At 59.9% G+C, this 124,818-nt stretch overlaps 9 protein-coding genes across 11 annotated transcripts in view; 5 read left to right on the plus strand and 4 right to left on the minus strand.

The window, feature by feature from the left end:
* The window catches only part of FKBP6 (FKBP prolyl isomerase family member 6 (inactive)), a 10,469-nt gene extending 9,899 nt beyond the window's left edge, over positions 1-570 (minus strand). Inside the window, exon 1 of the mRNA XM_086475114.1 lies at positions 345-570. Coding sequence (XP_086331240.1) covers positions 345-570 — 226 coding nt within the window. The remainder of the gene's footprint in view (positions 1-344) is intronic.
* A 2,550-nt stretch (positions 571-3,120) lies between these two features.
* TRIM50 (tripartite motif containing 50) lies at positions 3,121-7,179 on the plus strand. The gene is made up of 6 exons (XM_086475115.1): positions 3,121-3,525; positions 4,347-4,442; positions 5,316-5,546; positions 5,887-5,909; positions 6,182-6,306; positions 6,572-7,179. Exons 1-6 carry the CDS (start codon positions 3,121-3,123, stop codon positions 7,177-7,179), a joined length of 1,488 nt encoding a protein of 495 aa, XP_086331241.1.
* Positions 7,180-11,016: 3,837 nt separating this feature from the next.
* On the plus strand, positions 11,017-14,790 carry NSUN5 (NOP2/Sun RNA methyltransferase 5). Its single transcript, XM_086475167.1, has 10 exons — positions 11,017-11,109; positions 11,354-11,476; positions 11,552-11,726; positions 11,807-11,915; positions 12,178-12,316; positions 12,652-12,767; positions 13,154-13,332; positions 13,416-13,620; positions 13,732-13,884; positions 14,257-14,790. The coding sequence occupies exons 1-10, from the start codon at positions 11,017-11,019 to the stop codon at positions 14,360-14,362; spliced, it is 1,398 nt and encodes a 465-aa protein (XP_086331293.1). The 3' UTR covers positions 14,363-14,790.
* Positions 14,791-18,634: 3,844 nt separating this feature from the next.
* Positions 18,635-29,882, minus strand: POM121 (POM121 transmembrane nucleoporin). 2 transcript variants are annotated; one of them, XM_086475141.1, is made up of 14 exons: positions 29,843-29,882; positions 29,469-29,751; positions 29,177-29,392; positions 28,686-28,856; positions 26,824-26,904; positions 26,341-26,512; positions 25,287-25,378; positions 24,361-24,431; positions 23,498-23,622; positions 22,994-23,096; positions 21,819-21,992; positions 19,793-21,523; positions 18,973-19,101; positions 18,635-18,730 (listed from the first exon to the last, which is right to left on the minus strand). In XM_086475141.1, exons 1-14 carry the CDS (start codon positions 29,880-29,882, stop codon positions 18,636-18,638), a joined length of 3,483 nt encoding a protein of 1,160 aa, XP_086331267.1. In that variant the 3' UTR covers position 18,635. The 2 variants fall into 2 exon arrangements, with proteins under 2 accessions (XP_086331267.1, XP_086331268.1); XM_086475142.1 differs by lacking the exon at positions 29,843-29,882 and adding an exon at positions 29,775-29,809 and having other exon boundaries at positions 29,177-29,401; positions 29,508-29,699.
* A 3,975-nt stretch (positions 29,883-33,857) lies between these two features.
* HIP1 (huntingtin interacting protein 1) lies at positions 33,858-84,161 on the minus strand. Its single transcript, XM_086475116.1, has 32 exons — positions 84,045-84,161; positions 52,134-52,197; positions 51,335-51,477; positions 50,784-50,840; positions 50,223-50,303; positions 48,812-48,888; positions 48,464-48,525; positions 46,925-47,065; positions 46,333-46,390; positions 42,965-43,040; positions 42,484-42,615; positions 41,688-41,785; positions 41,437-41,509; positions 40,412-40,595; positions 40,224-40,312; positions 40,006-40,122; positions 39,808-39,909; positions 38,828-39,022; positions 38,528-38,675; positions 38,282-38,368; positions 38,054-38,161; positions 37,301-37,437; positions 37,084-37,194; positions 36,909-36,967; positions 36,682-36,775; positions 36,199-36,299; positions 35,975-36,080; positions 35,607-35,730; positions 35,342-35,403; positions 34,641-34,752; positions 34,049-34,294; positions 33,858-33,940 (listed from the first exon to the last, which is right to left on the minus strand). The coding sequence occupies exons 1-32, from the start codon at positions 84,159-84,161 to the stop codon at positions 33,858-33,860; spliced, it is 3,444 nt and encodes a 1,147-aa protein (XP_086331242.1).
* A 10,066-nt stretch (positions 84,162-94,227) lies between these two features.
* LOC104343205 (C-C motif chemokine 4 homolog) lies at positions 94,228-95,373 on the plus strand. Its single transcript, XM_009947029.2, has 3 exons — positions 94,228-94,300; positions 94,580-94,694; positions 95,274-95,373. The coding sequence occupies exons 1-3, from the start codon at positions 94,228-94,230 to the stop codon at positions 95,371-95,373; spliced, it is 288 nt and encodes a 95-aa protein (XP_009945331.2).
* A 1,007-nt stretch (positions 95,374-96,380) lies between these two features.
* On the plus strand, positions 96,381-101,322 carry TRIM39 (tripartite motif containing 39). The gene is made up of 6 exons (XM_009955047.2): positions 96,381-96,818; positions 97,486-97,581; positions 99,208-99,438; positions 99,577-99,599; positions 100,092-100,204; positions 100,751-101,322. Exons 1-6 carry the CDS (start codon positions 96,381-96,383, stop codon positions 101,320-101,322), a joined length of 1,473 nt encoding a protein of 490 aa, XP_009953349.2.
* Positions 101,323-107,912: 6,590 nt separating this feature from the next.
* Positions 107,913-108,925, minus strand: LOC104349493 (C-C motif chemokine 4 homolog). Of its 2 annotated transcripts, none has more exons than XM_086475405.1 (3): positions 108,808-108,925; positions 108,324-108,436; positions 107,913-107,987 (listed from the first exon to the last, which is right to left on the minus strand). In XM_086475405.1, exons 1-3 carry the CDS (start codon positions 108,875-108,877, stop codon positions 107,913-107,915), a joined length of 258 nt encoding a protein of 85 aa, XP_086331531.1. In that variant the 5' UTR covers positions 108,878-108,925. The 2 variants fall into 2 exon arrangements, with proteins under 2 accessions (XP_086331531.1, XP_009953348.1); XM_009955046.2 differs by having other exon boundaries at positions 107,913-108,000; positions 108,322-108,436.
* A 9,228-nt stretch (positions 108,926-118,153) lies between these two features.
* On the plus strand, positions 118,154-119,404 carry LOC104341251 (C-C motif chemokine 4). Its single transcript, XM_009962202.2, has 3 exons — positions 118,154-118,289; positions 118,805-118,916; positions 119,317-119,404. The coding sequence occupies exons 1-3, from the start codon at positions 118,217-118,219 to the stop codon at positions 119,402-119,404; spliced, it is 273 nt and encodes a 90-aa protein (XP_009960504.1). The 5' UTR covers positions 118,154-118,216.
* Positions 119,405-124,818: the final 5,414 nt, after the last annotated feature.

The raw sequence follows: 124,818 nt of genomic DNA on the forward strand, positions 1-124,818 counted from the left end.
GTCCTGCTAACTACACATTAACAATTGCCATTTGTAAAGAAAGCTACTCAGGAGATGGCCAGTGGACCCTGCAGGCTGGTAGCCACGAAGCAAGGCCCAAGGTGACCGCAGAGCACACCAAAACCCCCGGGGAGCCGGGCTGGGAGCTCACCCAGCGCTCACTGTGGGATGCCCAGCCGGCGGCAGGGCCCTGGGGACACGCAGCCCTGGGGAAGCCGTGAGAACCGGGCCGGGCCCTGTGACAGCAGGGTGCCCAGCCGCTGCCCCACGGCCTCCCCCGGGAGGCTCACGGGCACCTCGGCCTGCCCAGCCCCACGGACAGGCCCTGCGGGCCCGGGCAGTACCTGCCACGCAGGCGGCCGGGGGCACGGCCTGCCCGCTGCCGGAGCGCAGCTCCTCCTTGCGCACGCCTCCATCACCGCTCAGGTCCTGCAGGCCCCGGACCCGCGCCAGGTACTGGAACGGGGTCATGGCCGGGGCCCGCCCGCCCCGGTGCGGCCCATCCCGGGCCCGGGCCCAGGCCCGGCCCCGGCCCCGGGCCTCGCCCACAGCCCCGCCGCGGCCCAGCATCCCCCGCAGCGCCTGGCCTCGTCCCGCCCCCCCGACCTCTTCGCCAATCACCGCCCACCACACCCTTGCGCCTTCAACCAATCACGCTCCGAGAAGCGACCTCAACCCAATACGCCGCTGAAAAAGCCACGCGCCGGCGCCTCTCTCGGGGAGGGGCACGCCTCTGCGCAGCTCTCGGCCAATGAACGGCAGCCGCGTCACGGGGTGCCGCAGTGCACTCTGGGGATTGTAGGCGTGCTGCACGCGGAGGCGCCGGCGGCCTGCGGCCTCCGCACGGCGGGCCCGGGTGCCGCGGCCTTGCCCCCGCTCCCCGCCGGGCCTGCGGGGCACAGCAGCCCCTTCTGGGTAGCGTTTCCCTCAGGGAGACGCGGACGGTACTGTCGGACGTGTCTACTCACAGGCCGGCGCTGCGTTCTCCGGCCGGGGCACCAGCAGCAGCCCCAGTGCTGCAGCCATGGGCCTCGGGCCCGCGCCCCTGAGCTGCGCCCGTGGGCTGGGGGAACCTCGGCTTGGGTGCTCCCGTGGCCGCAGGAAAGGCCCCTTCGAGGGAGCGACATCCCCACGGCCTGCCCTCACCCGCCAGCGCCCCTCGGGTAACGGGTGCTGCGCCCTCCTGGCGTACTGCGGCCCAAAGACCCAGCACCTGCAGCGTGAGGCTGAGGTGGGAGCCCCGGGCTAAAGCCTTCACCTCTGTCTCCACTTCCCCCAGCCAACAGCCTTGGGAGGGTTGCCCCAAAGCTGGACCCTCCTGGCTGTGAAGCCTTCCTCATCCCCAGCTTCCCCTGGGTGATGCTGAGAGGGAAGCCGCCGGGGTGGCCGTAAGCCGAACGCATCTGTGAACGAAGGATAATTATATCAGAAACTCCTTTTTTTTTTTGCACGCTCAGACAAAAACACACATGTGCCTTGCCCCACACCGGAGGAACGATGATGCTCTGGGTTTCCTTCTGGTCTCTTCCAAAAGAATGAAAGGTTTTCACCGAACAGCAAAAAAATGCTGACTGAAACAAGGAAGAGCTTTAGTTGACAAGAAAGTGTTTTGCTGAAAACGTTTCCTCTGCCCCAAGCAGTGCAGCTGAGTGAAACCCCAGCGGGACTCGGGGAGGCAAACACCGCTGGCTCTTATCAAGGCTCCTGCTCCCGCGGTCATATGATGTGTGTGCCCGTACCTCTGCGGTGGGCAGCCCTTCGCGGGGGTGTGACGCCGTCCTCGGAGCGAGAGAGGGGGGACAAGAGGCTGAGCAGGGAGATCAGCGAGGCTGAGGCTGCAGGACGGGAGCGGCTCAGCTCCCCGTCCTGCTGAGGGGCTGCTGGTCCCACCGCCTGCCTCGTCCGTCCCTCTGAGCGGGTCCAAACCTTCAGCTGGAGCAGGAGAAGCCGAGTGACGTGCGCTGGGACGCTGGGACGAGCGGAGCCCGAGCTGGGGCTGGGAGGAAGCTGAGCGGGGTGCGTGAGTGGCATGGCAAGCGGGAGGCTGTTACTTGGGTTTCTGGGAGGTGTTTTTTCTGTGAGTAGAGGGAGCAGCTGAAGCTGGTTCCCCCGTGCAGGGTCCTATGGTGTCTGGTGGGTCACAGGTTGACGTTTGAGTTTTCCTTGATTCACCAAGCTCCTATAGCAAGTCATGCTCAGGTCACAGCCTTCCCTTTCTCCAGGGAAATTATGGAGTCTTTCACTTCAGGTTTATTTTCTTGGACTTTAAGTCATGTCGTTGCCTTGCCCAGGATCTTGGCGCTTATATCCCACGGTGCTGGGAAGAGCAGGGGGATTGAGCTGTTAGACTGGCCATGTGCTGCCCCAGGGCTGGTGGGGGAGGCTGGAATGTGGGCTTGTGTCTCTTGGGGGTGCTAGCCTGGAGCGTGGAGCAATGCAGGGACCAGAGACCGCACCGTGCTTCAAGGGGGTGAGCTGCAGTCGCAGCCCTGCACGCCGTGCCTCAGCTCCCCGGCCCTCCTATCGCTCAAATCCAGCCTTACGGGAGTTTGCTGGGGGGTGGTCGTCCCTGTCTCCTGGAGAAATGTGCTTTTTATGATTTCCTCCTGCTTTTGCTTAGGTGCATCTCTTGAGCTAACGCCAATCCTTCTGAGCATGTCCACGACTAGGACGATGAGCCCAAAGAGACCTGTAGGCATTCACACAGGCCAGGGTCAACACTGGAATTTTTCAGTAGGAAATCCCTCTCGGCTCTGTCTCCAGCCCTGGCACACAGGCAGGTCTCCTCTGAGGTGGGCTGCAGTCTGACCCCCCTGCCCGGCAAAGGCCCCAGAGGGGAACAGCTTGGTGGTCACTTGTGACGCCTTAGGAGGATCCAGCAGGCGTAGCCAGCTGTGCTCTCGCATCTCCAGAGCCCAAACCCGTGGTGGGTTAAAATAACCATCTCAGACTTTGTGTGGAACCTAGTGACGAGTTGGCAACTGCCTGTGCTGCTGCCAGGGGCGTGGAGGTGTCTCTGTTTCACCTTCTCTCCTTCTGTGCTCATCTCTGCTTATCTGACCAATCTCCCACCCGTGTTTCCCAGGCCAGGACCGTGCTGCTGCGGGGGAAGGCGGCGGGATGGCTCGGAGGATGAGCATCGACCAGCTGGAGGACCAGCTCCTCTGTCCCATCTGCTTGGAGGTCTTCAAGGAGCCCCTGATGCTGCAGTGTGGCCATTCGTACTGCAAATCCTGCGTGGTGTCCCTCTCCGGAGAGCTGGACGGGCGGTTCCTGTGCCCCGTGTGCCGCCAAACCGTGGACTGCAGCGCCTCGCCCCCCAACGTCACGCTGGCCCGGGTCATCGAGGCGCTGCAGAGCCGGGGCGAGGCAGAGCCCACCCCGGAGTCCTGCCCGACGCACCACAACCCCCTCAGCCTCTTCTGCGAGGCCGACCGAGAGGTGATCTGCGGGCTGTGCGGCACCATCGGCGACCACCGGCAGCACCAGATCACCCCCCTCTCTACCGCCTACTGCCGGATGAAGGTGGGGTGGCAGAGCCGGACGGGGCTCCTGGGGTGGGGATCAGGGGATCAGCAAGCAGGGCTTGCTGGCCAAATGTCCCCCTCTCCTTCAAGGGACAGGCTGGAAATGATGGGAGCGTGGAGAGCGTGGTCCCGTGGCACAGGAGGGGCAGGGTCCCCGGGGCTGGGGAGCTGCTGGTGCGTGTCCCCGGCTGAGAGGACTCCCCAGTTTCGGTGGCTGCGCTGCGGTGGAGAGAGTTGGGGGTCGGGGAGTGTCGGTGGGGCCTTTCAAGCCTGTTTCCAAATAGGATCAAAAAAGAGCCCGGAGATAAGGCTGAGGCGAGGTGCCACAGGAGGGCAGGGAGGGAGGGAAACCCGAGCCCCAGCCTGGAAGAGCAAACAGCCGGCGTCCCCTGCCCAGCATCACATGAAAGCCCCAGGAATGGAAAAAAAGCACAGGGCCACCCGTCCCCTCCGCTCCTGGCACCGGGGAGATAAGAGCAGGAGGCACCAGAAACGCTCCTGGCCCAGCCAGGCTCCTGGTTGCTGCTGGCCTGGTGCTGGCTTGTGGCTGCTCGCCACCCGCTTGCCACGTCTGGCGTGGAGCCCACCACGGGCTGGGAGATACGGAGGGTCGGGAAGGGGAACGCAGACACGGTGCTCCTGGCAAGAGTACTTGGTCAGCAGCATCCAGATCAGGGCCGTGCTCTGAGCGCTCCTCCTGCCTCCGGCAACCCCAAATCCTCTGGATCAAGAGAGGATCAGCAGGAAGCTCAGAGGAAGCTGCCTGCGATCGAGGAGTCTGCCACAGAGGTCCCTCCTACGGGGGTGCTGTCTTTTCAGGAGGAGCTGTCTGTGCTGCTGACTGATGTCCACCAGTACAAGCGGAACCTGGATGAACAATTCAGCAAGCTCATCAACAACAAAAGCCGCATCGCGGTGAGTGCCGTGGGCCAAGAGAGCCTGTGTCCCTGAGTCCTTTGTGTCCCACAGAGCCCCTGGAGCAGCCTCTGCTCCTGGTTCTCCCCAGCTTGTCTCCTCTACTCCTCTCCTTCTCTTCTCCCTTCGCTGGGATAGCAGACCTTCCACCCTGTTCCCCGAGGTTCATGTTCTCCACGAAACTCAGGGATTAAACAACGACGTGTTTTCGGGAAGGGTGACGCAGCCCTCTCTGGTGGCACAGCCCTGTTTTCGGAAAGGGGTGATGTAGCCCTCACCAAGTGTCCTGGGGGGAGCAGCAGTCAGAGCTGGTTTGCCTGAATGCCCTTGGAGGCGGGGAGATGACAGGGGAAAAGGAGCCCACTCAGAGCAGGGTTCCCAGTCAGAGCCACACCGTTGGTGTCCCATCAAGCTTATGCCTGGTTTAGCTGCGTGTCTCTTTCCCACGCAGCAGATGTCTCCAAGGGACCTCCTGGCATCCCTTCTGAGGCCAAAGCTTCCCACTGGGGCTCCTCAGAAGGGCTCAACCCAAATGAAAGTGGAGCTGCACTTTCTTCCCCTCACCCCAGGACACAGGTCGTGGGGCATTCAAGAGCTCTTTCAAGGCTCTGATGAAGCTGGCTGGGACATGAGGAACTCAAAATCTGGAGGAGAACGGTGTAAGGCGGGGGTGCCGTGGTGGTGAGCTGCTGAGGGCAGCAGGACGAAACAGCATCTAGCCTGCTGTACAGAGCTGCTCTTTGTTTGGAAAGCTGGTGGAGGGTGGCTTGGTGGGACACGCTGACATTGCTGGTGGCATCTCTCGACCCAAAAAAGCGGCTGAAGGGGATGGAGCAAGGCAGCTCGGCACAGCCCCTTGCTGTCTCCTGGCAGAACGAGGCAGATGTCTTCAAGTGGGTGATCCGGAAGGAGTTCCAGGAGCTGCACAAGTACATCGATGAGGAGAAGGCCACCTTCCTGGAGAGCATCGAGGGGAAGGCAGCCCAGCTCATCACCTCCATTGAGTCCCAGGTCAAGCAGACATCAGACGCCCTGCAGAGGCTGAAGGAGATGCAGAGCTCTCTAGAGGCACTCAGCAATGAAAACCAGCTTGATTTCATCCGGGTGAGTGTCCTCGCTAGTGAAGGCAGTGACAGCCAGGCTCTCCAGCCCTCAGCCCGCTGCTCCCAGCCCTGAGCCCTGCCCTGGGCAGTGGGAACCCTCACCAAGCATAGATGGGACACCACGAGAAGTAAGATGTAGGTGCCTTCTGTCCAGCCAGGGCTTCCCCCCGCTGGGAAAGACCTGCCCTTCACGAGAGGCAATGCCCGTAGCTCTCCCAGAAGAGCAGAGCCCTTGGCTTTTCCAGCCCAGGGCGTGGATGTGTGGAGCTGCAGCCCCAGAGAGGAGCTGCCGTTCTGTCAGTCTCCCACCACCGACTCTCTCCTTCTTTTGTGTTTTCCAGAAATACGGCTCCTCCCAGTTCAGGTGAGTGGTGGGACCCAGCAGCAACCAGCATCAATGGGGATGGCAGTGCCTCTGCACCGGGGCTAGAGGGCCCAGGCCAGTGGGCATCTCTGCGTTGCTGGGACAGCCTCGTGTGGCCACTGCTGTTGCTAGCCACGGCCAGAGCCACACACTCAGCCCCAGAAGAGGGCAAGAGCCGCTGGCGAGACACCAGGGGCCCCATCCTCCGCAGCAGCCAGGTGAGGCCACACCGTCCCCGGTCCCCTGTGTCACGGCTGCCCGTGTCTTTCCAGGTCAGAGCTCCCCAGCCTGCACCCCAGCGACGGCATCTTTAGCCCCGTGTCCTTCAAGCCTTGCTTCCACCAAGACGACATCAAGATGACCGTGTGGAAGCGCCTGCACCGCCGCGTCCTACCAGGTACTCACCTGCCCCGCCGGCTGCCCTGGCTCGCTGGTGCCTGGGACAGGTTGCCCAGCCGGCGTCGTGCTGCCCTGGCCTCTCTCTTGCTCTCTGCTTGGGCTCTCCTCACCCCCAGGAGATGCTCCTGGAGCGGTGTCTTCTGCCGGTAGCGGCCTGCTCTGGCCATAAACTCAGCCAGCACCAGCTTGTGCTCAGGGCTAAGCCAAGGTCTGCGAGACCCCTGCCTGGTGGCGTGCCTGGAGCCTCCGTGCTTTCCTTCCAGCTCCAGAGACGCTGAAACTGGACCCAGTGACAGCGCATCCCCTCCTGGAGCTCTTCAAGGGCGACACGGTGGTGCAGTGCGGGCTCTACCAGCGCCGGGACAGCAACCCCAAACGTTTCGACTCCAGCAACTGCATCCTCACCTGCAAGGGCTTCTCCTGCGGCCAGCACTACTGGGAGGTGATCGTGGGCACCAGGAACCACTGGCGCGTGGGCCTCATCAAGGGCACCGTCAGCCGCAAAGGGAAGCTCAGCAAGTCGCCCGAAAACGGCGTGTGGCTCATCGGCCTGAAGGAGGGGAAGGTCTACGAGGCCTTCAGCACCCCACGGGCCACCCTGCCGCTGACCAGCCGGCCCCAGCGCATCGGCCTCTACCTGCACTACGAGAAGGGCGAGCTGACCTTCTACAACGCCGACAACCCCGACGAGCTCAGCGTCATCTACACCTTCCAGGCGGAGTTCCAGGGTCAGCTCTACCCCATCATGGACCTGTGCTGGCCGGAGCGAGGGCCTTACTCGCCCCCTATCATCCTGCCCGCGCCGGCTGCCAACCGGCACCCCCGGGCACCGTCCAACCATCCCGGCCCAGAGGAACCCACCAAGCTGTAGGCCGGTCCAGCGGGATGAGGCTGCGGCCGAGCCCTGGGGGTCCGCAGCAGGGGAAAGTCACGCTGTGTGCAGGGTTGTCCTCCCGTGGAAGCCGTGGCGCTGCAGAGGAAGCTTCAGCAGCACAGAAGGGTCCTTCCCCTCTCCTCTAAGAGCGTAAAATGTCAAGCCTTGACCTCTGAATCCCCATCCCCGGTCTGGCAGGCTGATCCAGAACCCTCCAACAGGCCTGGCCTGCGAAGATCTCCCGACGGAAAGGAGCGCCTGTAATAAAGAATGGCTAACTAGCCTCTAGAAAACTGGCTTTTAGAAAACTGGCTTTTAGAAACCTGGCTTTTAGAAAAGAACTGCTGACCAGGCTTTAGAGAGAGGGAGGGAGGGAGGCCGATGTGTACTAACACGTCTGCATTGCTGACTGACACACACGGTAAAGACAAGAATGAAGCAGGATCCGGCAAGCGAAGGACACCCGGTGGAATCCTCCGATCAGACCGTGGGGCTCAAGGAGCACAAAGGCCTGAGCAGGAGAGATCGGGAGGGCAGCGAGCAAGGGCTGGTTCTGGGAATTGGAAAAGCCCCAGGGTGGTGCAGGGCAGGCACCACAGGACAAGTTCAACAGCTCAACCCTGAGGAAGACTCAGACCTTCATCCCCAACGACCACCAAGGACCCCCGACAGGGGCGTAACTTGGGCGGGCTGAGGCAGGACTGTGGGAGGAACTTAGGTTAATGAAATAATTAGAATAACCCGACCCTTTCTTAGAAATGTAATGAATAAACAGGAAAGCTGTAAATCCAAGGCAAGAATCCCAACGCTTGAGCACGCACGGACCCCCGTGCTGCCGGCGCCGCCATAAAGAATTCCTGCTGGATAACCCCGAGGTGTTACCGAGTTTTCTCGGATTCACATCTGCCTGCAAAAGCGTGAGCCGTGAGCGTCCCCAGGGTCTTTGCTGGCATGTCTTCCTGCTGAATAAACAGAGTTTGTGCTGGGGGAGCTGGTTGTTGGGGGAGCTGGTTGCTGGGGGAGCTGGTTGCTGGCGAACACGGGCACCATCCTGAGGAACTGCCCGCAGGCGGAGCTGTACGGGCGGCCACGGGGGTCTGCGGGGGTGCGAGGGGCTGCCGGGAGGGGAGAAGGGGAGCAGAGAGCTGTTTGCCAGGCAGCAGAGGTCAGTCCCCGGCAGGAGGATGCCGGCCTGCCCCCGGGGGCAGCCCCTCTCCCAGGGGCTCAGGGATGGGAGCCGGTGTGGGGAACCCCCACGCACAGCCTGCCCCGGGGGGGACACTGGGCTGAGGCAGCGTGAGTGCTCAGCCACCCCCGCGCCCAGCCCGGCAGCGGTTCCCCACCGGCCCCTCGCTGATTGCAAAGGGTCACCAAAACTCACAAGAGGCCAGGACACAAAATACACCATTGCCGGGGTGAATATTTATTCCTGTGTGTCCCCACCAAATTGGGGCACCCAAATGTGGTTTTACAGGGGGCACAGGTACAGGATGACCGGACTAACCACTGACACCCACGCCACCCATTGCCAAGCACAGGAAAACTTGGCAAAGCCCTGGTATTTCTGCAGCGTTCTTGCCTCTTGTCTGTGGTTCCAGACGTTGCTCCTGCTGGAGCCAGTGCTCTGTGACACCAGAGGGTGCTGGGAGGGTTTCAAAGCCATGTCAGAGGGGTGAGGGTGCTGGCATCATCTTGGTTAACCCGGGGTATCCTTTAACCCTCAGCTCTGAGCTTCCCAGAAGCCCTTTCCAGGGCTGGGCTGTCACAGAACAGTTTGGGTTGGAAGGGACTTTAAAGATCACCCTGCTCCAACCCCCCTGCCACGGGCAGGGACACCTTCCACTAGCCCAGGCTGCTCCAAGCCTCATCCAACCTGGCCTTCAGGACTTCCAGGGAAGGGGTATTCCCCCAATTTTCCGTTCCTTTCTTTTATTCAGCACGAACACACCAAAGTCTCCAGCAAACCCCCCCCACTCCCCCGCAGGGCCCCACATCGACTCGCACGGCCTCACACGCCTCCACCGCCACCGGGGCTGCCCCACGCCACCACAGGGGCTTCCCCAGCCGCCTGCGGGAGCTGCCCTCCCGCCCCAGTCTGCTCCCGCCCCACGTGGCTGTAATAAAGATTGGCTAACTAGCCTCTAGAAAACTAGCCTCTAGAAAAAAACTGCTGACCAGCCTTTAGAGAGAGGGAGGGAGGGAGGCCGATGTGTACTAACACGTCTGCGTTGCTGACTGACACACACGGTAAAGACAAGAATGAAGCAGGATCCGCCAAGCGAAGGACACCCGGTGGAATCCTCCGATCAGACCGTGGGGCTCAAGGAGCACAAAGGCCTGAGCAGGAGAGATCGGGAGGGCAGCGAGCAAGGGCTGGTTCTGGGAATTGGAAAAGCCCCAAGATGGTGCAGGGCAGGCGCCGCAGGACAAGTTCAACAGCTCAACCCTGAGGAAGACTCGGACCTTCATCCCCAACGACCACCAGGGACCCCCGACGGGGGCGTAACTTGGGCGGGCTGAGGCAGGACTATGGGAGGAACTTAGGTTGCAAACCCGCAGTGGGTCAGAAAAACTCCTCTGACACCGTCAGGTCGGCAGGGCCGTCCTTCGTTAACGGTGCGCACCGGGGCCGTGGGATCCTTCCCGACGATGTCCCCCTGCACGTTGCCGTCCGCAAATATTTATACATTAATCCACACAGATTCAGTCTATACAATGCATGTTCATTGTCATTCCCTCGGTGGTTGGTTCTTCTTTCCTCGCTTCTGATGCAATTAGTCCCCAGCCTCTGTCGCAGTCTTCTCCTGTTCCCTCGTGAGCTGGGGGTGTAATTTGGGTGGGTGGTCCGTGAGTCGGAGGTCTCGACCACTCCTTGAATGGACCATGTTTGGCCAAGGAACATGTCCTTGGCTCTTGGCTCCTGGCTCGGATCTGCTTTGGTCACGATTCAAAGATGATCCACAGCGGGTACCGTCAATCCTGCCTTGCAGACCTCTGGGGCTACAACAGACTGTCCGTGTTTCTACCCACCAAGAGATCGTTGGTTAATGAACACCTCGGGTCTGGGATTTCACAGGAGCATGCCAGCAGCATTGGAAATACAGATTTTATTTCAGATTTGATCATTTATTCCATTTGAGACTGATTTTCCCAATATAATCATTAGTTCCTCCTATTAATATCCACCAATTAGAATTCTTGACATTCAACTCAAGTTGGGAAAAGTAAGGGGATTTCTAAGCAGGGTCCTAAAATCCTAAATCTGGTGCTTGCTGCAACACTTATGTTAACGATTTCCTGGAAAACGATTGGAATAACCCAACTTTTTCTTAGAAATGTAATGAATAAACAGGAAAGCTGTAAATCCAAGGCAAGAATCCCAACGCTTGAGCACGCACGGACCCCCGTGCTGCCGGCGCCGCCATAAAGAATTCCTGCTGGATAACCCCGAGGTGTTACCGAGTTTTCTCGGCTTCCCGGCGGCAGCCCCGCACGCCGCCCTCCTCCCCGCTGCCGAGCGGGCCCGCCCGAGCGCTCCCTCCATGGCTGGGGGGGGTCTCACCGGGCCCGGGCCCGCCCGAGCGCTCCCTCCATGGCTGGGGGGGGTCTTACCGGGCCCGGACCCGCTCCTTCTCCCCCGCCCGGGAGCTCAGCCCGCCCCAAGGCCGGTGCCGCCACCAGCGCAGGCCGCGGCCCTCGGCGGGGCCGCCCCGTTTCCCCCCGGGACCACCGAGGAGGCCCCCCGAGGCCCCGGCCCCGCCGCTCGCCCCCTGCCGGCCGGGAGGTCGCACCGCCGGAAGTGGCGGCGGAAGGGGCGGGCGGCCGGGCGGCAACATGGCGCTCTACAGCGCGGCCGCCGCCGTCCTGGAAGGGCTGGAGCGAGGCGATGGCGGGATCAAGAGCCTGGTGTACAACAGCCGCTTCCCGGTGCGGGACGGGCGAGGGGCCGGGGAGGGGAAGGGGGGATGCCCGAGGGGGAGGTTAGGTCCGAGGGGGGAGTAAGGCCCGAGGGGGGGTGTTTAGGCCCGAGGGGGGGGGGTGTTTAGGCCCGAGGAGGAGGGGTTAGGCCCGAGGGGGGGGGGTTTAGGCCCGGGGGGGGGGGTTAGGCCCGACGCGGGGAGGCCCGGCGGGCTCGGGCCTTGTCCTCAGGCCGCCCCTGCCCTCCCCGCAGCACGTCCGGCAGCTCTACGCCCTGGTGTCCGAGACCCTCCGCTACTCCCCGGTGCTGGAGAAGGTGCTGGCCGGTGCCGCGCTGCTGCAGGCCGAGAAGAAGCTGCCGCCGCAGCTGGCGAAGGTACCGGGGGGGTGGCGGGGGGCGGGCGGGGGTGGCCCCGTGGCGGTGGGGCTCGGCTCACCCGCGTCCCCGCAGGTGCTGGTGTACGACCTGCTCTTCGGCAAGGGCCTGAAGTGCGGAGGCCGCTGGAAGGCGCTGGCCCGGCGGCACCGGGCCCGGCTGGAGGCCGAGCTGGCCCGCCTGAAGGTGCAGCAGAAGGTGAGCCGTAACGAGGACCTCCTGGCCCCAGCGCAAGCAGCGAGCCCCGGAGGTGAGTGGGCCTCAGGGCCCGGTGGTCTCCATGTGCTGGTGGCAGTGGTGGGTTGTGGCTGACCCTACCGGCTTCTCCAGCCTCCCAGGTACCGCGCTACGTCCGGGTCAACACCCTGAAGACCTCTGTGGACGATGTGATTGACTTCTTCAAGCGCCAGGGCTACTCCTACCTGGGCAAAGCAGCCGGGTAAGCATTTCTTTCTGTCATCCCACCTTATCTGGGATGTCAGTGAGCCACAAGGGCTTGGGACGAGGTCCTGTGGGCTGCAGGTTGTTGGTCTTGGTGCTCATGGTGTCCGGGTTGGGGTCTCTGTCGCTCCCCACGCTTAAGTGCTGCTTGGTGCCAAAGCGGAGAGGAGGTGCAGGGCGAAGGGGGTTCTCTGGAGGGCTCTGGTGTGGGCATGGTGAAGCAGGACTGTGCATTCATCTTCCCTGTGCCTTGTGGGCAGCGTGGAGGAACTGAGGGCCCTCTCTGGGAAGAAATTCTTGTTGGATCTTCATCTCCCGGAGCTGCTGGTTTTCCCTCCGCAGACGGATTTCCACGACAACCTGCTGTACACCTCGGGACACATAATTCTGCAGGACAAGGTGGGGGAGCTGGGGAGCAGGAGGCTGCAGGGTGGGAGAACCAGGGACATGGGTGGAGGGTCAGCTGTGGGGTTCCCCCGTGGCTTTGCTTCCCTCGCCTGGAGGTGTGGGATGAATTGCTCTGAACTGGGCTGTCAGAAAGTCCCCGTAGGGAGCTGGGAACCAGCAACTGGGAGGAGCGCAGGGCTGCGGGCTGGGCAGTGCGGGGTGGGGGTGGTGGACTCAGCCCCGTGTCGCTGTGGCTGCCTGCGACCCCGCAGCATCAGCTGCTGCCCCGAGGAGGGGCCGGGGGTGCTCGCTGCCAGCACCTCGCGCGGGGCTTTGCCCTCCCGCAGGCCAGCTGCCTCCCTGCCTTCCTCCTCGCCCCTCCTGCCGGCTCCCACGTCATCGACGCCTGCGCTGCCCCTGGGAACAAAACCAGCCACCTGGCTGCCATCCTGAAGAACAAGGGGTGAGAGGGGGTTTGGGTGCTGCTGGGGAAGGGGTGCGGGTGGCCCCAGTCCCCCTTGAGCCCACAGAGAGCAGGAGAAGGGGGCAGGAAGAACTCAAGCCTGTCGCCCAGCCCCGCCTGATGCCTGCTTTTCCCTAGGTGGGCTGGTGGCTCCGAGAGCGTTGGGCCATCGGAAGGGCCTGAGGGGACGTGTCGGGGTTCACCTCCCAGCCCCTCACCCCGCTCTCTGCCCGCCCTGCTTAGCGCTCCTGCCTCGGGGAGCAGCTCCCGGGCTCTGCCCGCCCGGCAGACGCCCGGGGTTGGGGGGGCTGCGGGGGCAGCCTGGGTTCCCGGAGCTGAAGGGGGGACGTTCACGCCTCTCTCTGGCGTCGGGCTCTGCCTTTCAGCCGGATCTTTGCCTTTGACGTGGACGCCAAGCGCCTGGCCACCATGAGCACCATGCTGCTGCGGGCTGGCGTCACCGCCTTCCAGCTGGCCCAGCAGGACTTCCTGACGGTGGATCCCGGCGACCCCAAGTACGGCAAGGTGACCTACATCCTCCTCGACCCCTCCTGCAGCGGCTCAGGTAACGCAGGGGGGCTCCTGGAGGCGGGTTTTGGGGTGTGTGAACCCCCTCGCTCCCTGGGTGACCCCCTGCTCTTCCCACAGGGATGGTGAACCGGCTGCCGGGGGAGGAGGCTGCCCCGAGCGCCGAGCGGCTGCGGGCTCTGGCCGCTTTCCAGCGCCGGGTCCTGAGCCATGCCCTGAGCTTCCCGGCTCTCCGGCGCCTCGTCTACTCCACGTGCTCGCTGCACCGGGAGGAGAACGAGGCCGTGGTGCAGGCGGTGCTGCAGGAGCGGGGCTCGGCCTTCAGGTGTGCCAGCCTTGGGGGGGGGGTGTGGGGTGTGGGAGGGACACAGGGTGCTATGAAGTGGGGGGGCTCGGCGCTGACTCCTGTCCCACGCTCCCCGCTCCCCCCCCCCAGGCTGGTGAACGCCTTCCCTGCCTGGCCCTGCCGGGGACTCGCTGCCTTCCCCGGCGCCGAGAGCTGCCTGCGCGCCTCTCCCGCCGACACGCTCACCCACGGCTTCTTTGTGGCCGTCCTGGAGCGGCGTGGGGAAGGGGCTGCTGCCCTCAGGTGAGGGGGGGGCCTGGGGGGGCTCTGCCTGCCTCTGGTGGCTTCTAGCGGGGGGGGGGACACACACACCCCCCCCACGGCTGGGCTCAGGGCTGCTGGGGCAGCCAGGGGGAGGGTGGTGTGAGGAGGAGGGAAGGTGGAGGGGGCTGGAGGTAGGAGGAGAGGGTGGGAGTGGAGGGGGCTGGGGGAGGGAGCGGAGGGGTCGGGGTGCGGGAGGAGGGTGCGGGAGGAGAGGGCGGGAGGGGAGGGGTCGGGGGGCGGGAGGGGAGGGGTCGGGGGGCGGGAGGGGAGGGGTCGGGGGGCGGGAGGGGAGGGCACAGGAGCCCCGGTCCTGCGGTGAGCCGGGCTCAGGCTGTTCGCTCTTGTCCGCAGCTCCCTGCCTGCAGCAGCTGAGGAGAGCCCGGGCTGTGGAGAGGGAACAGAGCCAGGATCAGCTCCCAAGAAGAGGAAGAGGAAAAAGCAGCGGGTGAAGGAGTGAAATAACATTTTTTGAGGGCCCAGTTGGGGCCGGCGGGGAATGTCCCTCTGCTGCCTGAACAACAGCGGGGCACTGACCACAAGTAAAGCCTCTGCCCAGCTGCAGCCCGGGGGGGAATTCTGTAACATCCTGCTCCCCTGCGAGCCAGTGCCACCCTAGTGCCAGGGAGGGGGGAAACTGCTCCCCCAGGGCCAGCCCTCGCAGAAGGTTTGCCCCCCCCAAAGGCAGACCCCGGCTGGGGGCAGCTTTGGGAAGTCTGCAAACCGCACCACCCCCTTTTCTGCGCCCTGCAGGGCTGGAGTGGATGAAGGGTGTTCTTTTACCCCGTTTCCCCCTCCTACAAATCCTTACCCCAGCCTGATGGTGGGGTTTTAAAAAAGCCTTTGACTGTAGGGGGTGAAACAGAATAAAGTTTCTCTCTCTCTCCACTGTCTTTTCCAGCATGTTTGTGGGGTCTTGCCCTGAAATTGTCGCTGCTCAGAGTGGAGGCAAAAGGGGAGAGGGGAAAAAAAAGTGAAATAATTAGCAAAATAACCTGCCTGTGAATGAGGGGGAGTGAGGACACGCACCCTGTACCTGGAATCAAGAGAGGTGCGAGGCAGACGTGAACACAGTCTTTTTTATTTTAAACCAGGGATGAACGAAGCAAGGAAAAAAAAAAAAATAAAATAAAATTGCACATTCACACTAAAAATCCTCATCAGCCACACCAGGAATGATCCAAGTCTCAGTTTGAGTTAAAACCCAGCCTCCCCCGGCTGCGTCCGGCAGCCCAGGCACAGGGGGTCTCTCCCAGCGGGGGTCTGTGCGGCGGGGAAGGGACACAGCCCGGCTCCTCGCAGAGCTGAGCACTTGGGGGGGGGGGGGTGTTAGCCACGAAGTGGGGGGCAGCCAGTGCTCCCCAGGGTGCCCTCACCTTGTACCCTGGCTCGTCCCCATCTTCACGTGGGGGTCGTGCTGGAGCTGACCCAGGCAAACCCCAGCCCCCGGCTGCCTCCCCCCCCGAGCACTGCCCTGCCTTGCACCACCGCCACCCGCGAGGGCTGGGGAGCGGGTGCTCGCCTGGCTCAGCACCCTGCCCAGGGCCCGGGCAGGAGGCGCCAGGGCCAGCCCTCGGGTGCACTAACCCCAAGGACACGGTTGCCCACGCTGGCTCATCCCCAGCAGCGTGGGGGGGGGGGGGGAAGAAGAAGAAGGGGGGGGGGGAAGAAGAAGAAGAAGAAGAAGGGGGGGGGGAAGAAGAAGAAGGGGGGGGAAGAAGAAGAAGAAGAAGGGGGGGGGGAAGAAGAAGAAGAAGAAGGGGGGGGGGGAAGAAGAAGGGGGGGGAGAAGAAGGGGGGGGAAGAAGAAGGGGGGGGAAGAAGAAGGGGGGGAAGAAGAAGGGGGGGGAAGAAGAAGGGGGGGGAAGAAGAAGGGGGGGGAAGAAGAAGGGGGGGGAAGAAGAAGGGGGGGGAAGAAGAAGGGGGGGGAAGAAGAAGGGGGGGGAAGAAGAAGGGGGGGGAAGAAGAAGGGGGGGGAAGAAGAAGGGGGGGGAAGAAGAAGGGGGGGGAAGAAGAAGGGGGGGGAAGAAGAAGGGGGGGAAGAAGAAGGGGGGGGAAGAAGAAGGGGGGGGAAGAAGAAGGGGGGGGAAGAAGAAGGGGGGGGAAGAAGAAGGGGGGGGAAGAAGAAGGGGGGGGAAGAAGAAGGGGGGGGAAGAAGAAGGGGGGGGAAGAAGAAGGGGGGGGAAGAAGAAGGGGGGGGAAGAAGAAGGGGGGGGAAGAAGAAGGGGGGGGAAGAAGAAGGGGGGGGAAGAAGAAGGGGGGGGAAGAAGAAGGGGGGGGAAGAAGAAGGGGGGGAAGAAGAAGGGGGGGGAAGAAGAAGGGGGGGGAAGAAGAAGGGGGGGGAAGAAGAAGGGGGGGGAAGAAGAAGGGGGGGGAGAAGAAGGGGGGGGGAAGAAGAAGGGGGGGGGAAGAAGAAGGGGGGGGAAGAAGAAGAAGAAAGGGGGGGGAAGAAGAAGAAAGGGGGGGGAAAGAAGAAGAAGAAGGGGAAAGAAGAAGAAGGGGGCAACAGAAGAAGAAGAAGGGGGGAACAGAAGAAGAAGAAGGGGGGAACAGAAGAAGAAGAAGGGGGGGAAGGAAGAAGAAGAAGGGGGGGAAAGCAGTGGCAGCCTGTGCCTGCCTGCACATCCTCGTCCTCTGCCCCCCCTTGCTAAGGGGCCGTGTCCCCCCTGCACCGCACAGACCTCCCCCACCTGCCCTCCTGCCGGGAGAGACGCCTTGGTGCTGGCGGACAAGCAAACCGCTCGTCACCGTCACGCCCAAGAGCTCCTCATCCTCAGAGAAAGAATTGAAAAAAAAAATTTAGAAACAAAAAAAGAAAAAAGGTTTAGTCACATCCACATACGTCACATTTTAAAATCCAGCTGTCGTCCCAGGCCGGGAGGAGCGCGCAGCGGCAGAGCCCGCGGGATGTAGCTGCCTTTCCCCGCGCAGCTCGGTCCCGCGGGCAGAGCCGGGGCACGGGCCGGCTCCTCCCCGGGCTGCGAGGGCACAGCTAAACACTACCGACAGCGCTGCGGGGTCTGGCAACCTCACTGAACCAAGCTTGAAGGAATTCGAAGGCAATTTAGCTTAAATATAAAAATAAATTTTTATTTTGTTAAAAAAAGTTTAAATATTTGTGATTCTTTTTTTTTTTTCTTTTTTTTCTTTTTTTTTTTTTTTAATTTAGACTTCGGCAGACACACACACTCACACGGCTCGGGAGAGTAAAAAAACCTGGCAGCAAAGCACTCCTGGAAGTGGTGGGGAGCCCCACGGGCAGGGGTGCCCATCCCTCGCCCAGGGCAGGGTGGGGGGGGCAGCTCTCGGGTGACCTCCAGCTCTGGCAGTCTCTTCCAGTAGGAGCTCCCAGTCAGGGGAAGGGCCCCCGCTCCTGGCTGGAAGGGAACAGGGGAGGCAGCACCGTAGCTCCTAGGAGCTGGTAAAACCCAAAGGGATGGGGATGAGTTAAAAATGAAAACCAATTTGGATTTGGGGAGGGGGGGAGCGGAACCCGTCTGCTCTGGGCTCCTTCCATTAGCAGCTCCAGAGCAGCCCGGAGTGGGGAAGGGGCACCAGGAGAGAGGGAAAGGGAGGGGAGAGACTGCCAGGGCTGGAGCCACCGTGCCTGGGGGTCCAGGCCCTGTACCCCCCCCCCCCCCCCATCCCAGCTGCCTGCCTTTCAGTCACGACGACGAAGGGACAACTCCCCCAGCACGAGTAGCCACGCAGTGATGCTACTGTCAACACCCAATTAAAGCAGGGCGCGTCCCCCCCCGCAAAGGGACAAGCGCCCCCCGCCCCCCCCCCCCCAAAAAAAAAAAAAAAAAAAAAAAAAAAAGAGAAACTCCAAACAGCAAATCCGGCATAACCAACATGCCGCCACGCACACGGTTCAGTTCTTCCTCCAAACTCGATTCAATGAGCGCATCGGAACGGGAGCACGAATAAAGCAAAACAGAGGGGGCTGCAGCGAGGCGGGGGGGAGCACACAGCCTGGCAGGGGGGCTGCTCGGTGGCCGGGAGAGGAATGGAGGGACCCCCCCCGCCCTCATCCCCACCCTGTGCATCCTCGGCTGGAGGTCTGATGGGAGAGTAAGTCACAGCGAGGGCGCTGTCACCCAGCTGCAGAAGCCGGGGCAGTCACCCACGTCACCGAGATGCCCACGCCAGGCTGGCACTAACCCCCGGCTCGTGTCCTGCAGGGACAGCCACGAAGCGGAGCCCTCCGGAGGGAGCGTGTTCACCAGGCCCACGGGGTGAAACAACGGAGAAAGATTTCGGGACGTGGTGAAGACCGAATCCCTCAGCAGGCTGGGACCGCGGCCGGCAGGAACGTGGCACGTCCCCAGGCGCGCTGCGAGCGGGGCCGGGCGGCTCTGCCGGCCGCCGTGCCACGGGGCAGGGGGCTGAGGAGGAGGGCACAGGGACAGCAGGGAGAAGCAAATGGGGGAAAAATTTACACGTTATGAAACAGGGCAAAATAAAGGGAGGGAGGGAACGCTGCGGCTATGTACAGAGGTTCATCCAGCCTCGGCTGTGGAACTGTTCAAGTAACAAAAGAGTTTGGTTTACCCCGTCCTACCCACATCGCCGCCGCCGCCGCCCAGCCCGGTCTCCAGCCGGCATCGGAGACGGGGGCCTGGCCCCATCACCGCTGGTCGCACCACGGGGGCCACTCTAGAGCCCCCCCCAGGCGTGTGCAGGGGGGCTCCTCGCCCAGGCCGGCGGCGGGGGGCCCAGCAGCACCGGAGGTTACTTTTTGCGGGTGTGCTGTCTCCGTGCCTGCAGCCGCTGGCGAGCGCCCATCTTGGATCCCGCCCCGATGGAAAAGGTGGGAGTGGACGACCCTGGAAGCAGAAAGGTGGCTCAGGTCTCTGCAGCCTCCCTCAGAGCTGGCACGGGGTCGGGGTGGGGGGGGCAGCGTAATCCCTCTCCCAGGGGCAACGGGAGGTTTTGCATCCCTCAGAGCCCAGCAGGTACCACCCAAGCCCGGTGCCAGAGCACAGCCTGGCCCTTCTGCCGCCCCCAGCCCCAAGGGACAACAGGACCCATCAGCTCCCCAAGGCCGAAGCACCAACTCCTTCCTTACCGAAGGAAGCGCCGACTCCTCCGAAGCCCGAGGCGGGCGTGCTGGGTGTCCCGAAGGAAAGGCTGCTGCTCCCGCTCCCCACTGCTCCCGGGACGGGCGTGCTCTGCCCGAAGGTGGGGGCAGGAGTTCCTGGAAAGCAACACGCCACCGTGAGCCACGGTCAGGAAAGGAGGAAGGGCCTGGCCTTCAGGAGCCGGCGGCACCCGCAGGAGACACGGGGGGCGGAAGGACCACAGTCCCTTGGGACCAGCCTCTTCACCCGAGAAGCCCTTTTAATGCAAGAAGTTGCGCTCGCACGGTAATCCCTGGGCTCTCCTGCCACCAGGGCAGCCCAGGAGGATTTGCAGGCCAGGGAGGAACAAAGGCCTCTGTCTTTCTAGATCAAGGAGCTGCTCAGCATGTGGGTTTCAGCGCTGCGGGAGGTGAGAGAGCCCAGCGAGGACGCAAAGCAGTAGGAAAAAACCTCAGAGAGCGAGCAAGAAGCGATTGCCATCGCTGGCTGGCAGCGTTTCTCCTTGCCAAGCAGCTCCAGATCGCTTCTGAGCGCTGGCAAGACCTTGGCTACTGCGTGGGACCTGGCTGGGCTCAGCGCTCCTGCGGAGCCCGGGAGCTGGTGCATTCAGAGGGGCCAAGGGGCAGAATTTAAGGACTCCTCTCCACCCCTGAGGGCTGGCGACCTGGGCGGTGACCAACGGAAGCCCCTTCCCTCTGCACGGGACGAGCCCCAACCCCTCTAGGGCTGCTGAGCCCGGGGAAGCTCAGCAGGGTGCGGCAGGAAAGCCGCTGCCTAAATCTAGCGCTGCCCTTCACCCCGACTCACCTCCGAACACGGGCTGCTTGTTGGGGGTGCTGGGCACGGTGAAGGCGAAGGGCGCGCTCTGGTTCTGCGCCAGGGCAGAGCCGAACGGCGTCGCCGCTGGGGCTGCCCCGCTCTGCCCAGCCCCGAAGCTGAACGCCACGGCGGGAGAGCCGGCGCTCAGGGCGGGCGTGCCCATCCCGAAGGCGCTGGCAGAGGGGCCCGGCTGGGCTGTGGCTGCCCCAAAAGTGAAAGGACAAGGGGTGGCGCCGAAGACGGCGGCGCCGGTGCCGCTGCTGCTCGTGGTCTGGGTGGTGGAACCGAAGCTGGCGGTGGTGGAGGTGGCTGTCCCGAAAGAGAACACCGACGTGGTGGTGCCGAACGCCGCCTGGGTGCTGCTGGTGCCGAAGGAGCCCTGGGTGCTGGGGGTGCCGAAGGCCGGCTGAGCGCCGGTGCCGAAGGCCGGCTGAGCAGCGGACTGCGCCGTGGGGGCCCCAAAACTGAACGGGGGGCCAAAGCTGACGGGGCCAGCAGCGGGCTTGCTGGCGGGCGGCTGGCTCTCTGCAGCACCGGCGCTGAAGGTGGGCTGACTCGCTGCGCCGGGGTACGGCGGCGGCGGCTTCGAACTGGTGCTGAAGGAAGCGCCAAAAGCCGAAACGGAGGAGCCGAACGTCAGCGTCGCTTGACCTGTGGTGGCTGGGGTAGAAGAGGTCAGCGCGGTGCCCCCGAATATGCTAAAGCCCACGGTGGTGGTAGGAGCCGTCGTGTTCGAAGGCGCTTGGCCAAAGGCAGGGCCTCCTGGGACACTGGTGGTGGCAGCGACCGTGGCTGGAGGTGGCTTTCCAAATTGGAACACGGGCCCTGGGGTGGCAAAGGTGGTTTCTGTGGTGGTAGCTGAGCTGGCCGGGCCCCCGAACAGGAAAGGCTGCGACGTGCTGGTGGACGTGGCAGCGGTGAGGGTCAGGCTGGTGGTGGGGCCGGTGGAGGCAGGCGGGTTGAGTCCAAAGCTGAAGACTGGTTTGATGGTGGCATCTGTGGAAGAACTCTGCGTGGTGGCCGTCGTAGCTGCGGTGGTGAAGATGACGTTGGGGACACCTCCGAATCCTGCCAGGGTAGCCGTGGAGGCTGCTGGCACCTCCGCGGCGGAGGCCGGCTGCGACGTCGGTTTGAAGGCGAAAGGAGAGGCCTTGGCCGGAGATGAAGCTGTGGCGACGCTGCCGAAGATGGGCTTGAACATGGCGGTGGTGGAGGACGCCAAGGAAGAGCCCGAGCTCGCAGACACGGTGACCGTGGCAGAGACAACAGCCGTGCACGGCGCTGAGCTCTCGCTTTTCGGCAAAGCGCCAAAGATGGGTTTAAAGACAGGGGCGGTGGCGGGGCCGGCAGCCGTCGTGGCGGGGCCGGCAGCCGTCGTGGCGGGGCCGGCAGCCGTCGTGGCGGGGCCGGCAGCCGTCGTGGCCGGCTGGCTGGCAGGAGGGGTGCTCAGCATCCCGAAAAGGACGCTTGGCTTCGGGAAGGAGGGAGGCTTGCTGGGAGTCGGGCCCAGCTCTGTGAAGGCAGGTGTCGCCAGGCTGCTGGGGGCCTGCACCCCCAAGGCAGGGGGGGCCGCAGGGGCCGGCGTGCTCAGCACGGGGACAGGCTTGGTGTCAGCAGAGGTGGCGGGCAGAGGAGAACTCGACTCCAGCGATACAGCAGGAGCAGGCGGCTGGGCAGCGGATGAAGGCGGCTGGGACGCTATCCCAACTCCAGTGGAGTCTGGAAAGAGGGAGAGAGCTTATTTAGGGACAGGGGGTCACCTACAGAGAGCCCGCCCTGCTGCCAGGCACCCACCCCACTGCCCCAGCTCCTGGAGCAGCACCCACCCCCTACCAGACCCAGCCCTCCACGCTGAATACAGCTCCCAACAGGGCCACGGGGTCAGTGTCCCCAAACTTGCCCCAAGACCTGCCTGCAGAGCGTTTGAACGGGGGAGGTTTGCCACCTGCCTCCCACAGCGGCAACGCAGCGCGCTCTGCCAAAATCCCGCTCTGCTGACCCTCCTCCTCCTCACCTGCTGGCGTGGGCGCAGCCTGGCTGCTCTGCATCTTCTTCAGGCTGTCCAGCAGCGAGCTGGTGCCGGCTGGGGCAGGAGCTGTCGAGGCAGGCGCAGGCCCCGGGGAGGTCACGGCGAACGCCAGCGGCCTGGACACGGGTGTAGCCTCTGCAGTGGTGCTGGGAACCGCGTCTGCTGGGAAGGAGCACGACATCAAGGTGTGAAACTCGCTGTAGGGGACTACCCCTTAGGAGAGCTTCCCCAGTGGGGAGGAAAATTGCATGAACATCCCACAGCTCCCGCCGGGGGGATCCTCACCCCGGGGACCCTCACCCCCTCACCCTGGGGATCCTGGGATCCTCACCCTGGGCATCCTCACCCCCTCACCCTGGGGATCCTGGGATTCTCACCCCGGGGATCCTCAGCCCCTCACCCCGGGGATCCTCACCCCCTCACCCCGGGGATCCTCACCCCCTCACCCCGGGGATCCTCACCCCCTCACCCCGGGGATCCTCACCCCCTCACCCCGGGGATCCTGGGATTCTCACCCCGGGGATCCTGGGATTCTCACCCCGGGGATCCTCACCCCCTCACCCCGGGGATCCTGGGATCCTCACCCTAGGGATCCTCACCCCCTCACCCTGGGGATCCTGGGATCCTCACCCTGGGCATCCTCACCCCCTCTCCCTGGGGATCCTGGGATCCTCACCCTAGGGATCCTCACCCCCTCACCCTGGGGATCCTGGGATCCTCACCCTGGGCATCCTCACCCCCTCTCCCTGGGGATCCTGGGATCCTCACCCTGGGCATCCTCACCCCCTCACCCTGGGGGATCCTCACCCCCTCACCCTGGGGGATCCTCACCCCCTCACCCTGGGGGATCCTCACCCCCTCACCCTGGGGGATCCTCACCCCCTCACCCTGGGGGATCCTCACCCCCTCACTCTGGGGGATCCTCACCCCCTCACCCTGGGGGATCCTCACCCCCTCACCCTGGGGGATCCTCACCCCCTCACCCTGGGGACTCTGGGGCACGAGGTCTCCCGAGTCCGAAGGCACCAAGAGCATTCCCAGACCCGAGGACCAGGCAGGACTGGCCCAGGAGCTTCCCCAGCCTGCGCTACGCAGACACCCCGCTGCCCTGGGTTTCTACGCCTCGCCGTCCTCCCTCCGCCTTCCCAGCCCGCCCTTACCAGCCTTATCCTCCAAGGCTTTGTTGAACCACTGCAACGCCGCCTTCTTCTCCGCGTCCAGGTCCTCCGACGTGATGGAATAGCCCAGCTGAGGCGGCGGGGGCTGCCAAGAGAGAGCAGCAGCTTAGCTCCTCAGGGAAGCCGGCAGAGCCTCTCTGAACGGGTGGGTGAAGGCTGGCCGTCGCAAGACCCGTGAAGCAGGTGGTTCTGCCGCAGCACGCCACCGCGGAGCGCCGATCCCCCGTTCCTTTTGGGCCCCCGGCTTGGCGCTGAGGGCACGGCAGGCCTTCCCCAGGCCATTACCTGGTCCGGCAGCAGGCAGCACAATCACGCACAGCCCACCAGACACTGGGGCTGGGGAGAGCGTCACTTCCCACTCGGCCAAGGACGGGGCCTCCTTCCTGAGGGCAGGCAGGTCAGTCTCCCCCCAGCCCTGCAGAAATTGCAGTGAGCACATTCTATCGCCAGAGCGAGGGCCAAAGGGGCTGCGAGACAGCGACGTACCAGCGCCAGCTGGTCCCCCGGGCGAGACGACAGCAACTGGATCTTCCGCTTGCGCTTCCCGCTGCTCCCCGGCGCGGACGGCGGGCTCAGGGAATTCTGCTTCTTCCGCACCGGCGTCTCCGCTGCTACAGAAGGAGACAAGTCAGGGCCAGCTCTGGGCAGAGGAGGCGTTTGGCTTGTACCCATGGGGTCGTCCCTCCTGACTCCTCTTTGGATGAGCCACCTCGAGAGGGGCAGAGCCAAGGGCGCAGCTTTAAGCCGCCGACAAGGCTGCGATGCCCTGGAAGAGCAGCTGGCTGCAACACGTCCCCCAGGGCAGGCTCTTACAAGACCCTGCTGGGGCTTTGCAGGGCAGCAGCCCCTTCCCACCTCCGCAGGTGGTCCTTGCCCACTGCCCACCCGAACCACAAACCACCCAAACCACATCTAGCTCGGTGCCACGGGACCCTCTCTGCGATAAGCACCAAGGATTTCCTCTCCATTTCAGCTGAGGAAGCGCTGGAGTAAGTTCAGCCCGGGATTTGATCAGGGTGCTAGTTGTATCACAGCAGGTCTTGCCCCAGGGCTGACACCTGGACCCCTGCTGGCTTGGGGGCTGGTGTTCCCCCTTGCAATCCAGCTCCCAGGCATCTGCTGGCACACCAAGACCGTCAGCATCCCTCGCTTATCACCTAGAAATCCCTTCAGGGCAGTTGCTGAAGCCAGCAGAAGCGCCATTGCCTTGGGATCAGCACGTTCCTACTTTCCAGGTGACCTCTCAAGCCAATCCCACCTGCAGACCTCAGCTACCTCCTGTCCCGCTGCTTCCTGGCACCGGTGGCCCATCCAACCCGGGCACAGAGCTGGGGCCCACCTACGCTCACCTTTCTCTGTCTGCAGCTCCTTGTCCGATTTCACTGGGGTGGAAGCGTTGGAGCGATGCGACTCCTCTTCCCTGCGCAGGCGGGAGAAAGCCAAGTTAAGGTCAACCCCAGGCTTGGCCCCGTCCCCAGGGAGCAGGATGAGACCGAACACGTTAAGGACTCCCACCAGCATCCCTGGTGTGCTTCTTTCTCCGCCAAACAAAGACACCGCAGGAAAACGGCCTTGCCCTCACCGCTCTAGCCTGAGAGCAGCCCCAGGCAGAGGAGCTGCTCCCCTCCCTCCCCAGGACTCCAGCTCGGTCAGGTCGCCCAGCCCGTGCACCCTCCACAGGACAAGTCAGCTTCGGGGCAGCAGCTGGGGGTCCTGGACAGGAGCTGCTGCTCCTCCCAGTCGGTGGCTTGGACCCACCCTCTCACCAGGGCGGGCAGTTGTGTCACTTTTAGTTCTGAGATAAGCTCAGGCCCTTCTCTGAGCTGTGAGAGAGGAGAACGAGGGCCTGCGCTCCGAGGTCAGCACTAAAATACAACCCTACCGTGGTTGCCGTGAATCGATTTTGAGGAAACGGCAAAAATTGGGGCCTGTCTCTTCAGTGTTTTGGCAACCAGCAACCTGGGCCACGCCAATGCCACAAGGCAACATCGCCTCTGTGGTAATCTCAGCCCTCAAATCTGTAACCCAGCCTGGGAGCAGGGCAGGGATGGTGCAGCTCAGCGGCTGCCCCCGGGACCGCAGCGTAACAAGGCGGCGGGGATTCCACTCGACACAACCAGGGGGTTTCCACACTGATGGGTGACCAGAAAGGGGCCTGGGATGTCCTGGCTCCAGTGAAGATCGGCACTTGGGCACCAAGAGGGCTGGGAAGGTGACTGCTCTCTTCCCAGCTGGCATCGCCGAGCGGGCACTCGCTGAGCGAGCGGCTCGTTACCTGGCTTTCTTGAGAGGCCACTCTGGTGTCTGGGAGCGGGAGGATGCCGGGCTGGACAGCGGGGACACGCTCACACCACTTCTCTTCCGCAGCTGGAACGCAGAGAGAGACCAGCAGCAACTCAGTACAGGGGCTGGCAGGGAGCACAGCCTCCCACCCTCCTGCTTGCCTGCAGATTAAACCCCATCTCCCAGGGCTGGGGCTAACGAGCCCAGAGCCTCTCTTGCTTCAACACCGCTCAGCTTCCCCCCAGATGCCACGGGGCGCAACGTCTGGCCACCTCAAACTGAATTCTCTCTCGGAGCAAGCGCCCTCCAGGCTCGTGAGAGCCTGGCCAAGAGGACAGGGAGGGAGGACGCTGCTGGTCCGACCCCCTCGGTGCACGGGGCTGCGCTGGCAGGAGCAGGCGACCTCCCCGCCAGGAGCTCGGAGCGGACAGATTTTAGCCTCAAGGATTTGAGACTTGCCCCAGCCCAAGGAAACCTTTCCCTACCCATACATCCTGGAATGAACCTGTCCCCACACAGACCGCAGAGCTCCGTTAGCCACGGCTACATCCCACCATCCCACCTGCGAGCCTGACTCGGGATGCAAGCAGCGTGTTACTGTAGCTCAGCAGCTGCTGAGGGTCAAAGCGGGAGCACGTGGCTCCCGTACTTGCTGTCTCCAGCTGAAAAGGTGGCAGCGCAGCAAAGTGATTTTTTTTTTTTTTTCCTTTCAACTGGATTTATCCACCCTAGAAGCTTAATCGAGGCTGAGCAGGGAGGGGAAAACAGCCTCCTCCTCGCTTCGGTGTAAAACAAGCACTGCAGCACACCTCAGCCTGGGGACTCCCTCGACAACGGGCACCAAAGGACAAGGAGCCTCGCTGCCTGCTGCCGCCAGCAGCCTGCCTAACCCACGAGGAGATGAAACTGCCTGCGCTGGAGACTCCCCGCAGGGCTGCCAGGCACCCAGCAACACCGCTCGCTGCTTCTGAGCCCGGTGTTTTGAGTTTCACGGGGCGATCCCAGAGGAGGGTTGAGCCACTCCACGCTGAGTTCCCGTTTCCTACCTGCGAGAGGCCCCAGCTGGAGCTGTAGGAGCTGGCGATGGCGTTGCGGACCGAGCTGGGGATCCCGCCAGCGTAGGTGTTATTGAGGGAGCTCAGGGAAGAGGTGCGGGACCTCTTGGTGGAGCAGTCGTCCGGGCAGTGCGAGGCAAGGCCCCTCTTCAAAGAGCCAGGCCTAGAGGAGGTCAAAAAAGATTTGGATGAGCTTCCCCACCGCTCTGCCCCACTGGTCCTTGAAATGCAGGGTGGGTGGAGGAAAGCAACCCCCCTCTTTCTCACAGAGCAGGGCTTGGAAACGAGCCTCAGCACAGCCCTTACGGCCACCAGCCCGCGCTCAGGGTGACAGACCAAAGGCACAGTCACAGCCTCTCTAGCTCTCGCCCAAAGCTGGGCTCCAAAGCCAAATGCGTTTTCCAGAGCCCACAGGCTTTTGGACTGTCCCCCTCCCAGCTCACAATGGTTGCTTTCGGCCCAGTAGGCACTTACTTGGGTATGAGAGAGGCCGGGGCACCGTTGGTCACCAGCGGCTCGAACGCCGAGTGCCCGCTCCCACTGCTATCGTGGCGCCTGCAGGAGAGAGGGCAGAAGCCTGAGGTAGTGTGGAGGCAGCAGAGACAGGGGCTGCCCTCCCAGCCTCAGGAGAAGACCCCTTCCAGGTGGGCTTGAGGCTGAGAAAGCAGAAATCTTGCCTTTTTTTTTTTTTTTTGGTCACCCAATACCCAAAGACAAAGGTTCTCCCCATCCACAGCCCGCTGCAGATTTTCTTTCTGCCTGGTCCTGTCCTCACTGACTGTCACCCCAAGCTGCCTCCTCCCAAGCATCAGCAGCTGCACCAGCTGCCTGCTGGGCAGAGTAGTTTTGATGTAACCAAATCTTCGCCCAAATCCATTATTTTAAGCCAAAACATTTCATCGAGTCTCAGCAGCTCATTTCTGGAACGGACCTGAATTCCAAAACTCCCATCTCCTACCTCTTCCTAGCCAGTACCCTGGACTGTTTGAGTCAGGAGCCAAATCCCCTTCCCACAATGATTCAGTGAAGATCTGAAGCCTGAAAGCATTAAAGCACACCCTGCCGAGCAGAGCTGGAGGTGTACGATCAGCCCTGTCACTTAACCCAAGCGCCTCCCTTGAGCTCAAGCACACCAACCCCACCGCACGCTCTCCAGCTGACAGAGGCTCCTTTCTGCCCTCAAAGGTCACAGGATTTTCTGCCCACAAGCATTCCTCACGCTTGCCAGACATTAATGCCTTCAAAATTGGCTTTCGTGGCAGAGCTGCGTACTGATGTATCAGAAAAAAACAGAGTAAAGAAGAAAAAAAAAAAAAGCCAATTCTGTCTGTGCACCCATCCTGTTGTTGTCCTGCTCGGGTCTTGCAGGGCTCAGATTCACCACGGCGAGGCAAGAGGTAGAGGGAATTCAGCAACAGAGCAGAGGAGAGTGTGCCCTGTACAGCAGGAAGGCAGCTGGTGGCTCCCCGCTGCTCGTCCCACCGCGCTCTCAGGGCCACCAGCAGGCAAAGGGCTGAGGGGCACGAGGCACACGGCCTCCACGTACACAAGGGGAAGGATGAGAAAGAGGAGAGAGCGCGGAACAGCAAGGCAGCGCTGCGCCTGGGTAGCCAGGAAGGCTCCGGCAGACCTTGGCATCCAGGATTTACGCCTTGGCCTTCCCAGGGCGCTGGCAAAGACACTGCACCTGCGTTTCTGGGAGCTGGAAATGGATGACCTTGACTAACAAAAGCAGAAGATAATCGCTCTGTTTCGCCCTCGTGTTTTTCCCTCCTTTTGCTAGCTACAGCGCGCAAAGGAAGCACGCAGGTCTTTTAAAGCATGATGCTTCCACCTGGGGCCCTAAGATTGGGGGATCCCACCTCTCCTGGAAGCCCAGGGCTGAAGGACAGAGATGATAAGGGCTATAGCAGGTACCAGCATTTCACACCACGTTTCTCAGGTCTTCAAACCCCTGCGATGGCAGAGGCCACGTCCCTGCCAGGAAGCCCTGCCCAGCTTCCCTGATCCCCATCCCAGCCTCTTTCAACCCCAGCAACGCCAGGGAACACGCTTGACCCACGAGCTTGCCCAGACAAAATCCTAAAGCACATCCCTTTGATCTCAAGGACAAAAAGAACTCGCAGAGGACTTTCTGACACAGCCTCGAGGGCCGGGCGATGGGGTGTGCTTCCACTCTGCGGTTCAATTCCCACAGCGCTTTTCCAACCCAGACTCCTGGTCGCACTGGGCCCGGGTGTGCTCTGGGACACATCCCATTTGTCACCACTGAAGCGTTAGCCCCCCTTACGACCTTCCCAACGCACCAGCAGTGACCTGGACTGCTGCATTATTACCTTCTTTTGCTCTCCTGATCGTTTCCAAAAGTCTGGTCATCCTCCTCCTCCGGCTCCACAGCCCTCTTCCAAGGAGAGCACTCCTTGATGGCATTCAGCACAGTCTCTTTTGCACATGGGTCCAGGCTGCTGTTGGCCGGGAAGGCCAGGGGCGAGATCGGCCGCTCCAAGCTGCGAGGCAAAGCAAAGCGAAGCGTTAGGCAAGTTGGGATCCCCAGAGCGAGATTCCTCCACCCAGCTGCTCCCAGGGAAGGAGGGAGATGGCTCTCCCGTGCAGCCTCTCCGGGTTTGGATCGCACAATCCTCCCTGCAACGCTCCGGATGGGGACGGAGGGGTCACCCCCGAACCGGCAGCAGCACGCTCCGGGCAGCACAAGGGCCAGGGAACCGGTTTTCCCCAAGTCAGCCCGGTCAAAGGGAAGTTCTTTCGGCGCTGCCCGCACGTAGAGGCAAGACCGAAGCGGGGCCCGGTCCCCACTCCCCGTACTCACGCTGGGGAGCGGGCCAAACCGGCGACCGGCCGGGCGATCCTCACGGTGACGGGGCTGCGGAACGGGCCGGTCCTGCGAGCCCAAGGGGCGCTCCTGGGCGAGGAGCCCTCCCAACGAGCGGCGGGCAGCCCGACCGGCATAGCGCTCCGGGCCTGCGGCAGCGGGTAGCGGCGACGAGCGGCCTGCGGCGTGCAACGCGGGGCGGCCGGCGGAGCCCTGCGGGGACAGAGGGGTCAGAGCCGCCGGGCTCCCCGCCGCCCGCCCTCCCGCCCTCCTTCCCCTCCGCGCTTACCTGAGGCCGAGGCGGTGCGGCGGGGCCCTCAGAGACCGGGCCGAAGCGGCGGCCGGGCCCCCGTTAGCGGCGGCTTTGCCGGGCGGCCGCGGTGCGGGCGGTGCGGGCCGCATCGCGCACCAGGCCCCCGCCGCGCCCAGCGCCGCCGCGCCCACCAGCGCGCCCCGCAGCAGCAGGCAGGCCAGGGCCAGCGCCAGCGCCGCCGCCAGCGCCGCCGCCGCCGCCGCCGCGCTCCGCCGCCCCCACCGCCCCGCGCCCGGCCCCCCGCCTCCCGCCGCCGCCGCCGCCGCCGCCGAGCCCCGCCGCCCCCAGCGCCCCGCGCCCGGCCCGCCCCCCGCCATCGCCGCCGAGCCGCGCCGAGCCGCGCCGAGCCGAGCCGAGCCGCGCCGCCCGCCAGCCGCGGCCGCCCGGCATGCACCGCGCGGGGGAGGGGGCGGGGGCTGGCTGCGCCCGGGGCGGGGCTTTGCGCGGCGGTGGGCGGAGCCAGCCGCTTCCCGCCGCCGTCCTGGCCCCAGCGACGCCCCCTCCGCCCGGGACCAGCGCTTGTCCCCGGCGCGTCCCCACCCCGGTCCCCGTGTCCCCTGCCCCGGCCGCGGTGTCCCCAGCCCGGTCCCGGTGTCCCCTGCCCCGGCTGCAGTGTCCCCAGCGTGCCCCCAGCCCGGCCCCGGTGTCCCCAGCCCAGCCCTGGTGTCCCCAGCCCGGCCCCGGTGTCCCCAGCGAGTCCCCATTCCGGCCCCGGTGTCCCCAATCCAGCCCCGGTGTCCCCACCCCGGCCGCGGTGTCCCCAGCCCAGCCCCGGTGTCCCCTGCCCCGGCTGCAGTGTCCCCAGCGTGTCCCCAGCTCTGCCCCGGTGTCCCCACCCCGGTGTCACCTGCCCCGGCCGCGGTGTCCCCAGCCCAGCCCCGGTGTCCTCACCCCGGTCCCGGTGTCCCCTGCCTCGGCCGCGGTGTCCCCAGCCCAGCCCCGGTGTCCCCATCCCGGCTCCGGTGTTCCCACCCCGGTCCCGGTGTCCCCTGCCCCGGCTGCGGTGTCCCCAGCATGTCCCCATCCCAGCCCCGGTGTCCCCATCCCAGCCCCGGTGTCCCCTGCCCCGGCCACGGTGTCCCCAGCCCGGCCCCGGTGTTCCCACCCCGGTCCCGGTGTCCCCTGCCCCGGCTGCGGTGTCTCCAGTGTGTCCCCACCCCGGCCCCGGTGTCCCCAGCCCAGCCCCGGTGTCCTCACCCCGGTCCCGGTGTCCCCTGCCCCAGCCGCGGTGTCCCCAGCCCGGCCCCGGTGTCCCCTGCCCCGGCCCAGCCCCTGTGCTCCTCCCCCCCCCCTCCCCAGTCCTGACCCGTCTGTGACCCCATCCTGACCCCCGTGTCCTCCAGTCCCCATCGCGTCCCCTCCTTTATCCCGACCGGGTGTGTCCACCCACATGCTCCTGCCCCAGCCCATCCATCCGTGTCCCCACCCTGACCCTCGCGTCTCCCCCCACCCCGACCGCCGTGTCCTCCTGTCCCCAGACCCCCACCCCGACCACCATGTCTCCCCCACCCAGGTTCCCACTTCACCAGCCCCACTCCAAAACCAGTGTCCCCCTCCTTGCCATCCCAATCCCCATGTCCCCACCCTCCTGAGCCCTATGTCCTTGTCCCCTATAGCTCCCCGCTATTCCAGCCTCTGCGTCCCCCTGTCCCAGCTCCGTGTCCCCGCACCCACCCGTCCTGACCCCATCCCTGGCCACGTGTGACCCAACGCTGCGGGCCCCCATGGGCCCATGGCCACCGGTCCAGCCGGGACCCGCCTGTCCCCGGCCACCACCGGGGTGCAGGAGCAGCTCCCCGTGTGACCAGCCCCTGTCCCCCTGCCCCGGCTGAACCAGGCTGCTCTGTGGGGCAGGGCTGGGGACGAGCCACTCCATGGGGTGCTGGGGACCAGCACCTCAGTCCCCAGGGGCCATGGGTATCCACGGGCGTCCTGCCCACCCTCCTGCCTGCCAGCTGCCTGCAGCTTCCGTAAGCCCTGCTGTGGCCAGGGGACCACGGCAGGGACGATGGCAGGCACCGTGCAGGACATGGCTGTGGAGAGAAGCTGCCATGGGGCTTTCTGCAGTCCAGGGTGGGGGTGGCGGTTTGGGCAGGGCTGGGGGGGAGGGGGGGGGAAGCTGGGTGCTGCCCAGGGTCGGAAGGCACCCCAGGAGTGTGACATCCTGCTGCAGCATCACGCCTGGCAGGGGACATTCCCCAAAGCATCCCCCGTCACGGCCCCCGTGAGCCACCCAGCAACAGGACCCCTATGCCACAGCCTGGCAGGGTGACCCTGCAGTGTTGGTGGGGAGGGCAGGGTGGCCTGCATGCCCCCCCCCCCCCCAATGCAGTGTCACCTCCCCAGGAAGGGACCAGGCTGGTGGGGAGGCCAAGGCCACCCCTGCTCCTCGGGGCGGAGCAGGGACCAGGTCCTGGTCCCTTCCCAAGGAAGGACTTGAGGTGACGTGCAGGGTGGCCCTGGGGACAGAGCCGGGAGGGGGACATCGTCACCAGGACATCACCCAGGTCACCTCGACAGCATCTCCCCAAGTTATTTATTTGGGGACGCTGAGCCCCAGGACCCCTGGGGTCACACAGGTCCCCTGCCACCCACCCCGGAGCCGGCAGGGCTGGGCTGAAGGCTTTATTGAAAAATCGAAAACACACGACATTGTAATTATTATTATACAAGGAAACAACAACAAAAAAAAATCAACCCAACCTGCAGCGGAGGGGCACCCCCGCCGTCCCTGCCACCAGCCGCCAGCGCCGGGGACCTCATGGGGGGACATTGCCCCTGCCAGGGCCCGGCTGAGATACAAAAAAGGGGGAGAAGTGGTTTCGGCCGAGAGTGGTGCCGCCCTCCCCCAGCCCCCGTGACCCCCTCGCCGACCCCTGGCCCCGACCCGGCCTGGAGGCCTGAGGTAGTTGGGGGTACCCCGCGCAGGTGAGACCCTCCCCCCCCCCCCCAAAAAAAAAAAAGAGAGCGGGGAGGGTTTTGGGGCTCCCCAGTGTCCTGCAGGACCGGGATGGTTGGCATTGCATCCGGAGGGGAGCCGGCGCAGGGTCGGGGTACAGCGGCGGCGGGGTGTGCGGAGCACTGAGGTCCCCCAGGGGTCCCTGGCTGGCTGGGGGCACGGAGGGGGGGTGTTTGCAGCAGGGCTGGTCGGGGGACACTGGGGACCCCGCATCCCTGCACGGCGGAGGGTTGCGCTCTCCTGCGCCTAGGGGGGGGTGGCAGCCCCGAGGCCATGGTGATGGTCTGGCCTTGGCAGTGGGATGCAGGCGGGTCCCACTGCTCCGAGTGCCAGCCGAGGGCTGAAGGACATCGCTGGGAAAGCACGCGGTGATGGCCCAGGGACTCTGGGCGGATGCCACCACTTCCTACAGGGAGAAAGGCCAAATCCTGCACCCCTAGCAGCCCGAGGGGGGCTGGTCTGGTTGTATCCCCTGCAGGAAGCGGCAGCTGCCTGAAGGCAGAGTGCAGGCAGCGATGCTGCCAGGCTAGGAAAGACACCCTGGCCCTGCAAGGGGCACCGGCAGGACCATGGGAGTGTCTGTGGGGGGGACAGGGACATTGCTGCCAAGTCTGATGCCACCGTACCACACCGTACCCCCCCCCCCCCCCCTGCAGCGAGGCGAGCTGGGGGGGCCTGGAGCTGGCAGACACCCTCCTGCCCTCTCCGAGCCCCCTGCTCCAAGGCACAAAGGTTCCCCGGTTGGTGCCAGCCCCACAGCTGCTCCTACCCATGGCAACACCAGCACCGATTCCCCATGCACCAAAGAGGGTGGGCGAGGACACCGGGGTGGCACCAGCCCAGAGTGAGCGGGCATGGGGAGCTGCTCGCTCTGGTTTTGGGGCACCCCGGCTGCCCCCCCCAAACCCTCTGTGCTGCTGCCCTAGAGCCACCCGCCCCATCCCCAGGGGCTGGTGGCTTGTGTGGTAGCACCACGGTTGCCCAAACCCTTGCCCAGCACCTTGTGGAGGGTTTATTGCTGGCATAAACACAGTGATCTGTTGGGGCAGGGCAGCCCAGCTCCAGCGGGGGGGGGGGTGTGCATTTTGGGGACCTGGAATGGAGGGGGCAGGAGCTCATGGCAGCATCCATCCCGCTGCCTGCCCCACTCTCTCCTCACCACCGTCTGCTCCCGGCACTGCTGCCGGCACCCTGGTCTCACTGTGGGTTGTCCCATGGGAACGCTCCCCCGCACCCTGCAGTGGCCAAAGGCACTCGGTGCCCCCGCCGAAGTGTGGGGGGGAAGCACACCTAGCACCCCAAAAGATGGCTCCTGACCCGGCAGCAACCCCCCCCCCCCGGGGCCCTGGGCACCGCGGTAGGCTCCTTCGGAGAGGAGGGATTTTCGCGCCGAGCCAGGGACCAGGTTAAGGCTGGAGAAGCAGCGAGAGGCGAAAGAAACCTGACCGCTCTCGCTCAGCCAGAGCCGGCTCAAAGAGTTCCGAAAAATCTGTGCAAAACCAAAACTAAAGGGTTAAAGACCCCCCCGGGGACCCCCCCACCCCCCGCCCCCCCCCCCCCCCCCCCGCCCCCAACCCCAAGCAGCTCTAATAAATACACGTGCGGTTTGCGGCTGGCGTCAGGCTGGCGAAGCCTCGCTCTCGGCCCCGGCGTCTCGCCGGGTGGCTCTGGGTGCTCCGGCGCTGGAGGCGGCTCTTGGCGGGGGTGGGGGGGACACGCGGAGGACGTGTGCTTCGGGGTGGCTTTTGCACCGGTTTGTCGTGGATCTTCCCAAAAGGCTGCACCGAGCTGGGGTCCCAGCCCGCCGCGGGGGTGTTCCCTGCGGGCTGCTTCTGCCGCCGGCCTTAATCCGCAGCTGGAGGGAAGAGAGAGGGTAAGGGGGTGCGGAGCAACATGGGGCCCCCCCAGCATCCCACCGCCCCGTCCCCCCTGGGACCCCACGGCTTCGCAGGGCGGCAGAGCCCCAGCAGCACCCAAGCACCCTCCCTGCGGGTCCCACAGGCTCTCGCGCAGGTCAGGGGTCCCGTGGCTTTGCCCGCGTTTGCTGACTTATCCCCGGGCTTGGCCTGTGCCAGCCAGAGTGAAATCCATGCCCGCTCGCCACCTGGACTGCAGGCAGGGCTTCCCCACCCTGCCCCGCTCCTTCCCAGTGCAGCTTCCCGGCTGGAGCAGGACTGAGATCCACTCACCATCCTCCTCCCAGCCCTCCGCCACTCCTGCCAGCTCGTAGTGCTTCTTGCGCAGCTCCCCCAGCTTCTGCCGCTCCTTCTGCAGCTGGTTTTCCAGCTCCAGCACCCGCACCTGAAGGACATCGTGCATGTCACGGCCACCCTGCACCCTGGCACAGCACCTGAGTGCTCCCGCTGGCACGGAGCTGCAGCAGGCTGGGCACCTCCCTTTCACACCCGTTATCTCCCCAATATTAAGCCCAGAGACCGCCAAGGTACATCCCAGGAGCGCTCCAATGGCAAGCGGTCCTGGATGGGGATTGAGCTCCGGTGGGAGCTGCCTGTGCAGGCAGGGGAAGGCAGAGCAACCTCTGTGCGGGCACCCTGGGAAGGGGAATTCCTTGGCTGCCCCACGCCAGGCAGAAGTGGGTGCTGTGGGGCAGCCTGACGGGCACACGGGGGCAGGGGGAGGCCACAGGCTATTGTGCCATGATGGGGACAGTGTCGGGGAAGGCTCGAGGACCAACTGCACGTGGCTCCTGGGCAAACTCGCCTGTTCCCTTCACACCTTGGGCTTTCCCCACGAGTTGGTGCTACCTGAGATCAGGCAGCCGGGCAGGGTGCCCCCCACCCACCTCTCCCCCAGCCTGGGTAGCCTCTCGTTAGCTCAAGCGAGGCACCAGTGGGTGTGTTTCCTCCCAAAACATCAGAGAACGTCCTACCTGCGAGTCCATCTCCTGACGCTTGATCTGGGTGAGCGTCATGCTGGAGAAGTCCATGCTGTCTGTGGAGAAAGACACCCCCAGCCCCGCTCGAGATCTGCTCCCCAGCTTGGACACCCCGGCAGCTCCTGGGTCGCTGGTAGGGTCTGCCACCACGGGATACGCAGAGGGGGCAGCCGCAGGCAGAGACCACCGAGGCGCAGCCAACCGAAGATGGTAAGTGCAAAAAGCAGAGGTTTTGGGGCCGGTCTATGCTCCCGCTTACCTTTCTCCTCCACCTGTGACCTCCCAGCCTTGGTGGAGGCCACCACGCCAGCCGTGGCCTGGTTGACAGCCCGGGAGGCTTGTTGGAGCTTGCAAAGGTTGGCGCTGTCTTTGTCAGCCTTCACCTGCCGGGGCAGCGAGGAGGGGTTTGCTCACGCCCCGCCGCGGCGAGCAGAAGCCCACCCCTATCATTTGGGGTGACCACGCGGTGCCCCAGGGTCACCCCAAACCACGGCCACAGGAGCAGCCTCGCTGCTGCCTGCTCAGGGACGGAGCATCTCCCAGAGCCAAGGGCAGGCAGCGGTGGGGGGAGCTGCTGGGGCGATGGAGGCAGCAGCGGAGGAGGCTCCCGAGGCGCCGGGCTCCTACCTTGGAGGCGGCCACCAGCTGGGCAGTGCTGGCCGCGATCTCCCGGGAACAGACCATCAGCTCCTCGAACGTCCCCTTGCCTTGCACCACCAGGTCGGCAGCGTCGCTGCGGGAGGGCAGAGAGAGGGGCTGGAGCATCCTTCCCCCACCCCTCCCGTCCCCTCCCCGTGGGGACAGCAGGACCCTGCCATCCCTCCCTCTCCTCAGGTGACAGTGGCACTTACACCATGACGGTGGCACCCCAGCCCACGGCCTTGGAGGCGGAGATGAGACCCTCGGTCCAGCGGGAATTCTTGGCGTAAAACTCCTTGGGGGACGCCGCGCCCTGCCATTGGGAAAGGCACGGTCACACGCTGGGGACAGGGCGGGTGGCAGGGCCTGGGACCCCCAAACCCCAGCTCTCGGGGGAACGGAGCAAGTCAGGGTTTTGTTCAGGATGCGTGTGGGAGCTGGGAAGACACGGAACCTGGTGGGTTCCCCTCTGTGGGAAGAGGGATTGGGGACCTCGGTGACACCCCAGGGACCACAGCCAGGGGGAGACCACGGGGTTGGGGCAGGAGCTCCTGGCAGCTACCATTGATGCCCCCAACGGGCCAAGGCTTGGAGCAGCATGTCCCCAGCAAGGGCACGGTGACCCTCGGCTGGCCAAGCACCTGCTGCCCCGTGCCCTGCCCGCCCTCCTGCCTGCATCCCTGCCCCCTCCTCACCCGTCCGCTCTCCACGATCTCTCTCTGGAGGTCCTTGGAGGCCAGGACCAGGACGTGGATGGCCTGCATGAGGCCTGTGCAGGAGCCCAGGATCCTGCAAGACAAACCCCACTGAGCCCCGCTTGTGGGGCAGGGAGACCCCAGACTCATGGGGCAGCCGCCCTGCCTGTGGCACCGGGCCCCATCCCACCTGCCCGCCTCCCTCCGGCACCCCCACCACAGCTCACCTCTCGTTCACTTCCAGTTTGACCCCAGTGTCACCAGCCCGTGCCTTGCTCAGCATCTCCTGGTGGTAGAGTGGGGAGAGGCTGTGCTGAGGCCCACGCACCCTCCTGGCCTCGGGCCGGTGGTCCCGGCAGGCACGGTGACCATGGGTGCCTCAGGGAATACCGCGACCCTCACCTCGATGCGGGCAGCCGCCGTTTCGATGGCTGCTGCCGTTGCTGCCATCTCCTTGTCCACCAGGTCACCCAGCTCCTCCTGCTTGACGTCCAGTCCTTTGGGCCGCAGCTCCTGGGGTTGGGATGGGATGAAAGGGACCATCCAGGAGAGGCACAGCCCCTCCAGAGGTGCCCACCATGACGCGATCCCGCCCTACCAGCCCTCCTGGGGCACCCACCTCCCCGATGGCACTGATCCGGCCCAGGCAGGTTGTCACCAGGCTGCAGTCAGCACCTTCCACCGTCCCCGGGTCTTGCAGGGCGCTGAGGTAGCTCACAGCCTCGCTGCCGCACTGCTTGCACATCTCCAGCAGACCTGCGTGGGCAGCGCGAGAGGCTGAGGGTGCCACACGTGGGGACAGAGACGCCCAGCCCCTGCCCACCCAGCATCCCGCCTGCCCTGGCTCCTGCCCACCCTAGAATCCCGGCCACCTCACCATCCTACTTGCCCCAGCATCCTGCCACCCAGTCCACTGCCCACCCTGGCCCCTGCCCACCCCAAAGTCCTGGCCACCTCAGCATCCTCCTTGCCCCAGCATCCTGCCCACTTGGTCCCCCGCCTGCTGTGCCCCCTGCCCACCCCTGCATCCTGCCCACCCCAGAGTCCCGGCCACCTCAGCATCCTTCTTGCCCCAGCACCCTGCCACCCAGTCCGCTGCCTGCCATGGCCTCTGCCCACCCCAGAGTCCTGGCCACCCCAGCATCCTCCTTGCCCCAGCATCCTCCCCACCTGGTCCCCTGCCTACCTCTGCATCCTGCCCACCCTAAAATCCTGCCCATCCCAGAATCCTGCCCACCCCAGAATCCCGGCCTCCTCACCATCCTCCTTGCCCCAGCATCCTGCCCACCTGGTCCCCTGCCTGCTGTGGCCCCTGCCCACCCCTGCATCCTGCCCACCCCGGCCCCTGCCTGCCCCATCGGGCAGCACTCACGGTCGGCGGGCTCCATGGGGGCTACGTGGGAGGTAGCACTGCCCTGCAGGAGGGTGTCGCTGACGAGGTGGGCGAAGAGGGCCAGGCAGGGCAGCAGGGAGCCCACGGCTGCGGCAGGAGAGCAGGCACATGCCTCAGCACCAGCGGGCTCTGCCCACCCGGCCCACGAACGCCGGAGCTGCCCCTTGCCCCCAGCCCAGCGCCTGCCCGGGGCTGCCCGGCTCTCACCTGCCCGATTGGAAAGGTATTTGCTGTGTGCGTCCCGCAGCCGCTCCACGCACTCGGAGGCTGCCAGCGTCCTGGACAGGAGGCAATCTGCAGGCAGACAGCAGGCAGGACTCAAACACGGGGCATCGCCGGGAGCACCACGGCTGCTCTCCACCGCTGGCAGGGCCCAGAGGACAGCAGGGAGGAGAGATCCGTGCGGTGATGTGTTACCATAACGCCAGATTTGGCGAGCAGCGGGGAACCCACCTGCCGAGCCGGTGCAGCTGATGTGAGCGGGATCCTCCAGGCGACCGAGGGCATCCTGCACCATCCGCTCCGCCTCCCGCGCCGTGCCCTGCAGCAGGGCAAGCTGCTCCTCGGCCAAGCGATGCCGCAGCGCCTGCTCCCCGCTCTCCTGCCGAGCCGGCGTGGGCGTCACGCTCCCCGCTCCGCCGGCTGGGAGTCACCCCTGCACCCCACCGCTGCCTCCAGCCCTGCCGAACCCCCGCAGCTCGGCGGGGAGGGGGATGCCGGGATGCCCCACGCCGGCGGTGCCCCCAGTGGTACCTTATCTCTCAGCTGGGTCTGCAACGTCTCCAGCTCCATCTTGCTGCTCTCCTGCTCGCGGCTGAGCGTGTCCCGCAGCTGCTGCAGCTCAGCCCGCAGGGTGGCCATCTCCTCCCCGTGCTGCTCCGCTGCCCGGCTCAGGCTGTCCCTCTCCTGCTCCAGGCCTGTGATCCGGGTGCTCTGCTCCGCTCCCGCCTGAGCGGGCACAAAACAGCGGTCTGGGCTGTGCCAAGGGCAAACCCTCCAGTGTGGGGACTTGCTCAGGGTCCAGGGTTGGGCCACCCCGACCCCCACCGCGCGGTGCAATCGCAGCCCGCGCAGGTCACAGCCCTGCGTCGCTCGCCGCTCGGCAGCTCCCTGGGGAGCCCTTTCGCTTTACGAGTGGAAATTCACTTTTATTACGACTGTCAGCGCTCTGATGCAGGAGCAGGTGAAGGGCACCGGTTGCCAGCCCCCAGAGCGGGCTCTGCCCCATCCCCATCCTGCTGCAACGTGTCTGCCCACCCTGGGGACGGGCAGCTCCGTTTTCCTGCCTGCTTCTGCCTTCTTCAATGATCCTGGAAATTCCTGCTGTCCTCTACAGCTTTGCAGGCAGGAAATACCCTCTGGCACGGCAGCAAGCCTGTGCAAAGGCTTGCGATGTGATGGCACGCTCCCTGCCTGGGTTTTACAGCAGGCAGAGCTGCCCTGCCTGACCCTGCTCTTGCAGGGACTTTGTTCAACGATTCCCGCTGCTGGAGGCCACTGTTCCACACGCTCTTGCACCCAGGAGCATTAAACCCCCTGGTATGATCATTAAACCCATCTAGGCGTGGGGAGGAAGATGACAAGGAGCTGGTTATCAGGCCAACGGTGGATAACACCTCCTGGATGGGCAACACCTTCCCCGAGCACCGCGAAGCCAGCAGACCTCCCCTTCGCCCAGGCTGCCCGTCCCCAGGGGGTGGTGAGGTTGGCAGGGGCCACCCGTGGGCTCTCACCTGCACGCTGGACTCCAGAGTGCCCTGGAGGACTTGCAGCTCCTGTCTGCTGGCTGCCAGCTCCCGCTTCAGCGTGTCCAGCACCTCCGCCTGCTCCTGCGACTGCAGGCAAGAAGAGAGGTGGCCAGCACTGGTGCCGCAGAGGAGAACCCCCCCCCCCCGTCGAGCTTTGAAGTGTCCCCTCCTGTCCCTACTCACCTTCCTCTGAGCCTGCTCGCTCACCCGCTGGAAGGAGTCCTCCAGCTCCTTCTTCTCCCGCTCCACATCCCCCTGGGCCTGCCTGGCCACCGTCACCTGCTTGGTCACCTCCGCATTCTGGCGATGGCACAGAGGGAACTCAGTGACCGTGTCAGCGGGCATGGCTGGGAAAAGGGATGCCGGGGGGGGGTGGGGTGGGTGTGTTTTGGGAAGCCCACCTTCCGCAGCAGGTCGGCGTGGTTCTGCACCAGCTCGCTGTACTTCTCCTTCAGCTTGCTGTAGCGCTGCTCGTTGGCCTGCGCCCGCCCTGCCAGGGACACCGAGGTGAGCACCCGGGACCCCCACCCCTGGGGGTTCACCGCCCCCCCCTCCCCCCCCAGGCCAGGGGCCGGCTCTCCCCGCTCACTTTCGATCTCCGTCAGGCTCCTCTGCGCCTTCTCGGTGTCCTCCCGTTGCTTCTTCAGCTCCTCCAGCTCCGCACGCAGGAACTCGCTCTCGTCCTGCGCCTGCTGCTTCAGGTGCTGCTGCTCGGCCAGCTCGGCCTCCAGCTCGCTGGCGCGGCCGCGCAGCTGCACCGCGCCCCGGGCGCTCTGCGGGGATGGCAGGTGGGCAGCTCCCGGCACCGTTCGGGGGCTGCCGGTACCGCCTGATGCCCGCCGGCACCGCCTGATGCCCGCTGGCACCGCCTCATGCCCGCCAGTACTGTCTGATGCCCACCGGTACTGCCTGATGCCTGCCGGCACCATCTGATGCCCGCCGGCACCGCTTGATGCCCGCAGGCACCGCCTGATGCCCACCGGCACCGCCTGATGCCCACCGGCACCGTCTGATGCCTGCCAGTACTGTCTGATGCCCACCGGTACCGCCTGATGCCTGTTGGTACCATCTGATGCCCGCCGGCACCGCCTGATGCCCGCCGGTACCATCTGATGCTCACCGGCACTGCCTGATGCCCGCCGGCACCGCCTGATGGCTGTTGGTACCATCTGATGCCCACCAGCACCATCTGATGCCCGCCAGTACCGCCTGATGCCTGTTGGTACCACCTGATGCCCACCGGCACCGCCTCATGCCCGCCGGCACCGCCTCATGCCCGCCGGCACCGTCCGGCAGCCACCCCGCGGGCAGCATCCCGCAGAGCCCCAAAGGCAGCAGGGTGAAGCACTGAGGATGCTGGGCGGTGGGGGTGAGCCTGGCACCCCGCTGGCAGGGACACAGCCCCCCCCCCCCCCCCCCCAGCACCCCTGAGGACCCCTCGTCTGGGCAGGGATGGCAGTGCCAGGGATGCAGAAGCCACGGGGGACGGGGCAGGACAGACACAGCCACCACCCCACCAGCGCCATTCCCGGTGTGAGCCGCCGGGTCTCATCCTGCCCCTGGACTGCCACGTGGGTACTCACTGTGTGACACCACCGGATGGTTGTCACCCACCTCGGCCTTGAAGTTCTCCAGCTCCTCCTTCAGGGCTGCGATCTCCCCGTAAAGCTGCTCAATTAACCGGTCCCTGGGAAGGAGAGATACCGGGTACATCCTCAGTGCCGCCAGCCACGCCGGTGCCGTGGGAGGGGACGTGTCCCCTGTGCCACTGTGGCTGCTGTGCCGCGGCAGCCTGGCAGGAGGCTGTGGTGCCGTGCCAGGGAGGGAGCTCCCGGTGTGATCCCGGCACCACCAGGACGGCTCACTTGTCATCCTTGTTCATCCCGTTCTGGCTGCTGAAGTTGAAGGGGTCGCTGCTGAAAGAGCTGCCGAAGATGTCGTCGAACTTATTGTCAAACAGGTTCTGTGGAGACAGCAGCACGGACCTGGGGTGAACTCAGCACCACCTGGGAGCCCTCAACCCCTCCACGTCCCCGGTGGCACCGCCAAGTCAGCCCACCCGCCGGCAGGGCTGCTGCCTGCTCGTGCTGCCTGGACACCGGGGCTGGACCCTCCCCCCCTGCTGCTTCCAAGGCATTGAACATGTTGGACATGGAGCATCTCTGGTTTGTGGTTTGTCCCCAGGGCATTGAACATGTTGGACACGGAGCATCTCTGCTTTGTGGTTTGTCCCCATTTAACTCCCGGTGGGGGAGAAGATCCCCAAACCCCCATCATCACACTCCCCCTTCCAAAACACTCAGTGCCCGGGGACAGCCCTCAGCGGGGAGGGATGTGAAGACCTAGCACAAGCATGCAGAGCTGAGAGGCGATGCCGAGAAGCCGAACATCTCCAGCCAGCCATCACTGGAGGGCACCAAACCACTAAGAGAAGAACCACGAGATGAATCCAGCCTGCCTCAGACCTGGCAGCACCCACGTGCAACACTCAGCACCTACATGGCCCCCTGCAGTGATGCTCCCCAGCACCTGAGGCCATCCCCACTGTCTCAGCCCCCACCATGGCATGGTTTTGGAGAAATAAGCCCAGTCTTGGAGCTGAAGGGCACCCACCATCCGCTCCGCAGCCCAAGGGGCATGGGCAGGGCCATGGTGGCTCACCTGCGAGGCCGTGTCCATCTCCACCAGGTCCGTGATGGGCTCGTTGTCGGGTGAGGACGCCTCAGCGGGGATGACCACCACGGGGCTGATGTGCTCTGACAGCGCTGAGGCACGCAGGAAATTGGGAGGGTTCTGGGGAGGGAGGGGAGCGTGGCTGGGTGGGGGAGGACCAACACTGCCACAGGGCTTCGGGCAGAGTGGGTCAAAATCCTGCCCCAGTGCTGAGCTGGCCGTGCTCAGGCCCATGGGAACAGAGCCAGGACCCACAGGGATGGATCCCAGCAAGGGCTGAGGGTCGGTGCAAGAAGGAGATGGGCAACGCCATCCCACAGGATCCCACCCAGGGAGGGATGGCAAGGATGAGCCTCGGGCCCCAAGGAAGCCAGGCAAGGCAGCAGGCAACCCTTTTTGGGCGCTCTCCCAGTGCCACCAGCCCCATTGCTGTTCCTGGCCATGGGACCAGGGACCATGGGGGTCTCACCTCCGGCAGCTGCGGGATCTGAATCAGCCGCTTGAAGTACTGCAGGTTGCTGGAGCGGTAGAAGAGGTCCTTCAGCCTGCAAGGGGCAGGGAATGGTCTGGGACGGCTCTTGCCCAACCCACAGACACCCCACCCCAAATGTGGGAAGCTCCAACCCCTCGCCTGGCTCCAGGAGGGTGTCAGGAGGCCTCCACACTGCCAGAGGGTACAGGTGGTATGTGCTGCCACCAAACCCACGGCAGGTCATGAGAAGACCCCATCACCAGCCTCCCACCTCTGGCAAAACATTGACTGCTGGAGGCTTTCTCTCACAAACCCAGGACCTGATGAGCAGAGAGAAGGACCTGAAACTTGGGCAAGCTGATCTAGCGGAAGATGTTCCTGCCCATGGCAGAGGGGTTGGACTCGATGATCTTCAAAGGTCCCTTCCAACTCAAACCACTCTGTGAGTCGATGAAACCCAGCAGAATGGCTGCACTGGCCTGTACCAAGGTACAGCCACCTCTCCGTGCTGTCCTCACCACAGCCAAAGCTTGAAGGGACAGCTGAGAAACATCACCATTGTCCCACTACGGCCCCGGCCATCAGCAGACTGGGGGCTTCCTGCCTGAAGGCCACGTCTGCACCATCACCTTCAGCTCCCTGCAGGAGCTCCTCACCCAGAAGCAGGGCGACCTCCCTTCAGGATTTCCAGTTTTGGGGAGGAACGTCAGTGCCCAGCCAAGCCTACTGTGGCTCTCCTCCCTTCCAGCCACCCTGGCATCCCAGTCGGTATCTCAGCGTTGCGGATACCCACCCCAAGGTCTCTGCCCTGGGCGGTCAGAGCCCACAGACAGCCCTGCTATCTGCTGACGTCCGTGCTTGGTGTTTTTCCCACAGGCGCTGGTTTGCAGTTTTTAACCTTGAAGCAAACTGTCCCTCGATGCCGTGACATCCTCCCCTGCTCTTGGCAGCCAGTTTTTGTTTCGCCTCCAGTAAATAATCCCACACCAGAGGCCATGGCACTTCACTGCTCACTCTTTTTCGATCTCATTTAAAATACGGTGGGAGGACCGGTTCCAGCACTGACACTGAGGACCACCCTGAGACACTCGCTGCCACAACACTCGGCCATTTGTCTCCTCTCCTTTGTGCAGTTCCTGACCCAGGGGAGAGCTGCCCTCACATCTCTCAGGAACACGGACTCACAGGATGGTTTGGGTTGGAAGGGATCTTCAAAGATCATCCAGTTCCAACCCCCCTGCCATGGGCAGGGACACCTCCCACCAGACCAGGTTGCCCCAAGCCCCATCCAGCCTGGCCTTGAGCACTGCCAGGGAGGGGGCAGCCACAGCTGCTCTGGGCAACCTCTGCCAGTGTCTCACCACCCTCATGGTACAACATGGCTTCCTTATGGCCAGCCTGACCCCACCCTGGTTCGGTCTAAAACCGCTGCCCCTTCTCCTGTCGCTGCAGGCCCTGCTCAAAAGTCTCTCTCCCTCTTTCCCTCAAGCCCCCTTTTAAGCACTGAGCAGCCGCAGCAAGGTCTCCCTGGAGCCGTCTCTTCTCCACGCTCCACAACCCCAACTCTCTCAGCCTTTCTCCATGGCAGAGCTGTCCCAGCCCTCGGACCATTTTGGTGGCCTCCTCTGGACCGTGTCTGTCTTGTGCTGGGGACCCCAGAGCGGGATGCAGTGCTCCAGGGGGGTCTGAGGAGAGCAGAGCAGAGGGGGAGCATCTCCTCCCTCGACCTGCTGGCCACGCTGCTGGTGATGCAGCCCAGGAGATACTTGATTTTCTGGGCTGCAAGCCCACATTGCTGACTCATGTCCCATTTGTCACCCACCAGTATCCCTCAGTCCTCCTCTGCAGTGCTGCTCTCCATCCATCATCCATCCATCCATCCTCCAGCCTGTGCTGACACTGGGAATTGCCCTGACCCAGGTGCAAGACCTTGCACTTGGCCTGGTTGAACTTCATGAGGTTCACACGGACCCACTCCTCCAGCCTGTCCAGGTCCCTCTGGATGCCACCCCTTCCCTCCACTGTACCGACTGCACCACTCAGCTTGGTGTCACCTGAATTTCTCAGGGTAGTTGCATTTTTCCCAGAACTCCTGGAAATAAATATGTTCACTCCCACTGCACATCACCCTGCAGCAGCTCATGGCCTCTCAGGAACCCAATGCCCACCTCCTGCACGCAGCACCCATCCCATCCCATCCCATCCCATCCCATCCCATCCCATCCCATCCCATCCCATCCCACCCCATCCCACCCCATGCTCTCTTTTTCATGAAGACCCTCTTCCACTCCTCATTTCCCCACTGTGCCAAGCGCCAGGTCAGCCCCTCTGCTGCCTCCCTCCCCTCTCCCTCGAGCTCTATTTATCAACCAGCCCCATCCACACTTCTTAGCCCCTGGGCGCTGGGAATACTCCAGCAGCATCACAGCCACCCTCCTGCCCCAGGTCTCAATCAAGGCCAGGCTGCCACGAGCCTTATGCTTTCTTTTTCTATCTTTTCCCACCCAAAAGCCACCTCTGGTCCACTGCACCACCCACCAGCATTCCTGGCACTCAGACTCTCTCTATGGCTCTTCAAGGACCCCTCCTCAGCTTTGCAACACCCCAAGGTTTCACCCTTTGTCTGCCCCTTTTAACAAGCTCCCTCAGGTTTGTGCAACTGGCTTTTTTTTTTTTTTTTTTCCCGAAATTCAACAGAAATGGGGGGAAAATCTCTTTTCCCTGTCTCACGCCTCCAGTGCCATGACCACGAGTCCCCCCAAGGGCTTGTGCAGACTCTCCCTCAAACCACCTCCATGTGCTGGTGGCATTCTCCTACCCCGTTGCTCCTACCAACGCATCCCTCTCCTGACAGAGCTGATGGATCCATCGCAACCAGAAGACGCTGCTAAGGGTGCTGAGCACCCTACTCACCCGGTACCCAGCCCGAGCCATCCCTGGGGTATCCCCACCACCAACCCCCTATGCTTGGCTTTTCAGCCCGTGCCCAGACTTTCCTCTCAGCACATCAACTGCAAATTGCATTTAAAACTGCAATTAAAGGGTTTGAGGGTTTTAAATCGCCGCACGTGCCGCCAGCGGCTGAAGGCCTCGTTAGGATTAATAACGCCGTTATCTGGTAATTCAATAGCTGTGGATTAGCCAAGCGGAGCGGCTCTCCTGGAGGAAGCTCCAGGGAAAGCGGAGAGGTTGAGGCAGGCTGGATTTCAGAGCCCCAAGCAAGACCCAACTCCCGCACGTCCTCCGCCTCCATCGCTCAGCTGCTGAGCCCCAGCACAGGGGCTCTGGTGTCCCTCTGCCCCAGAAGCACCCCCGGAGCCTCACCGGCAGCGGGGAGGGCTGGTGCTCCAGGTCTGGGCACTTACTTTCTGAACTGCTCCAGGAAGCGATCCCGGTGGCCCTGCAGCGTATCCGCCGGCAGACCTGGAAGAAGCAGCGAGTAGAAATGTCACTGGGCGGCTCCACACTGGGAAGGAGTGCGGATCAGGGGACAACCCATCGGCACAGCCACAGGGGGATGGGTCTTTCCGAGAGATGGTCACCCTCCTCCCGGGTTCTGAATGCTCCTGGCTCAGTGTCCCGCTGCAGGAGGGGACCACGTCCCTCCCCCAGACACCCGCGGGGCAGGGAAAGGCAGTGAGCTGACGTTCAGGCAGCTGCCACCACAATTCAAGGTCCTGGGGGACGGGGGTTTCGCAGCCAGTGCTCAAAGCCGGGGGATCTCCTGGCGGGCGCCGTCCCTGTGGCCGAGGGGCGTTCGGCAGGGCAGGCTGCTGGGACAGCTCGGTTCCCCAGTGCTTGCCCCTCCTCTTCCCTTGCCCTGTGACTCCCTTCACCCCCCAAAAAGGAGATGGCGGGGGTGAACAGCCCAGCCTGAGCAGGGTGGTGACCCCTGGTGACTCCCTCCATGTCCGTGTCCCCCCCCAGCCCCAAGGTGGTGGCGCTGGGGACACTCACAGGAGTGAAGCTTGAAGAGCAGCTTGACGGTGTAGTCGTAGAGGTGGCTGCAGTCCAGAATCACCTGGATGAGCGGGGCCAGGCGGCACTGCCCTGCGGCTGTCACCGACACCGAGCGCGACATGTCCAGGGAATTGAACACTGCGAGGAAGGAGCACGGGATCAGGCTCTGGCCACACCACACCGCGTCGGCTGCGGCCACACATGTCACCTGGAGAGAGACCTTCACTCGGAGGAAGATACCTGCTGGCCCTTGGGGACCCAGCCCGATGCCCAGCAGCCATTTGCAAGCTCAACAGGAGGGGAAATTCCCACCCAGGATTCCCACAAAGGGAACACTTCAGCCTAGTGCCGTGGGCTGGAGGTGCCCAGTCCTGAGCCTCAGGCAGGTCCCTGGGCAAAGCTCCCGGCCCCCCCCCCCCCTTCCCCCGAGGACATGCAGCCCCTGTGCTCTGCCCATCACTGCTGTCCCACTGGCATCCACGCGTGCCCTGCGTGCCAGTGGGGAGATGCTCCAAAACCAGCCGGGAGCAGCTGTCAGCACCTCGCATCCACAACCCTCTGCCCACGTCACATCAAATTACACCTCGTGCCGGGGTTGCAGGATGTAGCCCATGACACCAGGGCACGAAGGCATTTCTGCCAGGGCTGGGGCACGGGATGTTGGGCTGCTGGAGACGTGTGCAGTGTCCCATCTTCAAGGTCCAGCCTTGTGGGTCTCCCACGAGCTGTGGGACGCCTGCCCTCCAAGCGTGCTGGTGCAGCAGGCAGCTAGCAGGGTGGCTGGAGAAGATGGCAGCTTCATCTCCCTCTATCCAGCAACTCCCCTCTGACGGGCAGAGCAGCGAGAGCTCCTGGGAGCGCTCGGGGGACGGGGCTGTGCCACACAGATGAGCCCCCCCAGCACTGGCACCGTCCTGCGAGGCCAACATGTGGTCACAAGGCAAGGGTGGTGCTTCAGTTCCACTGAAACACAGCCCTGTCCCACCGGCACTCACAGCCTGGTGCACGCAGCAGACGAAGGCTTGCCCCAGAATTGCTTTAATTTACCCCAAATCTGATCCTGCTCGAGGACGCAGAGGTGCATGACAGCCCTGAGGGCTGAGACTGGCTTTTTTTTTACCCCTCCGCTCGCTTGTGCGGGAGGAAGGCAGGGTGCCCCTACACCTCCCCCAGCTCCAGCACCGCCGCAAACACCCACAGCAGCTTGTGCTCACCGCTAATAGAACACCAAAACCTGTCACCAGCCCACGAGTAAGACGAGAAGAAACAGCCCAAGGGAGGCTGCCAGAGTGGGAGAGCCCGAAGTCTGGGCGGTGGAAGCGATGCACGCAGCGGGGAGCGGGGTGGGGTGATGTGGCCAGCTCCACGGCGCTGCTGGAGGGCTGCCATGAGGCAGCACAGCACGCAGGGACTTCAGCTAATAATAACTTGGGTGAAGCACCCAGAAAAAGAGATGAGCTGCGACACCCTCAGGCAGCATCCTCCCCCCATGGACTCCCCCACCCCAACCTCTGGCAGGGCAGCGTGGGGGTTTACCTGTCTGGAAGAGGTTCAGCTCACACTCCAGGTAGTCAAACATCTCCACTGTTAGCTGAAAACTAGGAAGAAGGGACGAGGATGGTTGGGGAGCATCCCCACCACCACCCACGGCCCTCAACCCTTGCCAGGTGCCACCCCAGAGGGATGAGCGGGTGCTCCGGCGCGGATGCACCAGCCTTGCCCAGGGGTTCCACCCGCTCCCAGCACCCGTGGCAGGGGTGGGGGGGAAGGTGCAAGGTCCCATCCCCGGCTTGGTCGTGCTGCTGGTGAGTTTGGGCAGCGCTGTGCCACCCTACCCGCAGCGACACACCCCCCCCCCACCTCCCGCCCCTGCCCCGCACTCACAAATTATTGACGTCGTTCTCCCCCGCCTCGTCAAGCTGCCGGTCGGACATTTGGAGATTGCCGGGGAAGCGGGGATTCTGCGTGGGGAAACGGGAGTCGGTAAAGGGTTTTGGAGGATCTCCTGCTCCAGCCACAGCTCTGGGAGCACCAGGGTGGCCGATCTGGCCGGCGGCCTTGGTGTAAGAGACTGGGACGGCTCTTCAGATGCGCCGAGGGAGCGATGCAGGGGGGGAAAGGGGGCTAACGTGTGGTCTGCTGAGCCCCAGGTGACTGCAGCATCCCCAATCCACGGTGCCTGTATTCTCCCCAGCAAGAAAAGCCAATTCTCCCTGGGCTTAGAAACCTGCTGAGCAGGAGGAGATGGGGCTGCCAGCTCATGCACGGCACGGCTGAGAGCTGGAGGGGAAGGAGCCAATATCTGCTCCGGGGGAAAAGCTTCTTCATGCTGCCCAGGTGTTTCAGGGAAGGTCACATCACAGCTCCAAACCAACCTGGGGTGATGGGTACAGCCTGGCTTCAAAACCCACATCTTTCCAGCAGAGCTCAGAAAGGAAGGAAACACCACGGGTACCAAACCTGCCGCAGCTGGTTACCGCAAGGATGAGGGCACTCGAAGCCACGCAGGGGTGCACCGGTGCACAAGCCCACCGTGACTTCCCACCCTGCTCCTGGCAGCACGCTGTTATTTGAACACCACGAGCATATTCTGGTTTATTCTGCAAGAAAGCACCTGCCTAAATCACAAGCTCCATCGATGTGAGTGTGGCTTCCTGGGGCGTGACAGGGCACGCCGCGGCCCTGACTCTAAACACGCTCCCCAGCAGCCCTGGCAGCCGGCACGGCACGCGTGGAGCAGCGCCGGAGCTGGTGCACCCTCTCCAAAGGCCAGCCCAAAGAAAGGACCTGCTCAGCAGCGCTGCTCCAGAGGCTGGAGACAAGCTCCTGAAAAAAACCCATCTGGGACGGTCCCGTGGGATTCCCCTGGGATGTTCCCATGTCCAGAAGAACCCACGGCCCAAGAGCCCAAAGCGGAGAGAGAAAAAATGGATTTTGGTGATTTTTTGATTATTTCAAGCCGGGGACAGCACTGGGTGGGACATGATGGGACATGATGCTGACTCTGGTGGGGCTGGACCCCGCCGTATCCCGTGCATAGCGATGCTCACCAAGCAGGGCAGGCGATGGAGGGCAGAAGCCCTGCGAGCACAGAGGCTGCCGAGGTTCTGTGCTACCTCGTTCTGATTTTCCTGATAAATCTAAGGTGAGATCTACAGCCTGTGATGAACTGGGAGCTCATAAAGAAACACAGCTCTGCCAGCCCCTGTCCTGCACCATAACGTTACCACTGCTTTTGCCCCAGCGCCCTATCACCCACCCCTCGCTGTGGCCATGGGGATGGGATGATGCTCACCTTGGTGTGAAACTCCATCTTGGTTCTCAGCAGTTTGAGGTAGATGCTGCAGAGCTGTCCGTAGCCCTCGCTCAGGTGGCCCTGGGGACACCACAAAGCCCTTGAGACCTAGGGCAGGCTGTGAAAAAGCCCTCTCCCCTTGCAGCATGAGCGATCCCTCCCTTATCTCCCCCCAAAAACCCAGCCCAAACCCTCCTTGCAGACTCGTGGGCTACAGGCTGGCTTGCAGCAAACGTGCTGAAAGGATTTGGTCAAGACTTCCTCATCACCTTCTCTGCAGATTTCAATGCTGCATTTCACAGCCAGAGCTGAGTTTTACTGTGTTTTGCCACAGAATAGCAAGAGGATCCTGACCACCACCATCAAACCCAGCCCAGGGAGGTCACGGCAGCTACGGGTCAGCCACGGCTGAGCATCTGCACAGCCCTTGGAGCCTGGGTCCTCCTGGATGAGACCACTGTCCAAGCCAACGCCACCCCCCAGCCCGGCTGGGGCATCAGGTGCTCCTGAGGGACCCCCAGGTTGTCCCCATCACGGTGGCTGGTGGGGTCAGCTGCTTACCCACATCCTGCTCATGTCGCTCAGCTCGTTCTTGTACCTCACGGAGTCTTTCAAGACCTGGAGGAACGATGATGACAATAAGCAGGCAGCACGGGCAGCAGGCAGAGCGCCGGGGCAAGGCGTGCCGTACTTGGAGCCGGCAACTGGGCTAAGGAATGGGAGGTCTCGACGCGTTCCCGACTCTGCAGCCTGCTGGTGGTGTCGCTACCGCCAAGCCCCCGGGTGCCTCAGTTTCCCCACCTGCACGTGGGGCAGGAGGATCCTTGCTGATGGCTCCTGCACCGACGCCGATGTCCCGCACCGAGCGGTTTCCTCTGGCGCTGGGTTTGTAGCGCAGGGCGGGGGGAGAGGTTGAGGGCAGAGCAGCGTTGGGAAGACTCCGGCGAAGTGAGCAGGGAGGGGTCCCCGTGGTGGTCCCCGTGCCGATCCCCATCCAGGACTGACCCCCAAGAGGCCACCGACCCACCACCATCTCCCACCACCCTGGGCAGTCCCGCGGGGGAAAGGATTGGGCCCCGGGGCAGCTGCTGAGCTGAGCTTGTGGCACTCACGTTGGAGTGGCCGTCCCGGAGGAGTTTGTGGAAGACGTGGCAGAACTTCCAGCAGAGCACGGCGTTGCCCGACAGCGGCAGCCGGTTCACCACCGACCAGAAGGTCTGCGCTCCCTTCTCGTGGTGCGTGCCCAGGATGCATGGTGGTGGCTGGTCAAGGAAACGCTCCTCTCCCCTTCGGCAGGGATGGAGAGCGGCCACCCCGAAGGCAGCTGAGCTGAGGGGAGCCAGGCCACCGCAGGGAGCTGAGAAGCTGCCAAGCCCAGGCACAGGCTTGTCCCCAGGGGGTGGCACATGCTGTCCCCTCTCCTCCAGCCCCACACCGCCGCTCTGGGAGCACTGTGGCACACTCAGGGCTGGGGCTGTGCCTCCGCTGAGCCTTCCCGACGGCGCTGCCGGGATGCCAGGGGTCTGCTTTTGGTGGCAGCAGGCTCACAAGCACCTTTGGGGATTCAGCATCCTCGTCCCAGGCAGACAACTTGCTGCAGGTATCCACCCTTCCCACCTTCCTACGGGATGGCAGCCCTGGGAGCACAAGGCTGGGCCCCCCCCTGACAAGCAAAGGCCGCAGCAGTAGGAGCAGGGACCCCGTGCCGTGCTGGAAAACCCCCAACCGTCATCAACAGCCCCTCGGGGTCCCATCCAGCCATGCTCAGTACCCCGCCAGCCAGCTGGTGGCACTGGTCCGGCTCCACCGGCACCTCTCCCCACGCGTCACCTTGCTGCTGCCCCCTTTTCCGGGCGGCCCCGGCCCCGCTCCCACGCTCGCTTGTCCCATGGCCAACTTTGGGAAGGATATTTCTGGCGTGCTTCTCCTTGACAGCCACTTCCTGCGCATTAATAGCCTTATTGATGCTGACAGTCTGCAAAAGAAGAAGCGGCGGAGGGCGGGGGGGGGGGGGTGTGAGATGGGAATGGTTCAGGCTCACCCCCCCCCCCCCCCCCCTCCCTGGTCCCCCCTCACCCGCTGAGACCCCCCGGCTTGGCCGGCACCTGTCAGGGGCTGGGTCCCATCCAGGTCCCCGGCCCCTGCTCCTGCCAGCTGGATGCTGCCCGTTGGTTGCCGGATGCCGTTCTGGGATGTGGTTGGCATCCGCCAGGTTCAGCTGCTGCCAGCACTCATTAACTCAGCATAATAACGATGCAATTAAAGCAGCGACCACAAAGGACCCTCTCCTGCCCTCTGGGCGGTGGGATGAGCAGAGCGAAGGCAAATCCCTCCCCTGCCCTTGGATCACGGGCAGCAGCCGGTAGCTCCTACCCTGCTTTCGGGGCGGGGGGGGGGTGGGCGCTGAGTGGAGAGGGTGTTTCAGGAGGCACAGGGAATCTGGCAGCGGGATGGCGAGACCACGGCGCGCTGCAGAGCAGAGAAGGACCAGGGCTGCCCACGCTGTTTGGCAGCAAAATCCCCAACTGCAGGATTAGAGGGGCAGGAGACGGACCCGCTACCCACGGGGCAGGCAGCTGCCCTGGCTGACACCCACCGTCACCTCCCCCGTCCCACCACTGACAGGCGCATCCACACACGGCACCACCGGGTCCCACCACCCAGAGCTCCGTGGCCAGGATCCGGCACAACCCTCCCGTGGGGCAGGCAGCCTCTCCCCAACGCAACCCTGCTCGCCAGCCGCCCTTTCGCTCTCGGCCAGGAAAGGCAAGACTCGCGATGCAGATGTTGGGGACAAGCCCGTGCTGAGGAGCCTGGACAGAGCCAGCGCTTTGTTTAGCCTCCGGAGAGGCAGTGGCAGCCGCTGGAAGTGTTTGCTGGGCAGGTTTTTTTAACCTTACCCCATTTCTGCCCCTCGGGGAGCGGTGCCAGCGGCGGTGGGACGCTGCGGCTGATCCTACACGGGAGCGCGGGGATGCCGGAGCAGGGCCACCCTGTCCCCAAGCTCCTGCATTGCTGGTGAGAGCGCTGAGCGCTTGCCTGGCACCTGCTGCGTGAGGATCCTGCCGCCGAGGGAAGAAACCGTCTGGCTCAGCGCTGCCAGAAGGAGCTAATTACTGATATAAACCAATTAAAGCATCAGGATTAATCCCAGCGCCTTCCTCACCGGAATCCTTCTTGCATCCCTGCTTGCTCATCCTCTCTGAGGTGGCCCTGCTACAGCTTCATCACGACTGACTCTGATGACTCTCTGCTGAGCCGGGCTGGGGGGGGCCCACAGGAACCATCCATGGACACCCCACGTACATCTGGGCCTGACCCACCTCCCCAAAATGTCCCTCTGCCACCAAAGCATCCACCAGCCGGAGCGGGGACAACGTGCTGAAGGGCTGAGACAGCTTCTGATCTCACCCACAGCTGCCACCTGCACCCCCATCCCAGGGCCGAGCACCCCCTTAGCTGAAACATAGGCTCTGGGTCCTGACGTCCCAGCATGAACCAGTTCTGCTGCTGGGATGCCGCCGCTCGCTCCATCATGGAGGTGACCAGTAAGGACCACGCAGGTCATCAGTAAGACGCAGGAGGCTCATTCCAGGGTGGTGGGGGGACCCGGATCGCCGGCTGCCAGGCACGAGCATGCCGGTCCAGTGGCAGGTTGGGCACAAACCAGAACCTGCATCTTAGCTCGGTTTTTAGGAGAGCTGAAAGAAACACCAGTGGTGGAGAAACCTGACCCCGTCAGATGTCCCTTCCCGAGGGGCTGGACGGAGGCGAGCCGGCTCCCAACACAGAAGGACCAAGGGTGGGAGCCACCTCTGCAGCTCCCCATGGCCGCAGCCCCTTGTCATTTATGAAAACCATAAAATAAAATCCAGCATTAAAAAAATCCCAACAAAATCCTCAGCAAGGTGCCTCTCTGCCAGCGGCGGCAGCCTGAAGGGTGATGCCCATGTCCCAACCACCATCGGTGACACGTGCCACGGATCCAGCTCCACGTGCAGCTTGTCCACGTCCAAAACCCCCATCGGCAACCACGAAGGCGCAGGCAGGCAGGACAGTCACGACGAGCCACCCGGCATGGCAAGGAGCGCCTGGATCGGTGTTTCAAGATGTCCTGCCTCGAAAGGGGAGTCCTGGACCACAAGTCCTGGACCACAAGCACAAAGCCAAAGCTGGTGAGTGGGAGATTGTAGCCGGAGGCAGGATGGGGGCACCACTGTCCCGAAGCCGGTGGCTTCACCACAGCACACTCCTGCTGTCCTTGACAGGCCGGATGGGGGTGGTCTCCGGAGGGAAGCAGTGCCGGGGGGGGGATGCCGCATCCCTGGGAAAGCTGGAAATGGAGCTCCCAGTTTAAGTGCTGTTTCCTGACACCTTTTCCTGGTGAAGCAAGGACATGTTTTTCCAACCAAAAAGGCCCCCAGAGTGGGGAGACACGGTGTGGGGGCTGACAGGGGGCTGGCAGCCCCTGGCTCCAGGCAGTGGCCTCCAGGACCCTCCATCCCCACGCCGCCGGCTCGGCTTGAAGCACACGTTATGTCCACATGGACAGCAGAAAGGTGTTCCGAGGAAAAGCGGGATCCCACGTTTCCGTCCCTGCAGGTGCCGTGGGCACCCCCACCTCCCCGCTGCATCCCCTGGGAGGGCAGGGCAGGGCTCCCACCCCGGGAGCCACTCGGAGCAGGCACAGGCCCTCGGGAGATGCCCAAACCACCGCTCCACCGGCTCCGGCAGCGCCCGCACCCGCAAACCAGACAAGCGCAGGGCAGGAGCGAGAGGGTCAAGGCTGCTGGTGTCACCTCCAAGGGACGGACGAGTCGGGTCAGAGAGGATGACGGCGGCATACGCTCCCGTCCACAAGTTTTGGCTGCAAAACTGGGTCAAGGAGAAGGGAAATTTGGGGCTGCCTTGAAAGAAAACTCAGACCTCTTCACCACGGAGACAGTCTTTCCCCCTGACCCAGGCGCTGCTTCCAACACCATCCGGCACCTACAGCGGACGGTGCTTTCATTTTAATTTAATTACGAGCTTCTACACCACAAGGGCTGTTTCTAACCTGCCAGGCCACGAGTGTGTCCTCGGCAGCGCCGCTGGCCCGGCTCTGGTTTCTCGCTGATGATCCCTCCATCAGCAAAGATAACATCCCTCGTCAGCCCCTGGTCCCCGTACCCGTGCGGGCAGCACTGGGAGCGGGGCAGGGGACTACGGCAGGCGTGGGGCAGCCTGGCCCTCCCTCCAGCCCCACACCTCGCCCCGCTGCCGGGAAAGGAAACCCGGGTGTTTCCTCTTGTGCAACGCCGCCGAGGCGGCCGGGCCGGGAGGGAAGCAAGAGGAGAGGCCAGCGGGGCCGGGTTTGCACAACGAGAGCCGCCAAAGGGGTGACACCACCACGCCGTGGCGGGTGCCACGGGGCTGGGGTGTGGGGCAGACCTCAGCAGAGCAGCGCCCAGGGCAGGGCGGCTGGGCCGTGGGTGCTCTGCGGCAGGTGGGCGAGCAGCACCTCCGGAGTGTGGCAAGGAACCCCACGGCCATGAGCACGGAAAGGCTCAGGCCGTTTTTAAGGGAGGAGCAGAGTCAGACAATACAGACCAGGGACTATCCAACCTCATATTTCTGTCCTGGCGCAGCGGGATCTGCCTGAGAGGCTTCTCCTCCCTCTGCAGCACCCAGGGGGTCCCCAGAAACCCCATACAAGGTTTTTTTTTTCCTGTGGCTTGAGGTGCCACCGCAGCCCTGCCCCGGGGGAATTTAGCGGTGTTCCCCAGGGACTTCTGGAATGCTGCTGGCAAGGGGGGCTGCCAGACCTTGGGGTGAGCTGGATCACGTCCCGCGGGACCCCCACGACCCCTGACTCAGCCCAGCTCCTCTCACAGGGAGATGCCGCGCCAGAACCAAGCCACCAACAGCTCCACACTGGGGCGACCCTCCCCAGATGTGGCTCACATCAACCAAAACACCTCTCCGGGCACGCGACCACAGGCTCCAGACAGGGACAGAGGAGCCCAAAACTGCACGGAGGGACCCGGGACAGAGCGACAGCGGCTTTCTGAGCACCGAGGAACGCTTCTCTCTTTCACATGCACATACACACCCCCTCATCCCCCTGCCAGACCTCCCCAAATTATGCCCTCGGTCTCCTCTGAATTGCAAATCTCCCGTTGGGGCTCTGCTCAGAAGCTGCATGGTGCCTTCCCGCTTCTGCTTTCATTTCCAAAAGGAAATGAGTGTTGATTAAAGAATCCAGAGCTATTGCAAATTATTTGGAGAAATTGAGTAAGTCGCAGTGCAAATCCTCTTAGTAATGCTCCCTCATTTCTCCTTAATTCCTTTCTATAAATGGAGAGCTGGGATGGAGCATACCTCCGGAAAACCGCTCGCAACACGCAGGGGCTCCGGGGGGGAAGAGAGCAAGGAGGGAGACCTGACTACAAGAAGCTTGGGAAAAAAATAAAAAATCCACGAGCTTAATTAAAATGCAAATCCCAGCCTCGCAAAGCTTCACTCCAGCCCCGGAGGTGGGCAGCACACGGGGGTGCAGGCAAGCTTTTCAGAGGGCACATGCCCGTCTCTCTTTAAACACCAGCAGCTAAAAGCAAATCACAGCCTTGCCGCGGCTCAGGAAAGGTTTTTCTCCATCAAAATCCCAAAGCAAAGCTGGTGGGATAACGCCAGGGCTGCTCAACGCCCCGCTGGGGACCGCCGAGAGCTCCCGGGGAGAGCCGGGGCGGCCGCGGTCCCTGCTCCGTGGGGCTGCTGGGTGCCCGCTGGCCTTTGGCAGGAGCAGGGAACAAGCCCGGCTTTGTGCCCGCCAGCGGCCGGAGGGAAAGGCAGGCGGAAAGGCAGCGCCGGCGGGGCTGGCCGGCCGCGTGGGACAGGGGCTGCCGTGCCTCCTGTGCCCACGGACGGAGTTCTACGTATGGGATAAGAGGATGCTCGGCACAAACCAGCCCTCCTGCTCACTCCTAAACGCTCCCTTTGAATGGGGAGTAAGAGGAGACGCTAAAAACACCTTCCCATTCTTTCATCCGGGCTATTTGGCTGTACCTGCTGCTGGATCCGTGAGTTTAGAAAGAAAGTGCTCCTCTGCCGTGCCGGAGCTGCTCCAGGGCTGAAGCACCTGCACCCGGGCTGTGGGAGCACCTCCCTGAAGGTGCTGTCGCCCTTCTCGCCTCCTGCTCCCATCAGGTGAGAAACAATCCCCAAAAGGACACAAGTCTCGCTTTTCCTGTTGCTTGAGCCACAAAACCAACCACATTTTCCCCAAAGCAACGCTGGCCTCTGCCGTTAGACACCCCCGAAATCTCGCTGCATCCGCCGCGGTTTGCTCTCAGCGGCGGGTGGCTCGAGATGTGTCCCTCTAAGAGGAGATGCCAACGCCACCAGGAGAAGGCAGACCCAATGCGTACCAGAGACAGCCCTGAATGCCAAGGGACACCAGCCTGGGGGCCTCGGGGGGGTGTTTGGGGACACCTTGACCCACACCCTGCCCTGCTGCCCTGCCCCATGGCACACGGGACACCCCAAACCGGAGTCACCAGGAAGATGGCCACAGGCCAACAGCATCGCCCGAGGTTCTTCTTGGCAGAAACTCGCCCTGGCATCGCCGCCTCCGGGTCTGCTTTCCCGAGGCTGAGAGGGTGATGACATCAGATCGATGTCATGCTCGTTCTACCCGCCGCAGGCACTCGCCGGCGCACGGCGAAGCCCGACGTGAGCGTTATGGAGGAGCTCTCCCAGCACAGGCGGCGCTTCCAGGGGAGAAACCACCTGGGCCAAGCCAGGAAGGGGTGATGTGATGTCCAGAGGTCTCCACCTCACAAGGAGGCACCAGAGGATGGCAGCTGCTGTCTGACCCCCACCAAGGCCTTTGCCTCGTGAGCTGTAGTACCGTCATCATGGGAGAAAAGTGCAAATAAGTCGAAGGATACGCATTTTGACCACCCACAGCTCCCAGGTCCTCCCGAAGGCAGCAGGGTGGCAACCAAGCAGAGGCTGGGATCCACAGGGTGATGTGCCCACGAGCTGCACGTGCAAGGACTTAACCCACTGCTCTTCCTGGCCTTTCCAGAGCCTCCAGTGAAAATAATGAGTTCAACACTATCACGAGAGCTCGGGCAGGACGAGGCAGTGCGATCTGATCGCTTCTCCACCTTTGAGGCAAGCAAAGGGAAAGAACGAAGACAACCACCCAACCGGCTTGTGGTGGGTCCCAAGGGCTTGAGTGAGATATCTGATGCCAGGAGGGGAGAGGCGAGCTGGTCACCAGCAGCTGGAAGGGTTTGGTTCCCCCAACACCAGAGATGAGAGCTTGCCACTTTGAACACACCACTGCGGGACAAACACCCAAAGAGCTGGGCCACTGGATTTCCCCAGTGCCATAAACAATTTATGCAGATCAACTACTTGGACAGGAGCTTTTTAAACCCAGTTGAAGGAAAATGGACTTTTCCAACACACAGATAAAACCTTTGGGAAAAAATAAAGGACAGCAAGAAATCTGGTTTTGGGGAGAATAGCTGGGAAAAAGCGAGGCTACAGAAGAAACCAAACCTCACCAACGACCATCAGGGAAGTTGACGCCGTAAACCCCAGATCCCTTTGAAGCCTCCAGCTGAAGTAACAGTCGAATGAGAAGTCAACCGAGGCTGCAGAAGAGCTTGGGGAGTGCTTTGGTCACCTCCAGCACCATGAAGGGCCAGCACGGGACCCAGCTCCCACCGCCGGGCACTTCCAACCCACAGCACAACCAGACCCCATCATGGGTGGTTGGATCCGAGGAGAGGTAGAAAAGCAGGAGGCTCCCCAGCTGCTCCCCACGAAAAACACTCGTTACTCTTCTCGCTTAATTATTCATATGGGCACTCAATTCCTCCTGTCCCACATTGCCCAGCCAGCTCAGCCACAGCCGGAGCCTTTCCCGTGAGCTGCCCCGTTAGCCAGGCTTTTAATTTTAAGTGGGGATTTTATGCGAAGATAATCTCTTCCAGCAGCGGTGATCTCTATCTGGAGAGGGAGGATGGTTGTGTTTTCCAGGGTCGGTGGTTTAGGAAGGTCTTCCACTGCCTTCAAATATTCCTAAAATCTTCCCAATGGTCCCGACCGGAGTCTTCTGCTTCCCAGCAAAAGCAAATATTCGGGCATTTTTTGGCACAGGAGGAAATAAAGGAGCAAGGCTGGAGGATGCGGGCAGCAGACGCCAGGAGCTCATCTCTGGATTTCAGTGATCAGCTGCCATCCCAGGACCGACCTTTCTTGGGAAGTTTTCCCCCGGCAGGAACACCCGGGGTGGGGATCGCCCTAGTGGGATGTTCCCGAATTCGGCGGAGCCGGGATACCCCAGGGATGCGGAGCCCGGCGGTGCCAAGGTAGCTTTGGTGGAAATCCTTCCTTGCGACACCTGGGGTGTCCCTCGCCCGTTATCCCTCCAGGAGGTCTGGATCCTGCAACGGAGCTGAGGACAGCCAGGACCGTGTGGGCTCTATGCTGCACCCCAGGGACCTTCCTCATCCCAAACCTGTCTCTGCCGGAGCACCGTGAAAGGCAAAATCCCTCTTCCCAGGTAAGCAGCGCAGGGGATGACTATGCCTCCCTGCAGGAACGGACCTTAACCCCCCATTTTTCACCCCAAACTTGTTTCCATCCCTAACGCCCGGGTGAGGGGCTGCCCCTTTCGGCTGTGACAGCAGCACCACGCGTGGGGGACACGGGTGCTCGTGGCACCACCTGACCCAGCCCAGTGGAAGGCCGGGGGAAAGCAAGGTAAAAGGGTGGGTGGGAGCAAACCCCGGGGGGGGGGGGGGGGGGGGATCAGCTTTAACGGCGTGGCGGAGCCCCCCGATAACCGAAGGAGGGGGCGCCCGGCCCCCGCTGCCACCCCAAACCCACCCCCTGGCTCCCCCTGCTTTTACCCCGGCGGCCACCGCTACCTGGGGGCTCACCAACTTCCCCGGGAAGGAGTCGCGCTGGATGCAATCCCGGATTCCAAGAATAACCCGGGATGCCGTGCCCTGCCGAGGGGCTGGGGCGCGGGGAGGGGGGGGGTGGTGGGGGTGGGGGGTGTCCCCGGGGAATTCCCCCCCCCCCGGGGGGGGGGTGGTGGTGGTGGTGCGGGGGGTCCCCGGGGGGGGGGGGGGGGGGGGGGGGCGCCGCTCCACTTACCACCTTGCCCAGCTCCATGGCGGAGGGGGCGGCCGGGGCGGCGGCCCCCGCGGGCGCTGGGTGCGGGCTCAGCGCGGCGCGGCGGCGCCCATGGCGGCGGCCCGCGGGGCGGCGGCGCTGGAAGGTTCTGCCGGGCGGCGGCGGCGGCGGCGGCGGAACGGAGCGGGGAAGGGGAGGGGAGGGGGGGGGGGGGGGGCGGAGGGGAGGGAGGCGCGCACCCGCGCACGGGCGGCGCGCTCCCGCGAGGGGCGGCACAGCCGAGCCGGGGGTGGAGGGAGGGGGAGGGAGGGGGGGGGGGTGGGGGGGGGCCGCGGCGCTCCGCCGGAATAACAAAGGAGCCCCCGCGGGGGCGCGCGTGGGGGGGGGGGGGGGCGCGCGTGGGGGGCGGAGGCGCGGAGAGCGGAGGAGGGGGGTGGGGGGGGGCCGACGCGCTGCCGCCCACCCGGGACGGGAGCGCCCCGCCGCGGCGCCCGCCCGTCAGCCGCGGGGTGGCTGCGGAGGTGGAGGGGATGCCGGGGGGGGGCTTCCCCGCCCCGTGCGGCGGGCCCGACCCCCTGCCCCCTGATCCATCCCCTGCCCCACCTCCCCATCCCCTGCCCGACCTCCTGATTCCATCCCCTGCCCCACCTCCCCATTCCCTGCCCGACCCCCTGCCCCACCACCTGCCCCCCTGATCCATCCCCTGCCCCACCTCCCCATCCCCTGCCCGACCCCCTGATCCACCACCTGCCCCCCTGATCCATCCCCTGCCCCACCTCCCCATCCCCTGCCCGACCCCCTGATCCATCCCCTGCCCCAGCTCCTCATCCCCTGTCCGACCCCCTGCCCCACCACCTGCCCCCCTGATCCATCCCCCGCCCCCAGCTCCTCATCCCCTGCCCGACGCCCTGATCCATCCCCTGCCCCGCCGCTCCATCCCCTGCCCAACCCCCTGCCCCACTACCTGCCCCCCTGATCCATCCCCTGCCCCACCTCCTCATCCCCTGCCCGACCCCCTGCCCCACTGCCCCATCCCCTGCTCCATCCTCCTCCCCATCCCCTGCCCCACCGCCCCATCCCCTGCCCCATCGTCCCATCCCCTGCTCCACCTCCTGCCCCCCCACCTGCCCCCCCCACCCCCGCTCCATCCTCTGCCCCATCTCCTGCCCCCCTCCCCATCCCCTGCCCAAACCTGTGACCCACCACCTGCCCCCCTGCCCCACCTCCTGCCCCCTGTGCCCCATCCCAGTGCCTGGCGTTGGGGGGGGGGAAAGCTACACCTGATGTGACCCACGCAGGGTTTCCCTTGGCACAGGAGCCCACTCGGCTGTCACAAGCTCAGTTCCAACAACAAAAGCAATTAAACTGGCGCGGTAAATGAGTCCCCCAGCTTCAGTCCACCGTCCTCAGGCAGGCACGGCACGCTGATGCCTGCATCGCTGGCACTCGGAGCAGGGATTGCCGCCCTGCCGTGGGACAGGCAAACACCCAGGCAGGGGCATTTTGTTTTTTCCCAGCTCCTACCAGTGCTCAAGAAGCACTTCAGCATCTCCCGACGGGAGGCACGAAAGAAACCCAAACAATTCTTCTATTTTTCTGTGATCCTCTAAAAGCAACGCCAAAGCAAGAGGGGAGGAAAAGCATCACAGCTGCCCCTGGGCTGAAGGCGGAGGAGAAGCTTCGCAGCCCTAAGAAAAAAGTGCTCCTGCGGTGCTGGCCCTGGCCGAACACGCTAATCCCCCAGGATTATTATAGTCTAGTCACGGCTCAGCCACTTACTCCAGGATGGTGACTTGGCCGCTCTTAATAAGATAACAGGATCCCACATCCCTGCAGGGACAGAGCACCGCCACCCCCCGCGCCCTGCCAGCACCCAGCTCCGCACCCACCCACGCCACCCAATTCATCTGAGCCCTGGGGAGGGGGGGGGGTCAGCTTTTGGGGCCAAGACCCAGGTTGTGTTTTCCTTAGGTGGTTGTTAAAGCCTCTGCTGTGATTCCTGGGCTGGACAGACGGACGCTCCGCTCAGCAGCGCTGCAGGTAACATGGCTCGGGTTATTTGCTGGACCAAATGTGTTATTTGCTGGACCAGATGGTTTCAAGCAGCGCTCAAATTCCTCCGGGAGCTGCCCCCATGACAGAAGCCTCTCCCCATGGCGGATACTTGTCCCTGTCATGTGTACCTGCCCCTATCGTGGAGATCTGCCGCTGTCACGCCAGGCATGATGGGGCTCACAAGCCTCTATCAGGCACGACGTGTGCCTGGCAGGGATGGTCTGTGCCGTGCCGGCCACGGGAGGCACGGCACCAACGCCGGCATCCCCAGGCCAGGGCAGCCAGGCCCTGAAAGCAGAGAGGACAAACCCAGAATCGAGCACCATGGCTGGGAAAGAGCAATTGGGGTTTGCGCCCTCCCCACGGCGAAGCCCCTCGGTGAGCGATTCCCCCGCCGCGCTCTCCGCGTGGGAAGTGGGAGCTTGGGTCCACGCTGAGCGGCCCAGCTCCCAGCCTGGTATCCCCCCCCCCCCCCCGCCCCCCGGCTTAATGGGATCCTGGAATAAATTAATTCACCCTTAGCTGGGTTTAGCATTGCTCTGCAGCCAACGCTGCAATCGCTGCTGCCTTGCTGCCCCGGGATGTCCTGCGGATGCAGTCCGGCTTTCCCAGAGCACCGGGTCCAGAGGCCCTCCAGAAGGCACATCCCAGCAATTAGCACATCAGGTTTTAGTGCCTCATTTGCATGAAGAGACCCTTAAGGCAGGTATGCAAAGAGCACACCCTGCAAGGCGCAGGCAAAGCCAAAGAGCATCCTTTGGAGCAAAACCTGGTCCCTCCCCCCCCCCCCCCAGGCATAGGAGGGATGTAACTGTTCCTACGACGCCACCTGCATGGGAAACAGCTTGTAAAATAAGATGCAGGACCCATCCTTCAGCCATATTTACTGGTGACACCCTGTAATACCACCAAAACCCGTGTGTGCAGCCATGCCAAGCTGCCCACCTCCCGCGTACAGGCTTTGTGCTCCCAACAGCCCTCCTTAATCCCACAAATTAAGCCAGCTCGCCGTTATTAACCTTACTTTTCAAAATAAAGCTTTTACGCAAGCTCATCCCTGAACAAAACATCTCAGCTGGTGCTAAAGCCAGTTCAGACAGAAGATGGTTATTGCTGTTATCGATGGCCTCCTACGGATGCTGCAGAGCTGGGACATGCCAGTGTCCTCCTGCTGCAGCACGGCCACGGCCGCTGTGTGGTTCCTCACGGCTGAGCTGCTCCAGCCAGCAAAGCCCAGATTTTGGAGGCCACCAGGAAGCACCTGGGGAAATGGGAGAGAGCTCCAAGTTCACCCGGCTTCGCAGCAAGGGAGGGGTTTTCGGCTAGAGCGCAAAAATAAAGCAGCCAAGGCAGCTCTAGAAGAAAACCTGAAAATTAATCTAAAGGCAATTTCGGGAGGGTCCCTGGAGCAAAGTGAAACCCAAATTCCCCAGCGGCAAGCAAAGCTGCACTCCCCAAGCCGAAAGCACCGCGCAGGGATGGCAGTGCGTATGATCACAGCAGGGCTCAGGAGGGGCTGGTGTGACCTGTGGGGACAAATCCCACGGCTGCAGGGATGCATCGGGGTGAAGGGAATTTCCTTCTTGCTTTACTGACCCCAGGGGAGTTCCCCGCTGTGGTTCACCACGTTGCTGTGGAGAAATGCCGGTGCCGTCACATGAGAGCTGCTCCTGCCCCACACGGTGTTCCCGGGTGATTCCCAGGGGCTCCCGTAAACATGCCGAGGCACTGACCTGCTGCTCTTTGCTCAGCTCTACTTCCAGTTTCCTTCAACTGCTATAGACACAAATACATTCTATATATACTCATTCGCACAAACCCACCGAAGGCTGTGCAATAAGGGAACTTGCTCTAAATCCCTGTGCCACCGCAGCAGGAGCAGGAGCGGGGGGATCGATGGAGCATCCCAGCCGGGTGTGCAAACCCACACGCTTCACCCCAGGCTCCAGCAACCTTCTCCAGGGCTGTATCCCATCCCAGCGATCCGGGATGAGCTTGCAGGGGATCAGCCCTAGCAAGACTCTCTGGAGTGGCTGTGCTCCAGCTGGAGTGGAGGGAATTACCTTGGGAATGAAGGCACGGCGGGGGGCGGGGGGAGGCTGGGGATGCACTGAAGATGCTGCTGAAACACCCCAGGGCATGAAAGATGCTGCCCCTGCCAACACCTCTGGCTTGGGGCGGGGGTAGGAAGGGACCTTTCCCAGCAGGGAATAGGGAAGGCAACGCAAGGGCTGCTTCCCTGGAGAACACGAGGTAGGCAGCCCCTTGCTTCACCCGGACTCTGAGTGCCTTCATCATCCTCTTGACTGATGTGGAGAGGTGGACAGCCCCCTCCTCTCCCTCCCAGCTGTATTCAACCACCTCTGGGGCTGAGCTCTGAGACCCTTTACACCACCCTGGAAACACCCTCCAGCCTCCTGCCACTCCGTTATTCTCCTGCCAGCTGCCGGGACAGTACGTGCGGTCCGGATCACGGTGGATGAAGAAGGAGGAGATGTTCAGCATCTTTCCTCAGCCTGCCAGAGGCTCCACGAGCAGCTTTTAAACTCTGTTTCAGCAACCAGCTCCCGTTAAAATGAAGGGAATTAGGACTAAGACGTCTCGGCAAATACAGCCAGCTTGATGAGGTTCGTCAGGTAACGATCTAGACGGCATTTTCTTTCATGGGTTTTACATCCCCTACTTCTGTTTCAGCAAATCTCTGCCTGAGCTGATGCTTGGGGCAGGATGGAGTGGAAAGCCCGGGCCACTTTGCTCCGTGAAGCATTTACGTCTCTCTCAAAGGTCTCCTTCCCTCTTTCCCCCCCCCCACTGTTCATTTTACCAGGTCTAAAAATACTCTGAAGCCTTTCAAACCCCCTACAGCCGCCTCCCTCCTGGATGACTAATAATATCTGTTGCTCCCTCCTGATCTCTCTGTATTTCCCAAGTCTTCCCCGAAGGAAGGAACAAAACGGGAGCCGTGCTCTCAAACCTCCCCTTGGATTCACAGTCTCTGAAATTAATTTTCCTCGGGGAACATAATTTTTTTCCAGCTGCTCCAGTGTAGGAGCAGTTTAAACCCACCTCCTCAGAGCAGCTCTCTCGGCTCACAATAAACTAGTCCTGCCCCATGGCTTAACCAGGCAAGATGCTGCTGGAGCATCTTTCTGACACGGGATCTTGAGGATCCCGAGGTTTTCAGAGCTCTGGGTATAAAGCAGAACAGCAGGTTAATTGGGAAAACCACAGAGCACTTAGAAAACTATTTATTTTCTCTTTTGCAGGTTTCAGCTCTTTTCAGCATCTCTCCAGATCTGGTGCACTCGCTTGAGGGATGCACCTTGGAGGACTCGTTAGGCTGCGTTTAGTTGCTGGTCCACAGATCTGGGTGAGCATCGCCGGCTGTGCACGGAGCTTGGCTTTTGAGGAGAAGGGAGCGAATGCTGGGCACTGGGGTGTATTCCCAACAGTGGGATTTAGAGGAAAACCCCACCTCTCCATCGCTCTTTGAGGCAATGGCTTTTTTTTTTTTTTCCACTGAGCTGGGAGGTTAGAGCATCGTAAGGCAGGACAGTTTTCCTGACTGATCCCCTGCGCTGCTCCACGTCCTTCCGAAACAGAGCCGAGAGCTGCCTGGGGCACCCTCCCCACAGCCAGCTTCACACCATGGGTTATTTGGGATAATAAATCACACCTTCAGCTTCTGCAGCCGCATCAGCAGAAGCTGAAGGTGTGATGAGTTTCTCTGGACTCAGAACAGCAACATGGCTAAACCCCTCTGGGCTGATCCCACACCACCGTGATTTTCAGAAGGGATCCAGCAATGAACAACCTTCAGAAAACCCTTACACTAACGCTGGTGATGTGGAAAAAAAAAAATCCCCCAAATCATGATGGTAGTCTTGGTGAACCGGCTGCTTTTCAGCACCAAATCTGCACTCGCACGGGAGATAGATTTAAAGGGTGTTTGGGTGCTCCGATACTTCTGGAAATCCCCCCGGCCAACTAATGCCCAAATACCTTTGCAAATCTTGATTTAGGAAAAATATCCGCTCCGGAGCAGTGCTTAAAAAGCTCAAGGCCATTTTCAAATCCTTGTAATGCCGCAGTTTCCTGGGCATGTGAAAGCGAGAGGAAAAAGCAGATCAGCCTGAGGCGGGCACGGGTCCAGGGCTGGCGGCCGCACCGAAGGCTTGCGCCGGCACGGAGCAGGCAGCACGGGCAGGAGCGGGCAGCCCAGGGCCGCCGGCGAGGGGGTTATTTCAGTGGGTACCGAGCTCCCCCAGCTCCTCACCATGGGCTGGACCAGCACGGGGAGCCAGGGAGGAGTGCTGCCCTTCCACGTCGCCCCAAGGAGAAGACAAACGAAGGGCTCCCGGGGTGCGGCCCCCCGCAATCCCCGCGGCACCGACGGGCACGGGTGAAGCCAGCGCTGCTGCCAGCCCCAGGCCAGGGCGTGGGCAGGGAGCCCGGCTCCATTCTCCCTCCTGCCTTTACAGGAAGCCGCTTTGTTGTGTTGTCAATATACAGATTTTCTTTAAAAAAAAAAAAAAAAAAAAAAGGGCAAAAAAGCCGGGGTTCATGATGCCGTTATCGACCGTCGGTTATTTTTAGCTCCTTGTTCAATCTATAGCCGTTGGTGTTACAGCAACTGCACGAGCCTCGTGTAGTATCGCTCAGACAGCGCCTGAGGACGGGGCCGGCCCAAGGTTAGCAGGAGCTCAGCGAGAAGCTCTGCAAAGCCAACGGGATTAAAAATGCAAGAGGGAAAGAGAGACAGAGGAGAAGCAGCATCCTCCCTGCTCGCCGCTTCACCCTCACGCTGATGCTTCGAGGAGCCAGGCAGGTCCTCCCATCCAAACCTGGAGCAGAAGAAACTCCCATTCCCCAGCTGGTGTGGAGGGCTAGGATGCCCTAGCCCTTGACAGCAAGCTGAGAGGTGCAGTCGATACGCTGGAGGGAAGGGGTGGCATCCAGAGGGACCTGGGCAGGCTGGAGGAGCAGGTCCATGTGAACCTCACAAAGTTCATCCAGGCCAAGTGCAAGGTCTTGCACGTGGGTCGGGGCAATGCCCAGTGCCAGCACAGACCGGGGGATGGAGGGATGGGTGGATGCAACCCATTCTGTGAGTCCATCATCCTATGGCAGACGGGAAAGGCACCACCTGAAAGCCCTCGATCCAAAAGAACAGCCTTCAGCGGACACAAGAACAACCACGTGTAGGTGAACCATGGCAGTGAGATGTAAACCTGCACGCTCAACCTCAGCTAGTATGTACGTCACCACTTGTTCACCACTCGCAGAGCCCTCCTCTGTCCCTTGTGGCCCCATCCAAACGTGCAGGTTATCTGGAAACCCTTCTTGGCTCCAGCCAAGTCTTGGTCTTCCTTTACACAATGCTGTAGTTAGTCGCTTCCTTCTTGTAAGCCTCACGCTGACACCATCAAGATAAGCAAAACGCCCAGAAGAAGGAAACAGAGTTAGCAAAGGTCACAACCGCGCTCCCGAACCATCAGCGCTGTGCTCACCGCTCCCACGTTTGCCACCTCACTGCTCCCTGGACCGCCAGTGCCCGGAGCTCCTCTGTCACCCACCTCCTTGCAAGTCCCAGAGGTCTACGGGGATAAATGCCCCCCAGCACCTGTCCCCATCAATGGCCCCCAACTTTGTCTGCACTTCTCCACTTCGCAGCCCCTCTGTTATCTGGATCAGTGCTGTCAATGATTCAGGAGATGGTCGATAAAACATGGGTCCCACCAATTTCCTTTTGAAGCCGCCAAGTTCTGCCCTGGAGGCTTCATGTATGGGGAGCTGGAGGCTTCACATGGAGCACGGCTGGTGCCTGTGGGGCCGGAGATGAAACTGTGCCAAAATACCTTCAGCATCTGCCCTCGGGTGCCTTCCTCCCTCTCCCAAAGCGCACGGAGCCCCCTCCCTTCGGTAGCCTCCAAACCTCTGCCTTAGGTGATCTTCCAATTGTGCCCTCAGAGGCATCATTTTAATGATCTGCTTCGCTTTGTCCCTTGAATGGAGACCCGCAGACCCGGTGGCAATGCCATGTGCGTGATGCCTCAGCTCAATGCCCAGCCATGACTTGCACACCCACCGCCCAGGACCTTCTCACACCTTCCCCTGAGCTTTATTTCCACGCAAACCCAAAAGATGGGGGAGAAAGGGGGCTGAGCGGACGCTCCCAGCACATTTGCAACGCGTACGCGCACCTCGGCACCTCCAACAAACCCTAAATGTTCACGGCTTCGGCACACCCGCACAACGAACGGGGAACAAACTCGTCTGAAACGAAACCACCCGATGCAATAGGTTGGGAAATGCCACAGAAAATGTTTTCCCTGCGGCTGGACTCCACCCTACAGGGCCAGACGCTGCCAGATCCCTGCCAGACCCTGCCTGCAGTCTGCAAAGCAGCGCCGGAGGGACGCGGAGGGCTGCAGATGCTGAGCCTGCCTCCAGCTAACGGGCAGAGGCAAAAGTATTTATAGGACATCAGCAACATATTTACAGCCCCGGGAAAGTTTCCAGCTCTGAGTACGTTCGTATTTAAGCGCCGCGCGGTTGCGGGGAGAGGTCGGAGCAAAGCGGGCAACGCCGGCTCTCAGCAACACCGCCTCCTCCTCCGAGTGCTCCCGGAGGTTTTCCTGCTTCCTTGGGCGTTGCAAGTCCCTCCGCAGCTCTCCCAACCTGGCTGCCGACAGCTCTGTCCACCTCCCCATCTCCTGGAGAGCCACCTCCCAGGAGGGCTGGTGTGCCGTGGGCTCCAAAAAAGCTGCAGGTTTGCAGCCCGTGGTCGTGCCAAGGGGCAGGAGGTTTGTCCCCCTCCCACCAGACCCTGCAGGATCGAGGTGCCCATTTCTGTCGGGGGGGGGGGGAAATGGTGGAACAAATGAACTGATGACCAAATGACAGGTAAAAATGACATCTTTAATTCACTGCTCAGCATCCCCTCACACGCAGCGGGTGACCAGTGCCAGGATGATACCCCGTGGCTGAACCTGCTCCCCTCTCCCCCAGCAAGGAAATGGCTCACTCCCAGCATCCAAATCTCTGCCGCTGGGGAGGTTTGACCTTGATAGTTAATAAACACTGGTTTAATAAGTAAATAGAACCTAAAGCTACACAAACTTAACCCAAAGGAGGGCTGTTGAGACTGGAGCAGGCCAGAACTCCGCATGCATCCCCCTGGGATCTCCCAGGAGTTCAGAAACAAGCGTCCAGCTTCATTAAGCCATGACGATGGTCCACAAGCCCCGGTCCCCAGTAGCCCTCCCCAGTGCCCAGGCCACCACGCGCTGCTGGCGCCCTGTACGTGCCACCGCCAGCTGTAACTGGAGCTCGGGGTGTCCGTCCCCCACGCAGAGGAGCAGGATGGGACAGAAGAGGAACCAGGAATGCTCTCTGACAGATGTATAACTGGAAAACAAGCCAGTCCCGTTCTGGTACGTGAGTGGAGGCTTTCTTTGTGCTCTTTTAAGAGTACCAGTGGGCCACGCTCCCCATGTTCGACACCCCTCCTGTGTCTGTGGATGCTCCCCTCCGCAGGTGATGCTCCCCGCCAGGAGCTCCGTGACTTTGCTGGGCTGCGAGCATCTGGCGTGCCGCCCGCTCGCTGGGTGTGGGAAGCGCCCGGGGAGCACGCAGAGCCGGAGCAGGGATCTCCGCTGGGACACAGGGTGGAGCCCGGGGTGGAAAAAAAAAACCCCAGCGTATAAAGGAAACTGTGTTTCGTGTGTTATTGCTGCCCGGCTGATGCTGACCAACGGGGGGGGAATCGCAGGCACAATTCCACGCAAAAGGCTGCGAAATCCCTTCCGAGATCTAAATATTAGTTTTTACTCACTTTCCTTGTTCAAAAACAAACACTGCTGGCTGGAGTGTGTGCCAGCACACCCTTTGGCTTGCCCAGCCCGAGAAGAAAGGGTTGCACTGTCCTGCTCCTGCCAGCCCCAGCACCACGGCTGGAGAGGAATCGAGAGCATAAAACCCCAGCTCCAGGTATGGAAAACACGCCTGTGCCTCCTGGCAGGACAGGGAAAATGGATGAGAGGCACCAGGACTGGGCACAGATTGCCAGAGGCAGCTCCATCACGAGCCTCTCCAGCAGCAGGAGGTGATGCCCCCCGTGCTGGGAGCCACTGGTGCCCCACGGCTCACCCACGTGTGATCCCACAGGGATGTGGGGGGGTCAGGGGGCTGCACCCGCCACCCCATTCCCTGCCTCCTCTGACCCACAAGCGGGATGCTGCATCCTCCGCAGCAAGATGCACTTAGGGGGGCTGCAGTGCTTGCCCCCATAGCTACAGGGGCCAGGAGAGCCCTGGACACAGCCCTGCCTGCACGGGGCAGCTGGAGGCAGCAGCCCAGCCCGGTGCAGGACAGGGAGGCAGGGCAGCTGAAGGGCTCTGTGCCCCGAGGATGCCCCTGCCAGAGTTAAATAGGGCAGAAGGAAGGGCAGCCCCGGTATCTCCAAGTCGTTTCAGGAAATCAGAGGGTGTAATCTGCGAGGGGAATCTCTGCTCTTGAAAGCAAATCACGGCACCCAGAGCACGTACGATGCTATCGCTGCCAACCGCCTCCTGCCTGCCCGACGCTGGGTGTGCCTTGCTGGCAGAGGGGCACACAGGACACCAAAACGATGAGGTATCAGCTCCAAGAGACAAGATGTGTGCTCCTGGCTACGTATCAAGAGCTGAGCTGGAAATGAAGTACAAGCGGGCACCTCTCCCCAAACCATCAGTCACCCCCCATCCGTGACACAGCACTCGCGTCGGCGAACGAGCCACGCGCAGCAACTCAATCCTGCTCTCCCAGAGGCAGCAACGAGGGGTCCCGCTGGGGCAGCAAAGCCTTGAAGTTTTTCCAAGTACTTAAAATCAAACAGCCTACGAAACACAGCCCATTTCGTCCATTTTCAGCAATTCAGCAGTTGTCAGACACTGCCAGGCCAGCCCAGCACAGGCAACCCTGGTCCTCACTGCCCCCAGGGCATCCTCCTGCAAGGGACACGCTCTGCTGGCTGGCTGGCTGGCGTGATGTAGGGACAAGGGCTCCTGCAAGAGCTGACGGGTGACAGCCAGCCCCTCGGACACAAAAGCCACAGGGATCAGCCTCCTCTGGGCAAAGGCAGATGGATGGCTGAGCAAGGCACCAGACTGACTGCACCCAGCGCTTCTGCGGAGAAAAACCTCCGTGTTCCCACGGCGTTCAGGGAATCAGGACTTTTTTTTTTTTTTTTTTTGCGCATTTTTGGATAATTAAAGAAGACCACGCCAGTAATCTACTGACTGATATTATCAGAAACAACCCAGAGAGCCCTGAACGCCGCCCAGCTGCCACGGCCAGTCCCCTGTCCCTACCCAAGCGCTCAGCGGAGAGGCACAGAGAAAGAGAAATCCACACGGTGACAACTGGTGAGAATTTGCACGCCAATGCTACCTGGGAGAAGAGCACATTGCAAGTGAACACCAGGACCACGAAAAAACGCAGGTGGGAGCAGACATCCCATGGACAGGAGCACCCAGGTTGCTGGGACTGCCCCGGTATCCGTCGTTACGTGGGGTGGTCACACAGAAGGAGCTGAGCACCAGCCCTTCTGACCTTCTAGGGCTGGAAAAGATGGAAATACCTAGGAGAAGAGTAGGAAGTTCTCGCCATGGCTACGCACGCTGCTCAGAGGGCGCTGGTTCCTTCACTGAGCAGGAAACACACCGCTTCTCGTTGCAGGCTGGAAAGAAACAGCCCCTTGGAGGTGCTGGGATCGGATACGTGAAATTTGCTTATCAGCAGAGGAAAGGAGCTGGCAGATTTCATCCCCTCTGATAGGAATCAGCAGTTCTTAGCTTTTCCACAATGTTAAAAATCCCTTTTTCCTGCTGATGGGAAGAGAAGCTGGATAACTAGACAGCAATTGCTCCCAGAGCTAGTGAATGCGGCAGAAAGCAAGGAAAAAGGGTTAAAACAATAAATGATGTAACGGGGACAGCCTGGCTACTTGCCATTTCCACGTGATGGCTGATCAAAAGAAAGAATCGGTTCAGATTTGACCTCAGATGAATTTTTCCCAGGTAAGGCCCATTCCCAGCAGGCCACGGTGTCACATCAGCATGTCCTGGCTGACGCAGCCCCGTGGCCCGAATCACACACACGGGACCACAAAGGCCAGTAGACAACTGGCAGCAGGGACCTGAAATGGTTCCCATATGATAAAAACTCTCAGAAGGGGAGATTGCAGCCATGGCATGCCCATAAATGCTATCCAAGTATTAAGGGATTAACGGAGAAGTCTAGAGGTGATATAGTTAATTAAACCCTTCTCCCATGGGAGAGAGGAGCAGACCTGCTGGGATGCCCAAGGGAGCCTGTGCCAGCCCTTGGGCAGCAGCGGGGCAGCTCTGCCTGTGGCCTTGCCCTGGCTAAAATCCCAGATAAAAAATTTTAAGGGGCTGAAAACCACTGGTTTTGCTAAACTATCCTCTCCTTTTTTGCTCCCGTTTATTTGTGGCCGTGCAGCAGATGAGGCTTCCCTTTCCTCCCAGTGGGCAGCAATCGCTGAACGCTTTGTCTGAGCTCTTTGCTCGCCACCCAGCAGCTTTAGCAAGTACCTGATCACTTATCCACCCCCCAGACATCATTAATTTCTGCAGTTTTGGCCAACGCTGCCGGCACACAGGGAGCTCCTCTGCCAAACCATCTGCGCCAAGGCGTGAAATCTGGGGGTTATGTAAAATACAGGCAGGGGTGAGAGACCTCAGTCCCTGGGAAAACCATCTCACGGAGGCTCAATGGCTGGTGTGAGGGCACTGGGGATAAGGCAAAGGAGCAAGAAGACCCAGTCTGAGTGGAAAAAATGCAGGACACGGTTCCCAGCTCAGCACTTGTGGCAGTGGGACTCTTCAAACTTGGACATCTCAGCTAAAAAAAAAAAAACAAACTGGAATGCACAAGCAGAGAGCAGCCCTATTTCTAGCTCCGACTCCTCCCTGTGTGCTTGGCCTCCCAGACGACTCAGAAACTCAAGGCACTTCTTTCCAAGCTATAAAAAGAGCTGGAGCAGGACTGCAATAGCCGGGAAGACAAACAAAAGGGGAGCGTGTCCTCCCATCGAGGCCAAGAGCATCTCACCAGGAGAGGAGCGAAGCCAGGAGATGGTCTTGCTCAACCCAGCTCCTCAGCTAACTCTACTTTCTGACGTGCCCACAAGGAGGGAGGGCTGTGGGGCACAGCAGAAACTCCGGGCTGGATCCCACCCACCCAAACGTTGGCTGTGTCATGTCCCAAGTCATCCCCACCTGCACAAGGAGGAACAGTGAAGGTTCAGCTTCATGCCGTGCTGCATGTGAGCCCCCACCCATCACCCCGACATAAGCCTGGGTCACCAGAGCAACGAGATGCTCTCTGCTCGGGGCGGAGGCACATCCAGGTACATCCATGGACATCTGTGGCAGGTACCGTGGTGAGCAGAGCTGGGGCACAAACCTTTTCCTGGGACCACAGGGAGGAATGAGCTGCGCCAAAACGCAGCTCCCTGCTCCCCAGGCGGGCTGCTAAAGGGGTTAAAAACCTGGCCTGACACCCGCTCCACAGGTCCCAGCAGGACAGTACGGACCATGCAAGTTCCAGGTAACGGAATGAGACCATAAAATTCAGCAAACTCAGAAATGCCTACCTTTGCCCTCTCCAGACAAGTGTTTACCTCCACAGAAGCAGTCAAACCCTGCTGACTCTGTCAGAACATTTCATTTCTGTCTGTGAAGTGCACAAAACCTTTCTGGCTGGGAAAAGGCGAGGTCATCACCAGGTGACGGACTGGGCATGGCTCCACCAGAAGAGATGACTTCTTCAATGACTTCATTGGCGTATTCAGTGCAGAAGTCATCACCCCTTCTGGTGGAGCCATTCCTTGTCTACACTGACTTCTTCAACGCAGAAGAAGTCTAAGTCTTCCACTGCCTCCACTTCAGCATTGCCTTAAGACAATAAATTCACACAAATTCTTGCTCTTTGAAACCGTCACACCCCACTAATCGGTGGCGTGGGACTTTCGCTGTGAGCAGTTCTGAGAGCTGTAGAGCTGGACCGGGTGGCCCACGAGGAGCCACCTGAAGACGACGCTTGGTGGATGCAGAAACCACGGCTCAGGAGGAAACGGATGACCACGACGACCACAGACCAGCAAGGGCGAGGGCCAGCACCAGTGTGACCTGCTGCCAAGCCCACTGAGATGCAGCAGTGCTGATCAGTGCTCGCTTCAGTGGACTGCAGAGATCGCATTTAATCCACACCTGGACGAACAGTGACCTTCACCAGTGGCAGGCTGGGGACCTGAGGGCCACATCTCGCTTGTGCAGAAGGTGCAAATCGCTCTTTGCAACCCTACCCAGAGCCTTCCCGTGCCCAGATGCCCGGTTCCACAGGAGCACTGCTTGGTGGGAGCTGTAATCTCAGGACATGCATCACTAGGTCAGGGAGGAGTATCGCTGAGGTCTCAGCACTCACGCCATCACCTCTTTTCTGGGCTTTCAGGAGAAGGAGGGACAATTCCCTGGTGTCCCTTATGTCCTGGCACAAGCACCTTGCAACCCCGCTTGCGTTCACGAAACCCTGTGTTCTTGTTCACCTCCATGTGAACACAATGACTGGAAAACACAATTTTCCAGCCAGCATCTGCTAAATAAAAAAGAAGCAATGCCATGCCCCCTCTTAGAGAGCGCTGAGCTGCTTCCATGGAATAAAAGAGACAAATGGGAACAATAAACAGCAAGTCTCCAGCCCAGCCCTGGCGTGAGAAGCATCTTCTCCCAAAGGGTCCCTTTGTTTGCTGCAACTTGCCTCTTTTCTGCATGGTAAATATTCAACGTGCCCTCCTCGGTGGCAGCACCTCAGCTGCCAGCCCAGCTCTGGCAGCACAGTGGTGCTGGATGAGCGGCTGCACTGTCCCACGCAGGAATCGGGTCACTTGGCAAAGTGGTGCACGTGGCAGAAAGCCAGGAGGTGAACACCAGACCACAGGAGATGCCCCCAAGGAACAGAAACCCAGATGTCAACAGCCTGTGATGGAGCATTTGGGGAAGCAAGACTGAAAGCCCACCCAGGAAGGACACCGGCTGATGCTGTTAAATTGTGATGTATTGCAATCACATCAAGCTGGCTACCAATCAGACCAGGTAAAAACAGCATGTCAAATTATCAAAGTCCTGGAATAAAGTAACCTCAGCTTCAGGAATCTGATTTGCAAGCACGCTTAGCAGATTTTTGTTATTTTACTCAACAGTCAAGAAACAAAGAATCTTCTCCACCTCAAGACTCAAAGGGTGGCAGATCTGGGCAACTCAAGTCCACCTCACAACCCGAGTTTCATGACAAAGCCATAAAAAAAGCCTGGTAACCTCACTGTGAGCTGCATAAAGCTCTGAAGGAGCTCTGGTGCTACCTGATTTCTCAGTAACACAGCTTTTGCATCCAACACACTGATGCTTTTTGTGTTGGTGGGAACAGAGAACGCAACGGTGTCTCCTTGTCCAAGCACCAAAGTGGTCATGGCTGGCTAAAGGCAGGGCAAGAAGGGATCAGCCAGCGTGTGCCAAGCCCTGTGGGAGGGCACAGGCTCCAAGACACAGCTGATGGACATGCCCATCTCAAAGCTGGTGGTGGGGACCGGGACCATCTGGGAGCACCTCTGTGCTGGACTGAAGATGTTGTTGGAAGCCATGGCCAGGGCCACACCCTACAGTAGCCACAAGGCTAAGCCCACCCTCATGGCACAACACCGTGACCACAACCAACCTCCAGCACGTGCTCTCCATCGTCGTGAGACGTGCCAAGCTGCCGACACATCCCACCAAAGAAGGGACCAAAACTCTGCGGTTACAAAAGGCAGCTCTGGGTGCTAAGACACGGTTTTAATCTGAATGAGGGAGGGGCTAGGCTGGACATCGGGAAGAAACGTTGTATGATGAGGGTGGTGAGACACTGGCCCAGAGAAGCTGCGGATGCCCCATCCCTGGAAGTGTTCAAGGCCACATTGGAGGGGACTTGGAGCAACCTGGTCTGGTGGGAGGTGTCCCTGCCCACAGCAGAGGGGTTGGACTGGGTGATCTTTGAAGGTCCCTTCCAACCCAAACCACCCCGTGAGTCCATGACAAAACATTGACGTCTCTACGCGTCTTTGAGCGAGTCACTTCACCTTTTCCCTGTAGCCCAGGGACCACTTACCTCCCACTGTGATTAGCCCGGAACAGCACACAATGTATAATTAGTCCAGCCGTGGGCTGGGACTCGCACATCCGGGCTAAAATACCAGCTGTGCTGCTGGTTTCTGCTGTCACCGGGGGAACAGGCTGTCCCCAGGAAGTTTTCTTACTTGGTGCCTGTGCAAAATAAATCAGCCAAGCTGGTGGCAGAGGTTAGGGCCAGGACCCGGCACCTCCTCCAGCCTTTGTGCTGCTGCGCGACCCCCTGCTTGCTGGCCCTGTGTCCTGACCGTCCCAGCGTGCGTCATCTTTTGGGGGAAACTGGAGAGGGATGAAACCCCTTTAAGGATAACGGGGTTTTAAATTGATTCTCTGTACCCCACGCCAGCACCCAGCCCACCAGGGCTGAGCCACCGGGCTGCCCACAAAGCCGCCTCTCCTGCCTGCCCCAGGGCGTCCCTGGGGCAGTCCTCACCAGCCCTCCCAGCATTGCTTGCTATGTGCTGATTATGGGTTTTTTTAAAACATAATTATCACTATTCTTCATTAAACCCCCACATTTTTAATATTTTTGTTTCTTTTTTAAGTGTCAGGTTTGCCTAAGAACAACCTGCAAAGAGGTGGCAACCTCTGGCTCTAGCCGCTGCCCCTGTTCTTGCTCGGAGTGACAAATCCATCCAATTTTCTGGCGCAGAAATACACGGTCCAAGGAGTTGGGCGACTGTTGAGCTCAGGATCTGTGCCAAGACCGGGGCAGACGCTTTAGCCCACCAGCCAGAAAAGCGAACGGGTTCTGGGGCAATGGAATGAGCACGGGCACAGCATCCGAGTGCCGGGGCTCAGGCCTCAGTGCCCGTGTGCCGGACGGTGCCAGAGCAGGCGATGCTCAGCCTGGCCCTGGGACGCACCCACGGGACAATGCGCTGGGAGCTGCAACAGGCACCTTCTCTCCAGCCTTGGTTTCTCAGTCTTCAGCCAAAATTGTCCCTCCTGCAGCTTCAGCCCCTTCATTTTGGTCCGTCCAGAGGTTTTTTTTTACTCTGGAAAAGCAAAGCTGGGATGAACAGCCCCCCCCCCCCCCCACGACAGGCACCCACACCCTACCCGCCCTCCTCCAACATTTTGCCTCGGCTCAAGGGTCACTGCCAGTGCTGGTGGAGGGGATCACGCTCAGTCCAGAGTCCTCTGATGGGGAATTTGGTAAAAATAATCTGCCTGGCTGGCTGCTTCTCCCGAGCTTTGCAGGAGGATGGAGTGAAACAGGCTGAATTTCAAAGAGCAAGAGCCCCTGTGCTCCTTAGCGCAGGACACCCTTGTCGGTGAGCCCTCTCCTAACTGCGGAGCCGCTGAATTACGCCCACCCCAGCTCACATCATTCATGCCGATCTGTATTTCAAAGATCAGATTTTAAAGAGCCTCTTGAAACCATCAGGGCAGCACGGGCTGAGTGAGGGGCAAAGGGGTTTTTTGGGGCAGCAACGTCCCCCAGCATCCCTGCCTTCCCACTCAGCCTCCGCCACGATTTGGGGCAAGGTGCCCCCTTGTCACTTGGTGGTTCCCATCTGGTGCAGACCCCTGGACTCAGTAGCAGAAGTCCCCCCCGCTTTCAGCCCCAAACCTATTTATCCTCCTGAGGCTCAGTCCCTTCTGGAGTACATCACCACATTAAAAAACTCAGTTATTTCTGCATATATTTAAGAAAAACCCACAAACCCCTCCATCCCAGATTGCACTAAAGAAAAAAGCAGCCCCTAATCTGGTAAAAGACAAACTATTTTCTTTCCCTGGGGATGGAAATAAGTTCCTAAGAGGGACTTGCTGAAAAGAGATGAGATGACTCATTTCTTCATCGCTGAAGCTGTATTCAATCCCAAGTACCTCTAATTCCGATGAAAAGACAGGAGACCTAAAGCATAGGGGTTCACACAGCACAAAGCACAGGAGCTCTCTTTTCCTGGAGATGAAAGAGCCGTGAATTAATCCCCTGTATCACCTACTCCCCCAGGATGGGCTCAGCTGCCTTCAGCCCTCGCTCCCCGCAGCCAGGAGCTATTTTTTTCCTGTTCTTGCTAGTGTCAATATGTTTCTTTAAATATCTTTTCAGAGAGGCTATATATATATAGCCCCACTCTGGTGCTTTGAAAGGAGCCTCATTTCCTGTGTAAGAACTGAAGTTCTTGGCAAAGCTGCCGCCGGCTGCAGCATCTGAACCACAAAAATTGGGTTTTTTTCAGTAGTAAAATGGTATTTCCTCTGTGACTGTGAGTCGTACCAAGCCAGGTCTGGTCTGAAACCAACGGGGCTGCTGTGGACGGGAGATATGGTGCCATATTCCCAATTATGTAAATGATGGGGCAAAGGGATTAGTGCATTAACGGCAGCGGTCGGGCTGCGATGGTGCCCAAAGGTGGCACAGCCCATCGCAGGGACCAGGATGGGCCCAAAGCTGCTTCCAACCTGCATTTGGCTATGAAAAATTCTGGTTCCCACATCAAAAGGATTTACTAACCAACACTGGGGGAGGAAATGAAAAAAAAAAAAAAAGCCCATTTCATTTGACATCACTTTGTGCCTGATATGTCTTCTCTTTTCTTCCACACGGTCTCTACGCGCCTGTTTTTCGAGAGGGCTCCTCCAGCAGCAGAGAGGGAAAGAAAACAGCTTTCCAGCCCCTGTGAAATGGTGGTGGGGTGGCTCACAGCTGCTCAGGACCTTAAAACACCTTTCTGAGGAGATGGCGCATCAGCTGCGTTCAGCTTGCTGCACCTCCCTGCCCACAACGTGCTGCATCTGCCCAGCGGGAAGCCCCGACCTGCAGGGCTGGGAACCCCTCTGCGCCATGGCAGGGACCTCTTGCGACCGGAGCAGTGATGCAGACAGATTAGCAATCACCTTCTTCTGCAAATATGTCTTTCTAGGGTAATTTCTGAGTCATAAATTGCTTTTATTGCTGGTCCAGCAGCAACACACAGTCCTAAGGACCCAGCGTACAAACGCAAGAGAAGCTGGTGGCCATGGGCAACCCAGGCAGTCCACGTTTCTCTTTGCTACTCGGTGACTTCCTCAGAAAAAAAATGCAGTCAAATAAGATAAAGTGCAGATTTTTTAGATTTTCTGAAGGAACTGTAAACAAGAAGTGTCTTCTCCCAACACTCACCACTACGGGGACAGATCACCCTTGGGATTGTCCCCAGTGGACAAGTGCACAAGGACCCTGACAGGGACAAGGCAGCACCATGTCTCCTGGCACCAAGCCCCAGCAGACACGAGCTCTAGGGAACAAGCACAAAACGTCTGTCCCCCTCCACAACCCCAGGCACCATCTCCACTGGTGCTGCATGGATGTCCTCATCACTGGTACCCAGCACCTCCTCCAGATCAGGCAGCCCATGCCACGGCTGGGGCATCAGAGCGACACTCAGGACAGGGGGAAATACAAGAGAGTTCTGTCGTTGCCTTTGCAGCCCAGAGGACAACACACAATCACAATATACTGCTTTCCTTCTGCCTAGAAGCCATAGGGGCAGGAACAAGGACCAGAGCTCAGTGCACGTCCTGCTGGGACTCCAAGGATGCTTTCCCCGTCTCCACTTTCTGGGCACATCTACCCCTCTCCAGTGTTCAGTTTCCCAAAAGAGGGAAAGCGCCGGCGCGGGAGCAGCTGAGCAGAATCGCGCTGGGTCAGGAAGGAGACCTTCCCACACCTTCAGCTTCCCAGGGACCCATCACCTCCACGAGTCTGCAATTCTGCCTGCACTGATGCCGAGCAGCGTTTGGCCTCACTAGCCATATCCCTGCTGGGAATGAGGGGAAATTCCCCACAACAGCCTGAAACACCAAGGAAGCAGCAGCAAAGCCTGACATTCTACCCCGGTGTGCGTCCTCCACACCTCCTTCTGACTCCATTTTCACCCTCAAGACCTTGGCTCATCCAGCTCTTGCTGGTCTTTGCCAAACCAGCCAAGAGAGTCAGTGCAGAACAAGATTCACTCCTTGGCACCATCGTGGTACAGCGACGTCCGCTGTGAACAGACAGGGAGGGAGGCCCAAGGAGGCAAGATCCCAACGCACCAACCTAAACGAGGAGGTCTTCAGACCTCCCCTGCAGAGCTCTGGCACCAGGACATGCTCCTCAACACAACCAGGAGAATTTGCAGGGGCTGCGAACGTCAGACTCAAGTATCACACAAAATACATTTATCTCCATATACAGCACAATTTGCACTTTTGGTGTTTTTTCTCCTCCCTTGGCGACCTTTGCTCTGTCCAAAGATTTATTTTACCAAGGTTGAGGCAATGAGAAGTGGTGAATCACAGCAAGTGAGACACAAGCAAAGGGAGATGGTCATTGCAACACCCATTGCCTCCACGACAGCGATACATCCCGTACGGCTACGCCTCTGCAGGACAGCAGAACTGCAGGATTTGGTGGCCCTGTTGTTCAACTTCCCGTGAAAACCATCAGCGTTGAGGGCAAACGAAAAGGGGAACCCTTGGGCGTGTGTCCAAACCAGGCGGCCCGATCTCTGTGGTTCTCACCCAGCAGCTCGTGCCCAGCAGGCAGCGAGGACACGCGCAGCAGCGCTACGGCAGGGACACCAGCGCGTTTCAGCGTGTCCTCGGGTTTCTCACATTTGCATCGCCAGGAAAACCGAGATCCCTGACCAACCGCGGGAGAAGAAAAGAGGCCACCGAGAAATTTACGCCTCTTTGTCCCCAAGCCAACAGACAGATGTCAGGGTGCAACGGGATGACCACCGTGAAAGCATCCCACCACCAGAGTTTCCCACCACCGTGCGAGTGTCCCACCACCAGAATGTCCCATCCCCACGAGAGCTTCCCACCACCACACCTTCCCTCTACTAGGATGTCCCACCACCACCAGAGCTTCGTAGGGTGCTCTCCTTTTCCCAGGCTGAGCCTCCGACCACACAAATCGGGTGGTGCCAAACCCCAGCAGGTGTTACTCAGGCTCACCAGAGGCCCATTTTGACACACTTTCTGCCTGTTCGGGCTCTTTTACCGCAGAGTAGTCTTCCAGGTGAGCGTGCTGCTGTCACGAGACAGGCAGGTTTGGAGGCGAGGAGGGAATGCAGAAATGCGGGTGAAATCTTAATTTTAACGGCCATTTAAAAGCTTAAACTTTTCTCAATAAAAGTCGCTTTCCAAAAAACCCACCAAAAACCAAAACCCAACCCAAAACACCCCAAACCCACAAAATTTCTATAAAAAACCTCAGAAAGAAGAAGTTTGACAAAAACTGGATGACCAACATGTGGAAGATCTGAGAGGTGCCTGGCAAGTTCCCTAAACTGGAGAGAAAGAGAGAGTTATGCAAAAAAAAAGGAGGAGAAAAAAAAACCCCCAAAAAGGAGCGAGAAAGGAAATTGCACAGAGCTGAACAAGCTGAACACGCAGAAAAATGAAAAGCCAGGCAGGGACTGAGCTCCTAGAAACACACGCTGTGTCATTTGTCTGCAAATCGGACGAGGAAGATTAAATCCCGCTCGTACGGATGTGGCAGGCGGTGGGAGGGCTCACGGTGCTGGGTGCGCTGCTCCTCCAGCTGAGCCCGTCGCCCTCTCCGGGTCTGCCCTTCCCGGGGGAGCAGCGGCTCTTGGGGAGCACGTGGGAGCTCCGGGGATCCCATGGGATTGTTTGCTGACACGAAGGAGCGGGAAGGCAATTGCATGTGCAAACTAGTCCTGGTTCCGCCTTTATATATATATAAATAACTGATTTTTGAGGTAACTCGAGTAAGGAAGGTAGGAAGACTCCCTGTGCACAATCTCGCATCCAACCTTAAACCCTGATGCTTTTCTTTCTGAAAAAAACCCAAAACCCCTCAGAGCTGATCCTTGGTCTTTATTTCCGTTACTGAGCCATCACCCATGTGCCATTCCCACTCTGAACTCACCCAGGTCCTGGTTCCCCCTTGCACTGCTCCCAGAGCAGCCGATCCCGCTGGCCACCACCTCTCCTGCCTCAGTTTCCCTTCCTCTCCCACGGCGGGTCAGGGCGGCACCGCTTCGCCTTAACTTTCCATCCCTGGACACAGTGCAGGGCTGAGCTGTCCCAGCTCCTCCTGCCCTTGTCCATCCCTTTTCACCCTCCCTGTGGCTTGTCCAGGCATCTCCCCCAGCTGCTTCCAAGCACGTCCTTTCCCCAAATTGCCAGCTTTTTCCCCCAAAGCATCCCTGCTGCCCCCCGAGCTCTGCCACCACCTTCCCCTCTGCACAGAACATCGAGCCATCACTTAAAACACGGCTGAAGAGCAAAAAGGCCCCAGACAGACACTCTGGATGCCGCTGAGGAGCAAACTCCGTCTGTTTTTCAACACGTTGGCGCCTCTTCCCAAGAGTCACCCGCAGGGGCAGTCCCTGTCCTGTCCCCTGCCCGTGCCAGGTGTCCCGGGCCGTCACGGGAGGTCTCCAGGGGGTAGCACCCAACGGGCTGACCGATTCCGCTCGCCACGGAGCAGCACCGCGTCCCCTCCAGCCAACGGAGCCAGAGGCTCTCGTGTCCCGAGGGTGGCTCTGAGGAGGGGACGCAAGATGGAGCCCAGGGTGGAGAGGGCACCGGCCTGGGCACGACACCCGGCCAGAGGCCGAACCCCGCCAGCGACACGAGCCAGCTGGTAGGTGCCCCCCTGGCTGGAGACGGGATGCCCCCCACCCCATGACCAAGGCCCCCCGCCAGCGGCCCCAGCTGGGGCAGCCCCTGCGGAGGGGCCCAGGCCGAGCAGCCCGCTGTAGGCCCAGGCCGCCCGGGCGCCGCCGCCGCCATTCTCCTCTGCCCCCCGGCCCACCGGGCTCTGCCTCACCGCCCCGCCCGGGGAAAGGCTCAGCCGCAGCCCGGGGGTCCCAGGCCGGCCAAGGGGGAGCGGCAGGGGGACCCCCATGACCCCATCCTCTGCCCCTCCATGGCCACCCGCCACGCTCCTGGGTGGAGCCAGCCTGGGTGGGCGGAGCCGGCCTGGGTGGGTGGAGCCATCCAGCCCAGCCCCACCCACTCCAGCCATCTCCACTTACCTGTAGCAGCCCCCCCCCCCCCACTGGAGCCAACCCAGCTCCCCCGGGCCGGCCCCGCCCACTCTTGGCAGCCCCGCCCACCCCACTCAAGCCACACCCACCCGCGCAAGCCCCGCCCAGTCGTGCCAACGCCAGTCTACTGGCCAATCTAATAGCCCCGCCCCCCTCCGCAGCTCACCTAGGCTGACTCCGCCCACCAGCACAAGCCCCGCCCATTCGGAATATCCCCGCCCACACGGGCCGGCCCCGCCCTACTGAACCAACTCCAGCTACTTAAAGGGCTCCACCCCTCCGGCCGGCCCCGCCCCGCTCCGCGCCGGCCCCGCCCCCTCGGGCGGCACTCCACCTCCCCCCCCCCGCCTCGGTCGGCATCCCTCACCGGGCCGGCCCCGCCCTGCGGCCCCGCCCCGTACCTGGGCACGCTCGAAGCTCTCCCGCTCCGCCTCCAGGCCGCCGCCGCCCGCCCGCCGGCTCAGCACCTTGGGCAGCGGGTTGGACACCTGCTTCATGGAGCTGCTCACGCGGTCCATGGCCCCGCCGCGCCCGCCGCCGCTCCGGCCCCGCCGCGCCGCGCCCTCGCCACCGCTCCGCTCCGGCGCCGCCGCTGGCCGGACCCCCGCGCCATTGGCTCGCCCTCCTGCCACTCACGCGTGGGCACGCCCCCCAACGGCACTGCCTCCACCCTGGCGGCTCCGCCCCCCCCGTCCCGCCCCTTCGCTCTCATTAGCCTCCCTCTCTGCCACTCGGGAGGAGCCCCCCGGCAAGGCCAGCCCCGAGCCGGCTCAGGAGGCCAGCTCATGTGACCGCCGCCAAGCTCACCGGTCTGGCCGGACGCCACTCAACGCCAGCTCCCGCCCTTACGCGAGAGTCCCGCCCTCTGTCCCGCCTTCAGGGACCCTCGTCTTAGCACCGCCCGCCTCAGCTCTGCCGTCACGCCCCCCGTGTCATCGCCCTGTGATGATTGGCCTCCGCGCCTGCCGCTCATACCTCGCTTGCCCCTCCCAGCGCCTCTCCTGTGGGCGGCGTGGCGCCCCCTGGCGGCGATGGGCGGGGCCGCGGAGGGTCGGGGCCGGGGCCGGGGCCGGGGCCGGGTTGCGAGGCCGCTCGGACCCTGATGGCGGCCGGGAAGGGCTCTGCGGTGCCCGGCCCAGCCCCGGGGCTCAGCGAGCCCCTCAGGGCTCGGGGGACCCGGTACCAGAGGGCTCTGAGCTGCGGCCGCAGTCGGCCCGTGTGGGCAGGCCCGGGGCGGGGGGGGCGGGGGGGTCCCACAGGCCCAGGCGTGCGGCCTGCACATCTCCCGCTGCGCTGAGGCCCTGCCCTGGGCTCCCGAGCTGGCCCAGCCCCACAGCGGGAGGGAACATCTGCTTGGCCCCCTCAGCGTGGCCCAAAACAGGCCGCGGGGGAGCACGGAGACAGGCGGCTCCGCCAGCTTCCCGGGGGGCTGGTTTATGGGGAGCCCTGGGTGTGCGGGGTCTCCTGCACGTTGCCTCCCTCCCCTCCTCTCAGTCCCAGGCTTAGATCAGCTCCTCTGAGCGCTGGGCGGTGGCTGGGTTGAGCGGCGCTCCCGGTATCCCGCTGAGCAGCGTTTGTCCGGCTTCGTTGAGCGTCTGGGATGGATTCGGGGCTTCACAGGCCTGCTTGGGGCCAGGGAGGAGGTGGGGAGAAGGCGTCAGCGTGGACAGGGTGACCAGCAGCCTGCAGGGAGGTTGTGGGGGCCTTTGCCTTTCGTGTCATCCAAGCTGTGGATGGGGAGCGCTGGAGAAGTGTGTAGTTTGGGCAAGAGGCAGCTGCAGGCACAACTGGCAGAGCAGAGCAAGGTCATTTCTCTGGTAGCATTGGCAGAGTGGTAAAAAATAAGGTTAAGAGATGTCTGAAAAACAAGAAAAGAGACGTGGGAGAAGGCTTTTGCTTCCCTTGAACAGCTGGCTGAGATGCTCTTTGGCATAACCTGATCCAGGCTCATGTCTCTGGTCCCTGCACTCATTTGAGACTTGTGCTGGGGCCTGATCTTTGCCTTCCCTCAACTCGGCAAATTGCTGGACTGTAGCCAACTCCTGTGGGTTTGACCAGGAACCCCATCCCACTCTGGAGGTGAATTTCCCACCGGGACCTTTGCCAGAACTTGAACATTTCTGCAAAGAAGTATTTTTGCAAAAAAGACTGAAAACTCCCTCAGGCTGCTCCCCGGTTCATCCCCAACGATGGCAAAGGGGGCTGTGCTGGGGTCGTGCCAGCTGGGTTCCTGGATCCTTAAAAGCAGGGCGCCCAAAAATCAGTGTCTTTGCTTCAGGTGGGGAGTAGCTGTGCAAACCCATCCTGTCTGCTGCTGCTGGGGGTGGGGAGGATGGGGCAGGCTGGAAACAACTGGTTAGGATGTGGGTTATCAGGAGCTCTTGTGCAAGCAGTTCTCCCCGCGTAACTTACTTTTGTGGCTTATTTTTCAGCTGAAACAATTTCCACACGAGCACCCTCCTGTAGCTGCCCCAGTGGGATGTGTGAACAGGCTGTTTGCATGACAGACCTTACCCGTCTCGGTGCCTTCGGTATCAGATTCACAGCTGATGGGAAATGGCCTACACTGTGCAGCAAGGCCACCTCCGCCCACCCCAGCTTGTCTCGACTCCCTGTCTGCCTTCTCTCTAATGCACTTGCTGGAAACCTGCCTCCTTCCTTGGGGCTGGTCCCAGAGGAGGTTTAATGGGTTTAATTCAGCCGCTCTTGCAGCGAGGTGATTAATAATTGAAGAAATGAAGTCATTGCCAAATAGAGATGAAGGAAAGAAAGAACAGGAGAGGGCATTTGGCAAAGGACAGCGAGGTCCTTGTGGTCTGCCTACCTCTCCCACCCCTCTGCCTGGCTGAGAGCATCCTGCTCCTGCATGACCTGGAGCGGGGAGGGCTGGACCTCGACTCCAAGGCAAGGGACCGTGAGGCTGAGACCTGTGTTAGCTGCTCCCTCTGACTGAAGAGCAGAGTTACATCCTTGGCCAGGGCCGAGGACTGATTTTGGGACCTGGGCTGGACAACTGGGAGACTCCTGCCTGGGCAGGAGCAGAGGAAGGTGGCTGGATGTGGGCCAGAACGGGCTGTTTCTACCGGCTGCTCCTGCCTCCTCCAAAACAGGGGCTGTAACTGGATGGAGCTGGGATCCAGCCCGCAGGCAGCTGGTCAGACCACACTGGGCTGGCCCAATCCACCCAGTGGCTCTGCTGGATTGTGCTTCGGGGCTCTGGCCCAGGCTCAGCTGCTCTGCAGGGATTTGGGGGGACTCCCTTCTGGTGGGACCATGCGCTTCATTTTTAGGCTGCTCTGCGGGGATTTGGGGGGGGGAGGGGGGCTGCTCTCTGATGCCTTGTTTTTAGGCAGGTTGCGAGATGCTCTGGAAGTGGGGAAGCCACAGGGCTGTTCCTGTGTGGGGTCTGTTCCTCTGCCTCAGGTTTCATGGGGAGATGATGGAGAAGGACTAGCAAGCAGGGCGGAGGAAACGTGGGTTGGGCACCACACCTCTCACCCAGCAGGTCCTTTTCGGAAGCCGTGGCTGGTTTTCGCCTGCTTGGTTGCTCTGTGCTCCTGTTCCTCCTGTCCAAGAGGCTGGACTGCAGCCTGGAGGCAAAGGGTGATTGGAGAGCCTGTCATGGGGGTGTCTGGCCCGTGCAGGGACAGAAACCGGCTTCCCCAGTGCCACCCACCCCAGTGCAGCTGCTTTCACATGTCTGGGACGGGACACCTCGGGCTGTGGAGCACAGTCACCTTCCTTGCTTTCGGTAGCTACCTGGGTTGTCTGCACCCGAGTATCTTCGGCAGGATGGAGACCCCAGGTCTGGTGTCTGCTGCGACATGGAGAGGGTGGTGTGTCCCCTCTCTTCTTCTTCCCTTCAGGCAGCCTAGTGCTCAGCAGCGTGTGACACCCATCAAGCACTGGCTCAGGCTGGGCAGGGGGGGACCAGAGCTGGTCCTTCCCGTTTCAGGGCTCCACAGGGCAGCCTCCTCTTGCTACTCACATGCTCCCAGGCTCCCACCCAGAACAGCCCTACAGGGGGCTGCTCCCTCACCGCCAGGGCATTGCTCCTCCACTTGATCTCGACCTGAAGGACCCGCAAGCAAGTGGGAAGAAGAAGTGGCAGGAAAGGGGCCAGAAGGGACTGCAGGGGCTGCAGGCCCGGAGCAGGGTTTTAAGTTTGCTCTTTTCCTGGGGGCTAAGAGCTAGAGGCTCTCTCTCCAACCCCCCTCCTCAGCCAGAGCCGGGAGAGTCCCAGGGTGCTGCTGCAACCCTCTTCACCCTCCCTTGGCCTGGCCCAGGCTCAGGGAGAGCACAGATCCCCCTTGTTTCAGCAAGAAAATAGAGGCACAGAGAGCACCACAGTCCTTCCTCTGTTCGCCAGCTGGCTGTGCCGGAGCGGGCGGGCACAGCACTCTGTGCAAAGATCCTGCTCTCCTTTCCCCCCCCCCCCCCCGCCCCGCGGAGGTGAGCTCCCAAATGGACCCCCTTCAGTCACCCCCAATCTCCTGAGCCCACCGGCACGGGTGAGCCATCCCTGGAGGGCACGTCTTCTGCAAAGCCACGCGGCGGGGGGAGGCAGGGGCCGTGACAAGCCTTCCACAAATGCAGTCCTGCAACCACAAATGCCACCCTGCCCTGGTGACAGGGCTGTTTGCTCAGGCTCTGGGACAAAAATATCTGATGAGCCAAAGTGCCCACCCAGGGCAGGGTCTCGGGTGCAGCTTGGTGGCCCAGACCCAGGAGAAGGGTCCCTGGTAGAGCAAAGACCACCCAGGGCAGCACAGGGCACCAGGAGGAGCCTGTGTGTGGGGGGTTAATCTTTTTGATCCCGTTTTTTGAATACTTTGGGCAAACCAGATGCTGCTGCTAAATCCTTGGCTGCTCGCGCTGTCAAAGAGCCCCTGGGCTGCTCTGTGGGGCGGCGAGCAGCAAAGGGAAGGGACAGTCCTGGTGCAGGAGGGCCGGCTCCCAGCTGAGGCAGAGCAGCCACTTGACAGGGGACAGGGAGAGGGTCTTGGAGAGGACTGCTTAGCTAAGGAGCGTGAGGGTCCGTAGGGCCCTCACCTCTGTCCTGGGCAAGGTGTCCTTCTTGCCCAGCTTTCACAAGAAGGGATGTAACCCCAAAACATCACCAGGTGTGTTCTCTGCACTGAAGCCTCAGGCGCTGCCTCCACTTGCCCAAGAATGTGGTTTCCACCTGGATCTACAGGAGAGGACCTGAACCCAACGTTGGGCTGCAGAGGTGGCTGCCCAGGTGAGAAACTTGCTGAGGAGCAGGGCCTGGAGGTGGGAAGTGTTTGCCATCTGCTGGAGAGCTTCCCCATTGCAAGGGCAGCAGGTCCAGCTGGAGCGTTGCACTGGGCCCCACCACGCAACCCTGGGGGTGACCACCTCACCAGGAGCAGCTGGTGGGCGAGGCTGGTTTTTCCCAAGGGAGGACATGGCAAACCTCCTTTGCTTCTGCGTGGTGAGACAGCCTTTGGCTGCCAGAACATGATCACTGAGAAAAGGTCGAGAACAGGTCTTCTACGTATGTCTTGGGGTGTGCAGGGCTGTGGGCAGGAGCCCTGTGCTTGTTGCGGAAGAGCGTGGGTGGTGAATGAGGCAGGGGCTGCAGGAAGGCATGGGCTGGAGATCTGGAGAGCCAGTCTATCCCTCTCTTCCCTTTATGATATGGGCATAACCCAACATTCACCAGTGCTCTTGGGGAGAATTGCCTTCATTTCCTAGATTCCTGAAACCTTAACGGGCTGACTTGCGGGCGTCACGGGTACCTCCAGCTGAAGACGACAGGAGGCAGACTTTCCAAGCACACGTAATGCCAAGTGCTCAGAAGTGTCAGGCCCCTGGGTGTCTGAAAGCTGGCACCCAAATGGTTTTGCTTTTAGTTCCTCTGAACCTCCTCTGGCATAGCTAAAACCGCCACGCAGCGCTGGAGCTGCTGGGCAAACCCTGCTCAGCTCCGGCCAGGTTGGTCCTCGGTGCCAAGGGCATCTTCAGGGAAACAAGGTGTGGCTGTAATTTGGCAAAAGCAGCCTGTGTCTGTCCTTGGAAGTACTACCCAAGTTCTGTGAGGGCCAATCCTGACACAGGAGCTGGCCACCTCGCGCTTTTCAGGCTCTTGGTCCAAAAGCAAGGCTTTTGTAGGTGCCCCAAATTTGTCTTGGCAAATTGCACGAGCTGCAGCAATGTATTTCTGTCTTGCTGTGTGCTTAGAAACGCTTGGTGTCTTTCTGCTGACATTTACCAAAAATACTCGTCTGAAGGCATATCCTGACATAGAAACTTCAGTCCAAGGATCTCAATGCGATTTTACAAGCTACACTATAGATCTTACAGTCCTGTAGGACCGGCTGTCCTGGGGTGAACAGTCCCCAGAGGATGTAGACGAAGGGGCTGTCTAGCCCGGCCTTAATATGTCCAGATGTGGCCACAGCAGACCCCTCGAAGAGGAAAGCAAACATTTGTGCTGCCTCCCTTGAGTTCCAGCCTCCAACCATTCTCATTTTACAAATCTTCTTAAGCTTGTCGCTTTGGAACCCAAGCCCTGAGTCAGAGACATGAAAATTTCCTCGCAGTCACCACGTCCCTTGGCAAGGAGCTCCTCGTACGAAGAGCTGCTTCCTCCTGCTCGTTTTGAACCTGGCACTTGCCAGCTTCATGTGATGGCCCATCCTTCTTGCTCTGGGAGAGACAGTGAATAATTGCTATTTGTCCCTCTTTCTAGGCCGCTCATCGTTTTGCAGACTTCAATTCCCATGCTGGGAAGTCTCAATCCCTCTGGATAACAACTCTTCTCATCTGAGATCTTGCTTCTCTGTCTTGGAGCCATGCCACACTGCGGTCGCTGACTTCCCCCAGTCGTTCTTTTTCTGTTTCCAGCTGATTTGCTCCCAGTTAAAAACCAGAGTTTCCCACATTAGTGATCTGGCAGCTCCCAGGGGCTTTGTGATAACGGGATCGCCCAGACACGACTCCAGCCTAGGAGTTGGTGTGGTTGAGCAGGCTGCATTCAGGGCTAAGAAAAGACTTCCTCCTGCATCCCAAATCTGTTCCGGTGGTGGATCCAAAGATACCATGTGTGGTTTCTATCGAAAGCTGAAACACACCATAAGGCAGAGGGTTTTACAGACTCCATAAATAGCTACTATTTAGGATGTATGATATGGAGGAGGTTTTAGAAATCAAAATATTTAGAGATTTGCATTATTTGTCTTGGCAGGAAGGAGCAGCCAAGACTGAAATACAAAATCTTCCTTCAAGGAAGGAACAGAGTTGAGGAAAACAGTGAATAGGAGGAATAACAGAGGTGTCAAAACCTCCAAAAATTCCTTTTGCGATGAATGGAAGCAGGAAACACAGCCTGGTATATCTGAAAGGAGAGAGCGTTCATTGAAACTGCCTAGGCACATTTATATTCCTGATAGAAAACATTGATTTTTCAGAATGAATCTTGACGTTTCCATCAAACCCATATTTGAATATTTGCAAGAACATCCAGAACATTCAGCTAAAAGCAGCTCCAAGCTGGGCTGTGTTGGTGGGAGCTGCATCAGCGAGGATGTCTCCAGCTCATTCCCCAGCCTGTTCTCCTCCTCTCCGTTTTATTCTAGTCCCTGGGTGGAGATGTGTAACAGGAATGTTGAAGGTTGGTCTGAATGGGCAAGGTGTGCAAGGGCTGGGTCTGAATGCGCTGGTAGAAAGGGCAGGAGCAGGAAGGTGGCACCTAGGTTAGCAGGTCTTCAGTGCACCACGATCATCTCGTCTCATCTCAATCTGATCTCCGTCTCGTCTCCTATCTCCCTGTGGTTTCCCAGTCTGCCACTCGATCAGATCTGTCTCCAAGCCTGTTTTGAGCACCCCCAGCCTCAACCTGCCGTCTGTTGCCTCAGGCAGGGGCGTCAGTCTTGGTCTGTTATCTTGAGCATATCAAGCTGTCGTGTGTCTCTTCTCTCAGGCAGCCCGTCCATCAGTCAGGCACGGCCAGCCCCATGGGGATGGGGGTGTGCAAGGGGGCCTGCACGGTCCAGGCAGCTCCTGCCCATACACCCCGCTGCCTGCCTGCGAGCCCAGCTTCACCTATACCTTCCCCAGCATCTCGGGGCAGCAATTGTGGAAAAAGGGTGCCAAGAGCTCCCAGAGGTGGGGTAAGCGTGGGTGCAGGGTGAGGGGAGTCACTCATGGGTGGGCTGGAGGTGCAGCATGGCTGGATTGGGCATGGGGACGGAGGGGATTGCAGTGTCTCTGCTCCAGGCGGTCTGGGAGCCCAGACGGACACACGTGGCGGGAAGAGCTGGAACAGGGAGGCAGACGGAGCGCAGGAGTGCTGTGGATTTGGGATCGTGGCTCGGCACGCGCCTTCCTTCCAGGCTGACGCTGCTCAGGCTCCCTGCTAGGTTCAGCTAGATGCTTCAGCAGCTCCTGGCCGCTCAAGGGGTGGACCAGCAGCAGGCTGACATCTTCCCAGCCCCCTTCTAGGAGGGGTGGAGTGTGGGGGTGAGTGGATCCAGCCCAGGACATTGGTGGTGAGACTTCATGGCCCTGGAGGTGCAAGGTTTCATCCTAGCTTCTGAGCGGGCTCTGGAGCACAGGACAAGGGGGATTATGGAGCAGGCAGGATCCCAGGTGAATCCCGAGATCCTCAGCTGTTCAGAGCGGGATACTGCAAGTCCTTCTCCACCACAGGCAAGTAAAGGCTCAGCCTTTATGGGGGCTGTCTTGATTCACTCTCGCTCTGGGAGGTTAACCCCTCAGCACGATCTGGGATGGCAGCAACCCCATCAAGGGGGAAAGAGAGATGCAGAGAATGGATGTGCCAAGGCCTTCAGTGCTGCAAAGGCAAAGCTGGGGACTGAGCTACCGTGGCTGCAGAGGAACCGTGGGTTACGGGCTGAACGGAGGCTGTGCGATGGGAGATGCCTGTCCCTGCTAAGGAGGTGTCCTTCCCAAAGCTCCACTGGCCTGGGGTCCCAGGGCTCTGGGGGGAAGACCCTCCCCAGCTGCCTGCTCTTCAGGCTTGTACAGGCTCCCTGCCTCCACGGCAGCGAGGCACCCGCGTGTGCTCTCACCCTGGCTCAGTTTTGCTCAGGCGTAGTAGTAACACAGTGGTTTGGTGAAACAAAAGGCTCTGCGTAAAACAAACCCTGCAATGCCGCCTAGCCCACGCTCCCTGACAAGTCTGGCTCACTTTTTCCAAGAGTTCAGTCCCACTGAGATGTGATCGTGGTGTGCATCATGCCCTGGAGCACTTGGGACCCCCAGGCCTGGAATCAGCTCTCCTTCAGCCAGTCCAGGAAAACTTCATTTCCCTTCTGGTTCCTCCCCGGGTTCCTACAAGGCCACCGCTTTGGGCAGTGGTTTCTTTTTTTGGTAATCATCTTCCTCTGTAGAGGAGCAAGATCCCTTTCTTCACTGAACTGTCACGAAAGACAGCCCGCTCGTGTGGCCTTCCCACTGCGTGGCTGTGATTGTCCAGCGCCTGGACACGTTCACCAGCACCGTGAAGACCTTGCTCTTCCTCCGCTCTCCTGGGGCTCCGTCCAAAGCCTTTGCCTGGAAGTCGGCAGAGCCCTTCTGCAGGGATGTAGCATTTCCCCTGCCAGCGCAGTGACACCATTTCTGTCCCAAACAATATCAGCTAAACCGGCAAATCTCTTCTGCATGCGTCCGTGGCTGCTGGGGCAGTGACGAAGCAGTATCAGGAGGGTGTCGATTCTCCACTGCTGGAACCAAATGATCATCTAAGCCAACTCTGCTGTGCCAACGTGGTCGTGAGCTTCTGAAGCACTTTGTAAAGTTCAATGGCTGAGTCTCGTGTCCGTGGATAACGTAGTGCTGTTTTAGCTGTCGCTGGTATTTGTGAAACTGCGATGTAGCGACAGAACCAGTTTCCTAATGACTCGCTGCAAGTGGTGGTGAAGGACAGAAGAGAAACCCGGAGCTGGGGTGGCACTGTGCTCTGCACGCTTGCATACTGGTGGCCTTCTGGGTGCCGTGGAGAAAGCCCCTGTCTCCTTAGGGCAGTGCTGGAAGCGGGGCAGGGCATGGCTGCTCTGTGCCTCGCCGACCCGCAGTGTGGACAGCCGGGGGAGGGCTGCCTGACTCACGGACCCTTCCTGCCCCAGTCGCTGTGGGAGAAGTGAAATGTGCCCAGTTTGTCTGTGATGCAGATATTCTGGGAAACGTGAGTGCATGGCATCTCCATCCCTTGCCATCATGTGACTTCTAGGCGAGAGGTCCATCTACTGCTCTTCTGAATTCTTACTTCTAAGTGCTCTACAGAGTCCTGTGGTCAGGGGAAAGGAAGAGAGGTCATATCCTCTATCATTCCGTGGTATCATGTCATTATATAATATGCCACGTCAGGGCACCACTGTCCTCGGGGCTCTGGGCACTTCCCTCCACGGGACTGCGCGGCACCCTTGACACAGCACTTTTTCCATTGTGTCATGTCTTTCAGCAATGTTTCCGGCACGTTTCCGTCCTCGCTCGCTGTCTCCCTCTATAAAATGGGCTGAACCCAGGGATCCCCCATCAGGCACGGCAAGGGGCACTGCAGCCATCTAGCCGGACAACTTATCTCCACCCAACAGGACCATGAAGACCTCCGCAGCTGCCCTCGCTGTACTTTTTGTGGCTGTTGTCTGCTACCAGGTCTCCTCTTCTCCAGGTAAATCCAAGCTCTCCTCTCCGAGGAGCACTCTCCTCGTTCTTTCTGCTGTATAAGGTCTGGTAATGCTTGGCAGCTCTCCCTTCCAAGCATCTGCTGTGGGAAAGGAGAGGCATGTCTTGCTACTCTCTGGCTTCCTGAGGGAAGGATGGCTGGGGTGGGAGCCCACGGTGGGAGCAGCTCCTCCTCCAGCAGGGACTTTGTGATCTTCTGACCCTGCTTCTTCCTACTGGTGCTTTTCTGGTCTGGTTTAATAAGAAAACTTATCTTCTCTTCCAGTTTCTGTCAACTTTTCTGGTCCCTGCTGCGTCAACTACAGCAACAAACCGTTTCCCTTGAGCCGCGTGGTGATGTATGAGCACACAGGCAGCAACTGCCCCCAGCCAGCTGTGATGTAAGTAGATCTCTTGCCCAAATCCTGGGGGGCCTGCTCCACTGAAGGGTGGCAGCGCCAGGAACCCCCACATCGCACCCCATCCTGGCAAGGGAAATGCCGGGCTGGGCTCTCCTGTGTTAGGAGAACGGCCTGGAAATATCTCAGAGGTCGATCTCACATCCCAGGCAGCCAGTTTCTGGACCTCCCTCTTCGATTTGAGCCAAAAGAGCTTCTGCTGGTCACCCCCCTCATCCCAAGATAGCAGGATCCCGGCAGGACTGTGTCCTTGCTGGGGACAAAGTGGCTTAAATGGCAGACAGCAAGACACCTCTAGTGACATTAAGCCAACCCCTCCTGTCATATTTCCTTGGGGCTGTTCTGCAGCTGTAGAGGTGTCTGGTGTGGTGGGGTTCACCTCCTCTCCTCTCCTCTCCTCTCCTCTCCTCTCCTCTCCTCTCCTCTCCTCTCCTCTCCTCTCCTCTCCTCTCCTCTCCTCTCCTCTCCTCTCCTCTCCTCTCCTCTCCTCTCCTCTCCTCTCCTCTCCTCTCCTCTCCTCTCCTCTCCTCTCCTCTCCTCTAACTGGATTTCTTTCTGCAGATTTACCACTGTCGCAGACAAGAAGGTTTGTGGCAAACCTGGTGATAAGTGGGTCCAGGACATCATCAATCACCACAAGAACAAGGCAAGCAGTGGATGAGCAATGCCCTGCTCCCTCCAAGCATCACCTCTGTGAGGACCTTCTCTCATGGGCGCCTCTGAGACACATCCCTTTTTTCTTATTACCTGTGAATTTGGCAGACTATTTATACGGCGTTTAGCTCTTTTATTTAAGTTTAGGCAAAGGTATTGTTAATTTATTTGACATTTTCAGTGAAACTTTTCATTCTGATTTGTACTGATTGTGTTGAAGTTATTTTGTGTAATAAAGAGGAGCAAAACATGCAGCTTCTCCCACTGGCTCTCGAGGTGCTTTACGGAGGCTGTGGTGGGGCAGCAGCGGCGGGGAGGGGGTCCAGGCTGACACGGGATGGGCCTGCAAGGGGGTGGGATGGCCCCCAGCTGCCCCCCAGCCCCTCTGTGCTGCACCCCCCCCCAGCAGGGTGGAGCAGTGCTCATCCTGCCCGCTGCCAGCAAGGCTCCGGGCAGCTGCCTGTTGCCTGCCAGGCTGTGCTTGAGCCCTGCCCTGGTCGATACCCAAGCTTGTGGCTCTCTGCGGTGGGTGGGTGTCATGGGGGGGATGTTTCGGTGTGAGCAGCAGCGTGGGAAGGTGTGGGGGTCACCCAGCTTGGCCAACACCTTCAGGCAGCTTGTGAGCAGGCAGCGAGCCGGCAACACCGGGGCTCCTGCTGCCACCACGGGCTGCTCGGCTCGGCAAACACCAGCTGCGACCCTGTCTCCTCTGCCCTCCCGGTGCCCGCGGTTATCTATGGGCACGGATTATTTTTGGTGCTTCCTAATTTGTCCCGCTCTCCCGGCAGGGGTTTTTCTTTCACTTTGACTTGCCGGAGCCGGAGGAAGCCCCATCCTTTAGGGTTGGCTGCAGCTGTCCCGGCTGCCACGCTCCTCCCCCAGCCGACACGGAGGCTCCCGCCACCGGTGCCGCACGGCAGCGAGGCCGGCTTCTCCTCGGGGTTTTCAGTAGCCGTGAGGCTACTGCCGCTGCACCTGCCTGCCAGCCTGCCTTCGCTGGCCGTGGAGGCCACCATGGCCTTGGCGGGTGCCCTGGAGCGGCTGCAGGAGGAGGCCATCTGCCCCATCTGCCTGGAGTACATGAGCGAGCCCATCAGCATCGACTGCGGCCACAACTTCTGCCGGGGCTGCATCGCCAAGCACTGCCAGGAGAAGGGTCTCTGGGCCGACGGGCCCTTCTCCTGCCCCCAGTGCCGGGCCTCCTGCCACCGCAGCGGCTTCCGACCCAACAGGCAGCTGGCCAACATCGTGGAGAGCATCCGGCAACTGGGGCTGCGGGGCGGCCAGGGGGCAGAGCCGGGGTTGGAGACCCCGCTCTGTGCCCAGCACGACGAGCGCCTCAAGCTCTTCTGCGAGGAGGACGAGGAGGCCATCTGCGTGGTGTGCCGGGAGTCCCTGCACCACCGCTTGCACACCGTCTACCCCATCGAGGAGGCGGAGCAGGTGTACAAGGTAGGGGAGGTTGGGGCGCTGGGGGTCCCCATCCTGGCCCTGACGCACCCTGGGCACGCCAGTGCTGGGGGGGGGATATCGCCAACCAGGACCCCACTGCCCCTCTCCCAGTGCACCACTGGGAAAGCCGAGGAGGGGGTGGCAGAGGCAGCGGCACCCACCCAGCCGCTCTCGTTGCGGGGATGGGGCTGGACCCGCTGGCTCCCAAATTGTGGAGGCACCCAGGCTCACCCCTGTCCGTCCGGGTGAACAGAGGCAGCCTGGCTCCCTGCCCCTCCATGACCCCCCCCCGAGAAGGGGTGGTGGTTGGTCCTGCCCTGGGGATGTTTCGCCTCGGTGGAGGGGTGCAGCCAAACCCCACGTCCCAGCCCAGCCCCCCCATGCCCTGGCATTGCCAGGAGCCATCACTTTGCTCTCCAAAAATCTAAATAGTGAGAAAAATAGGAGGGAAAAATCCAGAAGCATGGAGAGGGTTAACGCTGCGAGTGGAGTGAAGAGCGCAGCTGCAGGGTTTTGGGTGCCAGGGCTTCGGGTGCCAGGGCTGGCACTGCCTGGCTCGGGGTCACTGTCCCCTGGCTGCCTGCTGGCACCGGCGGTCCCAGGGCAGCGAGGGTCCAGCCAAACTGCAGCGCTCGCCGGGAGCTGAACACGTTTGTTCTCTTTTCAGGTCAAACTCCAGAAATCCCTGGAGCATCTTTTGAAGGAAGTGGAGGACTTGAAGAAGCGTGAGTCAACCGAAAGGATGAAAACCCAGGAGTGCAAGGCAGGTGCCTGGCTTAATTCTTAAAGAGTGAGCTTCAGAGACATCAGCAATTACGATCGTGTCTGGGGCCGTGAATTTGACAAGGCCCTCAGGATGGGACGTGTCGCAGTGCCCTGCTGTTGTGTGGAGGACCTGTGCTCAGTGACTGCGTGCGGCTCTATAAAAAAACATTTAAAAGCTTTGCAAAGAAATGCTTTGCAAAGAGCAGCGCGCCAACTCCGCCAAAACCACCGGGGCTTGTGTGCTGGTTAAACAAATAGACACTGGATGGTTTTTATTTGCCTTTTGTTTTACAATGTGTGCCTGAGTTACCAGCCAGGCGTGAGCCATACAGTGAGCTCTGCTTCACAGCAACAGGAACCAGAAGTGTTTTCATTAAAAAAAAAAAGCTGAATTACTGCACCTCTGCCTCACTCCAGGCAGTCCCGGGGAGATACGCCAGCAAAACAGCTGCATTTCGTGTCCCTCCAGGGTAGAAGCTGGAAAGTAAGAGTAACTGCAGAAAAGGAAACGAAACTGCTGGACTGAGTTACCCAGCCCTGAGCTAGAGTTGATGATTAATCAGCTTTGGCAGGGAAAACGGGTTTCTCCCGACTCCCCTACTTACTTGCTCAGGTCCCCTGCCTGCCTGCCGCTGCCCGGCCAAGCAGGTGGTGGGATTTTGGGGTGCCCCTGTGTGCCTGCTGTACCCCTCGGGGCTGGGATGGTGAGGGGATGGAGGTTGTGAAAGAGCTGTGTCACTCTCTCCCCGCACGCCTGAGTCAGGGCTCCAGGGTCGGGGCTCAGCTGCCTCCGGCTTCCTCCTGGCCCAGTGGCTGGTCATGATTTTTTAGTAAAAAGCCAGAAAGGTCCCTTGCAAGCGGTGGGGGGGAGGTGGCTGTGACTGTCCTGGCTTATCAAGCCTTCATGACTCAGGTCCAAGAGATCATGTGCTTGGTCAGGAAAATAAATGCAGTTCAGTTTCCTTTTGTTTGTCTTCTGCATTTCGAGGTTTCATGGTCCTAGCGAACCGCAGTGTGTTTTCCTGGTGCTTCAGGTTTTGAGCAAAATGCCAATTTTTAGGGCTCAGATGAAAAACCCTAAAGCACTGGCAGACCCTGCCTGTTGCTCGCTGTAGTGAGAGCTCTTGGATACCCAGGGAGTCCTCCCTGGCTCCCCCTTTCCATCCCTCCCCAGACCCAGAGCTTCTTCCACCTCTTTCCCATGGCTGTGGGTTTTTCCAGACACGGATCATTTCCTCTGGGCTGTCTGAGCAGCGGGTTAGCTGGAGGGATGAGTTGCACCACATCTAATAAAAACCTACCCCGACGCCTGATGGTGTCTCCTTGCAGCCCCCCACCGTCCCCCAGTGCTGCACCGAGACATCCATTAGACATCTGAGGTCCAGCTGAGCAGAAAGGCAAAATCCTACTGCTGGTAAACTGAGGATGGCGTGTGGGAACTCAGGCGAGGTGAAAGCCCAGCAGTTAGCCTCTGGCTGTTTGTCTGAATAAATGTGCTTATAAAAAAAAAATCCGGTGGTTTCCCGGGGCCTGATGCCGGGCACGGATGCCGGAGAATCCGGCTCTGTCTTGACTGCCTGGCTAACATTGCCTCACTTCACCCCATGTATCTGCTTATCACAAGGAGACGGTGAAGAAGAAGCGGGAGAGGATTGTGAGCGAGTTTGGGAAGCTGCATCGGCTGCTGGCCGATGAGGAGAAGCTGCTGCTCCAGAAGCTGGAGGAGGAGGAGAAGCGGATTCTGCTGCTGATCAATGAAAACCTGGCCAGGCTGGTGGAGCAGAAGTCCTTGCTGGAGGAGCTGATCATGGAGATAAAGGAGAAGACCCAGCAGCCGGCTGATGGGCTGCTCAAGGTCAGGCTGTGCCACCAGCCCCACTAACTCAGCCCCGATGCCTTTGTCTGTCTGGGTGGGTGGCCAGGGCCAGGCTGGCTGGTGGGCGCAAGGCTCTGGAGCCCCACACCCAGAATGGTTTTTCTCTTCTCATTCTAGGACATGAAAGGCGTCCTGAGCAGGTAGGTACCCGTGCTCCTTCCTCCTACCTGCCTCCAGGCTCTGAGTGAGATGTTCGTGTCTGCTCCATGCCGGCCACCCGCTGTCCTCCCTGCCCAGCGTCTGGTTTGGTCCTCCCTGGGGCTGACGAAGGAGGGGCTGAGATCAGTAGGGGCTGGAAAGGAGACTCCATCTTCTTCCAGAGCCCCAGAGCTAAGGTCTTGCCTGGCCTCGTGGTGTGTGAGATGCATCCCCTTCCAAGGGACATGCTGCCTGGCTGACCTCGCTCCTTCCTTCCCGGGGACTGGCACCGCTGCTCCCGGCATCATTTGGTTCTGGTCCCAGCGGGCTTGCTGATAAGCAAACAGTTATCCCTGGTGCTCCTCACAGCCAAAGAGCTCAAGGGGGTAGACGCACCTGTGCAGCTAACAGAAAGGCATCAAACCCATCCCCGGCAGGAGACTGGCCGTGCTGTGGGCTCCGGGTACAGCCCATGGGCATCATTCTCCTTTCAGGTGCGAGCGGGTAAAGTTCCAGTCCCCCAAGGCTGTGTCTGTGACCCTGAAGGAAGACTACAGCATCCCTGAGCGCTGCCTGGGCATGAGGGACATGTTGAAGAAGTTCAAAGGTGAGGAGGCTGCTTTTGTGCCAGCTCCTGGCACATCTGGGCTCCAGTCCCGCTCCCCCGTACCCTGGGGCACGGGGAGGTTTTTTTCAGCAAGCTTTATCCAGCTGGTTCCAGTTTGTGTACTGATCAGTTCAGGTTGGTTTCGTGGTGGGGAAACCTTCCTTGTTCTGGTCTTGGATGGGTTGTGAGGTAACCCTGAAGCCTAGGAGGTCACTCAGGAGTTTCAGGTTCCATGTTGCCCACGAACTCTTGCTTTCAGTGTTGCCTGTTTCTGAAGCCGAGCCAAGGGCTGAGGACCCACCCTCATTCTCTTCCTGCTCTGCAGCCAGATGCCAAATATTTTGATGTGGTTTACGGTTAGCACGATTTTATGTATTGCAATTCTCCGCTGCCAGGCAGCGCTGGGAGCTGTGGAAAACCACAGTCACAAGCAAGTAAATGCAGGAGGTAGGAAGAGCCCAGCATCTGGGTTGCAGACACCCACTTGTGTCGGCACCTGCAGACCCCTGAAGCCCTGTCTGTCCTTCCATCCTCCTCTCGCTCCAGTGGATGTGACTCTGGACCCCGAGACAGCTCACCCTGAGCTCACCCTGTCCGAGGACCGCAAGAGTGTGCGGCGTGGGAGCAAGAAGCTGCTCCTGTCCCTCTTCGACAACCCCAAGAGGTTCGGCAGCACGCCGGTGGTGCTGGGGAGTCAGGTCTTCTTCTCAGGCCGCTGCTACTGGGAGGTGCAAGTGGGAGACAAGCCTGAGTGGGGCTTGGGGCTGTGCCGGGAGTCTGCCAGCCGGAAGGGCAACGTCCTCTTCTGCCCAAACAACGGCTACTGGGTGCTGCGCCTGCAAAACGGGGGCAACTACGAGGCTCTCACCTCCCCTGTCTCCCCGCTGACCCTAAGCGTGAGACCCCGGCGCATCGGGATCTTCCTGGACTATGAGGCAGGAGAAATCTCCTTTTACAACGTGAGCGACCGCTCCCACGTTTACACCTTCACCGACAAGTTTTCAGGGAACCTCCGGCCTCTCTTTTTCCTGGGTGCCTTTTTGGGGGGCAGAAATGCAGAGCCCTTGGTGATCTCCTGGGTCAGGGACGCGCAGGGGACCGGGTGCATCATCCTGTGACAGTGACTGCTCTGGCTTCTCACCGGGGTGCAGAGACCTGGCTCTTCCCGTGAGCAGGAGGGTGATGGTGGGGCAGCACCGAGGAAAACCTGTGCCTTGGTGAGCGTCATGGCAGGGTCCCTCCATGCTCCTGGCGGTGACCCGCTGAGTGTGACACCCACCACGTGCCATGGGAAGAGCACTTTGCAGCGGGGATGTGCCGTAAACCTCTGTGCTGCCGACAGGGACAGGGCATCCCACAGACCACCCCTGCCCTGCCACTCATCTCACGGGCTGCTGGACAAGGGTCCGCACCCGGCCTGCCACATAGTGTTGATTTTGGTGTGAATTGTGCTGGAACAAGGCAATAAAGGGTTGATTTGGGGAGCCTTGTGTGGTTTTGTGGTGTGCCCACCCCTGCTCGTTAGCCCCAGCTAATCTGCAACATCTCAGAGGGCAAAGGGTGCTACTGGACCTGGTCCCCTCCAGCACAGAGAAGGTCCTTGAGAGATCCTGCTGTGCCATGGGTCCCACTGTGGCTGGCTCTGCAGCAAGCCAGGCACCCACCAGGCAGGGATTCAGTAGCGGCAGCTGCCTGTGTAGTTTGCTGCGCTTCAACTTTGTGGTGCTGGGGCCCAGGGTGAAGGCAAGGGGACATCTGTATGGGTGTGAGTGGTCCCTGGGCCGCTCTCTCTCTTCCCCTTGGTGGGGAGATCACCTCCAGGTCTGGTAGCTCCAGCCCCTCTGCCTCCCCTCCTAAGCCCCCTGACTGGGAAACCTCCAAGCGTGGGAAGCGGTTCGTTGCCCACCCCAGGATGGGGGAGCTTCTGAGCCTGAAAAACCTAGGGAAAGGAAAATAATCCGGCCTCTGCCGACATTTCCAGAGGTCACTTTTGGTGTCTCCATCCCTGCTTCTCCAGGCTGCGTTGCTGCCCCAGCCTGTTGCCTCAAGCAATGTGCCACCACGTTGCTGGAGGAACTGCTCTCAGGTTCTTAGGCTCAGCTGTGGCACCAGCCAGTCCTACTCCTCCAACCCAAAGCGGGCCTGTGGTCCACAGGGCCAGGAGGCAGGAGACGCTGCCCTGGGGGCAGAGGGGGCGGAGGCGATGCCAGCAGCCGTGGGCTGCCAGCTGGAGCGGCTGCGAAGCGTGCCCTTCAGACAAAAGTAATGAGGCTGCTTAATTTAAAGACTGATTAAATTAAAATAAAATGAGATTGGATAAAGCGTGATCTTAAATGCTCAGCACAATTTCTCTGGGGGTGTCCTGGATGGTGCTTTAGGAGTCTCCTAGTGAAAAGTGACGCTGGATCTGAGATAGCAGTTCCTCTCGGCTGAGGAGGAAGGACTTTGAGGGGGTCCCCCCTTCAGCTGCAGGCTCTTTCTTTTGGGGGCTGTACGGCAGAGAGAAGAGACCAGCTAGGAGAGCCCAGTCCCAGTTTTGCCATGTTTCAGGAAGGAGAAGGGCCATGGGTCTCGTTGGGCTCTGCAGCTCATTGACCTCTATGGAGATCTTACAGAGGGAGTTTATGGAGCCCGAGAAGATAAGAAAGGGCATGAACTTTGAGGTCTTGACAGAGGGCTGGAAGCAGAGGCAGTTGGGGGGCGGGGGTAGTGAGGCCAGCCAGGGAAACCTGTTGTGCAGGGTGACAGTTGGGAAGGGACCAGGCTAAATGTCACTGAACTAGGGGCGGGAAGAGGTGGTGAGATGGAAACCGTCCAGAAAGCAAGAGCGATCTGACCATGGCAAGGTGACAGACGAGAGGCGCTTGCTGTGGCGCTGAAAGGACGAGGAGTGTCTCCAGAAGAGAGGGGAGGAAGTGCAACAGTTTAGAGCTCTTGCAAATAGGGGGAAGAAATGAATGAGCAGAAAGGATGTGAACTCACCCCCATGCAGCATCCGAACTGTTCCTAGAAAACATGAATCTGCCTCTCCCAGGAAGGAGAGTAAAGGTTGAAGGCATGAGATGGCGCTGAATATGCTGTGAAATTTTCTGCCTGGTGCAGTCTCTGCATCACCTGCAATGGAGAAACTGCTCAGGGCAGATACCAATCTGCCCTGAGATGCCCAGACTGGTTGGCAATGGGCAGCTAGAGAAAAACTGGGAGCACTGGGACCTGGCTTTTAGGGCTCCTCGCTGACTTAAAGCTATAGCTGTTCCTGAGGCTATTTGCAAGCAGGTTTTCTGTTTAAGCCACGCCAAGTCGAGCTTGCCCCTGTCCTTGGTGGAAATGCATTTATTGCCTGGCTCTGGCCTCCACGCAGATCCTGCCCAGCAAGGACCAGGTCCTGCTCAGACCACCCACCTCAGCCATGGGGGATGGCTGCACGGCACAACACGGTCTGACCCGAGCACATGGGTCTTCAAACAAGCCCTCCTGCTCCCCTGCTCCCAGCTCCAAGCAAGCTGGTGACCCTCACATGGCACCATACGGTTATTTATTACGAAAGGGGCTGTCCTGGGTGTGCCAGGCTCATCAGAGTCACACCATTTCCTTTTGGCTTCCGTATGAAGGAAGATGGGCCTATACATAGGTATGTACATATATCTTGCAGGGAAGGGCATTTTGGGTTGAGACAGTCTCTTGCTGTGGTGAGTCCCAGGACTGATCTGCTCAAGGTGTCTGGTTTTACTGAAGGAAATAATCCTTCGGGATACCACGTCTGGCAGAACGGCCATGGGTTGGGGTTGGGTGTTCAGGGAGCTGTTTTTCTGAGCAATCAGTAGATGAATGTCACATTTTTAAGCTTTGGCTCCGGAGGCAGTTTGGCCGCCCAGAGGCACTGACAGTGTCCTCCGTTAAGATTCTCTGCAGCAAAATTTACGCACCTGTGGCTTTAGAAATGTGCTTTCTCAACAAGTATCAACATCTTTATTTCTCTTCACTGGAAAATGCTTCATCATCTTAGGGGATGTGAGTAGTTGTCTGCATCTTTCTAAGAACTGAGCAGAAATGTACATTCAGGTCTTCACTGCCACTTCTGCCTTCTGTTGGCCATTAAGGGGAAGGTGATAGCCAGGCACCATTTCTAGCATATTCCTGTGTCTTCCTCAGCCCTGGAAGCCTGGGATCTATCGCTGCTTTAGGAAAACATTACTTCTGTGTGCAGCATGAAAAGCCATCCACTTTTACATGCCTTTCTGCGGTGCTGGCCTCCATGCTGCCCCATCTTGGTGTCTCTGGGAAGAGCTGTTTCGGGTGGAGGACTGAGCCCCCCCCTCCCTGCAGCGAGCCAGGGTGCTGGTCCCTGGGATGGTGAGGAAGGCACAGAGCTGGCGCTTCTGACTGCGTGGGCATTTTGCCTTCAGGGTGTCTAATTCCTCTCAGAAAAAGTAGAGATGTAAAAGCTGTCAGACCATGAACCTTGATTGCCGTCAACCCATATCTCCATTGGCACAGCACAGCTCCTCCTTCTGTGCAATGCCAGACTCTGACCTTCAACTCCCCTGGTTGTCAGTATACCTCAAAATGCTTACCGACACACCAGGGTGATGTAAACAATAAATATATAGAGATATGCCTGTATAATATAATAATGATGTTATTCTTATCATAGTAATGATTTTATTTTTGTCCACCGCTAGGCTTTTCCAGGGTTTTCGTTAAAAATATTTACTTCTATATACATTGCACAAAATATTCAGTAAATACCACACTCTGATTTCAGGATGAGTCGCTCTTTTAATAATTTACAAATTCTGAAACCCTTGGCACCGTTGCTCTTGTCTTGGTCTGAATCCAGAGGAAACCCCCTACAAGCCACCCTCCTCTTGGGTCCCAGCCTCCCCTTTCTCTTCGTCCGCTGCCTCAGGCTTAGTGCCCTCTGCTTCTTGCGTTCACCCGCTCCATCTCCAGCGGCTGTTTCTGGGAGGGGTGAGCATCATGATTAGCCCCTGAGACCCACGCATGAGCATCAGGGCAGCCTGGGGCTCCTCCAAGGGCTGCACGGTGTGAGGGTTTTCTTGCATCCCTCAGCTCTAGCAGCAAGGTCAGCCTCAAATAGCTGCATCAACGTAAATGGCAAGCATATCCCCTGCTCTAGGCAAGTTAATCCCTCGGTGCAGATTTGGGCTGATGGCGACACGAGCGCTACAGCCCCTGCTCTGGGCCACCTTCCTGCACTCCTCCTCCTCCTCCTCCTTTGCAAAATGCGAGGGCTCTGAAGATCGCCACGGATGCTTTCTCCGTGCACACGCTGCTGCTTGCTGGCCTTGGAGGCAGCTGCCAGCTTGCTGAAAGCTGCTGGCTGCCTTTGCCTCGCTCGTGCGGGCTTTGTTCACACTTCTGTGCCCGGGGGTGTGGATTAACGAGCACGCTGTATTCCTTGCACGCCCTCTGAGGGCTCCTCTGAGCTGTCACGCGTAGGTGGGTGTAAGATCAAGAAAGACATGAGCAATTCAGGACTCCCTGCAGGCTCCCAGAATAGCGATGAGGAGTTAGCTGAGGTACTCGGGGTAGGTGTCTGCCGTGGGTGGCTTGAATGTGACCCGAGTTGTTAAGGACGTTGGTACACGGGGTTGTTTGCAACAGGCTCCGACAGCGCACGGGCTGGGTGGTGCTTCCCGGATGACCCTGCGCTGTGTGTCCTTCGACGAGGAACCCCAGGGCTGCGGGACTGCTCCCAGTGCCACAGGGACAGATGGGGCTTGCATCCAAGAGGGACTGTGGAAGCTCAAGGCATTTTGGGATGACCCCGTTGCAGGTCTCCTCCCGTCCTATCCGCTGGTCCTGCTGTTCCCTGGAGCGAGGGCAGCTCTGGGCACTCAGCTCTGTGCCAGTCTCTGTCCTCAGGGTGAAGCTACTGGGCTCCAGCACTCAGATATGGGGCTGGCTGGTACCAAATGACCAAGGTGTTGTCACCCCCAGTGTGGCCACGATGAGCCCTGCACCCAGACCTGGCCCTGGGGCCCTGCAATGCCTGAGGTGCCAGGGCTGTGACCAAAGCCACTGCGTGCAGGAGCAGCTCCTCATCGCCAAGGCACAGCCATCTTTGTGGTGATGTCCACCTGAACCTTCCAGCCACGGGCTCCCTCCAAGCAGCATCTTGGGGAAGAGGGCTCTGGTCCCGCTGGCTGGCACAGCTCTCCGTTTCACCCCCTCCTCCTTGGATGCTATTTTAAGCTGGGTGCAGTCAGCGCTGTAGCGGGATGACTGATGGGGTGCATGCTGCCCCGTGGGCTGAGAAGCTGGGGGCTGCAGTTCCTGGAGCGACGAGGCTCCTGACATAACCGATATGCTCCTTCCTCCCCCAAATACACCCACGTCCCCCTGGTCCCTTCCAGCCCCACCTGAGGCTCCTCTCGCTGCGTGGCTCCCATCCCACCTCCGCCCTGTGTCTGCCCATCTCCCCAGAAGTCCCCTTCCTGCTCTGCTCCCCCGTGTCTCACTGATGTTCATGTTTGTCTCCTCAAACTCGGTATGTAAACTCTGTGGGGTGAGCTGAGTGCAGGCAGGTCTCTGACCTGAGTCTTCTTCATTGGGCTGCCCTATAGGCACCAGACGTCCAGGCAGGAGGAACCCAAAACCTCGTTGTTCACCCAACAGCACATGTCCAGACCTGATTAGAGCAAACTAAATGCCACCAGTGGTGTGGCCTTCATCTCCTTCAGCTCCGGTGGGCCACCAGGCCCAGGGCTGCAGTGGAGATGTTTCCTTACAGGGGCAGATCCTGCCCTGGGGCTGGGGGTCTGGCAGGGTGATTGCAGGGGTACACTGCGTCTCTGGACAGACATCTCCAGAAATGAGCAGGTTTTGGAGGCACGGAGAAAAAGCGCCTTTTCTGAGAGGGATGCATCTGGCTAAGCCTCATGTCCCAGCTAAATGAGACTTTAATGAAACAGTTCTAAAAATCTTGTAGTGAAATACATTTTTTCCATCCTCAACTTTGGGAATAGCTGATCCACTTTAGCAGCAGCTCTCCGAAAACTTTCCCTGAAACAGCCAGCACGTTAAATTTCAGCCCCTAAAGGTAACGTTTTAGTTGACTATAATGAGGCCAGCAATGGAATTTAACTATCTGCTAGTAGTCATAACGAGTAGTGATTAAATACCTTATAAAAAGAATGAGCCAAGCTACCTGAATGTAATCTATGCCCTTCTCACACCTCCTTCTTAATGGTTTTTCTCCTCTTATTTTGCAAAACAGGACGTTCAGATAGGTAAAGCTTGTGGGGGTTTGACAGCATAGAAAAGGGAATAAAGGACATGTTGCTGCTATTATAATTTCGGCTATTGTCGTCACGAAGAATTGTAATAGAGGCAAAGACAGAAAGTTCTTACAAAAATATTTATTTCTCGAAAATGGAATTAAATATTACATCAAAAATACAACTAATTAAATACAGAAAATATAATCTGAGCATGAGTCTTCATTTAAAAAAATACATCTATTAAATAATGTTCTTATTCGTCTGGAGTGGAGTTATTGCACCTGATCCCTCCCCTATAAAAAATTAAATAGCAAAACACTAAGGTCAGATTCTGGAACATTTTCAATTTCTCAGCTAGCTTTAAATGATGTCGAAGCATTTCTGACGGAGCCTGCAGCTGGCCGTGGCTTGCCTGTCCCAGCAGCTGGGGGACACAGGGCGGCAGGGTCTGTCCCGGGGCCTCAGTTGAGCTCCAGCTCATTCACGTACTGCTGGACCCAGTCCTGCTCAGGGTTGGCGCAGACTTCACGGCCTTTCTTTGTGACAAACCTGTGGGGTGCAGAGAGGTAAGTTTTCGGTGGGGGACCACTGCATGGAGAGGAGCCCTGCCCCAAACCCAGCCTCTCCCGAGGATCAGCACAATTTGGGCGTGCAGCATGCCGTGCCCATCACGTCCAGCAGCCACCAGTTAGTTGCAAAATGGTGGAGCGGGACCAGCGCGAGCCCCCTGTGTGCCGAGCCCATGGAGCATCATCTTGTACCCCCATCCCTTGCATCCCCTGGGGCCATCCCCTGTCTTTTGAAGAGTGGTTTTTCCCTCTCTGCGTCCTCAGCCCAAAGGGAGAGCCCGTCTGGGAGGAGAGGACTTACACGACGGCCGGGTAGGAGCATTGGCTGTTGGTCTCGTAGTACTCCACCACGAAGCTGCGGGGCAGCTGGCGGGAGGTGTAGGTGAAGCAGCAGGAGGTCGGTGGGTCAGAGCCGACTGTGAAGAGCAAAGACGGTTGTCAGAAGCGGCGAGGGATGGGGAGCAGCGGCAGGGAGCTGGGACCACAGACCGCCAGGTCTGGGGAGCGGGGAGGTCATGGAGGAGGAAGAGAAAAGACGAGGTCTTTTTTCTTCTTCCTTCAATTCTTTCTCTGTGGGGTTCACCCCGAGCTGGCACTGCCACACACTGTGCTTTGAGCTGTGCCTTTCCCGTGGCAGGAGGGCCCCGATGGCCCTGGTGCATCTGCCAGAGGGTGGTCTAACACAGGAAGGGATGCAGGGGTGGAAGGGCTGGGAGAAGGGACCCTGTCCCAGCAGCAACATCTCTCCTATCCCAGTTTAGAGAGCAGGGGGAGAGCCTGGACTTACGTGGTGCGGCGGAGGTCTGGTAGCAGAAGGCAGCAATGAGAATGGCGAGGGCAGCCAGAGAGACCTTCATGTCAGCTGAGAAGTGGTGGCTGGAGCTGAAGCAGGCAAATGGAGCTTGAAGGCCTCTTTTCTGTCTGCTGAGAGAGTCCAGCAGCTCCTCAATTTATGGGGTGAGGAGGTCCATGCAGTGGCTTGCGTAGGCATGGTGGAATTTCCCCCCGAGAAGTGACTGCTTGTGGTGCAGTCTCGTGGTGGAACAGAGCAGCAGTCCCAGCCCCGGAAGGGTGAAGCTCCCCCCTCGATTCACTGCCTCCCCAGTGACACAGGATATGAAACAATCACCATTGCTATTTCTGCTTCTTCCATGCATGTCCCTTAGTAAGAAGTTCCCCTGTGGAGGTTCCTGCGTTTGTCAACCGGCCCCTATTACCCAACCTGCCCAAGCAGCTAGGAGGTGAGCACACATCCTTCCAAGAGCTGTGCGAATGAGCTGAAGGGCATGAACGGCATGAGGCGAGTTAGGGAAAAAGGGACTGAGGTCTCCTCTACTGTGGACTGTTTCCCTCCCACATCTGCACAGCTCATGATGCCCCAGTAGCAGGAGATGGGAGCCGTCACCAGTGGGTTCCATGTCCTGTATGTGCTTCGTGTAGTTTGAGGGGACTCGGGGCATGTCCTACAGCCATGACAGCACTGCAGGCACCAGCACAGGTAGTGGTGGGCATGAAATAAGAGTCCTAGAAGCTGAAGCACTTGAGTTTCCTCCTCAGTTTAAGAGAAGGGAGAGCTGAGATGGGGTGTTATCTCCTGGAGGTGCCTGCCGCCCTCCAGGTCCTATAAGGAGACCCTAAATGACCAATTTAGATTAGGCAAATCTCAAGGGCTACTGATAGGAGAGGCCTATCATTGCTGTACATGGAGATGCAGATAGCCAAAAGAAGTACAGAGACTGACTGTGACCCTGAAGATGAGGCAGAAGGAGCTCCAGGAGCAGGGTTAGGAAGAAGACACCATTTCTGATGACCAGGAGCAGATTAACTGAGGGGTGAGGGCATGGGCAGAAACTGCGATGTCAGGGAAGAAGAGAGTACCCGGTCTCAGCAGAAGAGAGAAAATTGTAATGACCACAGACGAGGAGGAATGACCACCTAGTTGTGTGGGAGAGAGTAAGAGCTCACAGCTCTCTGAGGGCTGGGCAAGGGCTGTGACCAGCCATGATTCACTGGGAAGAAGTCACCAGCCTACACACAGACTGCCATGGAGATCCCATCTCCTCTCTGTCCCTGAGGAAAGCCTGGCAGGGTGGATGGATGGATGGATGGATGGATGCTCTGGGAAGAGCTGTCCAGCTGTAACAAGATGTTGTTCCTAGAAGGACAGCTTTTCTCATCAGGGAAGCAGATGCATTTCTGGGAAATGTCTCAATTTCATTATTTTCAAGGCTTTCCTGAGTAGCAACGTCTTGGCAGACGCTGCCTGAAAGTCAGTGGAAAGACTATAACGTAAAGGAGAGCAACCCAACCGCACCCCCAGCACCTCTGCACCCCCAGCAGCTCTGCAACCCCACCGCAGCGCTGGGCTCTGACTCACCATGTTTCTATTAAAGGCTCCCGACTATTGACCCGGGCGCCTGCTGGAAATAACCTGGTTGTTTCACTCCAACGCCGTGTGGTGCGCACAGCCCTCCGCCAACCGCGGCAGGTCGGCTCCATGCAGGCAGAGAGGGGTCTGGAGGACACAATGCCGTCCTGGCCTTGCACAAGAGAAGGCCTGGAGGTGGCCCACCCTGAAGGAGGCTCCTGCTGGGAGCCGTGGTGGTGTTCCTGCCCATCGTCCTGTCTGGGGAGGGAAAATGTACCCCGTGGAGCCGTGGTGGCTCTTGCCAAGCTGAGCATCGCCTCCTTCCTATCCACCATGGCCAATCTGGTCCACTCTCCATCCTTCCCTTTGACATTTGCAGAGAGAGGCACCTCGCAGGCTCACTCATCAGTTCAGACCACACTCCCTCCTCCACTTGTCAGCTTGCTTGTCCCTAAATATCCTGGGAGGATGAGAGAGAGCCTGCCTCCGCAGGCAGGGCACCCAGCCAGGCAGGAGCTGGGAACCCGGCGCTCAGCCGGACGCCAGCTGGACCAGAAATCGGCTCTGAGCTCGCGTCGGCTCACTTGGCTCCTCTGCCTGGTTGCTCAGGGAATACGACTTGTAGATGTACGTAAGTTTGGCGTGGTTTGCCTCTGAGCTGTTCCCCGTGATTGTACCTTCAAGCATTCATGGGTCATGTCTTGAGATCTGCCACCTACAGCCGTCTGGTCCTGTCCTGCTCCCAAGGCACAGGATGTGGGTAGGGCAGGCAGGAGAAATGCCATTTATGGTGCAGAAACGATCTGATGAAAAAACAGGTCTCGTTAAAAAAGAAGAAATAGTTGGAAATCTGTAATGATTATTCAACTGTTTTCAATGAGATATTTTTCTCTTTCAGGCAGCTGAAAACCTCCATGCCTTTATACATTTCTTGGCAAGCAGATGCCAAATTATTTTGGACTGTCAGAGACCATTTATTAATGAATAAAAAAAAATTCTTTAGTTTAGCTGAGTCAGTTTAGGATCAGTTTAGCCTAGATCGTGTATGTTACAGGGGCCAGGGAAAAGCTGAAACTTTTCTACTGCTAAAAGCCAAAAATAACCCCAAAGTCAGGGTGTTTGCTTCCTAGGGACCTGTTTTCCCCTTAGAAATCTGACAAAAGCCCCCAGTCTGCCAGCTCTTTGCAGGCTGGGTAGAGGTTGGAGGCTATAGTCATATCAGGGATGCCCTGGGGATGTTGCAACATCTAAAAAATGTTTCCTTACCCGCTCCCCCGCATTCCGGTTACGAGGAAAGTAATTTCTTCTAGCTCTTCTCCCTTTTAGAAAGAGAGGATGCTGTGTGTCACAGATGAAGGACCATCCAAGCCAGGAGGTGCTCTGAGATGGAGAGATGGCCACGGTGGAGTGGCTAAAGTGGGCTGGAGCATCTCAGGGACAATTAGGTTCATAGTACGGCAAAATGGTGGTGTAAGATGGAAGTTTTCCCACTGTGGCTGCAGCTGGTTTCAGGATTCATGACCCAGCCTGTGATCTACCCTTGCCCCCACTGCCAGCAGGCAGTGCTTGGAGTCAGCAGGACAGGCTGCCCCAAGCAGTCTGGCTGATGTTGCACCAATTTACGCAGAGGGAAACAATAAAGGGTTTCTGCAAGTCCCCAAAAAATCCCGGGAGAAAGTGCTAAGTAAAGCAAGTGCCCAAAATAAATTCAGTGATAGCAGAAATAGGGAAATTCTTGATCCTGAATGAAAGGGGAACCCTGAAAAAAAATGGTGAGACTGGCTGATGTAAGTTGCTATTTATAGCAGGTTTTAATGCTGAGCAGTCAGGATTCACTCAGAAAAGGAAGCACTTAAAAATGTCCTGAGTTCAGAAACTGTCTCTGGGACAAGGTCCATTTCCACCTGCAGCAGTCTCCATCCTGTCCTGCTCAGAGCTCGGGCACCGCTGACTTTCTGTAAGCGTCCAGAAATTTTGCCCCCACCATTCTTAACAATTCTGGAGAAATGTTGGAATTTTTGAAATGACGTCATGTCCTGGAACTGGCTCCAGTGGGAACCTGTGCCTGTGGGAGCGACCGGGAACTATCTGTGTCCACCACGCCTGGTGAAGGGGAGACCGTGGCCACCCCGGCTGGCTGCTCTGAGTGAGTGCTGGCCACCACCGGCTGCGTTGCACAAGAAACCCCTTCACATTTCCCTGAAATTGTGTCATGCCAGGAAGATGTTCGTAGCTGATAAGAAAAATGTATCTTATTACAGGGTCAATCTTCCCCCAACAAGGGCATTTTCTGAAAAAAAAAAAGATACCCTGCGGAATACTAGCAACTTCTGAAGGCTGACGCCTCAAATTTTTCCTGGCCTTTCTTTTAAAATTAAACATACCAAAGAGGATTAAGTGTACAGTATTTCAAAGCAAATTAAAATGAAACAAAAAAGCCTCCTTGCTCCACACTGCTCTCCATCCTTGGTATGAAAGGACAAGAAACAAACAGGGAAAACTTGAGGTTTAGCGATTTTTGAGCCTTCCAGAAGCAGCAGCTGTGGGGCTGTGCTCCTGGTTCACCCCAACTGCTGGCTCCAGGGGCTGGGGCACGCCTGACCCGCACCCCTCTGGTCCTCCCAGGCATTTGCAGGGTTTGAGAGATGCTGAGGGGGAACTGTCTCTGCTCGGTCTGCATCCTCTGCCCTTGAGGACAGCCCACCTCACTCAGATCTTTGGTGAGCCCTCCAGAAAAAGCAACGAAGACGAGGCTGAAAATGGAGAGCTCTGCTATAATGAAAACAAAAACCAGTTTATAAATGAACCTGCTGGCCCTTTTGTGCTCGTCATAGCCAAGCAAAAAGGAAAAGAAATAAGCCACAAATTGATTGTTTTCATTTTCATTAGTGCTCCTGGACCCCAGCCCTCCAGGAGGTTTGGGCTGGCTCTAGGTGGCCCGCAGAAGACAGGGTGGCATTGTCCTTCGGGGATGGCTGGGCATCATGATTGATCTTCCCCTGCTCACAGAGGAGGCTGAGACCAGAGTTAACCTTTAAACTTGTGCCATGGCCATTGCCACAGCTGGGGGACTTTCCTAACGTATGGCCCTTGGACCTCCTGAAGACCCCATGTCCACCAGCACCGGCTCGGTCCCTCTCTTTGCAGCGTGCTGGCAGGGATGTGTCTGGTGTTGGTCCCCCTTCTTCCCAGCACTGATGGGGGTAGGAAACCCCACGGGTGGTGTGTGCCCCCGCTCTCACTCCGAGGTGTGAGCTTTCCAGTTGCGGTGGCCATGCTCAGATGTTTGCTGGCCCCGCTGTTTACTTTGGGCTTGTTGCAAGGCTGCAAACCACTTCCCATGTGTGGGGGCTGTTTGTCGGTGAGCGCGCCCTGCAGTGCCTCGCTGAAGCGCAGGTCCCGTCCTGCTGCTTCCGATGCTGAGGCTTTTGCCGCCCCAGATGGGTTTGTGCCCTTCAAAAGGACCATTGTCCGGCTGCCCCGGCCAGCACGGGCTCTGCCTGGCACCCCCGTCTCCTGGGGGAGAGGGCTCAGAGAGCTCTGGCACTGCTCACCGGCGTGCCGCAGCCCCGCAGCCTCCCCGTGCGGCTTTCTGCATCCCTTGGGGACCACGCAGAGAGGTACAGCCACAGGAGGGTCTTGCTGGGGACAGTTTGAGAGTGGGAGCCGAGGAGACCACCTTTACCCCAGGCTGCGAGTAGAGGAACAAGGCTGTGACCCCCCTGGGGCCACCAGTGTCTCCCAAACAAAGCACCCAACACCCCAGAGCTCACATCCATTTGTGGGCTTATGGCCAAGAGGATCCAACGGCTAGCAGGAATGACAGGGACAGGATAATATCCCTTTGCATGCTCCAAGGTCTCTCTGATGGCACGAATGTGCCAGGGCTGGGATGCTGCAGCCCCCATGGGCGAACGGTACCGCCAGGGGAAGGCAGACAAGGCTTCCCCATCACGCTGGGGACGGCTCTCACCATCGCCCTCCAGCAAAGTACCCTGCATCCCTCTGCCCTGGGGGTATGTGCTTTGTGACCTGTGGCTAGGGTAGGATTTTGAGGGGGCTTGGAGGAGTGTGGAAGCCTCTGGGCTAATCCTTGTTGCCATCTATCCCAGGGGATGAAGACTCAGCACCTGCTATCACATCCTTCCCTACAGTCTTCCTCTTTGAATAATTTTATCTTACTTTTTCTACCCTGCCTGCACCCAAACAAATCTCATGCCCCAGTGTGGACGAGGCTAAAAATAATAAAAAATGGCTCATTTCCAGGACTAATAGAGGAAGCTTGAGAGAGGTCGGCTTATAAATACTTAAACTGCAGGAACTGTGACAGCAGAAGGCCCTGGGATTTGATGGAGAAGCGAAAAACCAGCCTACAGAAACAGAAAACCGAAACCAGAAGCTGGCCTTGGAGGCCAGCGAGGGCTAATTGCTGTGGGAGCAGCCTGGCCAGGGCTGCAGCCGGGGTTGCCGCCGGAGTTGCAGCCAGCGGCTTGAAGCTGGAAGTCCTGTGGCAGGGAAGCGGCCGGGGGAGGGAGAGGTGCCCCCGCTTCCGAGAAGCTTCTCAGCGCTCCAGGGGGAAGAACATTGCGGCTGACAAAGGGCAGTTTTGTGAGCGCTGGCCCGTTGGTGCCGATGGCACAACCAAGCGACTGCGGCTGCAGCGGCTCTTTGCAGACCCTTCTCCTCCAGCCCTGTCGAATCCATTAGCGGTAAATGACGGCTCCTTTCCTTCTACCGACCACCCCAGGCGGTGAGGGGGGACAGAGATGCCTGATGCAGATCGCGCCACTCCCCACCACCACCCCTCGCCACCACCCCTGGGTGCAGCAAGCGCGAGACGGCACCGCGCGCGCCACCAGCCCCGTGGCTTGCTCCTTGCGGGCAGCAGGCTGGAGAGAAGAAGCTGTGAAGCTCCCATGAGCGAAGCCGTCTCTGGCTGGTGTTAGCCACAAAGCTGTCTTTCTGTAGCCACAACCCTTCTCACCCAGCAACGCAGCGCCGGCAGCCGACATTTGTCATTTCCCCGTGCACACGCTAGCATGTGAGTTGCAAGCACAAAGGAACATGAAACTCCCACTGGTGGTTCCTGTATGATTTATTTCCATGGCAAAAAGCCATAATTTGGTTTTGCTCTGCAGCAATTCAGCCAGACGCTGGAGCCGCTTCTTGTTCTGCCACACACCTCTGCCCAAAGCTGCTTAGACTCACCCAGGGAAAGCAGAGCTGGTCCTGCCAAGGCTCGCTGTGAATCTGACAAAATCCAACACGTCCCCCAACACCCGTGTCAGGACTTACAGAGTCTTTGGCCCCAGTGAAAGTACACACTTGGCCACTCTGGTGATGCCCCTGCCCAGCTGCAGTGTGAGCCTGCAGCCTGCCGCAGCCAACAGCATCGGTGTCCTGGGTGGTAACGCAGGATAAGACCGTGCAGGGAAGCAGGAGTGCAAAAGGGACCCTCCTCGGCGGGGGTAAGTGTACGGAGGAGCAGATCATCACCTATCTCAGGGCCCTTGAACCTTCTTTCTGTCCCTGCCAGAGGTGAGCTGATTTGGGAAGGTGTCTCCACTGCTGTCACCTGCAGCTCCAGGGTAGCTGAGCGGGGGATTTGTACTTCTGGGGATGAAAATCCAGGCCCTGGAGCCCACCCACAGGCCTCTGAGCATCCTCTCTGCAGTAGAGGGGGGCTCTGACTCCAGCTGCACCCCCAGGCTGTGACAGAATGTCAGGAAGTCCCAGGTCATCCCCTCCCTGAAGAGCTGCTGCTCTGCCCTGCTCCCCAGGCAGGAGCTGGTCCGAGCCACAGCACCACACTGCCACCGCTCCAGCACCGGGGACCTGCTGGGGCTTGAAAGTCTCTCCCGCGGCAGGCAGGTTCTCCACCACTCATTTCTCATCTTTTTGGCAAGAAAATCCATCTTGGACTCAAGGGAGCTTTTGGAGGGAGCGGTTCAGTCTGGGAAAAAATGTTTCTGATGTGGCAAACCACCTCTGCGGGCAAATTGCCTGCTCCCCCGGGGGCTGCGGTTGGGGGTGAGAAAAGACCCTCCAAAGTAGGGTGTGAACCTGCAATTTGACTGCTTTGTGGTGGCCTGTGGCTGTTAAGGTGATTGTGAGTAGCCTGCGAAGATGAGATGGCTGGCGTGGTGGACGAGGGCAGAGCAGTGGATGTTGTTTATTTTGGCTTCAGTAAGGCTTCCATAACATCCTCGTGGGCAAACTGATGAAGTATGAATTAGATAAAGGGCAGAGAGAGGGACTGAGAACTGGCTGAATGTCTGGGCTTGGGTGGTTGTGATGCGTGGCACAAAGTCCAGCTGGAGGCAAGTCAGCAGTAGGGAATCCCAGGGATTGATACTGGGGCCAGTACTGTTTAGTATCTTAATGACCTGGATGATGGGACAAAGTGCACTCTCAGCAAGTTTGCAGATGACACAAAGCCGTGAGGAGTGGCTGACACACCAGAGGGACATGCTGCCACCCAGAAGGACCTCATTAGGCTGAAGAAATGGGCTGACAGAAACCTCGTGAAGTTCAACAAGAAGTGCAAAGTCCTGTCCTTGGGGAGGAACACCCCCAGGCACCAATATATACTGGTGCTGACCAGCTGAAAAGAAGTTTGGCATGAAAGGACCTGGGGCTCCTGGTCGACACCAAACTAGACATGAGCAGCAATGTGCCCTTGCCACAAAGAAGGCCAGCAGGCTCCCCGGCTGCTTTAGGGCAGAGGCATTGCCAGCAGGTCAAGTGAGGTGACCCTTCCCCTCTGCTCAGCACTGGTGAGGCCACTCCCGGAGTGCTGGGTCCAGGTCTGGGCTCCCCAGTACAAGAAACATATGGACATACTGGAGACAGTCCAGTGAAGGGCCATGAAGATGCTTATGGGACAGGAGCATCTCTCCTAGGAGGAGAGGCTGAGAAAACTGGGACTGCTCAGCCTGGAGAAGAGGTGGCTCAGGGGGCTCTTACCAACGTGTGTGTGTGGAGCAAAGTAGATGGAGCCGACTCTTCTCAGTGGTGGCCAGTGGCAGCACGAGAGGCAATGGGAAATTCTGGTTAAACACCATATAAAACTTCTTACTGAACCACGAAACAGATTGCCCAGAGAGGTTGTGGAATTTCCAACCCTGGAGATATTCAAAGCCCATCTGGACAAGGTCCTTGGCAGCCTTCCCAGCTGACCCTGCTTTGAGCAGGGGCTGGACTGGATGATCTCCAGGGGTGCCTCCAGCCTCAGCCCCTCGCTGGTCCGCGTTAAGCCAAGCACTGCGGGACTGGTGGGGGCAGAGCACTTTGGGTGGCACGGAGCCCGCAGTCCAGCCACCTCTCAGCTCCATGTGCTGCAGTTTAGCAGCCTTTGATAAACACCCGACACATAACAGCACGAGCGTGCCTTCGAGCCTGCTTGTTGGTTTTGTGGTGGTTTTTTTTTTCCAGAGTTGCATAATCTTAGGCAAACATTGTGTCTTTTTGCTATAGACACTCACAGGGAAAATCCCTTCTGTAGTGCAGATAAATAGTTCTCCTCTTTGTGGCCATGCCACTTGGCACTTTTTAGTTTCCTTTTGATTTGATGAAATCGAAAATGAGAGCTGAGTCAGAGCTCAACATACTTGGCTCCAGTGTGAACTGTATCCCATTCTTCCCAATTCCCTTTGGCTATTTCGCTTTCCTGACATCCTCTGTCATCATTCTGGAATTTCCGCAGGCTTCTCCTGGCTGCCTCCAGGACTCCCTGTTAAAAGGGAGCTGAATCCCGCTGCTGCTGCAGTCTGAGCTGCATCTGCCGGAGTTTCTGGTCCTGCTCCGACTGCCCTCACCCAGCAGGAAGATGAAGGTCTCTGCAGCTGTTTTTGCTCTTCTCCTCATTGCAGCCTCTTGCTCCCAAACTTTGGCTGGCCCAGGTGAGTCCTGCTTTTTTGTTGGTGAAGGAAGAACAGATCTGAGCCTTCATTATCGTTTCTCCATTGAGCTCCCCTGGCAGATAACTGGGAACTTTTCAGCACTTGTACCACTCTCCCAGGCACCTCTTTCGCTCTCCGCTCTGCATTGAGATCAGCTACATGTAGGAACCCCAGAATTAGAAAGTCATCCATCCACCCATCCATCAGCCAGCCAGCCAGCCAGCCTGGGCTCGGAGTACTTCTGGCTGGTTATAGTTTAGGGACTTCAGTCTCTTCCCTGGGGCTGGGGAAGGCGGGGAAATGAAGCTCTGAGCAACGACTGGGTGGGAATCTCCCCCAGTACCTGTCAGTGCTGTTCCTGGCATTGGACCAGATGATCCCCAACGTCCATTTCAACCTTTCAACCTAATTCCTCACTCCCTTCCCTGCCAGCATAGCTCCCCGAGCTGATGGGCTGGCTGCTCCTGCTGCACAGCCCAGCACGTGCTCACGTTGTCTCTCCTTGCCTCTTCTAGCTGGATCCGACCTCCCAATCTGCTGCTTCATTTACACATCCCACAGGCTCCCAAGGAAGCTCATCCTGCGCTACTACAGCACCAGCACCAGTTGCGCCCTGCCAGCCATCGTGTAAGTACCAGCGGCGACTCGTGGGCGCAGGCGAGCTGGGACAGAGCGGGGAGAGCTGCTGTGGGGTGTGCGTGTGGGAGGGACCAGCTCTGCGGGGTGGCTGTGGGCTCGGGGGTCTGTAGGAACAGAGCAGGGTGAGGGGAACCCCAAGGGGAAAGGGCTTGCGCGGGGATTGCCAGGGATGCTCTTGTGGGGACGCCCAGGGATGCTCCTGCAGGAGTCGAGGAGTCAGTGTGGGAAAAGGGATGGGAGTGGGGGAAATCAGAGCCGGGTGCTGGTTTCAGGATCAGCTTAAGGCACACTGTGGAGAACCTCTTGCAATGCCCCAAAGCTGGGATCCAGGCTCTCCCGGGATGCAGGTCTGAGCAGAGTTCTGATATGTCTCATCCCTGTTCCACAGGTTCATCACAAAGAAAGGCCGCCAGGTCTGTGCCAATCCCAGCGACACCTGGGTTCAAAGTTACCTGCAAAACTTGAAGCAGAACTGAGCAAAGCCAGACGGCAAGTGTAGCTGTTGTCATGCACGAGTCATGTTATCCTGAGCTCCTGCGATGGAGCGGGACACCACTGGGGCAACAGGAGCTGCAGGAGCCCACGTCCTCTGCAGGTGGCTCCAAGGGACTGCTGGAAGGGCACCGTGAGACACCTCGTGCTGGGGTGCCGCTACTTGCCCTCGGCTGGCGTGGACCAGTCTGCAACCTCCTGCCTCTGCCCTGACACCTCTGCCTGTGGCCTGGGAAGGCCCATCAGACTGCACCTCTGTTGTTCTTGTATTATTTAATATTATTTAAGAAATCATCATATGGGACAGTCAGTACTTTCTTCTGTAGATAATAACACTATTTATGGGAGGGTGGCAGGGAGGGTATTGATGGGGCAGTGGCTCAGAGTCTCAGCATTGAATGATGGGAGGTTACATGCGTGAAGTCATGATTGGAGAATAAAGAATTTGGACAAAACCTCTGCTTTTTTCTCTTTATGTGCCTCTGTGTGGTTTTTACCAGCACAGAGACAGAACCTCACCCTGAGCCTATCTGCACACTCGATATGGCATGTGATGATGGGAAATGGTTTGTGGCAAACCCATGAAGTTTCCATACTGCAGACATATGAGTATCCTCCCACGCTTCATTCCCCCCACCACATACACCCCCACCTCTTACATCCTTTACAGAATTAGACATGTTTGTAGGCACATATGGGCCTTATACACACATATGAATATGCTCTCCACACACCCCAGGCACGCCCTATATGCTTGCTTGAAGCTCCCAGTCCCCCACACTACACCCCAAACTGGTCCCTGGGTGTGCTGTGTGTGTAATGGGATGGTGATGGGACGTGTGGCTGTAAGGGGTAAAATCCTGCCAGATTGCAGGGAGAGCAGCTCATGGTCGGATGGGAGGAAGCAGAGGTGCTGCGGTACTGGGGCTGCCCTGGGAGCTGGCAGGTACCTGGGGCTCATCAGCTGCTTGTCCACCCTCATGCTGAGGGTGCTGGGGCGCAGAGCAGCATCGATTCCCTGCCCGTACCCACCCCTGCTAGCCATTTCTGCCAGCTAAGCAGCCGTGTTTCCCAGCACAGAGCCCGCAGGCCCCCACAGCATCTCTCCTCACGTGTATCTGTTCCTCCGAGACAGCACTGCATCTCTGCCCACCAGCCCCCTGGTCCTGCCGAGCCCAGCACTGCTGCCTCGAGAGAGGCAGGGACCTCAACTTTCTTTCTGTCCACCCCAATGGCGGTTGTTCCTCACTCCCCCAGTTGTAAAACAAAGCGAAGGGTTCAGCGATGCTGCAAGGGGTAAAACAGCCACCAGCAAACCACCTGGGGTTGTTCCCAGGATGTGGCTTTGCATGGGAACATGAATGGGAGGGAGCAGGTCCCAAGGGTGAAAGCACAGTGCTGGGCACAGCTTGTCCATTGCAATCGTGCTCAGCACTCCTCTGCTTCTGCACACCAAGAAGAAATGTCCCCAACAGCACCGTCACCCTGAGCTGGCCTGGCCTTGCAGCCATCCTGTTCCAGAGAGTATTTATTCTTCCTTATGCAAAAAAGCCTTTCTCTTATTGTTTCATTTTTTCCCTGCAGCTATAAATTAGGCTTGGCAACCCTGAGGCTGGGAAAGCACCTCCACAGCGTCTTGTGATTTCTCTCTAGTCTCGTGTTTTCCAGGCTGGGAAGGCAGAAGGACTCACGGGCCAGCCAAGGAGCAGCATCCCAGCGAAGGACAGACCCAGCCCAGGCACCGTGTTGTGTCCCAGGAGATGGTGCTGGTGGTGTGGGACCATGTGAAGGGCTCCTCTCCAGCTCCATGGGGATGGCTCCTGACTACTCTACTGGGAGGATGATTTAGGAAAGGCACAGGTTCTCACTCACCCCTGGCAGGGTCCCCGTGCTCTCCTGGCACAGCAGGGTCCTAGCAGAGAGGGTCAGATCCAAGCAGGGAGAAGGTGGGTTAGGATGTTTGCAAAAATCTTGTCCCACTCTATGGCCAGGGCTTGCCATCGTGGGGGAGAGACAAAAATCTGCAAAGAGGTATATCCTGAGCCGGGATATTGCCCCCTGTGCTGTGAAACATGGGAGAGTGGCCACTGCATGGTAGGGTGGATGGACAGGAACTGCTGCCCACGGATGGGCAGGTAAGGAGCCTGAGAAGGGGGTGCTGGGGGTGTCCTCTGCCCCTGAGGGCATCCCAACTCCCCCACGCCCGCTGCACGCTCGGTCGCCTTTGGTGCTGCAGAGAAACTGCAGGAGCCCAAAGTAGTCCCTGATCTGGGGCTCTGTGGATGGATGCCGTGGTGAGAGGGGAGGCTGTGGGGGGTCTGAGGTTTGCCTCAGGCCTGGGGTGCAGGGGCCAGGCTGGAGAGGCAGGAGAACTCAGTGCTGCAGCTGGCTCTTCTCCGGACAGACCCTGGCCAGGAGCCCAGGCACTTGTGGGAATTTCCCTCTGAAGCCTTTCTGGTTTTGGTTTCCTTCTCGATGCTCCAAGAACAACAGCCAAGCCAGCGTGCTCCAGGAGCCCTGCTCCCCCCTATCCCAGACCCGTCTCCCCTGGCATGAGCTAGGCACCGTGAGGGCTGGTCCCTCTGTGTGGGGACTGTGGCAGCCCAGCCCGGGGCTCCCTTGCCTGCCCGCGCTGCCTGGTTGCCCGTGCTGGCCCATGGGGATGGGCTGGTGTGGGGTGGCACCGTGGTGGGGGTTGTAAAAGCGAAGGAGAAATGGTATCCCCAGGGGTCAAACGTGCAGGGAGCAGCCTGCTGCCAGCTCTGGGCAGGGGGAGGGCAGCCAGGAGGGGGGACAAGCCAGCAGAGATGCTGTGGGGAGAGGTACTAGTGAATCCAGGGGATGTAGCAGTTGCTCTCATGGGTCCTGTCTTGAGGCTTGCGGCGGCACCAGCCCTTTCTCGCCCGCTGCACAGAGATCTGCAAGAAATGGCTCAGTTGTAGCTCAGTCCCTGGCCCTGACAACTGTCAACTCTGACAGCCCAGCATTCCCTTTTCTTCAGGTGTCTTTGCCCTGCAAGCAGTTCAGGGACATCTGTGCTGCAAAATGGGGTGCGGGTTGGGATGGGCTCCGCCACGAGGCTGCGTGTGGGGCGTGGAGCACAAAGGAGCACGGAGCCAGGTATCGAGTCTCAAGGAGCACGTCAGGACTCAGCAAGACCAAGGGGTTCACTAGCCAGATCTGAGCCGAAGGAACGGGAGTCCAGCAGAGAGCAAGGGAAGAGTTCGCCTCCCCAGTTTCCTGCTGGAGGGTGACCATCGCTCAGCCGTCAGGTTTTTCATGTGCTTACAGAGGTGGACAAAGCCGAGGGCAGCTGCTCCCGTGGGGCCTGGCAGGTTGAGTCTGCTGGACCCCCTGGACCACAGGCTTTTCCTTCACTGCCTGCTGGAGCAGAAGGCACCCAGAAGGTCAGAAGACCCTCATGGTGACATGGGCAAAGCACTTGATAGCCGGGTTGTCTCTGGTGTTTTTGACAGCATGAACCCCGTGGCTGTCCCCTTTGCCCCAGTGAAGCTGGGAGAAGCCCTGGGAAGGGAGATGAGCCATGCAGACCCAGTGGCTGCATTGCCTCCCTGCTGGCCCCTGTTCCTAACCCTGTTCTGTAGCTGCCCCCTCCATCAGCCCCGCAAGTTCTCACCTCCTCTCGCCCTCAGCCGTTCTTCTCAACACAAGGAGTGCAGTTGTGGTTATTTCTAGCTAACTCGGCTGAAGCACCTACTATATTGAGGCCTGTACAACCCGACACGGCCTCTGCCTGCAGCTCTTTGATGGCTGATGGTTTGAACTTGGCCTCAAGGCTCAGCCTCTTTGAGTTCTGTCTTTCTAACCTACACTGGCCATGTTCTGGCAGCTCCACGTCGCCCAAGAAGCCTTTCTCCTAAACCCACCCATTTATCCATTCCATTACTGGTGCTTCCCTGTGGAGAGCGGGGACTGGATGGATCAGTGCTAAGCACCAACACGGTCTGTATGCCTGCTTAGCTCCTGATGGGAACATGAAGGTCTCTCTGGCTGAACCTTGTTGCTTTCCTTGTTGCTGCCCTCTGCTCCCAATCCTGCTTTGCTCCAGGTGAATCCACCCTTGTCTTTGGGTTGGTTTTTCCTTTCCTAGAGGAAGAAGTGCTCGTGATGGTGACCTCTAATGCCTGAAGAACAGGCATGACTTGCTTTGACTCCTTGGTCTGGAGTGTGGCCTGCTGGGAATGCTTATTCTCTGCTGGCCATACACATCCCTATTGTGTCCCCTTCCATTCATATGGATTCAGTCCTGTACCCCAAACCTCTTCCAGCCATCCCTGACACAGCTGTGTGCTGCTTCACATGGACTTGGCAAAAGCTTTCCAGGAAACACGTGGAGGACTATTCCTACCCCACCAGCAGGTGCCGGCAGCCAGCTGTTCTGTGGGTATGGGCTCTTGCCCATGCAGGAACCCTGTGGCTCAGCCCCACAAATCTTTCTCCCTCTTGAGACCAAGAATTGGACTTGTTGGGGTGTTCTCAGGGATTGGCCATCACTCAGTCCAGGCAAGGAGACATGCTTTCCAGTTGCAAGGAGATGGCTGAGAAGGACCTGCCCACACTGGCGCTGGGATGAGCCCAGTGGAAGGAGGATGAGGCTGTTCCTGGTATCCCATGGGGTGCAGCCGCCTCAGCACGGCCGAGAAAGTGCTCCCAGGCGAGGTGTCTGGTGGGCAGCAGAGAAATACCCAGAAGGTGCCCGCCCCAGGAGGCACCAACCACACACTCCGCAGCGGCCACATGCGTCTGTGGTCTGTTGTCCTTCTCCCTGCCTGCGGGAGACAGCAGCAAGTTGAGGCAGAGCCAGGAGTCTGGTCCAGAGACCTTCTCTGGTTTCTCAGCACCTCCCCTTGGCTGGCTGCCTCCGCACTGACAACGGTCACCAAAAGGACATTCCCCAGCCCTGGGGGGGAACTCAGTGCAGCTCTGCGGTGGTGCACCCCTTCCCCACCACGAAGGGTTCCTGTCCTCCCCACTTCCCAGCTTCACCGCCAGGAAGATACACCGGGTCTGCACTGACACTGAGGCTGTCTGGGTGAAGGCATTAGTGAACTTTTTGGGGACACACTGAGATGGCCACCCCTGCCTGGTGCCCCAGTGCTCCAGCTCCAGTCCCTGGGAGCCCAGGGCCAGCCCCAGCTTCCTCCACTCCTCTTGCAAAGGAATAATTTCAGTGTTGTGGACTGCTCGCCTCTTGCTCATCATGGTCCTGTGCTGAGGGAAGTGGGACCTGTGGCCCCAACGGGGAGTGCTGGCCCCATCAGCCCTCCTCACCCAGCCTGACTCTGCAAAGGCAAGCTCGTGCCTCAGTTTCCCCATCTGTAAATGAGGGATAGCCATACTTAAAAGCTTTCTGTGAAGTGTTCAAGGAGCCACTGTG

The sequence above is a fragment of the Leptosomus discolor genome, chromosome 18 (assembly GCF_034619465.1).
Source record: "Leptosomus discolor isolate bLepDis1 chromosome 18, bLepDis1.hap2, whole genome shotgun sequence".
Lineage (NCBI taxonomy): Eukaryota > Metazoa > Chordata > Aves > Leptosomiformes > Leptosomidae > Leptosomus > Leptosomus discolor.

What these genes read in the sequence shown, in the direction of transcription:
- TRIM50 (XM_086475115.1), top strand. Translation starts at nt 3,121, where the DNA reads ATGGCTCGGAGGATGAGCATCGACCAGCTGGAGGACCAGCTCCTCTGT. An exon ending in ACAACAAAAGCCGCATCGCG is followed by an intron (nt 4,443 to 5,315) that starts GTGAGTGCCGTG and finishes GTCTCCTGGCAG; the next exon opens with AACGAGGCAGATGTCTTCAA. An exon ending in ACCAGCTTGATTTCATCCGG is followed by an intron (nt 5,547 to 5,886) that starts GTGAGTGTCCTC and finishes TGTGTTTTCCAG; the next exon opens with AAATACGGCTCCTCCCAGTT.
- NSUN5 (XM_086475167.1), top strand. Translation starts at nt 11,017, where the DNA reads ATGGCGCTCTACAGCGCGGCCGCCGCCGTCCTGGAAGGGCTGGAGCGA. An exon ending in GCAAGCAGCGAGCCCCGGAG is followed by an intron (nt 11,727 to 11,806) that starts GTGAGTGGGCCT and finishes CGGCTTCTCCAG; the next exon opens with CCTCCCAGGTACCGCGCTAC. An exon ending in CCCCTCCTGCAGCGGCTCAG is followed by an intron (nt 13,333 to 13,415) that starts GTAACGCAGGGG and finishes CTCTTCCCACAG; the next exon opens with GGATGGTGAACCGGCTGCCG.
- LOC104343205 (XM_009947029.2), top strand. Translation starts at nt 94,228, where the DNA reads ATGAAGACCTCCGCAGCTGCCCTCGCTGTACTTTTTGTGGCTGTTGTC. An exon ending in CCAGGTCTCCTCTTCTCCAG is followed by an intron (nt 94,301 to 94,579) that starts GTAAATCCAAGC and finishes CTTCTCTTCCAG; the next exon opens with TTTCTGTCAACTTTTCTGGT. An exon ending in TGCCCCCAGCCAGCTGTGAT is followed by an intron (nt 94,695 to 95,273) that starts GTAAGTAGATCT and finishes TTCTTTCTGCAG; the next exon opens with ATTTACCACTGTCGCAGACA.
- TRIM39 (XM_009955047.2), top strand. Translation starts at nt 96,381, where the DNA reads ATGGCCTTGGCGGGTGCCCTGGAGCGGCTGCAGGAGGAGGCCATCTGC. An exon ending in AGGCGGAGCAGGTGTACAAG is followed by an intron (nt 96,819 to 97,485) that starts GTAGGGGAGGTT and finishes TTCTCTTTTCAG; the next exon opens with GTCAAACTCCAGAAATCCCT. An exon ending in CATGTTGAAGAAGTTCAAAG is followed by an intron (nt 100,205 to 100,750) that starts GTGAGGAGGCTG and finishes CTCTCGCTCCAG; the next exon opens with TGGATGTGACTCTGGACCCC.
- LOC104349493 (XM_009955046.2), bottom strand. Translation starts at nt 108,877, where the DNA reads ATGAAGGTCTCTCTGGCTGCCCTCGCCATTCTCATTGCTGCCTTCTGC. An exon ending in CCAGACCTCCGCCGCACCAC is followed by an intron (nt 108,437 to 108,807) that starts GTAAGTCCAGGC and finishes TGCTCTTCACAG; the next exon opens with TCGGCTCTGACCCACCGACC. An exon ending in TGCTCCTACCCGGCCGTCGT is followed by an intron (nt 108,001 to 108,321) that starts GTAAGTCCTCTC and finishes TGCACCCCACAG; the next exon opens with GTTTGTCACAAAGAAAGGCC.
- POM121 (XM_086475141.1), bottom strand. Translation starts at nt 29,882, where the DNA reads ATGCCGGGCGGCCGCGGCTGGCGGGCGGCGCGGCTCGGCT. An exon ending in CCGCACCGCCTCGGCCTCAG is followed by an intron (nt 29,393 to 29,468) that starts GTAAGCGCGGAG and finishes CTGTCCCCGCAG; the next exon opens with GGCTCCGCCGGCCGCCCCGC. An exon ending in AGCCTTGGAGGATAAGGCTG is followed by an intron (nt 21,993 to 22,993) that starts GTAAGGGCGGGC and finishes CCTTCCCAGCAG; the next exon opens with ACGCGGTTCCCAGCACCACT.
- LOC104341251 (XM_009962202.2), top strand. Translation starts at nt 118,217, where the DNA reads ATGAAGGTCTCTGCAGCTGTTTTTGCTCTTCTCCTCATTGCAGCCTCT. An exon ending in CCAAACTTTGGCTGGCCCAG is followed by an intron (nt 118,290 to 118,804) that starts GTGAGTCCTGCT and finishes TGCCTCTTCTAG; the next exon opens with CTGGATCCGACCTCCCAATC. An exon ending in TGCGCCCTGCCAGCCATCGT is followed by an intron (nt 118,917 to 119,316) that starts GTAAGTACCAGC and finishes CCTGTTCCACAG; the next exon opens with GTTCATCACAAAGAAAGGCC.
- HIP1 (XM_086475116.1), bottom strand. Translation starts at nt 84,161, where the DNA reads ATGGACCGCGTGAGCAGCTCCATGAAGCAGGTGTCCAACCCGCTGCCC. An exon ending in ATACCTTTCCAATCGGGCAG is followed by an intron (nt 38,162 to 38,281) that starts GTGAGAGCCGGG and finishes CTCCTGCCGCAG; the next exon opens with CCGTGGGCTCCCTGCTGCCC. An exon ending in AGATCGTGGAGAGCGGACGG is followed by an intron (nt 36,300 to 36,681) that starts GTGAGGAGGGGG and finishes TCCCAATGGCAG; the next exon opens with GGCGCGGCGTCCCCCAAGGA.